Below are 143,093 nucleotides of genomic sequence, written 5' to 3' on the forward strand. Positions count from 1 at the left end.
ATGTATTTTTATTTCAAAATTTATATTATTTTATGTTATAAAATATTTTAAAATAGAAAAGCTGAAATTGAAATGAAACATTTTGATTTTATCAAAGTGAAACATTTTGATTGACCTGAAACAGTTTTTTAAATTTTGTTTCACAAGAAATTTAGAAATTGAACATTTTGTTTTGATTCAGAATGAAAACAAATGTCAAAATAGCAGACTTTACCCTGAAGCAGAAATTCTGGTTTCCATGCAGCTGTAGTATGAATACATGTACAGTACATAGCTAAGTGGACTAATATGGGCTGGTTACATAAATTAAGAGAGCTGACTCCTTGCTTCTGTAGCCAGCTCTTTTGAAAACAAGATTTCATGTTGATAATATTGGATAATGAACAGGGGAAAAAACATTTTGCTCAGTATATTACTGTAGTTGTATCTCTTTGGGTGTGATTCTCTTCAGCTCCCACAAGTGAAAGAGCCTCAGGCTAGATCAGCCTTTGGGATGGGAAGCTACTCAGAGGTGCTTCAGGAAGGTGTTGGTGCTGATAATTTAGTAGGTAGCCTCAGATGTATTAGAAGGTGTTGTACAGCTGGACGTATCATCTTTTGGAAGAGACACGTAGACAAGTTCTTGGCTGCTTGTTGATATTAAAATCCTATAGAACTTTTCCTAATAGGTACGGATGATAACCCTGGCAACTTGATCATATGGCAACTTGAGTAATAACCTTCTTCACATCAACATTTCCCTACCAATTTCAGTTGTATTCGTCACGTGTATTCTTCACTTGCTGGGAGATTTGAAAGTTTGTTTGTGTGTTTCCCAAGCTCCAGGCACATTGCAGCAATGAAGGGATGTATTTTCAAAAGGGCTCAGCACCCAACAGCTCTCGCTGTTCACTATTGAAAGTCAGGCAACTTGTTTAGGTGCCTTAATGGGTCCTTGTCACAGGGTGGCTATGTCCCATCACACCATCCCCCATGAATGAAGTCAGTCCAGTTCCCTTGTGCCAGGACAGGTGATCCCATTGGCCAATTAGGAGGGCAAGGCAGCACCTGGGGGCTATAAAAGACTAGGGCAAATCAGAGACAGGGAGACCCAATAAGTAAGAGAGACCTGCTGAATCAGAGCTGCCTCAGTGGGAGTCAGGGGGCAGGTGAGGTCTGCTACAGACACTGTATGCTTAGGAGCTGGGAGAAAGCTGAAGGCAGGAGACAGCAAGAGGCATTTGCAGGTTGGTGTCCCCAAGCCAGAGAGGCAGGACTGGAGGAGGCTGAAGGCAGGAGGAACAACAGAGGGAGTTACCTGCTGGCTCTGAGCCAAAACCAAGGAAAGAAGGTAGGGGAGCAGTGGAGGAGCTTACCTGCTGATGTCTCCAGGATCATAGAGCTGGACCCAGAAGAGCCATGAGAGGGCTGGGGGAATGAGGGATGCTCCCCTGGTAAAGACGATCTCCCAGCTGAGAGGCTGTGAAGGCTCCCACTGGGAAGAGTAGAAGTTACACTCCAACAGGAAGGGTTGGGGTGGCTGTCCTGGTACAAGGACAGAGGAGGACGGCTGAAGAGTCTGGTCATGGTCAAAGGTGCTGGTGTGTGATATGTGGGGCATCATGAGACAAGATGTCCGGTGATCTTAATGACTGTTTGCACTGGGGTGAGAAATGAACTACATGTGTTTGGGACTTTTGTTTGGATGGTGTTCCCAATGTCTGATTATAAACCAGCCCTGAGGAGGGTACATTTGTGTCAAGAGAGCTTGCATAGAGTTACTGAAGACTCTGAAGGAGAAACTGAGGCAGGCGTGACTATCATGCTGTGGCCTGCCGCAGGAGAGTCACTCCAGGTAGGGGCTGCCCTAGGACAGTCCTCTTGGGAGCTGAGTTCTTTTGAAAATCTATCCCAAATCCATTGTAAACATTGTAGCAAAATGTATCAAACAGAATTTTTTAAAAAAGTATCCATTCAACTGCCATGTTTAGCACCAAAGATAGATGCATTTTAGTGATGGGTGAAGTGGTCACTGATTATAGGTTTTTTTAATAGCACTTTCTAAAGCACTTAAAAAGAAAAGATACTATTTCTCTTAAGCCTGCAGATAGATGTTGCATCATCCATCACCTGTTAAGATTCTACGTGGACAAGGTCTTCAAACACTGTGAGACTGAGGATTCTCATGTCAACCGGAAAATCAGCAGCATAGCCAATTCTTTCCTCAGCATCAAGAAGAAATTCAGACAATGTGTATGTCAGGTTTCAATAAATCCTGGTTATCTCTAAAATGTATGTTAAATCCATTAACATGAGGGATATGAACAAACGTGGTATAGATTAAATAAATCATCCAGAACATTTCCTGAGGTTCCAAAAAGTTTGCTTAAAAGAGAGAGTTCATACCGCTAAGGGCTTCAACAAGGAACAGAAGCATCAAAACACCATGAAAAGAATTGTTCACGTGTACTCATCACTGTGAATCTTTGAGATTTACCCTTGCACCACATAGCTCCTATTTGAATCTGCAAAATAGTATTTAATTGGGATCTTGAGCTAGCCCTCGCTATGGGGCGAATTTCATCCTTAGGTGAGGCAGTCTGATTTAAGGGAATGACGTATTTTGCACAGTTTAGCAAGAGCTAGCCTATAAAAGAGTCTCCATATTAATCAGAAAGCCACAGCTTGTTAAAAGAGAAAAGCCTAATGAATTTGCTTTTATTTTTCTAGAATGAACAAAACGTGTGTGACTGTGGAGAGGAAGCAATAGAGAAATATAAACAAATTCTCACCAATTATGGGCAGGTAAATTGATGAGACTTTATCCGCTAATGCAAAGACTCAGGTTCCTTTTCGCTATTTTCAAATTGCCGTCATTATTTACCAAATATTTCTTTCAATCTGCTTCCAGCTGAACACTGCTTCTGCAGCAATGAAATCCCTTGGGGAGCTGGATATCCTACTAGACTGGATGGAGAAGGCTCATTAGAGAACAGACTACAGTAACCAACATGCTATTTTTAAAGGTCCTTTACAGTTGTTCAGCTGCCATGGTGATGAGTGGGGAATAAGGTCTAAATCCAACTTTTTTGGAGGGTCTTCTGTTGACTTGAATTGGCAATTTAAATGTTTAGACATCATCTTGCATAAAGAATGAGTTATTTCAAGCTCACGTGTGGTTTTTCAAATCACAGCATTAATATTCCTGATAAGCCTTGAAAGACTTTCTCTGCTATTAAGGGTAGTTTTTTTTAATTATTCTTTTTAGTTGTGGTTAGATGAGTCTCTTGTAGCAATGTAATGAAATTATTGTTTCGACTGTGCGCTCTTTGGGACAGGGACTGTATCTTCATCTGTGTTTGGAAAGCACACAGCACACCTTAGGAGCTACTTCAATCTAGATATTAGTCAAGAAGGATGCTTACAACCCTAGGGCTCAGTCTTACAAGACCCCCTCAGGTAGTGAACTCCCACTGGAGCTAGCAGGAGTACAGCCTGGGGAAGGCTTGCAGGATTGGTCCCTGTAACGGGTTGTGCTTACCACCGTGGCGCCTCTTGCTGGTGGTTCTGGGAATTAGCTCTGTCCAGCAGCAGGGCGCCCCCTGGTGGTGTCTCACTCTCCACCACTACTGTTTGTGGGGACCCGTGTCACTCCCAGACCATGGCATTCTCTTCAGGGCACAACCCTTCCAAGGGAACCGGCAGTCCTTTGCTCAGCCTTTCGCCGTAGTGGCGAACTGCAGCCCCTAGTTCAGCCCCTCACTCGGGGCAAACTGCAGTCCAGGCTGGATCTCTGCTTGCTCCCCTGGCCCTGCCTAGCACTGCTCTGTCCCAGGTACTTCTCTCTACAGGCAGCCAGACCTTCTCCCTCAAGCTCAGGGGAGAGTCTGCCCTGCAGCCCTTCTTATAGGACCCAGCCTGGCCCTGATTGGCTACTTCTAAGCCTTCCTCTCATTGGCTGGGTTCTGCACAGCCGCTCCAAGGGCTGCTATTAACCCTTTCCCAGCCAGTGAGGGGCAGTTGCCCCATCACAGTCCCCTAATTTTTCTTTTTAAACCACAAAATAATTACTATTATCTCTTGAAATAATGCTTAGCGTCATTGTGTCTCTACATGTGAAACCATTTTCTACGTAAGATAATTTATTCTCAAACAGAAAAAGAACTGTGTTCTTCCCATATGTATTATGTTATCTGCAAGACACTCAATAAGTATATATTGTACTGATCAATTGCAATCATCTTAAATAAACATTATTCAAAATGATGCTAATTCTGCCTGGTCTGTGTTTGTGAAACTTCCCAACAATTACGTATCTGATTCTTGTTTGTGACTTATTTGATATGTTTTCTCTCATGATACACATTCACTATTGCCAGCCCCACCCATTCAAAATTCCTGAGTCAGTCTGTGATGGGGTGTCCACCTCACACGAGACTGGAAGGGGTTTAGATGGCCAAGCAGAGCCAGAGAGCAGGGAATTGATTGACAGCAGGCTCAGCTGGGCAGGAACAGAGGTGGCCTATAAAGCCAGGATGCTAGCAACAGACAGGGGCAGCAGTCCCTCCCTGGGAGGAGGGTTTGGAGCTGGTACTCCCAGAGAAATGGAGGGAACCAGGAATGGTAGGAAGCAGTCCAGGGAAGGAGAAATGAGGGCTCGGAGTGTAAAGCCCAGAACTGCTGGGTTGAGGGTCCCTGGACTGGAACCTGGAGTAGAGGGGAGGCCTCGTTTCCTCTACCAGCCACTGAAGGAGTGGCACCTGAGGCCAGGGCTGGTTCCAGGGTTTTTGCTGCCCCAAGTGGCGGGGGAAAAAAAACAACCCTCGATCGCGATCAATGGCACTTCGGCAGCAGCTCCACTGCCGCTGCTTCATTCTTCAGCGGCAATTCGGCGGTAGGTCCATCCCTCCGAGCGGGAATGAGGGACCCGCCGCTGAATTGCCGCTGAAGAGCCGGACGTGCCGCCCCTCTCTGTTGGCCGCCCTAAGCACCTTGTTGCTGCGCTGGTGCCTGGAGCCAGCCCTGCCTGGGGCAGTGAATGGGAAGAATGCCTAGGACAGCTGAAGGAAAGACTTTGATATACCCCAGAAGGGGGGAACACTGAGTGAGCTGGCTGGAGGGCTGAGTCATGAAGTGGATGCTGTGGTTCCTGGAGGGAGAGAGGGGCTGCGAACCAGAGAGCGCGACAGAGTGATGGTGTGCGACTGTGGGAATGGGTGTTGCCCTGACGAGCTAAGCCCCAGAGTCACCAGGAGGAGGTGCCATCCTAGTGGTGAGTGGAGCACCCTGTCACACAGTCCCAATGAGATTGTTTTTTAAAGCCATGACACTTTGAAAAATAATGAACGCTGGATTCTTATTTGCCTTCTCGGTTTTGTGCCTTTAGGTGTCACGTTTTTCAGACTTTTGACTCCAGTCATAAGGGCTAGAAACTTTGTTTATATGAAAACGGAGAGTCTTACATAATTATGACTTTAGGAGCTGGAATTACAAAATCAACTGCAAATATCATAAGACTTTCTATGAAGTCACAAGAGTTAGCAACGGTGCATTTTATAAGGTCCGGTGCATTGCAGATGGCTTGTTTCTCTGTCAGCTGCATCTGCGAAGGGAACAATACATAAGAGGTAAAATTCAGCTCGTGCAGAGCTGGCACTAGGGCTTTGCTGCTCTTGAGTCCCATGGAAGTGCTCAGAGTAGAATTTAGGTGAGACTTAAGTGGTGCACAGATGTTTGTTGTGGTTACATTGGGGATTTGCCTGGGGAAAAATTTCACCCACTGCAACTTACAGTATAGGCACTCAGTATGTTTTCACATGGATTATTCATTGACTTGCAATGGGGGAATTTGTTCCTGTGGGATGCATACCTGGAGGATGGCATGGTCCATTGCAGCCTTATACAATGGCCATGAAATGTTACCTGCCCTGAGAGAAAAAACAGCTCGTAATCCTTTACTGCGATGTTGATCACAATGGAAAAAATGAATATTTCACTCATCCTTACTAGTCCCTAGTCAGGGAGTGGGTGCAGTGGTCTGATGACAGGTAGGGTCATAAAGGTGACCAAAATAGCTAACTATTGATGTCTGTCCTGTTTAGGAGATATTTATTACACATGTGTAGATGAGCCAGATTAATTCCAACTACACAAAGCCTGAGTATCTGGGGTCTATGCAAGTAGAGTGCAGGGAGGTTGTGGAGATGGAACTCACCCTGTCCCAGCCTAGGTCCAGGGTACCAGGCTGTCATGCAGTTCCCTTCAGCTGTTATTCCTGCTAGGGGTTGGAATAGTGGCCAGGGTCTGTTGGTGCCAGTTGCGTATGATACCAGTGTCACTGAAGAAGGGAAGAAATAAGCGATTCCAAAGAACGTAAGGGTGTTTAGGTGCATGTCACAGGTGCTGCAATCTGGAAACCAAAAGGAGATATTGATGCGATGTCTGGAATATTTAGCTTTGGCTTGCTGCTGTTGATTTGTAGTCTAAGGTTGCCACTGTATCTCAATGTGTTTATTTTTCCTTCTAAGGGGAATGAGGAAGCAAGTCACTTTAGCCTCCAATGGGCAGGACTGCGAAGATGGGCACTCTCAGGAAACGTTTTGCCGGGCATTTCTTAAGGTGCTTGATATCCTGATGCAAAATATATAAACCTTTCCAAGATACTGAATGTAAGCCAAGTGAGGAAATGGATGGTCGAAGGCAAAGCAGAAATCCCATGGGGATTCCACTTTTAATTTCATTTCCTTATCTCACCTGTATATAAATGGGAAGCAACCTCAGTGTCAGAGAGATAATATATCACAAGACAAGACAGAACACATCTTAAAACAAGGTAAGAGATTTTTTTACTTTATATCCTTTTACAGTACTAGCTCTGTGTAGTTCATGTATATAATTATCCATAAACACATCAGTTAAGTATAAACACGCATTAGACTGATGCACTAGGTCAAATTCAGCCTTGGTGTAACTTCAGTAGAGTTAAAACAGATGGATTTGTCCCACTGAATATAGGACTAGATACTGTCTGTCTGTCTACGGTACTTATATGGCCCTCCTCACCATAGTATCTGAAAACTTCACAATTTCTATTATATACTTATGGTCACAATGCCCCTGTGGGGTAGGCTAATGCTGTTGTTCCCATTTTACAGATGATGAACAGAGAGACTGAGGGCTTATCTACGTCAGGGTCTACCCTATAAATGTTTGTTGGCATAGCCATGTTGGTCAGAGGTGAGAAAAAGCCATGCTCCCAGCCAGCATAGCTATGCTGCAAACTCCCTGGTATAGAAGCAACTATGCTGACAGATGAATGCTTCCATCAGCATAGTCAATGTCTTTCGGAGAGGTGGCATTACTGTGTCAGCAGAAGAACTCCTGCAGGGATAAGCTGCATCTAGACTAGGGGGCTCTGCCTATATAATATACCAGCAAAGCCTGTGTAGTATAGACCAGTGGTTCTCAATCGGGGTACATGTACCCCTGGGGATATGCAGAGGTCTTCCAGGGGTACATCAACTCATCTAGATATTTATCTAGTTTTACAACAGGCTCCATAAAGAGCACTAGCCAAGTCAATACAAACTAATATTTCATACAGTGACTGGTTTATACTGCTCTCTGTGTACTATACACTGAAATGTAAGTACAATATTTATATTTCAATTGATTTATTTTATAATTACATGGTAAAAATGAGAAAGTCAGCAATTCTCAGCAGCAGTGTGCTGACACACTTCTGTATTTTTATGTCTGATTTTGTAAGCAAGTAGATTTTAAGCGAGGTGAAACTTGAGGGTACATAAGACAAATCAGACTCCTGAAAGGGGTACAGTAGTCTGGAAAGGTTGAAAACCACTGGTGTAGCATAGCTCTTAACTAGTGGGCTCTGTAATATGGACTCAGCCTTATTCTGGCATCTTGCACCCCCTCCATTCCTCATCTAATCCTTCTCCCCAAGTACCTGCAGAACGAAGCCACCTCACCATTTATTTTTAAAAGTCTTAATGCTTTGTGTAAAATGTCAATAAAAATGACTCAGCCGCATGAGAGGCAATGGAATCCTGTGAAGAGAGCCCCAAACCAAAACAGGACGGAAGTGGTGGTAGGCTTTATTCTGGTGTACTCCAGGGGGATGAATTTCACCTTCATTCCATCAACTCATCCACTTGCCTATCTCCATTACACCATGAATCATGTGGCAGTGCCGTACTCACCAAGTTTCTGTTTCTCCCAGGGAGGAGGATGATCTGTGACAATGTCATACAAGGAAATAAAACTTTATGGTGACAAATTCCCTAACCGCTTTCAGGGGGTTTATGATGTCTCAAAAAAAATGGATGCATTCATAGCTTTAAGTGTTTAGCTGTTCTTCATATTCCATTCGGGACCTGCTCCCATTGAAAGAGACAGCATGCACAGGTGCTTAGAGAATTTGGTGCAATAAGGTTGAATTTCCTTCTATGACACTGTTATGGGGTTCTGAGGTGTTCACTCTCCTTCCTGGGGAGCAACAGAAACTTGATGCCTCAGCATGGGGGGGGGGATGGACAAGACACCTCTCTAGGTCCCTTCCAGCTCTTTATTTCTATGCGGTCTCCTAATTTCAGATCCAGGTGCGCATATTGAAATACAAGCAAGAAACAGTCAATAAACCAAACATTTCTATCACTAATTGGCATGGTCTCTGCATCTGTTTCTCTCTAGCTTTCCTTCCATTCATCCATCTACCTAAGTTCAGGGTTACAAATGCAGAAGTGACGTCTAAAGGGACATGTCAGTGGCACATTAGTAAATGGATGAATTGAAGTGAGTCTATGTGAATGTAGAGAATGTCTTAGCAGGTGTAACGTGTATGTTGGAAGGAAAGGAGGGACGAAGATGGGTTAGCCTACAGTAACTTAATCTCCCTCTAGACACAGGACTCCACTCTGAATTTGAACCTCAGTGTTTACAGCATCAGTTTTCTATGTTGCAAAATAATGATTTGACTATGTAACCCAATGAGCAATGTTTTATTTCCTACTTAACAGTTGTCACAGCTAGAAGCGAGTTTCTGTAACCTGCAGAGAAATGAAAAGTTCTTGCCTCTTTTGTGTCATCTCTGCTACACTTCTGCTGTGTCTGAAATTCAGCACCAGCCTCAAAAGACTCCACTTGGGCACTGTGTGATCTCTGTGAATATCCATGAAATAAGGCACAACTTTGCAGCCATTAAAGAAATGACTGTGAGTATGGACTATTTGGAAATGCATCTGCAGCGGTAGCTCAGAATCATGCTGAGCAGCGCTATTGAAAGATCACTTGTAAAAGCAAACCTTCCCACAATGACATGTCTATCTGATTATTTTTATTTTTTTCCCCCTCCTGTTCAGCAATCTAAAGATGAACGTACTGACATCAGAATCTTACACAAATCATATTCTTTGCAAGACACTGAGGTACGTACAACCGCTATCTACTGGCCAGGTGAGTTTGGAGATGGGGAAGATGGAATTTGAGGGATAACAGCCCTTGAAAGAGGGTCTGGCTTGGATTCTTCTCCACACCCTGTTGCTTAGTCTTGATTTGCACCTTCTTTGATGCTCAAACCTCCCTATCTATCCGCACCTCTCCCTTCCCCCCAAAATCAGTCTAGAATTCATTGAGGATCCAGCCCTAGTGACCATAAAGGAGTCAGGTGCACAGATACTATGGTGAAGGGCAGCAGTTTAAAACCCTAAGATACAATACAGAGCACCTGTTGTACATTTTGCTGTACTGTGCTCATTTGCGGTGTAGTGACCTTATTTAGTCCTACTAAAGTCAAAGGTCTACTCATGTGAGTAAGGACTACTTGTATGAGTAAGGGTCTAGGACAGGGGTTGGCAACCTTTCAGAAGTGATGTGTTGAGTTTTCATTCATTTACTCTAATTTAAGGTTTTGCGTGCCAGTAATACATTTTAACGTTCTCAGAAGGTCTCTTTCTATAAGTCTATAATATATAACTAAACTATTGTTGTATGTAAAGTAAATAAGGTTTTTTAAAATGTTTAAGAAGCTTCATTTAAAATTAAATTAAAATGCAGAGCCCCCCGGACCGGTGGCCAGGACCCGGGCAGTGTGAGTGCCATTGAAAAATCAGCTCGTGTGCCGCCTTCGGCACCCGTGCCATAGGTTTGCCTACCCCTGATCTATATGATGTATTTCACTTTGGCACCCATGCCATAGGTTGCCTACTCCTGGTCTAGGACTAGATATGTGGATTCTTCGGGGCAGGAAGTTAAGTGGGGCACAGTTTGCTGAGGGTTAAATTTATACATGTGCAGAAGGTTAGCATAAGATCAATGCAACATTTAAGTCCCTGTGTAGCAAGGGTGCATTCCATCCATATACTTGGGTGTCATGTAGACAGATGGCTATGTAATACATGACTCTTTAGTTTTAACAAGGATTTTTGCCCTGTGTAATGAGATGATTTTCTTTTTAGCCAGTGGACAGGTGTTGTTTCCTTCGTCGCTTGCTAAGATTTTATCTGGCTACCGTTTTCAGCCACTGCAAGGCATCCAGTCCCCTCGTCAGCAGGAAGGTCAGCAGCATAGCCAACTCCTTTCTCAGCATCAAGAAGGACCTAAGGCTCTGTGTAAGTCAGAGGGACTGGGCCAAATTCTGCTCACAGCCACACCAGTGCAAACTTGGCATAAAGCCACTGAAGTGAATAGAATCACTCTGGATTTACAGTGAGGTAGAAAATCTGGCCAATAATATATAGAACAAGTTCTAATTATGGGTCAGATTCCACCCCTGTTACTTGCCCTGAGTAGCTCCTTACTCTGGGAGGAATCCCATGGGATTACTTGAGAAGTATGGTACTACTCAGTGTGAGTAAGGGTAGCAGAACTTGGCTCTACAATGAGGTACTGTTCATGTCTGCGTATCTGTCATTAATTACCTTCCCTTTATCCCTGTCCAGCATGAAGTCAGCATGTGCCACTGTGGAGAGGATGTGAAGCACAAATGTGGGCAAATCCTGAGCCAGTATGAAAAGGTAAATCACTCTTTGCTTTCTGACGTAGTTAATGCATGTGCAGACAGCTTCTCATGCAGGAAGCAGGAGTCTGGCTTTGTTATATGACAGCTGGAATGCTGCTGACTTGGGATGCTATCTTTCCTCTCTGGATCACCTCTGATGGAAAGTGCCCTGTGAGATACTTGCTCTGCAGCTGCCCATGCTGTAACTATTCTGTGTTATGTAAAAAGGCCATTAGTCCTCAGAGCTGTCAATGCGTTGAGTTCCTCTAGATAGCTCCCACAGACTCTTCAGAGCAGTGCGTGTTGTCTAGTGTTCTCTGCTCAGTGTCCCCTCCTGGATCCGTTGTTCTGATCCTACGACCTTCACTCTCAGCCTTGTTTGTTCGTTGCTGATTCCACAGGCTTGGTTGATGTCTGGGTTCTGTGGCCTCACTCTCACCGGGTAGGGAAGACCTTTGTTGCTTTGGTGTCGCTCTGCCTCCCAAAGCCAGTCATCAAATAGGCTGGCACCTTTCACCAGCACTAAAATTAACTTTAAAATAAAAAAAGAGAAGAAGATGAAACAAGCAGCTGAGGTTCAGTGTGAGGATGGGGAGGGGAGGGGCGGGAGAGTGTGGGTGAATGCACGCACGCACATGTACGAGAGCACTTGTGACAGTTAATTTCATCATTTGTCAGAGTGGCAACTGAATATTTATTGCTGTCTTGGTTGCAGACAGTGATTCTGGGGCCTTGTTGGGAAATCAAATGGCCCTTTAAAAATGAGCCTCTGTTCAGCGAGTAATTCTCTCTGTTCCCTTTCAGATGGACTTAGCCTCTGCAGGTCTGAAGGCTCTTGGGGAGCTGGATATCCTATTGGACTGGATGGACAAGGCTGATTAGATGGAAATCTAGAACTGCCATCCTGCAGGGCTCCATCTTGCCACCTTAGCAAAACTCCCATTGAATACAGCATGAGTAAGACATAGGATTGGGTCCTGAATCAGGCTCTCTAAAGCAGCGTGAATTCCTGCTTCCGTTGAAATCAATGGGAGAATAACTGTGAACCTCAGTAGGAACGGGATCAGGCCTTTCATCGGCAGAGCTGTGGGTGCCCAGCACCTCACAGGGAGAAGGCACTCAGCACTCTGCATGATCACACCCAGAACCTCTGTGGCTTCAGTCCAACAAACGCAGCTGTGTAACTTGAAGCATGTGAATAGTCCTCTGTGCTCCTGCTTAAGTGTTCAGCAGGATGGGGGCCTGTGGGCCCAATTTAGCCCAGGTGTAACTCTCAGGTCTAATTAAGCTGCGTGACCCAGTTCTTGTTTTACCTCGTTTTTATCATGCCATGCAATAAGGGCCGCTCGGGGGGGGGCAAGTGGGGCAATTTGCACCAGACCCCGGGCCCCACAGGGGTCTCCACAAGAGTTTTTCGGGGGCCCTGGAGCAGGGCCCCTGGAGCTTCTTCCGCTCCTGGTCTTCGCCGGCAGGAGGTCCTTCTGTTCTGAGGCGGAAGGACCCCCCGCCACCGAATTACCACCGAAGCGGGACCCACCGCCGAAGTGCCCCGAGGACCCGCCACCGAATTACCGCTGAAGACCCGGCTGCACTTCAGCGGCGGGTCCTGCTTCGGCAGTAATTCGGCGGTGGGGGGGTCCCCGCCGCGGGTCTTCGGGGCACTTCGGCAGCGGGTCCCAGAACGGAAGGGCCCCCCACCGCCGAATTACTGCTGAAGCGGGGGCCCCCTGCCGCCGAGACCCCAGACCCACGGAATCCTCTGGGTGGCCCTGCATGCAACTGGCGTTTATAATTTCTTATGACAGAGAAATATTTTCTACAGTGCAGACTTTTTTTCAGTTTTTATTATTTATTAATTAATTTATTTATTTATTAGCCCTCCAGCTTAGTGTTGTTCTGGGCTAAATTTATATACAATGTATCTTTAACTTATTGGTAAAGCCAGCAAGCACGGCGTGCTCCCCATTGTGTTATATTTGTGGGGCATCGGACAAGCGCGTATTGTACGAACCCCTCCCACTTTTCTGAAATAAAAAGTACTGGAATGACAATATTGTGCCTAGCCTGCATGTGAAAATGTCCCTAAGCCAAACCCCAAACAATAGTACAGCTGATTAATAACAGCCTGTGATTATATAGAACCATCCATTCAAAGAGGTCAAAGCACTTTACAAACATAAATGAATTAAGCATCCCAAGAGCCCTGTTTAGGCAAGGTAAGATTATCCCCTATTTACAGGCGAGGAAGTAGAGGCAGAAGAGTGAAGTGACTGTTTAAAGTCAAACAAGAAGGTTCTGGAAGTGCTGGAAAAAGAACCAGGTGTCTTAACTTTCACCCATTGTTTTAAACATAAGCTCATCCACTAGTGTCCTCCAAATGCCTCCACTCATGTCTTCATCTAACCAATCAAAAAGTGGCTGCCTGAAGAAATAGCACTGACATCTCTCATCTGGGTAGGCATTCATACCACTTTCATCACCGTGGTATCGGAGTGCCTTCCTTCTATAATGCATTAATAAATGAGTCAAGATGAACCCAGTTTCATTTATTTAGGGCATCCATGAGAGCATGCTTCCTATGCAGCCCATAGGCATTTTGTGGTTTCAGGCCTGTGGTAAGTGTGTGTAACAGATTAGCACAGGCATTTTGCCAGAGCACTCATGTAATTTATGTTCCTGGTATCACTGAAGTCTGAATGTTTAGGATGTTGAAATTCCCCCTGCTGAACTTGTCCTAGGCTGGAAAGTTCAGCTCAGGGGTGGGAGCAGCATCCAGGGTTTGGGTTTGGCCCATTTAGTTCTGCAGAGGAAAAGCTCCGCTTCAAAAACCGTCTAGAATAAGACATGCCTCTTATACCAAAAGGCTGGCTGCTTTTCCTGGGACAAGAAGAGAATGATCTTTCCTTGCCTCTCAGTTTTCAGAGACTGCTCAGATGGCACAGTGACTAGGATGGTTCCAGCAGCTAAACACACAGTCATCCATCAGATCCACTTCAGCATTGCACATAACCTCATGAGAAAGAGACTTGCATTTTGCAGTGTCTCCTTTTCTCTGGGTAACTGGCCAGTATACTCAAATGGTCACCAAGCCCCGGAGGAGAGAATTTGGGGGAAAGGACACCACATTTTTATCAGCATAAGAGGACAGTCGTAGACATTTGTATAACTGAGTGATTTTATTTGTTTCTATTCAGTGTGGCCAACTCCTGTGATTTTATCGTGATTCTCATGAGTTTATAGAGATTATCACTTTTTATAGTGTTTTTCTTAAAGCCCTAGTTGCTGGAATCATGCTATTGCATGAGATTCTCAGCTTTAATTTAAAAAACAAAGTTTCTTGCCTGAGTGGATGAAAAAAACCTGGAAAAATAAAGCAAGTGCAACCTCACAGCTGAAAAGTTGGAAGACAAATAAAAAGACCCTAATATTTATTTAAAAAAACCCCTCATTTTTAAACTCACATGATTTTGGGGGACTGGACTCAACTGGGATTTTTGAACATTTGGGGTTGGCAACACTGTTAAGAGACCCTACACAACCACCCACAGGAGCACTTAGACAGGACTTTACCAATTAATACCCCCAGACACTGAAGCCTTTGGAAAGGGCTCAGTGCCCTGCACTGGCCTCAGGGACTGCAGTCAGCACCATTAATAACATTGTCAGTTCCTAGCAAGGGCGGCTCTAGCAATTGCGCCCCCCCAAGCACGGCGGCACGCCGCGGGGGGGGGGGGGGGTGCTCTGGCGGTCGCCGGTCCCGCGGCTCCGGTGGACCTCCTGCAGACGTGCCTGTGGAGGGTCCGCTGGTCCCGTGGCTCCGGTGGAGCATCCGCAGGCATGCCTGTGGGAGGTCCACCCGAGCCGCGGGACCAGCGGACCTTCCGCAGGCATGCCTGCATCAGGTCAACCGGAACCGCCGGACGACCGGACCCTCTGCAGGCACGCCTGCGGGAGGTCCACCGGAGCCGCCTGCCGCCCTCCCGACGGCATGCCGCCCCAAGTGCGTGCTTGGCACGCTGGGGTCTAGAGCCGGCCCTGGTTCCTAGCATTAAAATGTTGAGGTTCATCTGAGCCTCCTTTTCATGCCCTGCCCCTCTCTTCCCACAATGCCTCACTCTTCATGGGCTGATAAAGTATCTTCCAAACCAGAGGACAACCCTAGTCACCAAAGTCTTCCCCACCTCTGCTGCGCCATTGGTTGGCCTGCTGCTGGCAAAGACAATTTCTAGTGAGGCCATAGAGGTGGTTTTCAGTGGCTCTTCCCTGCAGGAGCAGTGAGGAGGATAAGAAACCACTTGGGGAAGACTCTGTTTTACAGAGTTGTGTAATTCTATCCATGACATATGGAAATAAACTTCCCATGTCATTAAACAGAAGTTGCTTAATGCTTGTGATTTCATCACTGTCAGCACAATCCCAAGAGAGTCCAGCAAAGACCTCATCCATCCTGTGTGCATCTAGGCTGCACTGCCTCTCCACGTACATGTTGGGCCCTTGTAGCGGGTACAGTTAGATTTTTAACTGGAGCCAACTGAATTGTTTGCTGCAAAGAAGGCTCTTTTTTTTTTCTGTTTTCAAACTGACTCCAATTTCTGAGGATGCCTTTGCTACTCATAAGTGTTCGTGTGAACGTGCTTCACGCTAACTGGGCTTTACTCTGATTCGTTTTTAAAAGGAAAAGCTTAAAGCAAAGACATTCCCAACCTCAGACCAAGTCCTTTTGGAAGCTCAGAAAGACGGAGCAGGAACTGTCTCTTTGTTCTGAGTTTGTACAACATGCCCAGAGCTCCTGCAATATAAACAGCGCAAGATGTTAAGGTGGATAGATAGATGATTATAACTATTAAAATCCTATTTGACATGTCCTTATGTCTAAATCAGAAATGAAACACAACATGCAAGATATTTTTAATCGTTTTAAGGAAGCCTGTGGTCATAATTTGCCTCGAAAACTCCCCATTCTCTTTTAGATTAAAAGTTCCTGTAATTATTGTGGCTAAGTCAGCATTTCTATCAACCATATCCCACCCCCATTCCCCCGCTGTGGTATACAGACTCTATACAACCCTGCTGTTCCCACATGGGGTCCAGTCCAACAGCCCTTACTCACACAAAACAATTCTTACTTGTGTGAGTAGCCCCATTGACTTGTGTTGGCTTCATTGGGACTATGTAGTGGACTAAAAACTATCCATATGAATAAGGGTTGCAGGATGGGCCATTATTCTGTACTAGACATTGTTGGCATTGTGGTCATCTCTGAAGTTAGGGTACGTCTTCCCTTACGGGATTATTCCGATTTTACATAAACTGGTTTTGTAAAACAGATTGTATAAAGTCGAGTACACGCGGCCATACTAAGCACATTAATTCGGTGGTGTGCGTCCATGGTCTGAGGCTAGCATCGATTTCTGGAGCGTTGCACTGTGGGTAGCTATTCCGTAGCTATCCCATAGTTCCCGCAGTCTCCCTCGCACCTTGGAATTCTGGGTTGAGATCCCAGTGCCTGATGGGGCAAGAATATGTGGAGAGGATGTGAAGCACAAATGTGGGATCCCAGTGCCTGATGGGGCAAGAATATTGTCGCTGGTGGTTCTGGGTAAATGTCGTCAGTCATTCCTTCCTCCAGGAAAGCAACGGCAGACAATCATTTCGCACCCTTTTTCCCTGGATTGCCCTGGCAGACGCCATAGCATGGCAACCATGGAGCCTGTTTTGCCTTTTGTCACTGTCACCGTATGTGTACTGGATGCCGCTGAAAGAGGCGATACAGCAGCGCTACACAGCAGCATTCATTTGCTTTTGCATGAGAGCAGAGACGGTTATCAGTCGTTCTGTACCGTCTGCTGCCATTGTAAATTGGCAATGAGATGACGGTGACCAGTCCTTCTGTACTGTACTGTGTGCTGCTGTCATGGGTGCCCTTGGCTGAGGTCGGCCGGGGGCGCAAAGACAAAAATGGGAATGACTCTCTGAGTCAATCCCTCCTTTATGGTATCTAAAAATAGAATCAGTCCTGCCTAGAATATGGGGCAAGTGTACTAGAGAACCAGTGTATCAGAGAATAAGGGCTGGTCCACACTAAGAAGCGGGGTCGAACTAGGGTACGCAAATTCAGCTACGTGAATAGCGTAGCTGAATTCGAAGTACCCTAGTTCGAACTACTCACCCGTCCAGACGCCGTGGAATCAAAGTCCGCGGCTCCAAGGTCGACTCCACCACCGCCTTTTGCAGTGGTGGAGTACCGGAGTTTGAACTATCGCTTCCGGAGTTCGAACTATCGCGTCCAGATTAGACGCGATAGTTCGAATTCCGAGAAGTCGAACTCACCGCATCGACCTGGCTCGTAAGTGTAGACTAGCCCTGAGAGAGCACAGCCGCTCCGTGTCAGATCCCGCAAAAATGATGAGCTGCATGCCATTCATAGGGGGTTCCCCTGCAACAACCCCACCTGTTGCTTCCCTCCTCCCACAACCTTCCGGGGCTACCGTTGCAGTGTCCCCCCATTTGTGTGATGAAGTAATAAAGAATGCAGGAATAAGAAACAGTGACTTGTTACTGAGATAAAATGAGGGTGAGGCAGCCTCCAGCTGCTATGATAGTCCAGGCAGTACAGAATCTTTTCTTTACACATGAAGGGCGGGGGCTGATGGAGCTCAGCCCCCAGTTGCTATGATGAAGACGGTTACCAGCCGTACTGTACCATCTGCTGGGAATGACCGGGAGTCATTCCTATTTTTACCCAGGCGCCCCCGGCCAACCTCACCGAGGCCAGCCAGGAGCACTCACGGGCTGATTACAAGAACGGATGCCAGTCCTTTTGTACAGTACCATCTGCTACCAGGGAGAGAAGAGGATGTTGCTGTTTAGCTCTCCAGTACCCCGTCTACCAGCAGCATGCAGTAGACATAGAGTGACCTTGAAAAAAGGCGAGAAATGATTTTTTTCCCTTTTGTTTCACGGGGGGTAGGGGGGGTTACATTGACGAGCTATACCCAGAATCACCCCGGACAATGAGTTTGACCCTACAGGCATTGGGAGCTCAGCCAAGAATGCAAATGCTTTTCGGAGACTGCTGTGGACAGTGGGATAGCTGGAGTCCTCAGTACCTTCTCCCTCCCTCCATGAGTGTCCATTTGATTCTTTGGCTTTCCGTTACGCTTGTCACGTAGCACTGTGCTGTGGACTCTGTATCATAGCCTGGAGATTTTTTTCAAACGTTTTGTCATTTCGTCTTCTGTAACGGAGCTCTGATAGAACAGATTTGTCTCCCCATACAGCGATCAGATCCAGTATCTCCCGTACAGTCCATGCTGGAGCTCTTTTTGGATTTGGGACTGCATCGCCACCCGTGCTGATCGGAGCTCCACACTGGGCAAACAGGAAATGATATTCAAAAGTTCGCGGGGCTTTTCCTGTCTACCTGGCTACTGCATCCGAATTCAGATTGCTGTCCAGAGCAGTCACAGTGGTGCACTGTGGGTTACCGCCCGGAGGCCAATACCATCGATTTGCGGCCACACTAACCCTAATCCGATATGGTAATACCGATATTAGCGCTACTCCTCTCGTTGGGGAGGAGTACAGAAACCGATTTAAAGAGCCCTTTATATCGATATAAAGGGCCTCATAGTGTGGACGGGTGCGGCGTTAAATCGGTATAACGCTCCTAAAATCGGTTTAAACGCGTAGTGTAGACCAGGCCTTAGAGTCAAAAGTTAAAGAAAGGATATAAAAATACTTTAAAAAATCATACAATGCTGCCACCTAATGGCAATTCTGATGTTGCAATAATTCAAGTTGAAAAGGTTAGTTAAGGGCAGATTGTGCGCTCAGAAGGGAATCTGGGTTCAAACGTTGCTTCCTTTTCCACCATTGTAACTCCATGGATTTTCAGCTTATTGCTGGTGTAATTGAAATCAGGATCTGGCCTGTACACCCTGATCTACAGAGCTTCAGGCTAGATTTGCAAAGGTATTTAGGCATTTAAACATACAGATAAGCACCTATTGGGATTTTCAAAAGCTCCTAAGTTGGTTAAATAATATATCTATATCTATCTATATCAAGAGAGAGATACCTATTTCATAGAACTGGAAGGGACCCCAAAAGGTCATCAAGTCCAGCCCCCTGCCTTCACTAGCAGGACCAAGTACTGATTTTGCCCCAGATCCCTAAGTGGCCCCCTCAAGGATTGAACTCACAACCCTGGGTTTAGCAGGCCAATGCTCAAACCACTAACACTGTGGCTTTCTCATGGGACATAAAACAGCAGATATAATGTTTGCTGCTCATCAAATACACTACGATGGTACACTACAAAGAGATGTCTTACTGAAAACAATTGGAGTTCGGTACCTAAGCTGCTTAGGTGCTTTTGAAAATCCCAGTAGATGCCTATCTGCATCTTTAGGTGCCTAAATACCTTTGAAAATCTGGCCCTTACCGTACATAACATTGGCTTTGTCTCACAGTAATTATGCATTTCTTTGAACTACAGATTTTGTTTGCAATGTGTTGCAGGTCAGGAGGTTTACTTCTGATTCTTTCCCTATTATCACAGAGCATAAAAGTGAACAGAAAAGTGTGTCATGGACCAGAGGATATTAGGTGAGAGCAGGTATGAGATTGTGGATTTGTACAACTAGGGCAGATTTGTGAAACATTGGTTGGGGAGAGTGGTGGAAGAAGTTTGCATGGCCACTGCCTATGCTGGTTCCACCTGGAGATAAGCAGAAGACTTCACTCTCAGGAGCTAGTGGCCTAGCATCATTTGCCAGCACTAAATTAACACAAAAATTCATTTAATATCTAGCTAGTTAGCTAGATTTCTTCATATGTAAGCATTAAATCTGAATATCTGGTCTCCTAAACTACCCGTTTTCTTCTTCAAATAGTTTCCCATGCCAAACTGGACCCTGCCTGGGGCTACCTCCTCTTATGCCGTGTGTAATCTGTCTTGTCACAATCAGGTCTATGTATTTTTCCTTCCACTTGTCTCACTGTCAGGGTGCTGTACAATAGTGTCTCAATCCAGAATGGGAGTGTTCACCCACATGTGTTTTGAGATCACTTCCCAGAGTCAGTGTTCAGCATTGCGGTGCCTGAGGGCAGCTTAGACGATTTATATTCATGACATGTTTCCTGTTTTCAAGTCAGAGCAACAAAACATGAATGGGGTGGTGACATAATCACTTCATCTTCAGGTAAAGCTGCTTGTCACAGAATAAATCCAAATCAGGTTCTTGATTCCTGAGAACAGTTCCAATGAAAGCAATGGGACTGCTTCTGTATTGGCCTGATCCAATGGAAAGTGAAAGTCTTTCCATTGACTTCAGTGGGCTTTGGATCAGCTAAGCAAGGACTGCAGGATTGGGCCTCACATCTTGGTGGGCCGCACATTCAAAGTCAGGACTGAATTCCTTTTAGGGTCCAGTACACTTAATTCCAATGTTTTTGCATTAATATCATTCACCAGATTAAATTGATTTAATCCATTGGGAAGAAGGATGGTCTTGGGGCAAGTATCAGGAGGTAGCCATGTTAGTCTGTATCCACAAAAACAACAAGGAATCCGGTGGCACTTTAAAGACTAACAGATTTATTTGGGCATAAACTTTTGTGGGTAAAAAAACCCACTTCTTTTTACCCACAAAAGCTTATGCCCAAATAAATCTGTTAAGTCTTTAAGGTGCCACCGGACTCCTTGTTGGTCTTGGGGCAGACACACAAATCTGGAAGTCAGCAGATCTGGCTTCAATTCCTGGTCTCAGGCTTCCTTGGGACAGCTCACCTCCTCCCTCTGTGCCCCAGTTTCTCCCTCTGTGAAATGGGGATTGTATTGCTCCCCAACCATGGATGGGGGAGGGGTTGTGAGGCTTGACCCACTAATGTTGGTAACAGGGCCGATGCAAGGATGTTTCGCACCCTAGGTGAAACTTCCAACTTGCGCCCTCCACGCCCCCGCCCTGAGGCGCTCCCCCCATCCGCCCTGAGGTGCCCTCCCATGGCAGCTCCCCACCCCGCACCCTGAGGCACCCCCCATCCCAGCTCACCCCTGCTCCGTCTCCACCCCGAGCACGCCGTCGCTGCTTCACTTCTCCCGCCTCCCAGGCTTGCGGTGCCAATCAGCTTAGGTGCCGCAAGCCTGGGAGGCGGGAGAAGTGAAGCAGCCACGGCGTGCTCGGGGAGGAGGCGGGGCAGGGGTGAGCTGGGGCGGGGAGTTCACCTGCGTGCTGCCCCCCCCCCACTTGCTGCAGGCGGCCCTCCCTGCGCTCCTCTGCCCCAGCTCCCTCCGCCTAAATGCCGGCGGCAACCGGAGCGGCTGAAGATCCGGCCATCGCGGTCGCTGCTGAAGAAAATGGCGCCCCCAAAATCCTAGCGCCCTAGGCAACCGCCTAGGTCGCCTAAATGGTTGCACTGGCCCTGGTTGGTAACAGGCCTTGAGAGACGCAGGTAGGGATAGAGCTGATTGGAATATGGTGTTTCAGTGAAGCTGAACCATTTTGTGAAGACGTATTGGTTTCCACAAAAGTTTTGTTGAGAAGGTTTTTAGGTCTAGATGGGGTAGGGGAGAGGAAGAGTCTCTCTAAGGGTAGGTCTACACTTGGAGGTGGGGGTGTGATTCGCAGCTGGAGGAGACATACTCACACGAGCTCTCATCAAGCTAACAAGTTAAAAATTGTGTATCGCCGCAGCAGTGCGAACAATGGGAGAATGTGCCCATCTGAGATGCTAGGCCCGTGCTTGGGGTGGCTAACCTGTCCAGCCATTTGTGCTGTCATGGCTACGCTCTATTTTTAGCATGCTAGCTTGCTCACAGCTAGCGCAGGTATATGTCCTTGACCTGGGAATAATATCCCTAGCTGAAGCGTAGACCTACCCTAAAACTGGGCAGTTTGGGTAGTGGCTGGGATGTGGGAGAAGCAGGTTCAAATCCCTGTTCTGCGTGGCTTGGAGCAATCTGGGATGAAAAGCTCTGGTCTGATTCAGGCAGAGCAGGGACCTGGCTCACGTTGGTACTCTAACCCCATCAGTTTACAGATCACATGTCCTTGTGTTTTCATTCCAATGCAGAACAAAAACAAAGGTTCTACACTAAACAAAAAAAAAGTTTCTTGCCTGAGTGGATGAAAAAAACCTGGAAAAATAAAGCAAGTGCAACCTCACAGCTGAAAAGTCAGAAGACAAATAAAAAGACCCTAATATTTATTTTTTAAAAACTCTCATTTTTAAACTCACATGATTTTGGGGGACTGGACTCAACTGGGATTTTTGAACATTTGGGGTTGGCAACACTGTTAAGAGACCCTACACAACCACCCACAGGAGCACTTAGACAGGACTTTACCAATTAATACCCCCAGACACTGAAGCCTTTGGAAAGGGCTCAGTGCTCTGCACTGGCCTCAGGGACTGCAGTCAGCACCTGGGCTACACTAGCGGGGTGGGGGGGGCGGTTTCGAACTAAAATGCGCAACTTCAGCTACGTTATTCGCGTAGCTGAAGTCAAAGTATCTTAGTTTGACTTACCTGGCCGTCCTCACGGTGGCGAGTCGACTGGAGCGGCTCCCCCATCGACACCACTTACTCCTCCTGCCAAAGTAGAGTACAGACGTCGATTCGCGGATCGATTTATCATGTTCAGATGAGACACAATTAATCAATCATCGAACACTACCTGCCGATCCGGCAGGTAATATAGATGTACCCTAAGTTAGAAACTTGTTATAAAACAGAACTGTTGTTCCCTGGGCAGCTCTAAGAGTTTTAGAAGCTCTAGGTAGAGACTGAAATGTAAAACTATTGTTTAAAAGATTGTATAGTGTCGTATGCCTTTTTATCATCTGTAATGAGATCACACTAAATGTATTTGGACATATGCACAATCAGTGAGTGAGTCCAAGTTTTAGATGGAGGGATTTGAAGACAGGATTTCTGGGCTCTGCTGGCGAGTTCCTGTGATACTTTGTGGAAATGACTTGTACATTTTCATGTGCATCAGTTTCACCCATCTAAAAAAAAAACTTACTTTCCTGGGAGGCTGGGAAAAGTAATAAACTCCCATTCATAAAGTACATGTGTTAGGTGTTAAAGCAGCGTCAAACAGAACTGAGTAAATAACTGATTGTTTGATTTGGGAGGGAGAACCCAAATATGTGTTATTTTCATTTCATTTTGAAACTACGCTGAATTTTTTTTCTTGCTGAAACAAAAAACTAAGCAATTTTCATTAGGGCTGAACGGAATGTATTCAGTGTGGTTTCAAAATGACATTTCAAAATGAAACTGTTTGGAAGTGAAATGTCAAAACAGTTCATTTAGAAAATGCAGAAACAAACTGTTTTGGCTTTTTCAAAAAGAAACCTTTTTTATTTGGCTGAAATTATTCACCAAATTTGACCCATATTTGTGAATAGTTTCTGTTGCCCCAAAATTGCGTTTTTGGGGACTTTACCATTCAACCAAAAAACTTCTCATGGTTCTCTAGAGAACTGCGCTGATACGATAATTCCTCTTTGCTTGCAGTGTAATTGCATGAGTTTTATTTGCCTGCAGGTTCTTTGGTGTTCTGCTCCCATTGTATGTCAAATGCTAGGCAATAGTTAAGCAAGGTGAGTAATTTCATGGAGACTTACAAGGAAGTTCTGCTAGTGGTTCAGAAGCTGGCACTTTCTCTTTTGAGTCCATGCTTAGCCAATGACCAAACTTAGGGCTAGGTAATGTGCCATGCTTCTGATGAGATGGCAAACTGAGATTTCAATCATTTAATGTGGACTGTTGCATCGGCTGAGCTGTGTGTTGGAGACTCAGGACTGGACTAGCAGAGCATGCTGCTTTGGGTGACCAGATGTCCTGATTTTACAGGGACAGTCCCAATATTTGGGTCTTTTTCTTATATAGGCTCCTATTATCCCTCACTCCCTGTCCTGATTTTTCACACTTCCTGTCTGGTCACTCTAATGCTGCTTGTCAGGGATGAGGTGTATTGGCAGCGTTCACTCTCTTTTTTGCAGAGTGACACAACACAGGAGTGTGGGCAAGAACAGGGCAGAGAGGAAGATGCTTCCAGGTGGGCTGAGGATGGAGCCAACTCTTTTTTTTCCTTCTCAGGAAATCCCCAACCTTAAGCACTTCCCTCCAGCTTCCTTGCTTGCCACTCCCCGGGGGACACTCTCCATGTACACACCTTTTTCCGTTGCACCAGAGCCATTTGCTCATTTCCAGCAACTCTCTGCAGGCTTGGGCCTGTCACCCCACTCATTCCTTTCTGTATCTAAGTACATAGTCCATTAGGTCCTTTTACAACAAGTGAAAACATAGTGATACGAGAGAAACTGGTTCAAGCTGCAGTTTCCCCTTGTGGAGAACTATAGGGAATATAGATTTTATATATAATTTTTCTGTTGAAAAGATTAAGTATTGTCACTTTTTTTTTTAGCTACATTCAGAAACAGCAGTATTTAATAGAAATTGAAGAGGTTGGCTTCATGGCAGATCTATAGGATTTTATAGGGTGAAAACAACAGAGTTCTATAGAAATTAGAGTTAATCTAATATTAATTCGATAGGGATGAAACCAGCAGGGTTTTACAGAAATGACTCTAAACTCCTATAGATTTCAATAGAAAATGCTAACCGTTCTGTAGGTTTTGGGGAACGTTATAGAAGGGATTTAAGTTTTGTTAAATTCTATAGGATTTTTCCAAAAGCTTGGGACAAATTCATCCCTGTATAATTCTTTTAACCTGTTGGATAAACTAAATAGATTGAGCTTCCCGAGTCTTTCACTGTCAGCATGTTTACAAATCCTTTATTTATTCTTATGGCTCTTCCCTGAACTCTCTCTCCAGTTTTTCAACATCCTTCTTGAAGTGTGGACACCAGAACTTAGGGTGACCAGATGTCCTGATTTTATAGGGACAGTCCCTATTTTGGGGTCTTTTTCTTACATAGGCTCCTTTACCCCCCACCCCCATCCCAATTTTTCACATTTGCTGTCTGGTCACCCTACCAGAACTGGACACAGTATTCCAGTAGAAGTTGCACCAGTGCCAAATAAAGAGGTAATATAACCTCCTTCTTCCTACTTGAGAGTCCCCCGTTCATATTACCGAGGATTGCATTAGCCTTTTTGGCCACAGGATCGCACGGGAGCTCATGTTCAGCAGATTATCCACCAATACTCCAAAAGTCTTTTTTAGAATCATGCTACCCAGGATAGAGTCCCCCGTCCTATAAGTATGGCCTATATTCTTTATTCCTGGATGTTACAAGACCTTACAAATGGCTTTATTGATAAGCTTAGGGGACAGCTAACGCAACTGTGATGTAAAGCTGCCCTGAGGCCACAAGGGAAGGGCTAGTACAGGGAAAACACACAATTAACATTCAAATTATTTTCAAAGAAGAGAGTTTAATCACTACAGTCCTATTCAGTATGGGCCAGACTCCTCTCAGGTGTGAAGCCAGTGGAGTAAACTCAGGAATTAATTTGGATCTATGACTTCCACTCTCAAGGAAGGCTCTACATCTGGGTCGTAATGCTGAAATCCCAGAACCCTGACTTTGGAAAAAAATATCTTCCATTGTTGTATGCAGTGTTGTTGTAGCCATGTCAGTCCCAGAATATTAGAGAGACAAGGTGGGTGAGGTAACATTTTTTACTGGACCAACTTCTGTTTTCTCACCAAACTCAAGTTGGTCCAGTACAAGATATTACCTCATCCCCCCGCTCCCCCCTCCCAACTCTTTGGAAGAAAACAGCAGACAAATCATCCATGGATGAATTTCTTTCTTTCTTTCTTTCTTTCTTTCTTTCTTATTATTTTAATAATATCTCGATGTGCATGTGCTTATAAGTGTTTGTGTCGATATCTATACACATATTGTATATATACGCACACACAAATAGACACAGAATTAAAAGTCGTAGTTTCCATAACATTTTATAATACACTTAGCGAGGGTACCAGTCACGTAAAATGCTTAACAGATTATTTTTAAAAATAATTCCAGAGAATAAGTCTAGACGTACCCTATTCTCTTTAGTTTACCCCATTATAGTCTGTCAGATGTATACATCATAAAGACAGAGTGAATCCAGTGGGATATGGGAATATGAATTTCAGTCTATCCTACTGTTCAAACACCTCTGCCCCTTGTTTGACTTCTCCACCAAACTTTTACCAGTGGATCAGCATCTACAACCTCCCACTTATTCTAGAAACATAAACTGAAAAACTTGCATCCCAGAGAAACTTATGTCCCAGCTTTGTTGAAACTATTTCATCAGGACTATTTCCTAACTTGCGTTATCTACAGACCATTCTGTCTATCTACCCCACCATCTCATTGACAAGATAATAGTGTAAACACAGTTATTTTTAAACCCGAGCATTGATAAATTGCTTTTTCATGCCTCCCTACCCTTTTTCGATGTAAGGCCAGGACAGGAGCTATGAGAATCACTTGTATTTTTAATGGTTTTTGGTGTCTCAGAACTTCAGCACCACCTGGGATCAAGAAAAGAGATTAGAATGTGGAACTACCCTAAATTAGATTGTGGAACTGTACAAAAGCAGGGCTAATCAATTATTGTTTGTCAAGGTCCAAGTTTCTTGGTCAAGGTATTGTCAAGGTCCAGACTCCAGAGAATATAATACAAAAACAATAACAATAATGATAATAATAATAAGTAAATAAAAAGATGTTGCGGCCTGTTCAAAGGTGTCTGGTGGTCTGGATTTGGCCCACAGACTGCTGATTGACTACCTGTGCACTAACGCAACACATGCTTGATACACTAAAGGTCAGATTTTTAGAAGAACTCAACACCCAAAGTGCTGAAGTTGAGCTCTTTCGAAAATCTGGCTGTAGGTGTCACAGGGGAAACTACAGGGTGCTAAGCACATCTGAAAATCTTGCACTAATATGTAAGTAAATATTCCTGAGTAATATCCTGTAATGATAACGGAGTGGAAATGAGTTTCTGTAGGTGTCTGGCTGACTGAGTTCCTGGCGGAATGATTATTTCATTGCTGCTGGGATTTCATTACGTAGTATAATTAAGGAGATGTTCAGGTGCCTAGAGCCTTGGAGAGGCAATTTTTGTTAATCATTTTACGTCTAAATAAATAAATAAAGGAGGCTGGGTGCTGGTGGCTGCCCAGCTGCTAATGGAGCTGATTTGTTCCTCCTTGACTAAGTTGCAGGTGCAGCATACTGGGAATCACTCAGAACGTGTAGGACACTGTTGGAACATAAGAAACCTTACAAAAATGTCAGGCTAGCCTGGGGAGCTCTTCAGGGAGGCTTTAGTTAGTGAGGCTCATGCAGCTGCTCGGCTCAAGACTAGAACTGGGTGAAAATTTTTGACCACAACTTTTTTCTGTGAAAATTGCAGGTTCAGCCACACTGAAACAAATTTTGTGAATTTGTGTCGATTTTTGACAAATTGATCATTTTTGGGGGGAAAATAGGGAAAAAATCAAATGTTTCCAATATTTTTATTTGAAACAACTTATTGTTTCAAAATTTAATTGCTTAAGAACATAAGAATGGCCCTACTGGGTCCATGTAGCCCAGTATCCTGTCTTCCGACAGTGGCCAGTGCCAGGTTCCCCAGAGGGAATGAACAGAACAGATAATCATCAAGTGATCCATTCTCTGTCGCTCATTCCCAGCTTCTGGCAAACAGAAGCTAAGGACACCATCCCTGCCCATCCTGGCTAATAGCCATTGATAGACCTGTCCTCCATGAACTTATCTAGTTCTTTTTTGAACCCTGTTATGGTCTTGGCCTTAACAACATTCTCTGGCAAGGAGTTCCACAGATTGACTGTACACTGTGTGGAAAAAAATACTTCCTTTTGTTTGTTTTAAACCTGCTGCCTATTAATTTCATTTGGTGACCTTTAGTTTTTGTGTTATGAGAAGTAGTAAACAACACTTCCTTATCTACTTTCTCTACACCAGTCATGATTTTATAGACCTCAATCATAGCTCCCCTTAGCCATCTCTTTTCCAAGCTGAAAAGTCCCAGTCTTATTAATCTCTCCTCATACGGAAGCCGTTCCATACCCCTAATCATTTTTGTTGCCCTTTTATGAACCTTTTCCAATTCCAATAGATCGTTTTTGAGATGGGGTGACCATACCTGCACACAGTATTCAAGATGTGGGCATGCCATAGATTTATATAGAGGCAACATGATATTTTCTGTCCTATTATCTATCCCTTTCTTAATTATTCCCAGCATCCTGTTCTATTTTTTGACTGCCGCTGCACATTGAATGGATGTTTTCACCCACGAAAGCTTATGCTCCAATACGTCTGTTAGATCCAAACTAATGCAGCTACCCCTCTGATACTATCCACAATGGCTCCAAGATCTCTTTATTGAGTGGTAACAGCTAATTTAGACCCCCATCATTTTATATGTATAGTTGGAAATGTTGAAATGTTAAAAACCATTTAAAAATGTTAAAAACTGCACAAAATTGAAATGAAATATTTTGATTTGGGTCAAATTACAAAATAATTTTTGTACATTTTGATTTGCTGAAAATGTTGGAAAAAAATATTTTTGATTTCACCCAAAAACATTTTTTTTTTTAATGTTCAGGATTGCCAGTGAACCAAAAAATCCATTTTTTGTGCAGCTTTACTAAAGCCTTTATGGCAATTTTGGTTATTCTTTTGACTTTTATTGTGGTTCCTTTCTGTGTACTGCACAAGGACTAGTAGGTTATATCACTTTTTTCCCTAGCTTGGGCCCTGGGTCAACATTTTCTTCATTATGACTAAAGTACATGCGTAAGTGTTTCTCTAATAGGGATGGACTTAAGCATGTTCTTAAGTACTTTTCTGAATCAAGGTCTTGGTCTGCAGACATTTTTAAAAATGAAACAAACCAACTCACCTTCTTGGCCTCTGTGTCATTTAGATAGAGATAATCATCTTATACCTAATCCATTTACACATCAGTATAAACTATATACTATGCTCTTGGAACCTCTTTCTAAGGCAAATATTTAGTCTTTATCTTTCTTTACCCTCCTGCATACTCGGGTGTACAGGGCATCCACCAGTTTCCAGCATTTATTTTGGTCTTGTGCTGGTCTGTTGATGCTTCTGAGACACACGTTGATATATTTGGCTTCTTTCTCTTTAGTTCTGCATCATGTTTCACTAGGTCACCCTCTTTTCAAGCGGTGTCCATATTATCACTTGCTGTGAAAATGGTGTTGGTGGCATCTTTAAAGTGTGTCCTAAGTATATCTATTGTTGTCTTCTTACCACTGTGAATGTTTTAGATTGGTTTGCTCACTTTGAATTTCTGATGTTGCAGGAACCTTTCCAATGAACTCTGAAGATCATTTCCAGTTATTTACTCTGGAGTAAGTTAATTTTCTTGTCAATTACTGTTGTCCATTTTTATCTCCACTCTCTCTTTCAGCACCCACATACAAAACTAACTTCTACTGTCAGCAATTCTGTTTATCTTTAGTAAAAACTTAGTAAAACATCTGTTTAGTTACAGTCTTTTGTTAAAAGGAGCAATGGCGTGAAATGTAGGCACTGCATTATTGCAAAGGAAGTAGGTCCTGAACCCACCTCCTATTCAATTTCAAAATCATTATAAATCTGCAAGTGCATGAAGTCACTTTCTAATTACTCATGACTAGGGTATTTTTTGGGGGGGTGCTTTTGTGAAACTGTTGAAATATGCAAATGAAGCCTAGACAGGAAGGTAGGAGAAGCCACTCCCACGCTAGTGTACCTAACAGCTGAAAGGGTTTGAGGAAATTTCCTTTCACTTGTATAAAAAGGACCAGAAACCTGTAGTTAGAAGCAGAAATCCATAAACACCAAGCTACGGTCTCCAAGGAATTCAGGTAAGAAATGGAACTGAGTACTCTGCTTTATGCTAACATAAAAATAATGATGCTATATTTTTAATGAACTGTATATTAAAAACCAGCATGGTCTAGTGGTTAGAGTATGGGATAAAGATTCAAGAAACCTGGGTTTTATTTCCAACTGCTGTTGACTTCCACGTGATGGTGAGAAAGTGCCTTCCATTTCTCTATGCCTCCATTTCCCCATCTGTGAAATAGTGATATTACTGATGTACCGTTGTAAAGTACTTTGAGGTATCTGGATGAAAAGAGCTATATAATAGCAGAAGATTTCTTGTTTATTTTAAACGGGTTTAGACATTGAACATGGATTGTCTACAGTCTAGGCTCTAGAGGAATTAAATTATTTCACTTAAGCCTATGAACACTTTCTATAGCAACAAAAACAATTTTAAACTATGCTTGAAAAACAGGCAAAAACCCCGCCGCCTTGAACATGAAATCAAATTTTGTGACTGAGCGTATTTTTGCCCCAGCACAATCTAGATTCTACAGTTGACCATTTATACCCAGGGAAGAATTAGAATGACATCTAAATATTATTTTCCCATATAAAATCACATACAAAGAGCCTAGAAAGGTTATTTTAAATAACCTTAGAATAATTAGTAGGTCATTAATAATGACACTGACTACTTGGAGGGTTTGCTATTCATGTGGACTATGCATGAGATCCCATTATTCTCTTATATTTAATATGAAAGTAGGAAGGATGATCTTGTGGTCAAGTGAGAGGACTGGGAATCAGAACTTCAAGGGGTGACTTGATTACAGTCTGTAAATACCTACATGGGGACAAATATGTAATAACGGTCTCTTCAATCTAGCAGAGAAAGGTCTAACACGATTCAATAGTTGGAAGTTGAAGCTAGGCAAACTCAGCCTGGAACTAAGGTGTAAATTTTTAACAGGTAGAGTAATTAACCATTGGAACAATTTACCAAGGGTCAGAGTGGAGTCTTCATCACTGACAATTTTAAAATCAAGATGGGATGTTTTTCTAAAAGCTCTGCTCTAGGAATTACTTTGGGGAAGTTGTATGGCCTGTGATATACAGGATGATAGACTAGCTGATCCCTTCTGGCCTTGAAATCTATGAAACTTCTGGTCCTATTTCCCAGTTCTGCCACAAACAGCCTGCGCAAAAAGTCAGTAAACCTCTGTGTCTCTCTTTCCCCACATGTAGAATTCTTACGTACCTTTCAGAGGTGTTTTAAGGGCACATTCATTTATGTTTATAAAGTGCTTTGACATCCTGGTATATAAAGTGCTCAGGAAGGGCTAAGTATTATTACAGAATAAATTCATGTCCCTCTGGACTATGGAAGCTTCAGAACCCAAGTAAAATGGAATAAAAATGGTGGTGTCAAGGGTGAATTTGGCCCATTACTCTTAAAATTAAACAAGCTCACTTTTGTTGGTAGCATGGTCACTTTTGTTCATGTTTTCCATAAACAACATACCTGGCATTTAATAACATTTAAAAGTTTTAGACATGGTGAGCAAAATGAATGGCACAGTTGCTCCAGGGAACTGATAGAAGTCCCATCACTTGACTTAAGACTGTGATTCAACAAGGCACATAAGCACATATATTACTCCATCACTATTCAGCCAGGTGTTTAAGTATATTATATATTACTATGCTGACTTCTACTAGATTAGGCTCTGTTCCACTGAATCAATAGGCTGAAGAAACCGTCAAAATAAAGATGAGAAGATAAGGAAAGAAATTGAGAGACAGGTGGGTGAGGCTACAACAACACTGCATACTTGAAAGAAATTGAGTCATTCATTTCTAATGACAATTGAAAATGGCAAAGTGGGATACATTTGGAAGGTATTACAGAGAGAAAGGATCAAGTGGAGAACACATTGAATCATACTTGTATAAACATCTAATTATGCTAACAAAAGACTTGGTTTCAGAGGTGCCAATCACCCATAACTCCAGTTGAAGTCAATGGGAGCAGCAGGTGCTCAACCCTCTGAAAATCAGGCTCAACATGAATGTGAATGTAACATTGCAACCCTCATTTCTTTTTAACAGGGGCAGTTTGGCCTGTCTGTTTTATAGGATGATGATGACCATGAATCATTTCTGCTGCCTGGTTTTGCTTCCGTTTTTCTTTGGTGAGATTCTAACGGCAGAAAGAGGAAGGCTCCGCTTTGGTGACTGTGAACTGAGTGGTGTGTCTTTCCAGGAACTAAGGGACTACTTTGGTGCAATCAGAGGAGCCACTGTAAGTACCACCTGGAAATGCTTGTTGGCTTCCAGTCTGTTCACAGGAAATCACAAGTGCATATTGAGAATTCTGAATTAAAGACGACCAATCAGAGCATTGGCTAACATAACATCTAGAAGCAAGTTCAGAGGCAGAATAGCTGCAGACTTAGATGAAATGAACACCACATTGAATTATTTCTATAGAAAGTGAAAGGAATTTGGAACCAATGTTCTGCTTTCTTTACCATTTATAGCAGTCATTAGTTTGGAACAAATGCCCATAGATACCCAGTTCAATGGCATTTGAAACCAATGTAAAAAAGAAACAGTAGCCTCGAGCAAAACTCTCAGGTGGCTGACTATAATTTTAAGCCCAAAATAATGGAAACTGATTTCCCTTTTTCATCCCTTCGTTCAAATGATGTATCTTCTTTTTGTAATTGCAGCAAACCCAAGACCGCATGACTGACGTCGTATTGCTGAAGAGAGTTGCTCTGCAAGGAGTCCCGGTAAATGCTGTCATTTATCAATAAATCCTGTTGCTCAGAGCAGGGGCGGCTCTATGTATTTTGTCACCCCAAACACAACAGTCAGGCGGCTTTCGGCGGTGCACCTGCAGGTAACGTGCAGCTATCCGCTGGTAACGTGGATTTGGTGGCATGCCTGTGGGAGGTCCGCCGGTCCCACACCTTCAGCGTACCTGCTGTCGAATTGCTGCTGAAGCCGCAGGACCGGTGGACCTCCCACAGGCATACCGCCGAAGGCAGCCTGACTGTCGCCCTCATGGCGACCGGCAGGCTGCCTCCCGCGGCTTGCCGCCCCAGGCACGGGCTTGGTGCAATGTGCCTGGAGCTGCCCCTGGCTCAGGGTAGGGAAGCTCTCAAATAATTTCCTGCCCTCTCTCCTCCTGGTTCGAATTCATCTTCACACACACAAGCTTTTTTTCATTTCTAGTACCACTTTTCATATCTTCCTCTTGTCCCTTCCCCGAAGGAGACCTTCAAGGTTCCATCACCACTCTACTCCTTTCACCACCAGCCTCTTCTCCTTGTCCCGTGCCTCTTACTTTGCCCTCAAGACCAGAAATCTTGGAATCATTTTTCATCCCAAACATCTCCCTTACACAGGTCGTGTGTCTAAAAGACACCCCCCACACCTGCTTTCCCTCTTCCTCCAGAATGTCCTGCCCTGTGCCTGTGATTCTTCACAGCTGAATGTGGTCTTTTCATTTCTGCAACTCTGTCTACACTTAAAGCCCTTCTCTCCAAGACCCTGTGTCATTTGAAATTTAAAGATCTCACTCTAAGAGCTGCCTCTGCAGTTTAGCCTTCTGAGTGTTTCACCTTAATGCATTCTATGAAGAATACAGTATAAAGAGCAGATATCCTCCTCTTCAAGCTGCTCCTGGATCTATTTCTTATTCTGCTCTCCTGCTTTGTACAGAACTTCCATTGGCCTCCATTGGAGTGTCTCATGCCAGACATGCACTGCAGATCTGATACCACTGTCGTCACAATAGATCCAAAGCTGAGCTCAGAGAGAAGAATTTTGCCCAGCTTACGTTACAATGATCTCATGGACAAAAGCCTGCTGAGAGCTTGCTAGATGAAATACGAGAGTGAATACAATGGAAAATAATCTCGGGAAACAGGCATGGCACCCAGGGCTCAATGTGGACAGAGGAACCACTTTATGGAGTTAAACTGCTTGAGCATTGTGCTGAATTGCCTATGATTTTAAGATTTACTTTGCAAATATGTGTGTGTCTTTCATTTAAGTGAATGCATATAACAAGAGACTTTGCATGCAAGAGACGCAGGATATTTTGACACTGCGATGAGCCTCATGTCCTCTCCTCTTGCCTTAGATTTCAGAGAGCTGCTGCTTACTCCGCCATTTGTTGAGGTTCTACGTCGAAAGTGTTTTCAAGCACCATGAAGCAACAAGCTCCCTACTTCGCAGAAGAACCAGTAGGCTGTCTAACTCCTTCCTCAGCATTAAGGGGAAACTGAAACACTGTGTAAGCATGGAGCCTATATCAGGTTTCTTTAATGCTATGAAGTAGGGGCCAATAACATCACAAAAAGATGGAGACTTGGGTCCAATAGTTATAAGAACAGTGTGTGAAATATGTTTAAAAAATAAAACCTTGAATAAAATAAACTAGCACATCCTGTGCTGTCTGTTCGAATAACACCTACCTGCTGGGTGACTGAATGACTCCGGAATTAGAAATGGGACATAGACCCAGATCCTCAAAGGTACTTAGACACTTAAAGTCTCATTGATTTTAATAGGAGTTAAGTGCCTAAATACCTTTAAGGATCTGGGCCATAAAGCTTTTCACCTCTAGGCTACCTGTTGGTAAACACTGACCATGGGTTTGACAGCTTTTCTGAAATGAGTGGGTGGATCTCTGCCTAGCTCCTAGTGGACATTGCTGAGAAAAACAGCTTCGTAACTGGTGCTAGTTCCCATTCTTTTGCAGTCTAAGCAAAGTAGGAAAGGACTGACTGGGCCGTGGAGATTGAGCAAGCTTCCTCTTCTGCGAGCCAGGGTGGGGGCAATATAGGGTAGCCTGCTTAGCTCCAGAGCACGGACTTCAGTCTCCAGGGCTGCCGCTAAGCTGTTCCCAAAAATAGGCAATAAGCAAATTTGTTTGCTTTACCCAGTAGTTCTAACAATTTATTTACATTTTCTTTTACATAGCATGAGCAGAGGAAGTGTTCCTGTGGGGAAGAGTCAAACAGTAGATTTCAACTCATCAGAGAGGAATATGAAAAGGTAACTTGGGGGATTCTCCCATCATCCATTGCACAATTGATTTCTGTCTCTGGGGGGGGCGGAGGGGAGAGGGAACAAACAGCGCACCGCCTCATTATTATTAATTTGTTTTATAGTAGCACCTGGAGGCTGCAACCCAGATCGGGGCCCCATTGTACTTGACGTTACACAGACACACAGAGCAAGACAGTCCTTGCCCCAAAGAGCGTAGGCCCAGATTTTGAAAGGGATTCAAGTGGTGTTGTACTCGGTGTTGCAACATCTAACTGGTTTAGGAGCCTAAATCTCATTTTTTAAAAGGCTCTAGACACTTTAGGGGTCTAAATCCCATCAACTGTTGCCCAAGTCATTTTTGAAAATGGGAATTAGGCGCCTACAACACTTAGGGTTTTTTTGAAAATTTTGCCCATTGTTTTTAAGAATAAGAATTTTGAAATAGTTGCCACATATTGATGTCTAAGATACCAGTTTTCCCTCAGATTTTACTTAGAAATTAACTGTGGCAACTGTATGGTACCTATTGGCTAAATCATGAATTTTTACAGTGGCTACCATTTCAGTCTCCATCCTTCAGTTTATAAGATTAAGAGAAAATCAGTTCAAAAAATTAAAATGAGTTCCTTTAGTAAAGTCCTGCAAGATAACATTGATTACATAAGTAAAATGGGTATATGCAAAACCAAATCACTATGATCAACCTTTAATTTTATCTACAGCTTTTTGTGAAGGCACTAACAGCATGACTTGGTTTTATTTCTTTAGCTGGATAGAAACACTGCAGCAAACAAAGCACTGGGTGAGCTGGACGTTCTCTTCACCTGGATGGAAGGGATTAAGAACTAAGAACATGGAGAAAATCAAGAACACAGCCTATTTTTTATTTCAATAGCTTATTTATTTCAAAATTATTTACAAATCTTCAGGTCGTTTTTGTTTTCTGTAATACAGTGTAAAGTGATGTAGCTCCATGGAAGCCCAAAGAGGTCTGACAGGGTACACTAGGTGACAATGGTCCTGTGCATGTTAATTGTTTGTTACTGAAAGAGGCTGATGTCTGCATGGCTCAAGGAGAAATTCCCCAAGATCCTGCTCTTTAGAATCTCAAGGGATCTGGTGATGTAGGCTGTGAGCTACTTTCATTTGACGGAGCTGCACAGCTAAAGCAGATTGCCTGATCCTGGAATTGGCAGCACTCACTGATTCTCAGCCCCAGGCCATGGGAGTGGAGATGTCACATCAGGAACACACTGATGTTGTTTCCATTTCACAGGGCCCAACAACATTATATCTCTACTTGTTTGGTACTTTCTACTAATGATGGGCCTGAACCAAATGCTGGATCTAAATCAGTTCAGGAGCATCTCCTTCAGCCATATTGTTGTACCAGTTACATTAAGAAGCCAGAATTTTCACCCACAGCTTCAATAGATAATTTATTTAAATTGTTCTTTGCCTCTGCTTGGTCCCAATCAGGGCTAGAAATGGAAGCACCTGAATACTGTGAGAAACACTCTTCCAAAAGCATTTCCAGCCTATCTGGAAGGAGGAGGTACCAGAAAACTCACAAAGGCCCCTTTTCTTTCCATACAAAGGTCATCCTCAAAACTGTAACCCTTACTCCCCTGAATGGTCCCGTTAACTTGAATGAGACTGTTTCTCTGAGTACAAGATCAGGCACCACACTTTCCAGCTCAAGTGGTCTTATTCTCCTTTCACTTACATTCATGTAGGTCAGGAGAAACCCCACAGTAGTAGATGGAGATGTGTAGCTATATATCTGGGGTGAAATCCTGGCTGTACTGAAGTGAAATGGGAGTTTTGCCATTGGCTTTGAAAGGGGCCAGGACTTCACTTCTGGTGTCAGTGAGATGAGAATCAGTCCCAAGAGGTTTAGATAAACTTAGATAAGTATTCACCCAAAGCGGAACCTTTTGAGGTTCCCACATCACATTACGCACAGGTATAAGTGACAAGAGCTTATCAGACACTAACTTGTAAAATGTCTTAGAACTAAAACTACATTTCCATCATAACACTCATTTGAGATCTCTAATGAAAGGTGCTTTGCAAGTTCCAAATGTTATTTATTCTAAATAAGCTCTATTTAAATAATCTGTTTTATTTAAGATGTATTTATAGTAAAATGTATTTAAGGTGTATCTGTTCTTATATAACTAATATGTCATGATCATATTATATATTATTCAGTATGTACATATTGTACAAGCCACTAGCAGTGAATAATGTCATTGAGAAACTGACATCAGGTGTAATGACAATATTTGTTCTTGCAATATTTTAAATTGTATGGTCAAAGTATGGTCTAACTGTATTTAAAATGTATGGTCAAAGTTCTTTACTTTTTTGCAGCTAATAAAAGTTTAATAGTTCATTTCAAAACAGATGTAGATAATTTCTTTCTTACAGATGTTAGGGGAAGGGCAGCATCTGAGAACGGGGAGAGGGTCTGCATTGTCCTCCTGTCTGCAGAATAGACAGGACTTAGCCATGAGCAATATAAGGAGGATTCCTTATTGAAGCTACTGGACACAGATGGGCCTGTGGTTGTCTTTCACTCCCAGACTAACACAGCCCATTCTGTCCAGTGTACCCACATGGGGTCATAGTAAGTCCTGGCCAGGAATCCAAAGTCATGGAAGGGAATGGTGACTAGAGAACAGGATCCAGAACCAGGCTGAAGGTCACTGTGAAGTAGCCTGGGATGACACCTTCTGCCTGGAGCGTAGCAGTATAAGCTCCCCCACCCCACCACACTAGTAGGGGTATACACGGAGGGACCTCTCTAGGCCTCTGATAGTAGTTTAGGGTCTGAATCTGATTTCACTTATACTGCTATAAATTAAAAGTGAGACACCTTGAGTGAGGTAATATCTTCTATTGGACCAATTTCTGCTGGTAGAAGGGACATACTACATCGAGTTCTTCTTTAGACCTGGGGAAGGAAGCGGCGTGTTGGAACTGAATATCAATTGGGACAGATTGTTAAGCAGAAAGGGTAACACGTTGGAATTAAATGTAACTTCACTAATATCAATGGATTTACATCAGTGTTAAATTGGGATCAGGCCCATAGTCTCAATAACAATAAGCACTCGCCTAAAAATTTCTCCAAAACATTTTTATTTATTTGAATGAAAAACGTGTATGAAGTATTTGGAAAGGAAAAAAAACAAACAAACCTCTGTTTTCCGGCCAGTTTCATAGCTGATCAGAAATTTAGCACCAAAAATGCATTTGATGAAACACGAGAAATTTTTGCAAAACAATTCTCTTTCTTCTTTTTCTGGGCAATGGATTGCCAGCTATATTCACCTAGTTCAAGCTGACAATGAAGATGAACTTTAACACTATATCATAATGCCAATGAACTTATAGGGTGAAATCCAAACACTTCAGTCTATTAACCTAATTTGAGGATTTAAGTGGTGCTTAGGTCTTGCACTGACCCTCTGCATAAGAGAAATCTTCATCCATAGTCAATAAATATTGAGGGGAAAAGTTTACTGTTATATCCTTGGGGGCAGCCGGTTTAGGAAGAAATCACTTGAGGCCAGACAGCAGACAGCTAACAAAACCACCATTTTATTTACAGACTCAGAGAACTCACTCAGCCGGCTGAAGCTGGCTGAGCTAACCCATAATAATCTAACTCAGTTGCCATAGCAACAAAAACCATGACAACCAAATACACAACATATTCCTCCCCCCCAATAAGAACATCCCCTAAATAAAACACACACTAGACTAGAGAAGGAGGGTAGACTGCCTCCATTCCCGGCTAAACCCTGGGGATTATTTTGCCCCATAACCGTGGGTTTGCCCTAGCTAAAGATCCAGCCGATGAGGAGGCCTTCTGTCTCTAGGTGGATTACGGCGAACTTCTGGTGTTATTGCACCCGAAAGCACTAGGGGCTCAGGGTCCGCAGCACGAACGGGTGAGGAGGTGGTATCAGCTCGTGCTGGGCAAAGGGGTATCTCAGCCGCCGGCAGTAATGGAGGAGAACAGTCAGGAACAGGTGACTCGTGATTCAGTGCCTCACCAGAAGAGGTGAAGTCAGACCCCTCAACTGCAGATGGGTCCTGAGGACTGGCATGACCTGGCAACAGCTGATCTACATGTCGCCGCCAGGTAAGATTCTCTGCAGTCCGGACTGTGTAGGAAACAGGTTCTGTTTGAGTGATGACTGTGGCCGGGACCCATTTAGCTCTGGAAGTATAATTCCGAGCCAAAACTGGCTGTCCCGGGCTAAAGGTTCGGTCTTTTGCTCTGGGTGCCCGTCTGATGACTTGATATTGCTGCTGATGTTGCACAATTTGTCGGGGTTCAGAAGGTTTCAGCAGATCAAAGCAAGTGCGCAGCTGTCGTCCCATCATTAGAAAGGCCGGAGATGCATGGGTCGTAGCATGAGGTGTGTTTCTGTAGGAAAGTAAAAAGGTATCCAGACGCTTTTGAATGGAGTGTTGTCCCCTTGCTGATTTCAAAGCGTTTTTCATTGTCTGCACAAATCTTTCAGCTAATCCGTTGGTGGACGGATGATATGGTGCTGACGTGATGTGGTGTATCCCATTTGCCTTCATAAAATTTTGAAACTCCTGAGAAACGAACTGCGGTCCGTTGTCGCTCACAAGTTGTTCTGGCAGACCAAAACGACTAAAGAGTCCTCGTAGTTTTTGGATAGTACTCTCTGCAGAAGTGGACTGCATTATAGAGACTTCTGGCCATTTAGAGTGGGCATCTATTGCCACCAAGAACATGCTTCCTTCAAGGGGGCCAGCAAAGTCAACGTGAATACATTGCCACGGGTTTTCAGGCCAGTCCCATGGGTGTAGGGGTGCCCACTGGGGTGCATTCCTCACACCCTGACATGACATACAAGCTTTTGCCTTCTCTTCAATAGCGCTGTCCAATCCAGGCCACCAAAAATAGCTTCGTGCAATTTCCTTCATGCGCACTATTCCACAGTGACCGGAATGTAGCTGTTCTAACATCTGTGATCTCAGTGGTGGTGGAATAATGACACGTCTTCCCCACAACAAACAACCAGATTGGACCGATAACTCGGTCCGCTTGGACATGTAGGGAACAAGATCGGATGAGACCGGAGAGGTTTGTTGAGATTTTCCATGCATCACCATGTCCATAACTTGGGACAATACTGGGTCAACGCAAGTTGCCTTCTTTATCTGAGTAGCAGTGTTATCAGTGTATTCTCTACCTGTTCAAAGTAGAAGATTTCCTTTTGGGCACTATCTTGATGTTTGACCGGCAAAGGCAACCTTGAGAGGCCATCTGCATTGCTGTGTAGAGTGGATTTCCGATATTTGATTTCATATGTGTGTGCAGAAAGTATCAATGCCCAACGTTGTATACGACTAGCAGCTAATGGGGGAATGCCTGTGTAGGGTCCAAAAATTGACGTCAGAGGTCGATGGTCTGTAAGAAGAGTAAACTTTCGCCCAAACAGGTACTGATGAAACTTCCAAATTCCAAAAACAATTCCTAATGCCTCACGTTTGATTTGGGCGTAGTTAGTTTCTGCTTTGCTTAGAGTGCGTGAAGCAAAAGCAATAGGTCTCTCTTCTCCTGAAGGCATAATATGTGACACGACTGCTCCCACTCCATAAGGGGAGGCGTCGCAGGCCAATTGCAGTGGTAAGGATGGATCAAAGTGCGTTAGAACTTCAGAATTTAGCAATGCATCCTTAGCTTTGTTAAATGCAACATCACAGGCTTCAGTCCACTTCCAGGCCTTTTTCTGCCCAAGGAGCTCATGAAGTGGTTTTAGCAGTGTGGCTAACTGTCAGATGAACTTTCCATAATAGTTCAGGAGTCCTAGAAACGAGCGCAGCTGGCTTACATTTCGAGGTGGGGGAGCCTCCACAATAGCTTTAACTTTTGCAGGGGCCTTATGAAGACCTGCAGAATCAATGATGTGTCCCAAATATTCAACAGAGGGCTTGAAGAATTCACACTTGTCTTTGCGAACTCGTAGGCCATACTCTTCCAGTCTTTGTAGGGTAGCCTCTAAATTCTTTAAGTGATCCTCTTCATTTCTTCCAGTGACCAGGATATCATCCAGATAGCACTGAACTCCTGACAAGCCACACAAGATCTGGTCCATAGCCCTCTGGAACAGGGCGGGAGCAGATGTTATTCCGAAGGGTAGGCGACAGTATCGATAAAGCCCCTTATGAGTCGCAATAGTCAACAGCTCTTGGGACTTTTCATCGACGTGCATCTGTAAATATGCTTGACTCAGATCAATCTTACTGAACTTTTGTCCCCCAGCCAGGCCTGCGAAGAGGTCATCGATGCGGGGAAGCGGGTATTGCTCTGCACAGAACATTGGGTTGACAGTGACTTTAAAATCACCGCAAATCCAGAGAGAGCCATCTTTCTTCACGATTGGAACGATAGGAGTGGCCCATGAGCTATGGGTAACTGGTATTAGGACTCCATTGGTGACCAGGCGCTCCAGGTCTGCTTCAACTTTTGGCCTGATGGCATATGGCACAGTTCGGGCTTTCAGATATTTTGGTGGACTGTCAGGTTTAATGTTCAATGTCACAGTGATTCCCTTCATACTTCCCAAATCATCTCCAAAAACAGCAGCATGTTTCCTTAGTATAGGGGTTAGACTGGTTTCTTCTTTAGTCATCCGGTGCACTTCTGCCCAGTTCAGTTGAATCTTCCCAAGCCAAGACCTACCCATTAAGGCTGGGTAGTTACCTCTCACCACAAACAGTGCCAATTTAGCCACCTGTCCATTGAGCTCCTCCTTAACATCAATAGTGCCCAGCATAGGCACAGCTTCTCCCGTATACGTCTTCAGAACAGTTTTTGTTGCCTTAAGCGGAAGATGCTGTAGCTTTTCTTTATACACAGTCTCGGAGATCAGTGAGATGGCTGCACCGGTGTCCAGTTCCATGCGTATACGTTTGCCATCCAATAACGGGGTTACCCAGTATTCATGTGAGCCCACTGCCAAAGACAAAACATGCAGTGGCACTTTCTCTTGCGCTGAGGTGTCACCTTGATCATCCTGGGTCTGCTCTAGGGTATGCAAGGTTCCTCTTTTTGTCGGCCAGACCACAGGCCTCTTTTTCTTTTGTTTACAGGCACACTCAATGTGTCCCTTTTTGCCACAGTGTCGACACACCAGGTCCTTACACCAGCATTCTGATGCCTGGTGACCCGGCTTACCACAGCGGTAACATTCTTGACTCTGCACAGTTTTGTGGGTCGGTTCTTGTGACACTTTTTGCACCCTAGGGGATGCACCGATGTATTGCGCCTCCCTTGTAGCCAGTTCCATGGAGACAGCAATATCAACAGCCTTCTGTAAGGTAAGCTGAGCCTCTGTCAGTAGGCGCTTCCGTATAGCTTCACTGTAGAGGCCACACACTAACCTGTCACGCAGGGCATCATTTAACATTTCTTTAAATTCACAGTGTTCTGCTAGCTTTTTTAAAATGGCTACAAATTGTACAACTGTTTCATCTTCCTTTTGGTCTCTTTTGTGGAACCTATATCTTTCAGCAATTACCAGTGGTTTTGGGGAAAAATGAGACCCCAGGATTTCCACAATGTCACTGTAAGATTTAGTTGCTGGCTTAACAGGGTGTAGTAAGCTGCGTAGCAGGGAGTAGGTTTTAGCCCCTACAACACTTAAGAATATTGGCACCTTCTTCGCTTCTGTAATGTCATTTGCAATAAAAAAAAGCTCAAAACGCTCAGTATACACATGCCACTGCTCTATATTCTCATCAAAAGGTTCCAGTGGCCTGGTCAGAGTAGCCATGATTTTAGTTTCACTTTCACAGTCAGTGCAAACAAGCAGCTTTTTTGTTTGTTTGTTCTTTACCTTGACTTCTACTTCCTTCTGTTACTGGAGCAGCACCGGAATCCCATCCTCGTCGCCACTTGTTATATCCTTGGGGGCAGCCGGTTTAGGAAGAAATCACTTGAGGCCAGACAGCAGACAGCTAACAAAACCACCATTTTATTTACAGACTCAGAGAACTCACTCAGCCGGCTGAAGCTGGCTGAGCTAACCCATAATAATCTAACTCAGTTGCCATAGCAACAAAAACCATGACAACCAAACACACAACATTTACCTCTGCTTATAATTGTTTACCTGAACCTGCATGTTTTGGCAACCATCTGTACAGACCAAGCTCTGCAGAACAAGACCAAGAGCTGCAGAGCAAACTAGAAAAATCACCTTTAAACAACCAGAGCAAATCCACTGTACCTTTGGAAACTTAGCATTAGTCCTTTGTGCGGAGAAAGCATGTAGACCAGCTTCTGCAGAGCAGTGCGGTCACAGCATCAAAGTAATACTTTGATATGTAGGGTTCAGGTGCTGATTGGAGGCGGCTTTGCGTGTGCCTCAAGTCCTTCCTCAGCTGTGCCTGGTGACCGATGTGCCGTCACAGCAGCTCTTATAAGTCAACTCTGCAGTGATATGAGTCACAAGGTACATGAGAACCTAGGAAAAAAATCATAGACAGTAGGTGGTAATGAGACAAGTGTCTTCTTATAAAACATTAAATCTAGCAATGGGTCTAGGGTAATGCAGTGGTATGAGGCAGGGAAGAATACTGTGACTATCTACGCAGCTCTGTTATGACTAGATGGAGTGGAATAGATTCTCAGCTTTTTGCACTGCAGAGTCCTATAAACAGGAAAGGGTTATACTGGTAAAGTCACCTTATACTGAAATAATTGCCCACAAAAGGGGTTGCATGGACAGAAGGGGGTGTGAGGGGAGGTACTGAGATTCAGCGGGGCAGGGGAGGGGATGCTCCAGGATGGGCAGGAGAATCCTGAGGGTTCCTCCCTGGACTGATCCCAGGTGCCAAGGTACCTGATCCAGCTTCTTTGGATCCCACGCCCTTCGTCCCAGCCCAGTCCCAGTCCCCACGGCAGCTGCTCCAGCCCCCTCCAAATCCTACTCTCTGCTCCACAGCTTCTTCCCGGGCCCCAAGGCAGCTGCTCCAGCCCCTCTGGGTCCTGCTCTGATCTCTGTGCCTCACTCTGGGTGTGAGTTTACACAGGAATGGATCCCTGCCAGTTTCCACTGCCCCTGAGCGGGGTTATGAGGTAAAACTATTTTGGCAAAAAAAAAAGAAAATCACACCTCTTGTCGATGTAGTTATGTCATAAAACGTGTAAGTGTAGCACCGACCTTAATACCACAGGCAGAGATGGCCACTGACACTTTTTTAAAAGGCATTGCTAGGGAGCACAACATCTTACTGCCATGTGTGGCTTTGAAAAATCTTCCTCACAAAATCCCGCTGACATCCAGCGGAACCGGTGTGCCTAAGTGACCTAGGTGCTTCTGAAAATCCTCCCTTTAGGGTTGATGGAGCCTGAACGTATTCCCTAGTTGTTGTTTTTCAAAGTGGTCTAAGACAGCCAGAACAACTTTGTATTGTAGTGGGAACACAGTCTAATGCGTTCATCTGAAGCAACTCTTGGCTCGCAGTAAAGATTCCTGGCACTAGTGTGCCTTGGCAGTTGGAAACACGTAATCAGCAGCAGCAGGAGCATCATAATGTTTATACAGTAGAGCTCAAAGCACTTTACAAACGAGGTCACTCATTAGCCCTATTTTACAGCTGGGGCAACTGAGGCACAGAGAGGGGAGGTGACTTGCCCAAGGTCACCCAGTAGACCAGTGACAGAGCTGGGAATAGAACAGAAGTCTCCTGCATCCCAGTCCAGTGCTCTAACCCACAGGCACGTTGCCTCCCTGCCAAGATGACGTAACTATTATAGGGTTTTTGCAAACTTGGAAATATCCACTGAATGTCTGAATAGCCAAGCCTGCAAAGAAAAAAAAATGACGACACAAATTACAACTCCCCAAGCAAATTTAACTGCATTTTTCCAGTTTGCCTCACAATTTTCTGAAAAGGCAGGTCTCTCACCTGGTTAATCGATGCCTAAAAAGCCTTGTTGAACATCCAGTTATCTGGCACCTTCTTTCAATTATTGCCAGCAAAAAAATGCTGAGTCTTGTACATTATGCAAGGGCTGTGCATTTCCCAAATGAAAGCATTTCCTGCTGTGTCTGCTCATAGCATCACTACCTGAACATGTAACCAGCTTGACTGGGACAAAAGAATAAAGGAATAGGGTGTGTAATACAGAGCCTGCCCTGCTGAGTAGGGACTATTATACCCCTTCCTGTAAACTAACACTGAAAATATCCATGGTCAGAAGCTTTATGTTGATCATTTTCTAGCCATGCCACTATGTCTTTCAGCGCTAATGTAGCACTCCTGTATTTATGGGTCAGTTATATTAATTGAGGTCATTATTTTATTACAATTTTCTAGCTTTGTTATTTAATAGTTAACCACACACGGATGCCTATTTTGGGCATTCCAAGGGGCTATATGAAGAGGATGACATTTAAAAAGAGAAACTGAGTCTGAGTATGGGAAAATGGCCTCACTGGGAGATCTATTAGGCAGTGGAATAGCCTAAGAAAAGGTAACATTCCTGTCATTGGGGATATTTAAACAAGACTAGCAAAATTCTTTAAAAATGTACCTTGTGCTAGCCAATAAGCATCCTGTGCCAGAACTAGGTAATCAAGCTAACCCTAATTTCCATGATACAGATCCGTGCCTCAGTTTCCCCGCCGAGTTCCTTTGTAAAGTGCATTGAGATCTACAGATGAAAAGCCCTATGTAAGGGTTAGGTATTATACTCATTCAGACATTGCTCTGACTAGCGGCCTGAAAAATGGCAGCATTATAAAGGTTAAACCTGTCAGACAAAAATATACAGTCAGTTAAGTCACATGTCTTGCAAGTTACTTCCATTGCGTAAACTGAACTCACCACTGGGAAGCCATATATCATGCCAAAATTATCTCTCTTTTTTTGTTGTTGTTGATGACTGGTGAACTTTTCTCTAGAAGAGGATAATGGAACTAGTCATCCCCTAGAGAGGAAGGAGGTATAAGCATGAACCTGGCTTCCCTTCTGTTACTGCCGAAAGATGAGATTTGTTAGGTCTTAGATATGTGGGGCTGGTTGCATCAAGATGGCTGGTGAGGAGAAGGCGCAGTTGGAATTACTAATGGGTCGTTTGCAGTAATAAAGGAAAGAAAAAGCCCGTTGAGGGTTTTTGTCTCTCTGTTTCTCCCTCTCTTGAACCCTCTCCATGGGCCTGAAATACAGATTAACCCTAGCACCTCAACAAGAGGGAACGTATGTGGTGGTTAGAGCTTGGAACAAAAGATCTGGAATTAGAGCCTGTTTCTCCAGCCCCTTCATGTTAGGTATAATGGAAAGCAGTTCTAAAAGCCTTGATACCCATACATATGCTTGCTCTGGGACAGGCAGCACTGCAGAACACAGCTGTAAGCCTGCCTTCTGAGGACCCTGTCATACGCCCTATTGTAGGGGACATGCAGAGGGCCGGAGGAGTATGTTGCAGTGGGAGATTTGGGGCAGCGCTGTAGCTCATAGGACAGCCTGGGGAGGTTGTAACCTAGACAGGCCTCTCCAGCTCTCAGAGCAGCCTGGGAAGGTACTAAAGCTGCCAAAAGCTTCTTTAGTCCCACTCCGCTCTGGCCTGGGAGTTCTGTGCTGTGCTTCTTAGCGGCACAGCACCAAATCTCACCCCTAGATTCTATTCTGAACGCTGCCATTGATCTCTGTGTGATCTTGGGCAAATCATTCTGCCTCTCTGTGCTCCAGTTTCTCCAGCTGCAAAAAGGGGCTAATAACACACACTCAGAGGGGAGCCTTGTGTAACTGGCTTTTATAAAGCACTGGGTCCTGGATATATGAATGCAAAGTGTTATTGTTTATCCTCTTTATTAAGCAGACATGCCCTCAGAAGGCATCCTCAGGAGTTAATAATTGTCTCCTGCAGGTGGACGTAATCTTGACAGTAGTATTAAAAGGTGGAGTTAATAGGCGTGGATTTAAGTTGCATCTACTGTTGGGTGGACCCCAAAATGTTTGCAGATTCCATTTGGATAAGTCGCCAAACCTTTTGGGTCTGAAAATCAGGGCTAGAAATCTCACAAGAATCTCATGCTGTACCCATTGCTGCTTCCAGTTGGAATCAGTGCAGAGGCAGGAGAAGTCATGAAAATTAAAGGGAGAGGTGTGGGGGAATAAAATTAACCCAACTTTTTCAACTCCTTGTTCATTTAGCATTGTTGGATCAAACGCACCTCTAGTGTAACTTCAGTGGAGTTACATCAGGGATGGATTGGGCCCAAAGTATGAAAAATGTAATATATGCTTTGGCTAACGAGAGGCTGGACATAGTCAATCGGATGAGCTGTATTTTTAGCCCAGTGAATGGTTTGTTAAGTTGACTCCCAGTTAATTGGATATCTGGGGCCAAATCCAGAGCCAGTATAAGTGGCTATAACGTCACTGGAATCAATGGAGTTTTACTTGGTTAAGCCAGGACTCTGTTCTCTGTGAATTTGCTGTCTGATTCACCATGCAAAGTCCCATAATGCACAGCAACTTCTGTAGCTCTAATCTCCATCTCCCTGGATGGGATGGAATGGAATAGCTGCTGCAGTGATAGCAGACTGCAGCATCCTTCATTCCAACCTCTTTTATGCGTGGAAAGGATTGCCAGGTTCCTGACATATCTGCAGCTTCTGAGCTTCGTGATGAAATGTCATTCTCATCTAAAGGAACAGTGTGGGTGATGCAATGCAGAAACTGCTGCATACCTTGTTGGAAAAGCTTCAGACACAGGATGGCTTTGATGAAAGGCCAAAACATCTGGCTATCATCAGGCAGCTGGAACTGACAACTCAGGTAATTGTGGATGACTAATCAGCCAAATTATATGTCAGAGAGACATTCCTACTGAGAGGAGAGGGAGTGGTAGAGAGAGAAAGGCCTTAAAATAGACGGCTCACCTATTTATACATCTCCTGCAGTGTCCATGTTATTTCTTTCTTGTGGTGGGTGGATCGGTCAAGGGAAATGGCTTGGTGATCTAAGTTCAGCTATCTAAAAAACTGGATTTCCTAGCACCCCATGCTCATAGCCCTTTTGTGATAGTTCTCAGCTCAAGTATGAGGCTCAGTATTGAAGTCCTGCTGAACAAAGCAACCATGCTATAATGGCTGAGTTGAGAGTCCAACCTGACTGCTAACACATTTCACTCTGTTTCCCTTTTTACCCCCACCAGCAGCTCTTTCAGTCAACATGAACGCCCAAACATGATAGTTTGGGCCATCACCAACAAGATTGTCTCATCCAGCTTGCTGCAGCAATAGGGTTACATCAGGAATGTTTTCAGTATTTGATGGTCTCAGGGTTGGTTTTATGGGTGAACGCTGTGGTTAGGGGAATGCCATGGTCAAGGAGCAAGGAGTGAGGCAGGCCTGGGGTGCAAAACTGCAGCAGGGAGCTTGGAGCAATGTGTGAGAGGAGACAGTTGGGCCTAGGAGCAATGGGTAGGGGGTCAGGGGCACCAAAATACAAGTTTGACCAAGGTGCCGTTTTCCCTAGGGCCGGCCCTGGATGGTCTCTTGCTCACACATGTCTAGCCTGTGCACACAAGCCATAGCTGGTGCAGATCAAGTTCCAGAGTAGTGTGCCATTGGAACACATTAGCCCAGCTCTACAAAGACTTCACTGGCTTCCTGTGTGTTTCCAACTGCTGTAATGATCTATGAAGATGGTTTGCCTGCCTGCCTAACAGCCTGCCTCCCTGTGCGTCATCCAGACAGGGTGACATTAGCTGGGCTGCTTTTACTGTCAGCCCCTAGATCTGAAATTCTCAATGGTGAGTCCTGGAATTTATTCCCTCTGCTGATCAAACAGAGCCTGAGTTTGCTGCCCTTCAGAGCCTGATGCAAGGCTTGCCCGTTTGCATAGGGCTTTGCCTAAGGAAGTGATTAGATAATGTAAGAAGGAGCAGAAGTCAGTCTGTGTCTGTGTTTGTTAGCATGTGTATTGCTAGTGAACAGTGTAGACATGTGCCCCCTAAATTAATTTAAGATCAACATCCTGGGCTGCAGTAGCCTATTGGTTAATGCTCTGTCCTAACATGCGGGAGACTGGGCTTCATTTCCCAGGATTACCCCACAGAGGCCTTTTGGATTTGAGTCTTTTGCAGAGGCTGATCCTGTGTCCGAATGGTTTGTGCTCTGCACGGTTACACGGCCTGGGTAAGCTGGGTATGGTATCTAGCCCTTTATAGCCTATCTCAGGGGGTCGCCACGACCCCCTCCTGACCACAAAAATCACTACATGACCCCAGGAGGGGGGACCGAAGCCTGAGCCTGTCTGAGCCCTCTGATTCCCCGGAATCAGGCTCCGCGGGTAAGAGGGCTCTGCGCCTTAGGCTCACCCAGCAGCGACCCGCTCTGGTGGCATTTCGGCGGCGGAGGGGAGATCTGCTCTGGGGTCTTTGGTGGCATTTTGGCGGTGGGGGGGTCCTTCAGTGCCACGGAAGACGCGGAGTGGAGCCCCCGCCGCCAAAGTGCCACCGAAGACCTGGACCATGGAATCGGGCCCCGCAGGTCCTAAAGCCGGCCTGGGTGGGGAGCCTGTAACCTGAGCCCCACCACCCAGTGCTGAAGCACTTGGGCTTTGGCCCCAGATGGGGAGGCTCAGGCTTTGGCTTTGGCTTCATCCCCGGGTCCCAGGAAGTCTAACTTCTGCCCTGGTGACCCCATTAAAACAGGGTCATGACCCACTTTGGGGTCCCGACCCACCGTTTGAGAACCGCTGGATCTGGATGTTCCTGCAGTCTGTATAAACACAGTGGTATCACTAGACTCGTCACTTTCCTTTTCCTTAGCATAGCACTGATGTTTATTTGTCCAGCTGTGCAATTTCATTTCAGCAATTTTTGTAAATCTCTCCCCCAAACAAATGGGGAGGAGGGATAGCTCAGTGGTTTGAGCATTGGCCTGCTAAACCCAGGATTGTGAGTTCAACCCTTGAGGGGGCCATCTGGGGCAAAAATCAATACTTGGTCCTGCTAGTGAAGGCAGGGGGCTGGACTCAATGACCTTTCAAGGTCCCTTCCAGTTCTAGGAGATTGGTATATCTCCTATTATTATTATTTTTTATTTTTAAATAGCAGGGAAGGGAAGGAGCAAGACAGGATTCACAAGGCTCATGCTGAACCTGGGAGCAGGGCCGCCTTTATGACCCACGGGGCCTGATTGGAAGGGGGCCCCTCTCTGGGGGTCTTTGGCAGCATTTTGGCGGCGGGGGGATCCACTCCAGGTTTTCCGTGGCACCGAAGGACCCCCCGCTGCTGAAATGCCACCAAAGACCCCCGGAGCAGACCCCCCGCCACCGAAGTGCTGCCGAAGACCCCCGGAGCGGGGCCCCCTTAGGTGCGGGCGCGGGGCCCCCTTCAGCGCGGGACCTGATTCCGGGGAATCGGGTGAATTGGCTTAAAGCCAGCCCTGCCTGGGAGCATCTTGCACTGTGGCCAAGTGCGTTACTAGCACAATGGAGGTGTGTGTTACGTAAAAGGGAATGGGATTGTCAGGGGTGTCTGATGGGTGTGTGGGCTGAGAGCTTTCAGGATATAGTTACGGAACTGTCCTCAGTCAGTAGTGCATGTAATGTGATTAACCTTAGACATGAGGCCAATTCTGCTTTCAGCACGATAAGGGTAAAGCTGGGCCGTGTGGGAGATGGGACTTTCTTGGGGACTGGTCCAATATTGTGGAACAAACTCCTCTGTGAACTAAGGGCCATCACAAACCTCATCACTTTTCACTCCAAGTGTGAAGTGCGTTTCTTTGACCTCGCTTTCTCTAACATAAATGCACAGCAATGTGTATATTTAAAAACAGACAACAAACAAACCTAAAACCCTACCAAAACAAGACACTGCGCTGCATAGGCTTCTCCCCTTGGGGAGAGGATGACAGAACAAACAACAGGTGACAGATGTTGGTCAGGATGTTTAATGGACTACTGGGAGGCACCCAGATACGTTAGTCAGTATGAGAACCTGCATAGAATAGAATAGAATAGTTGCCCTGGTAAAAATCCAAAGTAACTCAAGGGACTTCAGTGGGTTTACGCTAACATTAGACTGTTGTAAATGAGAGTAGAGTCTTGCCCTCTGACATTAGTGAGCATCTGCCGTAGATTGGAAAGACCATAGATGGAGAATTAGGGATTGAATCGTTGTGGGTGAACTTACTGTTCCTGTCCACTCCCTGGAGCCGGCGGGGTAACATGCTGTAGATATTTTCCATTGGAACGTGCCCTTGGCCATGTTCGAGTGCACCCAACCTCAGGTTTATTCCACAGGTTTCACTGGAAGCTGCTTCTCCAAAACATCCAAACATGTAGATTGTAATGTCTATAAACCAAGGGCAGTCAGCAGGTCTACAGGCTCAGTACATTTAGCATTCGTGATTTGTTACAGTCACCCTGAAATAAACTAACGGCTGGATTTTGAGAGCGTATACACCTCCCACCAGTGGAAACGTGCCATGTTAGCACCTCTGTCAATCAGACTCTAAAGCAGTTATAATAATGGTGCTTCTATAGCAACTTACAGCCAAAGATTCTGTTCCCCAGACTTTCCAAAATGGATGACAAGTTGCTTACAGTGTCTTCACTGAAATGCAGCCCCCTCTGGGATGGAAGGCAGGCATATAACCACATAACACAACAATTCAGGTGAGCAAATGAAGTAGGTTAAGTAAATGAAAAATCGTGAATTGAAACTATAGGGCAATTTTATGCAGGCAGAATGTAATTAGTCAAATTAGAATTTGGCTGGGACATGGCAACTAACACCCAGTCATCAAATATAGATGTTCACAACGTAGGTTTTAAGTATCAGAGGGGTAGCCGTGTTAGTCTGGATCTGTAAAAGCAGCAAAGAATCCTGTGGCACCTTATAGACTATCAGACGTTTTGCAGCACGAGCTTTCGTGGGTGAATACCCACTTCGTCGGATGCAAGTAGTGGAAATTTCCAGGGGCAGGTATATATATGCAAGCAAGAAGCAAGCTAGAGATAACGAGGTTAGTTCAATCAGGGAGGATGAGGCCCTGTTCTAGCAGTTGTGGTGTGAAAACCAAGGGAGGAGAAACTGGTTCTGTAGTTGGCAAGCCATTCACAGTCTTTGTTTAATCCTGATGGCTTGCCAACTACAGAACCAGTTTCTCCTCCCTTGGTTTTCAATCCTGATGGCTTGCCAACTACAGAACCAGTTTCTCCTCCCTTGGTTTTCACACCACAACTGCTAGAACAGGGCCTCATCCTCCCTGATTGAACTAACCTCGTTATCTCTAGCTTGCTTCTTGCTTGCATATATATACCTGCCCCTGGAAATTTCCACTACTTGCATCCGACGAAGTGGGTATTCACCCACGAAAGCTTGTGCTGCAAAACGTCTGATAGTCTATAAGGTGCCACAGGATTCTTTGCTGCTTTTAACGTAGGTTTTATGTTTTATCTGAAATTGTTTTATTGACTATCTAGCTGTTTGGTTTGTATGGTTTTTTCCCTAGAAATGAAGCCAGCTGACTGGTAATTTTTCCCTTGATGTGATAGGTGCAAGTGTGGTGGGTATGGTACAAGAACCAAAATAGAATAGAATAAAATATCTGCGCAAACATCAGCTATTTTCATGAGTATTTGTGAATTTGATCCACGTTACCATTTTACTTTTGCAGCTACCTGTAGTTTACCTGTAGTGAAAAATAAAAATATCATTTTCTGCAAGAGGCAAGGAATTATGTGACTTTATCCCAAGCAGAAATCAATCCTTTTCAAAGAGAACTTGTAATTCTCCAACTGTGGAAACTGTCTTGTCCTTTCTTTTGACCACAGAGTGGCAGGTACCACAGACTGGTATAAGAAGTAGGTGACCTTTCGCTTACCTTTCTTCCCTCGTAGCTGTTTTCTAACAATTATCATAGAAGCCAGAAGCAGAAGCATTATCAGAAGAACTGGTATCAGGATTTGAAAGACATCATTCCCATAATTGCTTCTCAAGAGGCTGGAAAATATTGAGTCAAAGGGGGAAGTGGTTTTACTGCCAGTTCTGACATGCAGATCCACTCCTCACACAAACAGCGTGGTTGACCCAGTAATATTTGTAAGCTTGAGAGGAAATGAAATAATCTAGGGGAGAGTTCAGGCTGGAAAATCACAGATGGGGGAACTCACCGCTTTGTATGCCTGGAATGTGCATAGCCGATTGTCCTGGAACTCTTTGGAATCCCCTTTGTTGTACTTCCAGATGCTGCATTGGTAACAGTGCTGCCAATGATGTCTGCAGGTGTGATTATCGTACTTCCGGGGAATTTGATGCCAGGCACAGCATAGGAGGTATATTTTGCCCATGCTCCATTAGTCATCTGTGGTTGTATGACTCCTGGGGGAAAGCATATTCAAATGAACTGTTGCTACATTTTCCATTCTTGAACACCTGTATCTTTTTAAATAAAGCAAGTTTCATAGTCAAAACTAGGGATGAATGCAAGGGGCAAATGCTGATCTCACACCTATATCAATCTGGAGACACTCCATTGACTTCAGTGGAGTTACATGGATTGACACCAGGGGTTCTCAAACTGGGGGTCGGGACCCCTCAGGGATTCATGAGGTGGTTATGTGGGGGGTCACAAGCTGTCAGCTTTCACCCCAAACCCCACTTTGCCTCCAGCATTTATAATGGTGTTAAATATATAAAAAAGGAGTTTTAATTCATAAAGGAGGGTTGCACTCAGAGACTTGCTGTGTGAAAGGGGTCTCCAGTACAGAAGTTTGAGAATCACTGATTTATACCAATATGAGTGAGACCCAAATTTGGCGTGGGCTTTTTGTTTTTTAAACTGTAAAGCTCTTGAGCAATATTCTGCCCTCATTTCCTCATACTGTATTCGGTAGGTGGGAATAACTGAGGTTAGGGTTTCGTTTTTGTTTGCCCTTGAGGATCAAAGATGCTAATTGTAAGACAGGAGCCAGTCACTATCTTTGAAGGATATTACTGATGATCCATGATAAATAGACATTTACTGCAAAAAAATCTAGATTCTAGAACCCAGCAGACATGGTTCTGCTCTCATATAAGAGTAATTAATCATTCATCATTAATTAATAATATTATAGGCTGGAGACTGGCTGGGAGAGAATATATGGACAGACACAATGACCTTGCCAAGTGTCTGCATTGGAGCCTCTGTGGCAAGTACAGATTTAAATGCCCTGTGCAGTATTATGACTACCAAATTGAAAACCCTCTAGAGAATGAAGAGGCTAAGATTTTATGGACTCAGACCATTGGCACAGACAGACCAGAGCAGGCAAACGGGCTGAACATAGATGTTGTAAAAAAGAAGACAAATAAGGCGAAGATAATTGATATGGTCATACCAGCAAAAAAACAAAAACAAAACCAACATGCAAAAGAAACAAGAAGAGAAGATAGCGAGGTTTGAAGAACTTTCCCATGAAGTGGAATGATTATGGGAAACTAGAACAAAGATGCTCCCATGGATTATTGGAGCAATTCCTAAGGGTATGAATGAGCAGCTCCGGAATATATTAGGAGTGCAATACATCCTGATCGGTGACCTCCAGAAGTCAGCGCTCTTAGGCACTGTGAGAATTTTAAGGCAAGTCATAGGAGAACCAGTGCATCTGAGCACCTAAAATGCAGTAATTCTGCAGAAAGTTTAACAAAACTCCTGATACTCAAGCCAACAGAGTCAATTTGTGGTCAGGATAAATTTTAGACAGCAGCTTTCCCCTTTTAAGCTTAAAGAGCTTTTATGTTTTTGAAGGCTGTTTGTTTAAAAAAAACAACCATCTCCATTGTTAATATGGAGGGATAATTAATAATAATAATTAACATACCTACCTCTCATTAAAAATGTACATTCTTTAGAGCTGAGAACATCTTAGAAAAGAAGTCATTATTATCCCCATTTTACAGCTGGGGAAGTAGAGGCACAGATGAAGTGACTTGTCCAGAGTCACCCAGCAAGCCTGTGGTGGAGCTGGGAAGAGAACCAGAGGGGCAGATCCACAGCTGGCATAAATTATTATGCACCAGCCGAAGACCTGCCTCAAGTTTCCAGAGCCCCAATCCAATGCCCTATTCATTAGGCCGCACTGCCTCTCCTTTACACCCTTTGTCCACAAATATGACTCCATTGATTTTAATGCAGTCACTCCACACGCCAGTCTAACTGAGAGCCAAATCAAGACTCACACTGAATATTAACCATTACAGCACAACCAGGTCCATATTGTCCTAGTTCTGGCAATACAAGTCGTCAGCCCCAGGGAAAGGAATTGAGGAAACAAGCCCCAGTCCTAAAAGAACGAGAAGAAGGGATGTGTGTTACGCAGCTTTGTCTGGCCTTCGTGCCTGTGCACTCATACAAGGGAAGATATAAAGCTCTATTAACTATGATCCAGGAGCCTGGTATTCTGAATATATTAGCAGTGGCAACTGCCACGTGTTTATAAATTTAGTCAGAGAGAGTAACGAAAAACTACAACAACTTGTTGAGTCCTAAGAGGCTTAATCTTGATGGGAACATTCAAAAATAAATTCCTCAGTATTTAGGATTTGTTGATGATTTTCTTTTAGAGAGGAAAGAAAATCTCTCAGGGAAATCAGCACACTGGGGCTCAGGAGATTTTAGTCTGCCACAGACTTCCTGTGTGAGCGTGAGCAAGTCACTTAGACTACCTTGGGGCTCAGATCCTCATCTGTCAAGTAGGGAGGATACTTCCACCTCACCGGGAGGCTGTGAGGATAAAACCCATTAACAATCGTGAGGCGCTCTGATACTGCAATGATGAGGGGGAAGCAGCTAAATTCCTAGATTGGATAGACAATTATACATTAGTGAATCCAGTGCTAGTGAAAGGTGCCCTGAAAGCTACCAAACAGGCACATCCCAGGCAGCTGTGGCATATGATTCCCACATGCATCACCCCACCCCTAAGGGAGAAATGGGGACCAGTTAGTGCCAATTCCCTTCCCTCTCCTCCCCTGGGGCTATAGAAAGGGATGCAGCAAACCTCACCTTGAGTGTCAGCACTTTTGTTGCCAGACTCTGCTGGTACCACAATAGGTCTGTCACGTCTCAGGGGTTCAGCCGACAACATGCCCATTCTGGGTGGAACATTCCCTGCATGGAACAGAACCAGATGTGTTCCTAGAGCTCATGCTAAAAAGTCACAATCCAATTTTCATTACTAAAGCTAGACTGTAATAGGCTCTGCGCAGAGTGATGATGCATCACCAATGACACTGTACAACCGGAATGATACTGTACAGAGTGATCACATAGCCTCAGTGGCACTGTGTCTGCAGTGATACTGTACAGAGTGATATTGGATTAGCAGTGACGCTGTTCCATCAGAGTGATACTGTAGCATCAGTGACATGGTACCCCTGCATGATACTGCACTGCAGACAGAGATACTGTACAGAGTGACTATGGTGTGATCCCGTACCGTTAGAAACCTTCAGCTTCACTTGGAGGGTCCTTCCACTGCCTCTGTCATTTAGATATCCTGTCCCACACGTGTACAGCCCAGTGTCATCCTCTTCCAGTCTTGTGATTGTAATTTGAAATATTCCTTCCTGAGGCTCCTCAGTGATGGATATTCTATTCCTGTAATTCTCACTGATGTATGGCGAGGTGGAGATGATGGTGCCACAGACCCTTGTCTCGAGCTCCCTGCACCAGAATTTTCGACTGGAAATGCCCTTCACAGGACACTTTATGGTGATGGATCCTCCAACCTCACCAGTCACTTGAATGCGTCGTCTTGCTGCACTTGAAACTGATGACACAAAGAAAGAAGTCACGGGGCCTGAGTCGCATTTATGCTAAAGGGGCGTCACACCAAGGCGCTGTCTTCACTAGGCAAAAAGGTGGGTCCTGACCCTGTGATAACTCACACAAGATAAAATATGAGTGAAGACAAAGCCTTAGGCCCCTTTATAGAATCATAGACGTGGAGGATTGGAAGGGACCTCAGTAGGTCAGCTAGTCCAGTCCCCTGCGCTCAAGGCAGGACTACAAAATAACCAGACCATTCCTGACAAGTGTTTGGCTAACGGCTGTTCTTAAAAATCTCCAATGACAGAGACTCTACAAGAGTGGTGGGCAACCTGCGGCCCGTCAGGGTAATCCGCTGGTGGGCTGCGAGACAGTTTGTTTACATTGACCATCCACAGGCATGGCCGCCCACAGCTCCCAGTGGCTGCGGTTCGCAGCATTCACTTGATCAACATTATATGTCTCTGAATGGCTAGGGTCCTGATCCTTCCACTCTGTCACTGCAGTGTTTGAGTTCTGCTAGGGCACTTGTTTGAATTCTCCGTGTATTTAGACATGAAGGTTCCCAGCTCTGGAATTCAATCCCCCTCTAGTGTAACAGTGCCCAGATCTGTCGACCTTCAGCATATAACGCAGTGTCCTTCGGTTTGATGTTTGCCTGAGCGAGGGTTGATCTGAATGGGCAGGGATTGTTTTCTGGTTTGGTAATGCCCTTTTCTGTTGGCTTTTTGGGAGTAAAGACTGATTTTCTGGAGCACAAAGTCCCAACAGGCTTCATGTAAGATCAGGCTCCATGTTTTTATTGCATGTTATTCATGTGTCCTGAGCTAAGTAAGGGAGGGCACAGTGTATAAATCAATCAATCGTTCAATAAAGTAAAGGATCTGGCTATGGGCAGGGTTCCCTATCCATCTATCTGTGCAGTAATCCCTTGCTGTGATCTATTTTCCTGGGCCTCGCTTGGTAAAAATAGTGGGATAAATTCCATACATTACTACAGCGAGGAAGCTAATGGCTTGCTAACCACAAAACAACATGCTGTAGGAGTGCTTATGATTATGCACAAAATCCAGCACTCTCTGATGCAGTATGGGAAAGAGTTGCTTCCAGATAGAAAATTTGATTGCAATATGAGTTTTGCTTGAGTAAGGATGGCTGGCTGGACTTGACCCTATGGGTAAAATCCTGGCTCCTTTGACGTCAATGCCAAAACTCATAGACTCATAGACTATAAAGTCAGAAGGGACCATTATGATCATCTAGTCTGACTGCCTGCACAATGCAGGCCACAGAATCTCACCCATCCTCTCACTGACTTCAGTGGATTCAGGATTTCACCCCTATATCTTTAACATACTGGATCCAATTTACAAACATGAGTTCACTTGAAAGCTTTTAGGTGTCCAGTATCCCAACTTAGCTAATATTAAGTTAACGTTGTGTGCCCAATTTACTAACTTAGGTTTGTAAATCACTCTGCATTAGAAACAAGGCTCACATGATAAACGTCTCTAAAATGAAAATGTTCTTTTGTTCTGCAGAATTAAAGCATCTCCTGCTATTCAATGTTCTTGGAAAGCCACAGAAATATTTCATGGTCCAGCGTCAAACAATTCCTGACATTTCAGGTTTACCCCCCTGCCAGACCCTTCATTTTTTTTCCCTCAAGAAATGTACAGAGTTTTAAAAATCACATTGGACGTTCTTGGAGGGTAAAAACCCTCTGCAATTTTATGATAAAAGCAAACAGGCCCAGTAAACTGTTTAACTGTAGATGCCCCAAGTCTAAAAACAAAGCTCAAACATCTTCTTTGTTCTTACCTGCTATTTCCATTTGGACTCCCTGATGCGCTTTTTAAATCTATACAACTCTTACCTTGCAGCAAGAAAAGTAACATACTGATGAACTCCATCTTCTCCCTTTGTAAAACAGGAGTTAGAGCACACTCAGTGATGGCTGCTTGCTTCCTGTGGCACGTATTTCCAGTAACAGAAAGGAGGAAAGCAACCAGAAGAACTCGCTATGCTTGAGGTCCTCTATCAGATCCTTTCTCGTGCTACAAATGGTATGCAAACCATAAAGGAAGTTTTATAGGAGGCTTCAAAACATATTGGACCAAATTCATCCCAGGTGTAACCCTGTTGTGAGGTTGCACCTGGACTGAATGATTTTCTTTCTTTATTTAGATTTCTGTCTTATGTGAGCCCCACATCAAAGGGCATCCGCCCCCATCATCCAATGCTTTGGGTGCTTTAGACATACGGTTAAAAACACAGGAGATGCAAAGTAAAAACCCAACCCAAAGCAGCAGCACTTGTTCCACTTAACGTATGTCATCTGATCATCAGTCCTGTGATAAATGCAGCGTAAACCTTCCTTTACACCCCGGGCTTGTCTACACTGGGGAAAAGCCCAGAGTAGCTGCTGTGCACTAGCTAGTGGTCACTAGCTACTCTGTGCTAACTCTGTGTGGATGCTCTACCTGCCTGCTAACAGTGCTGCGAGTAATTTTTGTTTTTACCGCTGCCTTGGGCCAGGCCACGTTACCATGAGCTTGCCCCTGAACCCCAAGCCCTTCCTGAACGGGCTGACGGGGAAGCCGGTGATGGTGAAGCTGAAGTGGGAGATGGAGTACAAGGACTACCTGGTGTCTGTCGATGGCTACATGAACATGCAGCTTGCAAACACAGAAGAATATGTAGATGGTGCATTGTCAGGACACTTTGGTGAAGTTTTGATAAGATGTAACAACGTCCTGTACATCAGAGGAGCAGAAGAAGAAGATGGAGAAATGAGAGAATAAGTTTGTATATTTCTGCAAAATAAAAATCAGTTTTTCACAAAAAAAACCCAAAACCCCAAAAAACCCAGTGCCCTCAGCACGCCCAAAGTTAAGCTAATGCACACAAAGGCACTCTGAGTCAAAGGAAGCTGCAGCATGTGTAGACATACCTGAGCTAGTTTTGATCTAGCTAGCTCCAGTAACACCCACAAAAGCACGAGTGGCAGCATGGGCTGCGAAAGCCCATCCAGGACTCTGGATATGTATTCGCATGACTAGCCCAAGCTGCACTCTGTGCTGCCATGGCTTCACTGCTATTGTTTTTGGAGCTAGCAAGATATCTATTTTGGGTATGTCTACACATGCTGCAGTGACACCTCTGCAGTGTAGACATGCCCGTAGAGACAGGCCAATTATGCTTAGCATAACCAATGGCATGCGGTTATTTCAACCCTATGTGAACTACCGGAGTCCCAGAGTTCAGGCTGACCTTGGATGTTCCTGCTTTCATGTTCTGCTTGAGCAAGAGTGTGGGAAAGGGAGCACCAAGGGGAAGTGAGAGAGACAATCTGGTGGGGAAAAAATAATGAGTAAAGCTGGGGAAGAGAGTGAAGGAGGGTGAAAAAACAAAGGGAAGAAGCCTAGATACAGTTCGGGCTGAGGTACATAAGGCTTGTGGAGGGGGGGCAGCCTCACTTTCCTGCTGTCCTTCTTGGAACTCTTCCATGGTTCCCGGTCTCCAGGGCTGTCCGCCTGGTACCTTTCAGCCGCACATTATTAAAATAAAGACATGTAGCATCACTGACCTCCGACCAGTGCTTTCACTGAAGGAATTAATAGGGTAGGGTGACCAGATGTCCCGATTTTATAGGGACAGGCCTGATATTTGGGGCTTTGTCTTATAGAGGTGCCTATTACCCCCAACCCCTGTCCCAATTTTTCACCCTTGCTCTCTGGTCACCTTATAATAGGGTGATACATGAGTGGCCCATAGCAGGCACACCCTTCCTTTGGCCAATATGTATTTATATCCCTTTTATAGGTTGTGAGAACCCAGTCAGTGTTACTTTAAAAAAACCCAGCCTATTTTTGCTTATAGTGTGTGGTACAGTAATATAGGAAGCGTTCATGCATCTCCAAGCAGGTGGTGTGAGGCAGGGTCTGCCCCTTTTGCTAGCTTCAGTGTTATCGCTACCATCGTCCCCTCCTAGTAGCCGAGCAAAGCTCTCATGCTTCCTCCCAGCTCTGATGACAAACCACAATGGCTTTCTTTGAAGTAGGCAGATGGCGAGGTCAGGAAATAACACTGCCTGCACTGCGGGTGTCGTCATGGAACCCTGTGGAACCGAGAACTCGTCAGAACATTTTCTTGAACATAAAGACTATGGGCCTGATTTTCTTCCTGTTTACACCAGTTTCACATCATGGCAATGCCACTGACTTTAGGGCAGTGACGTCCCCTTGTTTATACTGGTGTTACTGAGAGGAGAGTCAGACCCAATAGACCTGAATCAAAGTCCATCAAAGTCATTGGAAAGACTCCCATTGACTCCAATGGACTTTGGATCAGGACCCATGTTCTAAACAACTGAGTGGGGTTTAAAACTCTTCACTTCTCCTTTTTCTCCCAATCTCTTATGCCTCCTCTTCCTGAAACAGCCTCCCACTTTTCACGTGTCAAGCCACCCCCCTTCTGAAAACCCTCCATGAAACTTTCCAACATTTTCCCTTGTACCCTATCACATATGAACCACTGTCCCATGTTTTGTATTTGTCTATGTTTGGTTGGAACCTCGTTATGGCAAAGGCCCTATCAAATGTCTTCAGCAAAGTGCAATGTTTTTATTCACCGCTCTGTGTAAAGACAGTGCTTAAGCAGCTGATTTGCTGAGACCACCTGCTTCTCATGCTGACCAGTTTTGTCTCGTTGTTACTTTGTTCCCCTGTCTGTCTCCACCCTCTTGTGTCTCCTCTTATACTCAGACCGTAAGGGACCCATCACTGTGGTCCCTAGGAGTACTGTCATAGAAATAATAGTTAATGTATAAAACTTTTAATAGTTCACAAATAAGGCAGCAAGAGAACAGGTTGGTTATAGAAGTACAAGGATCTGGCACTAACCAAAGGACTCAGCCTTGTTTGTGTGTTGTGCTATTTTTTATTAATTTCTCCCGTGGCTTTTCAAAGTCTCAGAAGCCTCACAGGAACCAGCAGGCAGGGCCCCGGATGCTGCAGTGAGCATGAAATAATTCAAAATGTCTCAAACACAAGGTCTTTTTGCCCTAAACTTGCTGCCACCCCAGCTGCCCTTCACTGAGATGAGACGGGAGCCTGTGTCAATAGATTGCTGGCTGGTGAGGTGTGTTTTCTGTACCAGACGCTATGGAATGAGGAAGGTCAGTATCCCTACCTCAAGATCCTAACCAGATCTTTCAGTTCTGTGGATGAAGGATTCTACTGATAGTGGGTGTGAAGCTGTTTGTTCCCTCTGCTTTAGCCCACCTCCATATCTGAGACAGCCACTGGAGTTCAACTGACAGTGAGTGCCGGTGGCCTGTTACCCTGATGATCTCAGACGGGAGATGTGAAGGCCCAACCAGAGGGGATCCTGGCACCTAGAAGTCAGGATCGCAAGAGATAAGGGTTTAATCTGGGTCAGATTTTCTTCCTCGAACCAGCTCCTTTGCATCGCGCAAGGGGCATAAAGAAGCCAGAACCGGGCCAGATGAGAACCCCCTTGGTGAAAAGCCAGGCACCTCCATTTCTTGTGCCAGTAATCACCCATCCCTGGTGTAGGGGAAGTGCTGGGGACAGGAGAGGATGGACAGCTGAGCACAGTTGTGCTCTACCAGTTCTCAGTTGGTGTACGGTTCCTTGAGGAACATAGCCAGCTGGTTTTGAGTTATGTTAGTGCAGACCCTGGGAGGGATATAGGAGGGCTTGATCTGAGCGTTCTTGGCACCTAGAAGACGGGCCAGCAAGATATAAGAGTTAGATGCCAATCTTTTCTAATCCCCCTGTGCTGCTGTAATTTACACTGAGATCTTGACTGGCTCCCAGACAACCCGCATCCTTACTCCACTATAATGAGCAGATCCCAGCACAGGAGAGAATCTAGCCCTAACTGTATGTGTTACAGTATGGTATAAATGTACCTGATATCTCCAGAGGTTTCTGGTTTTGAGTGACAAAAATTAGGAGACAATCTCAAGTGGTTTTTTTTTTATCCCTGGCCAGCTCCTTGCAAAAATGTGCCTCTCCCCATGGCATTCACTCCATGTGGTATCAGAAATTGAACAGAATTACTGATTTGCTAAAATACAATCAGATTCTTTATTGTCTGTGAAGAAAAAACAATTTCAGGCTACTTGTCTGCCCTACAGGTACTGACTTATAGATTAAAAAGGTGACAGGAATCAAAAGAGAGACTCACATTGTTCTAAAATATTTCCTGGTGCTTTAAAATCAAATGAGAGGTGAATCTTAAATGCATCCTTAGGTCATGGCCATCCTTGGGGCTTGGTGAACTCTAAAAGGTGTGAGCTCAGCCTGCAGGAAAGCAAAGGCATTAGAGCTTTATTGATATTTCACCTCAAATATGCATGAAATGAGATCCTTTGCCCTAAAAAAAGAAAAAAATCAAACTTCTGAGGGTTCAACTTCCCCAAGGCAACTTATTTTTGGCCAGAAGATTCTTATTATATCACCACTCACAACCTCATTAAAAATCTTTGAGGAACTGAAAGATCTAGATGCAGCAAAACGTTTGTTTGACAGTAAGAAATAGTGCAACATGCAGATCTGTTGTTCACTGATTCAGAACACAGGAGTATTTTCAATCATTATTGTTTTTTCCTTGTACCATCTTCAGAAGCAATTGTACTGGGACAGTCGAGGAACTTGCTAAGCCTCTCCCTGGGCTACTTTGTTGGCCTGAAGCAGGAATGTGCTGTAAGCAATATCCGCTTCCTCCTTGGAGCCCTGAATAAAAGGAGAGGAATTACATTATTCAGACTTCCCCAGAAGAACCAATGAGGCAGCAGACACTTAGGGTGATCAGATGTCCCGATTTTATAGGGGCAGTCCCAATATTTGGGGCTTTTTCTTATCTAGATGTCTATTACCTCCCACCCCCATCCTGATTTTTCACACTTGCTGTCTGCTCACCCTACAGACACTGAAAGTGCTATGCAGAGCTAATGTGTACAGAGATTAGTGTATCCAATGCAAACAAGGTCCCCCACATTGCTACCACTGAGAGAATCCTTTTGTCATACTGTTGCCTACTCAAAAGTTTCAGGTCCTTTGGATCAACTTCAGAGAAGTGTCCCAAGTTTTGGAAACCTGGAATTCTTTGCAAGGTGCCCTTCACTGCATCCCTGTTTTAGTTCTGTTGAAACTGGCATAAGATTTGCCTGTTCTAAAGGAAGTGTCATAAGCTGCTGTATTTCCCAAATTGTCTCATATCACAAAGACACTTTGCACTTCCCGAGTGACTTTCAGCTAAGGATCTCAAAGAAACTTACAAACCAGTTAATTCGAAGATACTAGAAGGGCATTCTTCATGAGAACTTTGGAACTTCTTCCCTATCTCACCTTCTTGGTCCAAACTAGCCCAAACGTGGCCTTCTGGCAATGCTGCAAAAGCCTATTTATTCTCTAACGACTTGGGGGGCAAGTTCCTAAAGGCATAAGGGGCTTTTCTGATGTTTTGATTTACGGGTTGGGCTCCTGGCACCATTAATTGTTAGGGCACCTAGAACTATTTGTTGTGGACTTTGTTTTGCTAGTTGCTGACAGCGTGAGGAACACTAATCCGTAACGAAGCCTTACAGCACTCCTACGGGATGTGAGAGTATCTTCATTTCATTTTACAGTTGGTCAAAGTGACTTGCCTGCAATCACACACACAGTCAGCAGCAGGGCCGGCTCCAGACCCCAGCGCGCCAAGCGCGCGCTTAGGGCGGCGTCCCGCGGGAGGGCGGCAGGCGGCTCCGGTGGACCTCCCGCAGGCGGGACCAGCAGACCCTCCGCAGGCACGTCTGCAGGAGGTCCACCGGAGCCGCGGGACCGGCGACTGCCAGAGCGCCCCTCGCGGCGTGCCGCCCTGCTTGGGGCGGCGCAAATCCTAGAGCCGCCCCTGGTCAGCAGTAGACATTGCAATAAAATACAGGAATCCAGGCTTCTCGTTCTCCTACTAAAACCACCATACAGCACTCCTTCCCGGCGTTTGAGAACTACTTGGTTTAACAGGGAAGAACTTGAAAGCAGCAGGATCACTGTGGCAGGCTCACAGCTTCTATTGATCCAGTAAATCTGGCAGTTTGGGATTTCTCAGTCTCCTCACCTAGACTCAGGCTTCCAGAACATTAACACCTGCTAATATTTCCAGCTGAACTGAAACCATGAATCAAAGCTAAGTGACTGCTGTTAAGTTCTATGCTCTAATGATGTAGGTGCAGTAAAGGGTTAGAAACTCCAGTGGAGAGGCTGCAGGTGTGATTCTTCATAGGCTGCTAATTGACAAATAGCTGACCATAAATAGGGCATACAAGGGGAAAGAGGAACTTTTGTTGCTGAAGCTCTGCTGCCTGAAAGAAAGACTAGGCTGCATGCAGCACCTTGGGTAATATATTCTAGCTGTTCTTACCCTTTTCATCTTCGGTGGTTCTTCTGCACGTTCAGCATTGCCAGGGGTAGTTATAAATTCTGAAAAGCATAGGAGATGTTAGGGTACTGTGCATAGGAGATCATGCAGTGTAGGCCAAGCCCCACTTATTCAGTAGCTCCTACATGCACTAAACTGTTGCTGATGTTCAGGGCACAACTTCTTCTCTGGGATAATGTCAGGCTGAAGCACTAGCACTGTAAAGCTTTTGCAAATGCACCCACGACACCACCTTTCCCATGAACCAACTGTGCTGCACCTGCATTACATGCTAAGCATCCCTGCGTATTGAGCCAGGGAAGCCTCTAGATTTCTAGGGGAGAACAAACATCTTTGATGTTTCTTTAGAAAGGTTTTATTTTCTGTTTCCAAAGATGACCAGTGACTCTATTGCCCACACACTGAGTTTGATGGTCTAGGTACTGGAACTTTTAGGCTTGTCATTCAAACAATAACCCCAACTACTAAAAAGATAAAAGAGATTTTAACTATTTCTTGTGACTTTAGTACTTGTGAAAGATGCTGAGAACAGAGACCAAATCTCTATTGTTCCTATCTGTGCTTTTATATAAGAATGTCTATAGGGGGTCAGATCAATGGTCCATCTAGCCCAGTATCCTGTCTTCTGACAGTGGCTGGTGCCAGATGCTTCAGAGTGAATGAACAGAACAGGGTAATTTCAAGTGATGCACTCTGTCATCCAGTCCCAACTTCTGGCCGTTGGAGGTTTAGGGACACCTGGAGCATGAGGTTGCATCTCTGACCATCTTGGCTAATAGCCATTGATGGCCCTATCCTCCATGAACTTATTTAATTATCTTTTGAACCTAATTATACTTTTGGCCTTCACCACATCCCATGTCAACAAGTTCCCCCAGTTGACTATGTATTGTGTGACTACGTTCTTCTTTTGGTTTGTTGTAACCCTGCTACTAATTTCATTGGGTGACCCTTAATTCTAGTGTGTTATGTGAAGGGGTAAATAACACATACTTATGCAAGCAGAACTGCCCATGGTATTCAAGGTGTGGAGATACCAAGCATTTGTATAGTGGCATTAAGATATTTTCTTTTTTACTATCTATTCCTTATCTAATGGTTCCTAGCAGTCTGTTAGCCTTTTTTGACTGCCACTGCAGTCAAAAAAAAGCAGATGTTTTCAGAGAACTATCCATGATGAATGCAAGATCTTTCTTGAGTATTAGCAGCTAATTTAGCTAGTTTTGTGTGTGTAGTTGAGATTATTTTTTCCAATATGCATTACTTTGCATTTAATGTTGTAAGCACTTCTGGGAGAATCTGTTTTATATGTAATACATTTAGTCCATTGTAGAAACCATCCAGTTTGCAGTTGCTTGCTAGATACATTTTTTTAAAAGTTTTGCTTTTGCACAGCAAAGTGAGAAAAGATCCCAGTATCTTTTCTGTAGCCAGCAGCCTCAATGCAGAATCCTCTTTATATGTACTATCCCCTAGGCCAGTCATTTATTTACCTCAAGATAAGTTATGGGTGGTTAATATGGAACTTACCATCCACTCCTCCTAGCTGGGTCTCCTGAGCATCATTTATGCCCATGTTGTCCTTCGCTCCATAATCTCTAGCATTCTCAAATTCTGACATGCTAATGTTTGTTCTGTAGCTTCCAACCGAAACCAAATCTGTTAAAAGGGAGGCAGGGAGCAGACATACGCACACAACATTATTTAATACAACGAGCTCCTTTGTTTTATGCTTCCAAGGTAAATGTCTCACTAGTAGCCATACCCTCTCCCTCCCCAGCCACGCACACATCTATTAGTACTGGATGACCTGCAAAACATTCTGTTGCTAGTAGCACTCAGATATTTATGTGAGTCTCTTAGGTATGGAAACCAGGCTAGATGTCTCAGGAGGACAGCTTTCTTCAAGCTTCCTGCTACTGCCTGATTTTCAGAGAGAGAAGGCAGTAGATCTGAGCACAGGGCTGGCGGAGCGGAAGCTCTAATGCCAGGAAAACACTGCTCCCGTTGCAGCCTCGTTTTCCCTGTCTGTAAAATGGGATGGTAGGAGGGTCAATCAGCTAGATGTAAAGTGCTCTGAAGTACAATAATATTGAGTCCAGGCCACATATATTGTACTTTGCCAACAATGTTTTATATGGAGTTGCTTTGTTCTGGGGCAAAAGGCTGGGATGCTGTTCCCACCATTCCTATACGAGGCTCATAGGAGCAGCCCAAACCAGTACAGAGACTGTTGTACATGTCATACACCCTCTACCTCCAAATCTACAGTATTCTCTATGCCCCCTGGGAGGCCAATAAAGAAAGTTAGGACTCACCTGTGCGCTTCAGGAGCCTAAATTTAACAACCACAAAGACTGTAGCAAGGAGCAGACATACAGCAGCAATGGGGAGCAGGACTGAGAGAATCACCTTAGAGCTGTCATGTTCCTGAGAGCTGGAAAGGGAGCAATTGAGCAATACACATGTGTGATCCTTGTGACTTTATATTGCTCTATACAGGACTGTATAACACAGATGAACCAGCATAGCCTAGAAGATCTATATAGAAAGCTTGTGCACAGTTACATACGCAGAAATGCTTCACAATAGCAAAATCATGGATGGCCGAATTCAAAATTCAGAATCAAGTGGGATTTTTTTAGAACAAAATCATCATTGCATTCACATAGTGATATTCATCTACAGATTTCAGAGCTATTAATAAACAATTAATAAAGCATCTTGACATCCCAATGAGGCAGATAAATATCTTTAGCCCCATTTTGCAGACGGAGTAGCTCAGACACTGATGGGTGAATTGGCTTCTACTGATCCCAAAGGGAATGAGCATTCCAGGTTCCTGGACCCCAGTGTGCTGTTCTAGCTACCAGAACATGTTGCAACCTTTGTACCAACAGAAGACTTAGAAGAATGAGTATTTGCCGAATGGCATTATGAGAAATGATGGACAAAAGTCAAAAAATTGGAGTTCAGAGTGGATAAACATTCAGAGTTTGGATGATTACCCAAAGCTGAGCCAAAATTTTGATATGGGCCAAATTTTGCTGGGAAACATGAATGGACAATTTCTGACAGTAATTAATACTCATTGGAATTGAACATATCAGAATACATGACAACTATAAAAAAAAGTTTGGTTGTAAAAATGGACAGGTTGGATGGGGCAGGGGAATTCTTATTCTTTTCCAAATCACTTTGGAACAAAGTCTTTGAGGGACTGACCTTGGTGAAGAGTTGTCATCTATGACCCCGGCTTTGTTTCGGGGAACAATACTATTTTCAGAGCCTATGTTGGACATAGAAGCATCTTCAGATTTTGCATCGGGAAGGATTGCACCTTTAGTTTCAAACAGTAATAGATGGGAGTGGTGGGTTATTTGCATCCAGCATCACCACAAAGAGAGAGAGAGAGAGAGAGAGAGCAATATATTGTCAGCACTTAATTCATAAATAAGACCATTTTCAAAATGTTCCCATTGATTTTCAATGAGACTTTGATTCCTAAGTGACTTTTTAAAACAGGAGTCACTTTTACCAAATGACTCCATAAGAAAATCTTGAGTGGTCTTCCTAGCCATGTATTAAAAATATTGTTTTAAATCCCTAGCTGTGTTACTTGTATGCTCCAGAATACGACTCAAATATTTGATATGCGTATCACCATTTATATTGCATGTTACTTTTTGCATTTCACTCAGCAAGGACACTGCTTCCCTTTCGTTTCTAGCCAGTTGCTCTTCCTGGTTCTCATGCATTAGTTAACACAAGGATATTTGGCTTGGGTTTCCAACGCCACATGGTTGTGTTTGTCCCCAACTTCCTCCAATCCTCTATCCCAAAAAAAAATAATCTTTATTTTAAATGTACTGAGATGGAGTTGAGTAATCGAGTTCCCCATCCATTAAATAGCACAATAGTCCTTATTTTTTTGTTCCCTGTGCTCTTCTCTATGTAAACTGTAAGTTTTGGGGGGCAGGAAGTCTCTCTTATTAGCTCAAAGGGTCCCTGGTCTTGGCCAAGCCTTCTCAGTGCTGCTGTAATATAAATAATAATAACAATTAATAAATAATAGGGGTTGAAATGTAAAAGTAGTACAGACACAATTCTTTTTCCAGACTTGTTACAGTGACTGGAAAAAGGAAGAATTCTGTAACCAATGTGTGAATTAGAGTTACAGCGATAAACATTGTGAATACCATGAGATCCTTAGTGAAACAGAAAGTGGGGCCTGTCCTAGACAGAGGAGATTATGATGTTCTGAAATGCCACCACTTGGTTGTTGTTTTGAGATAGTGCCTCTCAATGGAATGACACCATCATGGCTACAGGAAAAACCTTCCCTGTTTTGTCCTGCAATAAATCCTGAAGCTCACCTCCGTTTACTGTCAGGTACACTGCCATGGTTTCCCCATAGTGACCAGAATGGCTCACTCCACACCAATACCACCCTTGGTCTGTCTGTATTACTTGGTCGAAAGTTAGGTAGAGTGTCCTCTTCTCCTTGTCACAGTTGACAACCAGGCCGGTTTGGTTTTGCTCAGAGGAGATGAGATTTTGGCAACCAGTATTATGCCACTTGCACCAATATTTCTGGTAAGAATAATATTTGCACGGATAAGAGCATGGTATAGTGACCCGTGTACCAATGACTGCATCAATCTCTTTTGGTCCTGTTAAACCAGGTTGCCCTGTTAGAGGGGAAAAAAACAGTGAGGCTGATATTAATGACTTGAACAATTAATATGCAGAAGTACTGTTATCAACAAGGTGTTATCAGAAATATGTAATTACTATGTAACTACAAGGTACAGAGTATATCTATGAGGGTAAACGCACCTTATATTGCTTTCATAACACTTAAATGTACTATATATGTGTATGGATACATATATCCCTATGTACTTTATTGTGTATATATGGCATTTAAATAGCATTTGTGTCAGAAAAGCTTGAAAAATTGTGAAAATGGTTGGTGGGAAATTAATGAAATCTTTGCACAAACATTTCAAACGTTGTCCAAAAAACGTTTTTGTTGAAAACTTGTACTTTTTGAAAAATTTCCACCAGCTCTAATTTGTACCTTGAAATGTCAAGCTTTACCAATCAAGATTATGAAGCTAAGAATTAGAAAATAGTTCTCCTCAGGAAAACAAGGCTCTGCTCTTTTATGCTGCTTTGGGAGGAACAAAGATCAAATACCCGTATCGCTTGTGCTGGCTGAGACACTAATCACTACATGCGCTTTCATACCATCTATAATCTTCAGCTCCTTTGTAGATTTCCTTTCCGTATCGCCATCCGTCATACACCAGTAATATCCTGCATCCCCTGCTGTCAGCTGGTTCATTATTACTGTGAATGTTCCGTTTTCCGGGTTATCATGCAGGACTATCCTTCCTTCATATGAATCTATCATAGTCGCAAGGTTGGTTATTAACTGATTGCACCCATGCTTCCTCCATTTGCACAAGTACTTGAGTGTGTAATTCCCTCGTGGATCATAGTGGCATTCGACAGATACTGAACCTCCTATGACTCCATTTATTACGTGTGGTCCCTGGGGGACAGATGTCTCTGGAGATACAAAATGGAACACGTGCTCTTAGGCTCCTCTTACACATTTCAGGCTGGGCTAACATGCATGCCACATGTGCCTCGTGTGGTTGTTTGGTTGGGTCTGTTCCTTATAAAAAACATTTTAAAGTAAAGTTAATTGCAGGGATGAAATAGAACAGACTGACAACGCTGGTGACTGCAGAATGGAACCGTCACAGCCTGGCCAGTGAGAGCTCAAGTTTCCCTCACACACTGCCTCCTGCCAGCCCCCAGTGGAATAATGGGAGTCTTTCCCCTGACTTCCGTGGACTTTGGATCTGGCCCTTGTGCCTCAATTCTGAACTGGAGGGACCCCCTCTAGAAGCCAGAAAGTAGTTCAGTCCTCCACAGACCTGTCATTCTGTCAAGAGAGCCAGCAAGGACACCAAAGATAATGGGCATTTCCTTGTTGATTAAGGTTTAGCATGAATGGCACATGAGAAGTTTTGGTGTCCCCTTCACTGGGAACCTGTGGAGAAACCTGGGGCACAATGGCTTGGCATCAGGCCAAACAATGTCTTCTCCAAACATCCAGGAATCCAAACACAAGTGGAGCAATCAGAGCCACACATAGCTCAAGAGGAGCAGCAGCTACTAAAGGCAAGTTTACACAAGCTCTGCATCAGTTTAGCTGCGCAGCTGTAGCGCATCAAGTGAAGACAGAAGACGCACTCTCACGTTGGCATAATTACTCCACCTTGGCGAGTGGCATAAACTATGTCGGCTGGAGAGTGTCTCCTGCAGACATACCTGATGTGAACAGTGCAAAACTAGTGTCACTCGGGGATGGGGTGGGGGGGACTTTCTCACACCTCTGAGTGTCATAAGTTAGATCGACTTAAACGGTAATGTAGACTTGCCCTCAGACTGTTAGTGCATCCAACTGAGCATAAAAATACCTTTGACTTATTGCCTATAGCATCCGCTCTTTGCACTTGTGCTTCGGAAACTAATCCAGAATGAAGCAATGAGGCTAATTTGCAGATTGTGCAAAGGGAGACCTATTCTAACGTGCAGCAGTCTCCCAAAGAAAGTGATGGCAGCCCCATCGTGGGAGACATTTAAAACTAGACTGGAGACTAGATTGCCGGGAGCTATCCTAGGATGGCCGAGGGGTTAAACTGTATGGGCTCTAACAGGCTCTAACCTTTTCTAAATCCTGTAGTTCTTTCTCTTCATATTGGATCAATATTTCTAAAAATTACTTAGGCAGCAGCCTAGTGGTCAGGAAAAAGTGTCTGGGTTTTTTTCTTCTATAGTCTGCATTTAAGATAAGACAGTTAAATGGGTCAAGTAGGAGTTTGCTCGTCCCAAATTTGTAAAGAGAATTTGCCTTTTGCATGTGTCATCATGATCTTCTCTAAAGGCTGGTTTACAGAGAGGATTACAGCCTATCGCTGCTGCCTACCAATGGAGTGACTCCTTCAACTCAAGCGATAGCTTTTCTGATGAAGGCTCAGGTTTAAACCCTTGCTGTCAACACACAGTGGAGATTGCAACATAGAGTCTTTGGGAAAAGGACTTTTGTCTTCTTATTTGTCTGTGACACACATAGGACACCGTTGGTAGCTAAATAGATGAAAACATAAAAGAATAACAAGTACTATTAATTTTATCTAGAGAGAATAAGACTTGTATCAGTAAGATTTTCAAGGGAAACTCAGACCCTTAGGAAATAAAATATTAATCTCTTCAGACTTGGAATGGCTGAAATCTACACACCCTGCCCATTGCTCACCTTGGTAGACATGCATATCCAGTTCCTTGGATTCTCCTTTCTCTCCGTAAATCCCAACCCCACACAAATATACACCTGAATCTTCCTTCCTCAGCTGGGTCATATAGAGGCTGAATGACCCATCAGTCTCCTGAGGGCTCAGCAAAACTCTCCCTTTGTAGCTTTCGTTAACATTCCCATAGGTGTCGATGACATTAGTGCAGCCTGTTTTCCCCATTCTGCACATGTACTTCCTCTCACTACCATATTTCGGGTCAAACACGCAGTCGATGGTCACAGAACCTCCCAGCTCAATGTAATAGAGTTCGGCTTCTGCGGGCACATTTGGACCTGTGAATGATAGTCCAAGTCAGTATCCAGAACCCAGACTGTATTGCAGTTTAAAACACTCTTCTATACCACGGCCGATTGCACTGCAATAATCCTACTCTTCTATACTTCTCTATACTACCCCAGACTGTACCCTTGCTAGTCCAGTATAGTATACCCTACTGTACCCTACCTCTATACACATTCCCATACTTTTCAACCCTGCATCATTTTGTACCAGGCCACCCCATATGCACTGTATTGCAGGATATCTTAATGCAGCATGCTACTGTGCACCATATCATATGTTTCTACACTATATCATATGGCACTGTTTTCTCTCCCATACTACAGTAGACCATACTGTAATGTCCTGTACTATGCTGCACCACATGATCGCATAAGGTGGTGTAAATTACAGACAACCTTTATTTTTGCTGAGTTAACACTTTCCACTCAGGAGAGTAGATAAATCAAGGAACGGTGGAGAATTTTGGCTGTCTTGAACAGAATTAGTGTACATCTTTTTTATATGGTACCTTTACATTACAGTGATGGGGGTGCTAGAAATGCAGAGATCTTGGTTATTACTCAAGATACCAATCACCTTGCTCTCTTGGATATTGTTGATGGATAGATTTCCCAAACACCATTATTACAACAGAAAAATAATAATATAAGAAGCCTCCAGGCTGAGCTACCCTTGGAAACATCCAGCTTGACTCTGAAGGAAAGTCCTCTATCATTGAGCCCAATGCCACATTTATAAAAGCTGGTGTCCTTTTCCACTAGCTTCGAGATCTCAATGGTGAAGATGCCTTGCTCTGGGAAGTCTGTGATTGTTGCCCTGCCAGCGAAGTCTTGAGCAGTGTAGCCACTGGAAGAAATGACGGTCACACATTGCGATCTTGATTCCTTGCACCAGTACTTTCTGTCATGTCGGTTCACACTGGTGCGAGGGTAGAAGCATTTCACAGTAACTGATCCTTCCTGCAACCCGGTCACCTGCCTTGGTCCGAATATGGGGTTTGAACTTGAAACTGGCAAGAGGAAATGCGTTTCATGTTATTCACCACAAGTCAAGTCATTTTTACACTAGCACCTTCAGGCCCCAATGGAGATCAGGGCTTCACTGAGCTAGGCACATAGCCACAAACACAAAGTAAGAGACAATCCTCGTCCTAAAGAGTTTTCAGACAAAATAGCCAGGACAGACAAAAGAAAAATTAAATGACTTGCCCAAGGTCACACAAGGAGTCTATGGCCGAGCCACAAATTAATCTCCTGTGTTCCAGTCTAGTGCCTTAGCCACAACCCCCTCTTTGTTTCTGAAAGTGCTATGAAATTTCTGTAGCAATATAGTGTGATAGTTACTCGTGATGGTTAAACTGGTTTGGATGAAGTAAGAACCAATTCAAACCTTCACGCAAACTTGAAGTGAACTTCACTGTTTTAGCTCACTTGGCTTTTTGACATTCTTTTAATTTTCTTGCAACCTTGGGTTTCAATCATAGGCAGAAATACTAAATAATTGTGAAAATACTCACTGCTCTGATTATTCCATCCTGGCTCAAAGCTGCATATATCTGAAATCTTGGAAAGCAGTGGGACTCTGTCAGAGCTGGGCAACTCTTCCTTAATGATGGTTTCATCTGATAGTTTTATTGCAAACCCAAAACTCAGGTTTTGCCCATAGTTTCACTGAGGTTCAAGAACCTTTGAGGGGGTCAGGGGGGCCCTGAATTTGCAGATACCTGGGGCTGATTTTATCTTTTAAAAGAAACAATGCTAAACATGATGGGTATCATATTATTTTGGGCCAAACCATGGCAAATTGATTGGGCTAAGCTTTAAATTGAAATTTTAGGTCCACTTGAACCCCAAACTCAAACAAAATGGTAGAAAGGTTTCTGTGAGCCCCATGGACAAAAACTGCAGTGCAACACACAGCTCTTGTTCCCAGGAGATTTCAGACCAAATACCTCACCAAAGAGAGAGAGACCAAGGAATGGGAAAGCCAGGAAATCTGATATATCAGCTGACTTGCTTCTAATCTGAATGGTCTCAAGAGATCAGCCAGGGCTAAAAAGAACATTCATCTATTTGGTCATAACTATGTCTTCACTGATATCTACTTTGTAAGATTAGCCTTACACTGACTGTGCTAAATGTCGGCATGTCTCACACTCTTAACTTAGTCACTGTTTGGTTAGATACTTACTTCTTGCAGACTCAGCTTGGAGGAAGGAGAGCAAGAAGATGAACACCAAGAAAGTCATGTTCCTTTCAGATGCCTGGTTCACCAACCTCTCCTGAAATCTGTAAATAACCACATTCAGAAGGTCACATTATTTATTTAGTTGGATATTTAAATTTTTTTTAAACCACCCATTGAACTGATCCATGATACAAACACTTTGAGTCGTGAGTTAAGCCACGTGCATGGAGTGTTACCAGAAACGTAGGCCTATAGCCATTTGTATTAAAGGAAAAACAGTATGATCTAGGGGTCACAGCAGGCTACTGGAACTCAGGGTCCTTGTGTTCTTGGCTCTACCGTTGACTCATTATGTGGCTGGAAATAGGTCATCTAATATCCCTGGACCCTAGTTTCCTTCTTAGTAAAATGGGATGTCAGGTTGTGTGGGGTGCAATCCAGACCAGTGAGGGGTTGAGTCACTACCTGCCCTGTAATCGTAGGTGCCTCAAAAGCTATGGTACTGTAACTCCCTGCCTGGGATGTCCACAGTCAGCAGCAAGCATGCAGGTCACACCCTGAGTGTCTCTCTAATGGCAGCTCTGATCCAGCAACTCTGAAGCCAGCAGTCTGCCAGCAACACACCAGTCACACTCCTGGTCTCTGTCAGCCTTGCTACTTGTAGAGTTTGGACACTCCCAGTCCTGAATTGTCCAAAATCATGTGCTCCGTAATGTCCAGTCCTCTCCTGGGCAGTTCAGAAAAAATAATGTTTATTTTTTCCCTCTAAAGTCACAAAAGTCATAGCTTATTAATTTCACTGGGGCAAATACACCCTTCCATTTAAACACAGCACTGAGTTAGTTTATAGTATAAAAAACAACTGTATTAACAATAGGACATAGGTTAAGTGATGCCAAGTAAAAGGAATAAAGTTAGAAAGGGTTAACCAACAAACACAAGTGAAAAAACACATATCTAAAAGACAAACTTCATCTATCGAGGTACAGGCTTTGATTAAAATGTTTTGTCTCACCAATCATTCTCCTTCCCAGCCAAGGCTGTTTTCCCCTCTATCAGGACCTTCCACAGAGGTACAAGAGGCTGGCTTCCCTTGTCTTCCTAGGTGAAAGATCTTTACCTAAGCGGAATTCAGTTCCTAAAGACTTCAACCCCCCGGTGGAAGGACCCATCCTTCTCAGCTTGCAAGAGTTCTGTTCCCTTTTGTCTGCATATCTCTACTTATATCTCCCAAAATTTAGTGACTTTTGCTTCAAGAGGCAGGATGACTTCAGTCTTCCCTTCCTGTGGGCTTTCCATCTCTCTGTATGTAAACAGAACTTCTATTGTCTTGATTCCACCAAGCGTACTTTACATAGGAAACGGGTAAATAGCTATTATGTTCCCTCCTGTCCAGGAGAGACCTGTTTCTCCCTTTGTTTGGACATAGACTGTAAAGCCTTATATCAATGAGTATTCATAATTCCTTATATAGCAGGGGTCGACAATCTTTCAGAAGTGCTGTGCCGAGTCTTCATTTATTCACTCTAATTTAAGGTTTTGCGTGCCAGTAATACATGTTAACGTTTTTAGAAGGTCTCTTTCTATGTCTTTAATATATAACTAAACTATTGTTGTACGTAAAGTAAATAAGGCTTTTAAAATGTTTAAGAAGCTTCATTTAAAATTAAATTAAAATGCAGAGCCGCTCCGGACCGGTGGCCAGGACCCGGGCAGTGTGAGTGCCACTGAAAATCAGCTCGCGTGCTGCCTTTGGCACGCATGCCATAGGTTGCCTACCCCTGTTATATGGTTTTAATACATACATTTTATGATGATATTAAACACCAGTGTGTCATTAGTTTTCATAAACACCTACTTGATACACTTTAATAATACAATAATATTGTATACAATTAGTTGATTCAGTTGCTTATCACTTGAGGTTCAGCCTCCCCCGGTATAGCCCAGTGAACCTTCACAATGTAGTCTCTGGAAAGTAAAAACCCAGCCCAAGCTTCTCTCTCCTGCTGGGGGTGGGCATAGATGTTCTGCTGTCTCCTTGCCCGCTTGATAGCTTTGGTTTTGTGTGATGGGGTGTCCCCCACACACAAGTGCCCTGAATGGGTTAATGGAGGCCCAGATAGGCCAATTAACCTATTAGGCTGAGGGCAGAGAGGAAAGTTCTAATTAGGGGATGCTCAGCTGTGTGGGAATAGGAGAGGCTTCTATAAAGCCAGGGAGCTGAGAGCAGGCAGGGAACTGTAGGGAGGTAGTCTGCAGTCAGTCCCTTGGATTTGGGGGCTATAGAGACAAGTAGCCCATGGTGACTCCCTAGGAGGAGGGAATAGAGAGGCTCGTAAACCCCAGAGATGGGGGGAGTGCTGGGGTAAGAAGCAGCCTAGTGAGTAAGCAGCAAGGGGACTGAACTGACCTTGGTTGTGTGTGGTAGGGTCCCTGGGCTGGGACCTGGAGTAGAGGGTGGGCCTGGGTTCACTTACGCACCACTGGGGAAGTGGCGCTGGTGGGGCAGTGAATGGAAGACTGCCTGGGTCACTGTGCGAGTGACAGAGACTTTGAAGAGCTATCTCCTGGAAGGGGAGAACACCGAGTGACCTGGCTGGAGGGCCGAGACACGGAGAGCAAGAAAGGGGCTGCAGACCAGATTGAGAGAGGGAGTGATGGCATACAAGTGAGGAAGTGGCATTGACCTGGTGAGCTATTCCCCAGAACAGCCAGGAGGAGGTGCCAGACCTCTGGTGAGTGGAGTGCCCCATCACAAACTGATATGTAAAAATGGGCCTTCATTGTCTCTGCCTGAAAACAGGGCTGGTCAGAGACTCGAGTGGCCATTCCTTTGTCTAAGGTACACTGTGCTTATGCATTGCTAGCCACACACATTTTAAGAATATAATTTTAGCACGTATTCATAACATTTTGCACAAACCCTGTGTCTACATTATGCAAGAATATTAATGCTCAGTGAGTTATTGGTTTTCCAATGAGACCTTGCCTGACACCTTTTTAGATACAGATTGTAACCATGGTTGAGTCGGGGTACACTGAATTGATCAGGCCAGCTGAAACACCTAGCCTGATACCATTAGGCCTCTAGCCATCTGGCATCAGGATGTTCTTACAGTCATGTGGGGATAATCATATTTACCTGCCTCCTGTGAGGTATTGCTATACTAAATTATTTAATGTTTAAATTCTTTATTATCTTTGCATAAAAGTCTCTATAGTTTGTAGGCCTGCTACAAGAAAGATTGCTTGAAAGGTCTGACTTCCATCCATTAGAGGGCAGTGGTATCATACAGAAAGTACCATCTAGTGTATATTCCTATCTACGGTGCAATGGCATTCTAAAACAATCCAGTCTGGGCAGTGTTAGCGCATGAGTTTCTATGAGAATAAATGTATTGTAGATCTCTTCCAGTTGAAGGTTCCCATGGGTAATTTACTCCGGAGGACAAGGCTTGGACCACAGCATTCCACAATGCAATGTTAATTATTTTTGACTCTTGGTACAATTTTTGTCTGGAGAATGGATTCATCTGGTGGTGTTGTCTGTTCTGGAGACACTCTCTGTACAGAGAATGAGTGAGACACCTGGATTCTGTAACCCCAAACAGTCTGTAAAAGCCAATACTTTTCTACAACAGTTCAGTATAAGGCATAGTCTTGTATTCAGGATGGCAGCCTGCACTATGGAATTACCTTGCTTCATTTTCCCTTCTGCCCCTCTTAGTTCTTTTGTTATGAAGAGCACCTCAAACCGCCTGTGTGTGTGTGTGTGTGTGTGTAGACATCGTTATGCTAAACCACTGCTCACAGCAAAGAATTAGGGCTTGTCAACACTTACAGCGTTACAGCTGTAGCACTTAGTGAAGAAGATGTTACCTACACCAATGGGAGAGCTTCTCCTATCAGCACAAGTATTCCACCTCCCTGAGAGGCAGTAGCTATATCAACGGGAGAAGCCCTCCTGTCCACATAGTACTGACCAGAGCAGGAGGTGAGTCAGGATAACTGCATCGCTCAGGGATGTCTATTTTCCACACCCCTCACCGATGGACTTATACCGACATCGGTTTGTGGGATATACCAGGGCTCAGATTTCTCCAGAGGAGAAATGGGCCAGATCTAACCCCCTCCCCCAAGTTTTAGGTTTTAAAAATCCAAAGCAAAATCTGGACCCACACTTTTCAGATGGCTCCTAGCCTTATTATGGGCTGAACGCAAACCTAGATCCAAACACCTCTGAACTTTGAAGAGGCAGGGGGAGGTGAGAGTAGGGTAGCCAGACTGGGATCTGGATCCAAACTCTTCAACTTGGGCCCATTTCGGAACAAAGCCCCTTTTCAAGAGTTTGGTGCCTCAGTTTCTCCCTTCTGCTTTTTAACATTATTCATCCAACAGGAAGAAAGATTGTTCTCTTGGCATCACGTTGGTTGCCAAAACCATGCCTTAAAAACCTGCTTCCATAGCTCCCGTAAGACTATATTGGATTTCTGACCATTGGTCATCTTCCTTTTTCAATCACAGGTGCAGATCTAAACAAAAAGTTTTTCCTCTTTTCCCCCACCTCCCCTCCTCATCTTCTGATAAGACAATGGGAGATGCAGGTGCTCAACATTTCTGAGAATTAGGTTTAAACTGCAGAGTACTTGTCACACCCCGTCTATCATACTGTGTTCACTGCTACACAGCAGCCAGCCAGGGGAAGACAGAGTAGGGCCCCAAAAATGAAACCAGGTGTCAAGGATCAAAATTCCAAACCTTGGGACATTAAAACGCTCCTAATCAGACTGTGCACATCTTAATCTGAATCTGTCTATAATTCATATGCTTCTCAAACCTTTAGATGTCCCAAACCTTTAATGGTTTGGATGGGCTTTTGAGTGATGTGCTGGAGGGAACTGGGGTTCTTAATATTTCAAACCTGCTTGCCTATCACTGAATTATTGAGTGCACTGGATTTTGAGTGTGTGTGTGTGTGTGTGTGCAACGCATGATCAATGACCCATCAACTAATCCAGGGAGCGGTGGTGGTTCATTGTTCAGTTACCAAGAATATGATGGATGCCAAGAAAAGTTTGTGCAAATAGCCAGACTGGTTTATTTTCTGGGCATCAGGTGACAGGTTTTATTTTTATAAGGGGTATTTCCCAGCAAAGAGAGGGTTTTATTTCCTCCTTCAGATAAAAGGTGTTCTGTTGTGCTTTCTTTCTCTTGCCTTGATATCTAATTGCTCAATGGCTACTTGTCTGTAGCTAATAATTAACTCCTGGAGCATGAAAAATGCCCTTAACTAGCCACCCCCAGAAGAAGCTGGTAAGATAAACATGACCCACTCAGCTGCAGAAAACCAAATCAACACAAAAATGGGCCCTGCTTTTTGCAACAGTTGCTGTGTTTTATTGGAGCTGGCCTTGTTGCCTAAGGACCAGCTTGTCTCTGCCTTGCCAGCCTAGGAGAGGTGGGGAAAGGCCAGGACCCCACACCCTTCCTCCTCCTCCTCCTTTTACAAGAAGATTAAACAGCCCAAGGGAGAGGTAGTGGGAGAGGTGAAAAAACCTCTGTGGAGTCAGCAGTTAGGCTGACTTCATTGCAAATAGTCAATCATTCTTTGGTTCTTTTTGGTCGATATTTGTTGTTAGGTAACAAAGGAACATCAACTGTGGGCTGTGAGCTCCTTGGAACATAGCTGTAGCCTTGTTCAAGGAGAGCTAGAATGTAGGAGCACGTTCTGGTTTGTGCATGTGTGTTAAATTGCATGTGTGTGCATAAGACCATGCAAGCATCCATGCGTCCATATCAACACAAGTGCACGTGTGTGCGTTCACGTGTGAGCACAACTGTATTCACATGTGTAGGCAAACACATTTGTGATCACTGAAACCATCCACTGGGTTACGGGCAGTCGGATCCTATTAGAGACTTAGTTCGATTCCTTCACTGCAAACATGGCATTTATGGAGAAAATTTCCCCCAAGTAACAAGCCCAAGCAAGTACAATCAGCTGTTGCGTAAATTGCTCTTTGTCTGGTACCTCCATGGCAAGAGTGAAGATAGGTCTGAGGATTAATCTCACTGGAAACCCCCTTTTCTCCTGCTGCGTATTATGCACTGCGCCCAGGAAGAATGCCATTTCCCAGGCACAGACAAATGGCACAAACAAGCTTTGCTGCTATGTCTACAAGACCCAGGCACTATCCAAGATGCTGGAAGACAATTTTATCAACCTTTTGTTGCTAACAGGGCTCTTGCTTCATGTTGCTTCCGAAGAGCATTTGCTGCTGGATTTGCAGGTACAGTGTGAGACTGAATATCCGGCCACCCGCAGAATGGAAATTAATATAGTACTGGTGTGAAGGAGAACGCAAGTAAGTACCATTGAAATTCACTAAACTTTACTGCTTGTGCAGACAAGAGGCCCTTGAAGGGGAGAGAGGGTCAGAAGATGGGGCAATCAGTTACTGTTTGCCGGGCACTGTCAAAGGGACTTAAGAGGACTAAAAGCAAAGTGATATGCCATATATATTGCATTCTGACCAGTGATGAAGAGGGTTTATAACATCCATGGTGCATGTTTGGTTTAGAACAATGAGTATGCTCTACATTTTTGTTCTTGCTGCTGCCACAGCACTTACATAAATTTGACATCTATTGAGAAGTGCACCAACTCACACACTCGACTAAGCCTAATGAACATGGTGGTAGAGTATTGAGACTGGTTTCCGTCTAGTGAGGTGTGTGTTTGTGCCCAGTCTGTGCACTACAGCCCATTTGCATAGGTATCTCGTAAAAGTTTTTATCTTGGGTTTTCAGGAGTACAAGAGGAGAAAAATAGCATTTCCTTGTTAGTACGTATCAGGATGAAATCTTGGCCCCACTCAAGTCAATAATAAAAAGCCCATTGACTTCATTAGAGCCAGGATTTCACACCAAATCTCCAAAATAGTGTCATCTGCACCTCTGCGGTGAACATAGGAATTGCCAGACTGGATCAGACCCAGGGCCCATCCAGTCCAATATCCTGTCTCTGACAGTCACCAGCACCAGCTGCTTCAGAGGCTGGGGCAAGAAACCCTGCAGTAGGCAGGGATGGGATCACCTGCCCACAGAGGAAGTTTCTGCCTAACCCCTTGATTGTGTTGAGATTTGGAAATGGTTATACATATAATTAACAACTCTACTTTGCACTTTGATCCAAAGGTCTCAAGGCACTCCGCAAACTTCAATTATTTCTATTTACATTTCATGTGAGTTTAGTTGCAATAGGCTGATGGTTGCCAGCGGTGCTGTGTAATTAAATGGGATATTCCTTTATTTTTCTCATTCTTACCCCAGCTCCTCCTTAGAGATAACACCCCTGTCCAGACAGACCACTTCTCCAGAGAGATTCTGATCCTTCTCAGATAAGGAAGAGCACCGCTTGGCAGACCAGGGTGACCCAAGGAATTGTGAATGGGATAGACCCCTTCACCCATGGGTCATCAGGTCAAATACATCTTAGGCTGGGACTGGCCAAAAGTTTGGTGGCTCGTGTGCAATGAGCTGGGGGAGGGGCTCAGTCCAGTTATTGGTGGAGAAAAGCATGCAGCCCACCTGCCATACCTGCCCCCTTTTGTGGACTGTTTCAGTGAAGAGGCCCAGGATTGAATGGACCCTGGAGGCTGGACTGTGCTGTCTCCCACTGATGGGCTCACTCTAGGCCAGGTGTGAGAAATGTCAGGGGGGTGGTGTGTTGCGGGGAAGCTTGGACTGCCACTGCTTGTGCTGTATCTATGCATATGGACTGAGGATATCGGTCTCCAGGGCTGCCAATCCAAGAATCTTCCACCAGCATTAAAAATCACTTGTCAAAATGCACTTAAAAACAGAAATATTAAAATCACAGAGAGGATCTGCATGGAGGGAGTGAAAGAGGCTGGTAAGGAAGGGATGAAATGAAAAGATCTTGTATCCCCGCTGTGGTGGGAGACAGCAGGGCTGCCACTGTGCAGGGAAACGTGATCAATATATGCATAATGCGGCAGGAGGAAGCTCTGGCGCAGAAAGCGTCAGCTCCGGGGCCACTCTCCTGCAGGTCTGTCTGCATTCTCTAGTGTTTTCTTCTGGGTTGCACTGCCTGGATGTGCAGCTGATTGAAGCTGCTTTCTTCTCTCTCTCTTTCTCTTTCTCTCTAAACAGAAAGCAAAATGTTTGAAGAAAAAACAAGCTGTGCCCGTTCCAACTGATACTCTTTGCCTCTCAGCAAATAACTGGCATGGGAAAAAACATCTGGGTAGGCTGGTTTTATCTAGCAAGGCACAGGTGTGTGCTGGCCCTGTCTGTAAATTCCCCTCTACAAAATTCAAAGGTCAAAATCCTCAGCTGATCTAAATTGACAAAGCTTCATTGAAGTAAATCATCTACTCATTTACATCAGCTAAAGATGTGGCCCATAATTTTTTATTAAAGGATACAGCTTGTGTTTTGCTATTCAGGTGGAGGGGGACTCTGATTGTGTTTTTAATGAATTAATTGCATTGCAACCATGGCAGCACCCCAGAACTGTGCATTTTCTGTGTGTGTGTGTGTGTGTGTGTGTGTGTGTGTGTGTGTAAAAAGCACCCAACACAATGAGGCTCTGATCCTGACTGAGGCTTCTGGACATTATTGTAATATTAAGAACCAGACCCTTGGGTCATCTAGTCCATCCAGCTCACCCCACTGGCCAGTGCAGGATTGTTCCGGACAGTGTATTTTCTATTGCTTTGACCAATCTAGTTTTAAACACGCCAAGCAATGACCTCTCCACCACCTCCTTTGGAAATGGCTTCTAATATGCCTCTGTTCCACAAGGTAATAGATTTATTCTGACATTCATCCTCCATTATCCTTTTCTTAATGCTCTGGGATGATTTCTAATTGTTACCATCCTGAGATCTCCAGAGGAAATCAAGCAAAAAGGCAAGCAAGAATGTTAACAGCTTCACTCCCATGGCCAGCCAATATAGACGTCACCAAGGACGCCTAAATATTATAATAAGGAGAATGAGTCACTCTTGTTAAACAGACTGGACCATTGGTGTGAGCCTTGGTTATAATGGCCTGTAATATACCTCTTTGCACTGTTTTACTTGGATTAGTCTGAAGTTTATTCTACTCTGCAAGAAGGCAAAAAGCCGATTAGATATTTGCATACAAAACTTTCTGATCTCTTCCTGGTTAAGAGCAAGGATTTGGACTCCAGTCCAGACAGTTTCTTAATATTGAAAAGTGCATTATCCATGTACGTGGAGATACAAGAGCAGTTTTTGTGAAGGATTTTGCTACCTTTCCCTGGGTTCTCATGGTGTACATTTGTACCTGCACACTGTGTGCTTCTACCTTCCAGGGATTGTTCACCTGGGACAATCTGTCACTGAATTCCCCCTTAGCCAAAACAGAATTTACATTTGCATGAAACATATATTAACCACCTGGAAATCTTTGTTTCCGGTTATTGTCCATGTTCTGGTTGTTAATTATTATTTATATTGCATTAGTGCGTCCGAGCCCATGCATGGACCAGCTCCCCATTGTGCTAGGCACTCTACAAACATGGCACAAAAAGAAAATCCCTGTGTAGGCCTGGGACCTAATCATGCCCCCCCCCCCCCCGATATTAAACCAGCCTTGTGCAAAACTCAGGGATTTCACCGCTGCTGCTGACAAAGAATTAATCTATCTAGGCTCTTGTAGGGTGTCCATCCCTGTAGATGCTGATCACCTGTGAGAACAGCCTCTAGATATGTGTTTGCATTAAAACCGCTCATTAATTTATTAGGCAAAAAAAGGCTAATTCCCTCATTGAAACATTAGTGGCCCATATGCGCCACTAAAATTATAGGTTCTATCACCAGCGCTATTAGAAGCACTATCTTCAAGGCTTTTTTAGTACCAATGAGACATAAATATTTACTAGCAACTTGATGTGTGACTCAAGGTCTCCGAGTGTGAGATGCCATTTTTCAGACTCCCTCCCCTCACCCAAGTTTGTATCTTTTGAATTGCAGGTGTGTTTAAAGCAGCTGAAGATGGTCTACTGTCCACAGTCCAGCTGCACCATTCCTGGAATCTTTGTGGCGAGTGAGGTCTCCAGGACCCCAAGAATGCTACAATTGCTTTAGGCCTACTTCCCCTACGTGGCAGATTGCTGGACATGAGAAATAGTCGTGTCCGAAACTGGGAATGGGCGACAGGGGGTGGATCACTTGATGATTACCTGTTCTGTTCATTCCCTCTCTGGCACCTGGCATCGGCCACTGTCGGAAGACAGGACACTGGGCTGGATGGACCTTTGGTCTGACCCAGTGTGGCCGTTCTTATGTTTTTATGTCACCTCTTCCAGGGTACAATACAATAAATGGAGCCAGTGGAGAAAACTGGATGAAAGAAAAATGTGAAGGCGGCACCTGGAAAGCAGCAGTGCAGCTTTTAACATGGAAGGTAGCCCTGCTCACTAGATCTGATTAGAGATTTAGGAAGAGTGTGTTTCTGTGCTTAGAGCAAGGGATTGGGTGTCAGGACTCCTGTCTTTTCTCAGCTCTGCCACTGCCTTTGTGTGCAACTGTGGCTACATCTGTGTCCCTCAGTTTCCTCATCTGTAACATGGGAACAGTAATGCATACTTGTTGTAGGTAGTATAAGAATCTGAAAGGGCTCCTAAGAATAGACTGCCTTCACTCAGGGCATGTTGCAAGTCTGAATTCACTAATATTTTTAAGTGCTTTCAGATTCTCAGTTTAAAAATACTGTAGAAGTGGGAATATGAATCTTTCTTTGATTTTAACTTTGTAGTCCTTTCTAGCTTTGTATTTTTCTTCTTGCTCAAGTAAAACAGTAAGAAACCTTTCTAAAAAGTTGCTCCCAGGGCTGATCTCCTGATCTCAATTATACCATTATTACTCTGTTGACACCATTGGAGATGCTCAGGATTTGCACTGATGCAACTGAGATCAAGATCTAGCCCCAGGATTTCATAAGAACTGGTAATCAGCTGCTCTTGCTGCAGAGGAAAGTGCCAGAGCTCCCTTCCAAATTCCATTGACTCAGCTCTGTGAATGAACCCTAAGGAACTGGTATATGCTAGCAGTACAGATAGCCTGGGGCCAGCAGTCTAATCCATTAGTCATTAACTATTGCTCTTAACAATGGCTAATGTCAAGGGAACATTACTTGATCATTAAAGCATTAAAAATCCAGTGTACAGTTTGTAATTTTACCAAATGCACTTTTTTAAAAAAAGATTGTTGCTGTCAAGCTGGTCACATTCACCAGGAACATGACCAGAATTAGTCACCTCCATGTAGACGAAGGGTTTTCTTTATTGTCCATTTGGAATGGACTTTTTGTATCTGCTCTAAAGCATTGAGGCGCATGAGTTGGAAGGAGGCATTAATGGCTGCAGCAAAGCTTCCCAGCATTGAGTAGCTAATGATGATGGTGGCAACTTTCCTGAGTTTTTAAAAATTATTAGTGGGAAAGTTCATCGCGTTTTGCTGAATTTTGTGAGCGTTTTCTAAATCAGACTGTTTCCTTTCCCTCACTTTTGCCGCAGGTGAAAATGGAAGTTGTGCTGTATTGCACCTTGAAAAAGTAGGAGGAAAAAATGAATTTTTGGGTGCATCACAAAATATTAGCATCCGTTGGTCTTTCACTCTTTTTTTCCAAAGCGAGACCTGTACCAGACAAAGTCAGTCTAATGTTATTTTATAAACGTAATGGATAATGCTACTTCTAGACATTCTTGAGTTTGTAGGCTCCTTCAACGTAACTCAAAATGGTTGAGATAACAGGTACAATAGAATATGAATGTCCCATTCTCTCTCCCCCCCGCCACGCCCTGCCGCCTTTTAAACCAATGTGTACCACAAAGCAATGAGTAAGACGCAGCAATGAAGTTACCTGGTACAGACACAGATAGTGACGTCTTTTGCTGAGCCATAGTCTATATGCATCCTCAGAGGTTAGAACCTGTTATATCATGAATAAGGCTAAGATTTTGTCGTGGGTATTTTTAGGAAAAGTCACGGGCAATAAAGAAAAATTCACAGAATTCACAGACCTGTCCCTAACTTTTACTCAAAATATCCAATGGGGAGCCACGGAGGTCTCTGAAAATCACAGATGCCGTGACTTCCACGACCTCTGTAACAAAATCGTAACCTTAGTCATGAGTAGGGATATTGAGGGGCTATTCCCTACCCTTTTTTGAAAGTTGCTCTTCACTTTGCCCATGCAAAGTCACCAGAAGTGGTCAGATCTAGACTTTTCTTCTGTACAGAAGGATTTTGATTACTTAGCTGCCTTGTAGAGTCCTTTTGCTGCAAAAGAAAAAAGGAAGTAGGATAATTAAGGAAGAAAACCCAAGCCGAGGGTCTGACCCCGCAAATCTTTACTAGTACAAGTAGATTTTACTTGGGTGGGTAGCCAAATTCAGTGTATACAACTGGTCTGTTTTCAAGCAAACTAAAAAGAAGATTGAAATGTGATAAGGGAGCATTCTTGACCCAAATCAGCCTCCAAGAGAGGCCTTGACTTCACCACAAGTTTAATTTTATATTTAGCAAACAAAATTTTGCCCTTACAATGGATTTATAACAAATAACTGACTATCTAAGACTCACATTTGTCCGCCCTACAAGAGAATAGGGGCTAAAAACCCAGAACTAAATGCTGAATGCCTTAGTCACTCCTTAGCAGAGTTCACTTAGCTAAAATATTCATTGAAGTCAATGGGATTTTGCCTTAGTAACAACTGTAAGATTTAGTGGTTCCCCTGAATTTACTAAGAATTAGACTAGTCCAGCAGAGCCACTTCACAAAAGAGATAATGAAAAAACTGACTAAATAAGAAGGGACCTCAGGGTCAGGAGAATAAGTAATATGAAGAGGGTAGGAGGGTAAGTTTGCTGATGGTGAGACGGTAAAGCTGTACGCAGAAACAAGACAATGAGAACCCGGTAAAGCAACAGCTGCATTTCATTTCTCCTTTTACAATGTGACTAACATCTAGCACTTCTGTATTTGGTAGTGCCTTTTCTTCGGAGGATCTCAACGGGTTTCTTATGCACTCATGAAGAATATCTGCACCACTCTGAAGGTAAATATTACAGCCATTTTACAGATAGGAAAACTGAAGCACAAAGTGGTAGTAACTTTCTCATGGTCACATTGGAAGCCACTGGTAGATCACCCAAGAAGCTTGATTCCCGTTTCTGGATTATAATTACTAGACCACATCCCATGCAATGTTACATTCTTAGGTTGTGAGAATTCAGCCAATAGGCTGCATTGGCAATATTCAGATATTAATGTAGCAGATATTAGTGTATTAATGTAATGTATTAAAGTAAAACAGATATTAATGTAGCAGATATTTCAGTGGGACCACCACCATGTGCATTTAGGATGATGAACTTTTATTGGCTGGAAAAGGAAACACAGCAAGTCCACAGGGATAGAACATTTCTAATGCATTTTATGGCACTCTGAGTGAGCCATTCATCATTGCCATCCTGAGCAATCACAGCCATCCTGAGCATCTTTGGAAATGAGGAAATACATCAGGTTCTGAATATGTCCCTTTATGGTGTTGAATAAGTAGAAAATAATCATCATGAAATTGTGATGTGCTAAACAAAGTGTCCCAGGATTTATGATAAAATTGACTATTTGCCTGTCTTGGGTTTTTTTTATAGCACCCAGGACCTTAGTATCTACACACTATGTGCTAAAATACACATCCTAATATTTGGAATCATTGTAACATGTATAATCATCATAGCATGTTTTAGGAATTACACTCAGAAGATTTTCACCATAGAATATCAAGTGACTAACGTCAGACAAAGACTGAAATTCACAGTACCAGGAGGGCAAGCTCTCAGATGATTTGGTCTCATGTTTAACCTAAAATGTGTCACACTGTAATATACCATTTTGCCATGTCTCAGATATTTGGGATTCTTACAGTTCACATGTCTCTAGTTTTCTGTTTGTTGTATTTGAGCCGCCTTACTTGCAAAGGGAATAGAGTGATAGTTGAATGCCATTAAAATGTCAAGCAAGAAGTTCTTTTAATCCAAAAATACTTGCTTTGTTGCTACTGATTGCACAATATAAAGATTGACAAAAGTAGATATTGCACCAGTGCCTATATTTTAGGATTAAGTAAAGGTAGACGTTGTTTCTACATACTCTACATGATAACGCGGACTAATAATTTTATTAGCATATTTGCTGGGCAAAGTCAAAATGTTGTTGTGCAGAAAAAGCCCTTCTCTGTTGTGGTATAAATGGGATATATGATGGTAGAGGGTGCAATAAACTTTCTATTTAATGGCTTAGGGATAATAATGTATTACCCATTCATTGACTGTTTCCACGACTTCCCATATCTCTGTCTATTGTGCAAACATGATTGTTTTTTTAGAGTCCACCAAGAGAATTAGCTACACAACTCCCACTGTAATTAGCAAGAGCTGGGTAACTAAACTCCCTAGTTGGCTTTAAAATCTTGGCCCTTATAAAAAATATACTACAGCTTTCTATACTAATGAGCCCAAATGCTTTAATAATCTGAATGATCTGCAGTGTTTTAGATCATTACTGTAGAATACAGTAGCACTTTTTAAATAAAGAAGTATTTTGTACATTTCCCTGCAGACAAGAAACAATAAAAATCTTGGGGCCAATCCTGCAGTCCTGACTTCTGTAAAACAAACGAAAAAACCCCATTGAAATCCACAGTATGTCTGTCTGTCTATCTAGGTTTATATATGAATAAGGCTCCCTGAATTTATTCACACTGGAAATCATGCTTTAAATTATTCTGCTTCTCTATGCCCCACATGTAGCTTACAAGGGATTTCATATTTTAGGGAGACAAATAATAACCATTACTCACACTCACTGTTGGTTCTGCAGACTATTCGGGTGACTTCTTTTCTCTGTTAGTCTGGTCACTTTAACTCTGCTTCCATCTCAGCAACCGGACCTCTGAGGATCCTGTGTGTGTGGGTATGTTCTGCCTCCCTCTGTGCAGGACACTGAATTCTGTAAGAATTGAAAGTGATTTAAATACTCCTCTCCACTCTAGCCCTGAACTTCTACCTGTTGAGCCTTCTTAAAGGAATAGCCTCCAAAAATGCAGGTAGGTAGGAATATCCCATGTGACTGTTTGTTCGAGTCTCATTTTAGTTTTGCTGATGTGGTGTTTGTTTATTTACATTGTCGTTTACTTTTTGATTAAATGGTGCAATAGTACTCTGGTGGCAATGCAGTTATTATTGGACTACGTGATTACTCCAGGTGTGGGAGAGTGCATGTTTGTGACCAGCCCTCTCTTGACACCCATGATTAGGGGAAAAAATCTTGGAGCGGTTTTCGAGCTAGACTTAAAGAAATTCCTAGGCCTCTCCTCTTGCTGGCTGCTTGCTGGATGGGCTCCCAAAGTATGGACTTAACTGGGCCACCCACATAACAATGTCCAGCCATCTTCTTTCCCCCATAGGTTTCCACTGTTATATCCTTGGGGCAGCCGGTGTAGGAAGCAATCACTTGAGGCCAGAGAGCAGGCAGCTAACCAAAACCTCCATTTTATTTACAGATATACAGAGAGCTCACTCAGCTGGTTGAAACCGGCTGAGCTAACCCATAATAATCTAACTCAGTTGCCATAGCAACAAAAACCATGACAACCAAATACACAACATACACGGTGCAAGCTTTTCTGGGCCAGCTGCAGGAAAATGGCTTGCCTTCTTTCATCTGCCACTGGAGTTCCCAAATGGGGGCCCATGGAGCACATGCTGGTGGTCTGCAGGGAGCTGACTGATCACATGGTGTGTGTGGTTCCTCTTTCTCATTTCAAGCTGCTAAACTGGATTAAAAGAAGCTTAAAAGTACACTAAGAACATAAGAGCGGCCATAGCAGGTCAGACCAATGGTCCATCTAACCCAGTATCCTGTGTTCCGACAGTGGCCAATGCCTGGAGCTTGAGAGGGACTGAGCAAAACAGGTCATCATCAGATGATCCATCCCCTGTCACCCATTCCCAGCTTCTGGCAATAAGGAGCTAGGGATACTCCAAGCATGGGGTTGCATCCCTGACCATCTTGGCTAATAGCCATTGATGGACCTACCTTTCCATCCCCCTTCCATATTCAAAACCTGAGCATCTGAACTTTCCAAGATCCCTTTCCAAGGCCCTTAAACCCAGAGAGGTCCCTGGGGGATGCTGCTGTTTACATCTCTCCATTTTGAAAACTGGCCATTTATTACTACCCTCTGTTTTCTGTCTTTTAACTCTTTACTGACCCATGAAAGGACCTTCCTTCCCCAAGCACCCCATGAGTGCTTACTTTTCTTAAGAGCCTTTGGTGAGGGACCTTGTCAAAGGCTTTCTGAAAGTCCAAGGACACTATATCAAATGGATCACCCTTGTCCACATATTTATTGTTCCCCTCAGAGAGTTCTAACAGATTGGTGAGACATTTCCCTTTACAAAAGCCATGTTGACTCTTTCCCAACAAATTATGTTCATCTGTGTCTGAAAATTCTGTTCTTTACTACAGTTTCAACCAATTTGCCTGGTACAGAAATTAGGCTTGCCATCCTATAATTGCCAGGATCACATTTGGAGCCTTTTTAAAAAGTATGTACGTACTTTCCTAACGTTACAGTCACATGTAAGCAACCGCTGAAGTTCCCAGGGGCCTGTTAATTGATTAGCCATGGGAAGGCAAGTGGATTTCTCATCATGAATGGGATAGGATGTGTCCAGGGATCAGTCTCTCCATAGTGGCCCATGCTATGAAAAAAGTTTGAGATTCCCTGATTTTTAGATCAGGTCCTAAAAGGCTCAATTGAAATCCTAGGTACAGAGATTTCCAAAGACTCCTATGGGAGCTGGATTAGATCAATGGTACGGTGCTCTTTTATTCCAATTTTGGGAAGCAGACAGTCCCCTCCTCCTGGTGGGCCTTGGTATTTGCAATGTCACACATCTTCACAACACAGGCCCATCTGGAGATGGGGGAGGTGCAGTCCTGAACTGATGCGCTGCTAGCTGTTCAATCAAATACATTTCCCGCTCTGCATCTAAATAACTTGCATCCCCATACCTCAGCCCTCGTGTACTATGTGGAAGTTCATAGAGCTGAGATCTTCATGACTCACCTTTGGAGTCATGGTGCTATCATTCAGCAATGGTGACAGAACAGCCTCAAAGAACAACAAGATGAGATGGAAATAGAGGGGAGAGAGACAGGGAAGAAGAGAAGGGGAGGAATTATCCTGTGCCAGCAGGTTATTTTTTTCATGAAGACAAGTTACTTGCAGTTTGTATGAAGTGCACTTGATGGAGCTCATTCTGCTTAGTCACATTTGGTCATTTCCAGCCTCACTGCTCAGTGCTGAGAAAATTAGGAGATCTAAATTTGCTAGGGATCAAGTTTTTCAGCTCTTCAGAAAACAATGTCTTTCAGTCTTTTCCAAGAAGACCCATGTAGATGGCCCTTCCAAATCAGCAAAGCTCTGCAGGGGTGCAAGGCTACCCACCCACATAGCCCTGGTAGGGCTGTACTGTGTAAGCAGGCAGAGATTGCCCTTACTTGCATCGTATACAGTGCTGAGCAACTTGTGAGCTCTTAACAACTGAAAAGAAATAAACAAAACCTCTGCTGCCATCTTAACTATGGAGTCTTTACTGTTCCTCTATGAGAGGGCGGGATTAGGCAAAGATCTCTTGTTAAGTAAGGTGCTATCAGAAACCAAACCACATGGCAAACTAAAATGATAAAGTATCCCTTTATGAGGGATCAATCATTAATTTGCTCTCGGTATGGACTAATTGTTTTTAAACCATGATTTCATTTAAGCTGAAATGCAACCCTAAACTTTCACTATTCCTTTCCAGAGAGCTATGAGCAGAAAGTTGCCCAGATGTAGCAGAGGAATTGTCACCACACAATGGGAGCGCTGTTTAATTTTTAAACAACATCTAGGCCATCTTGTTTGGTTTCAGTCCTACCAAAATCTGGGCTCATTATTTCTCTGTGGCCATGAACTAGACTGCCGGATTTTTACAGGCTGTGGTCTACAGTGGCACTTTAGTTTCAGTTTTGCAGGCCAAGCTTTCCTATGGTGTGAAGGTTAATGTACAAGAGGCATAAACAGCTGGCTTCTTATTTTTATCCATAAAGCATAAGGAAATTTCAGGTTTCCAAAGAGCTATCCACAAGAGGCACAAACTGTGGATAAAACCTCCTGCAAAGTACCAAGCTTAAGAGTATTTGGCCATTCAGGGGACGGGACTAGATGACCTCTCGAGGTCCCTTCCAGTCCTACGATTCTATGATTTATAGGTGGCCCAAAACAGACTCACCTTAGTAGTGTAGATTATACCCATGCTGCTCTACCAATGTGTCTCAGCTATGAGCTGGAGGGCACCATGTGTAGGGAAGAATTTCAAAACATCTTATCAAGTATCAGAGGGGTAGCCGTGTTAATCTGGATCTGTAAAAGCAGCGAAGAGTCCTGTGGCACCTTATAGACTAACAGACGTCTTAATCCATTTGTCATGTTCTTTGTGATAGTTAAAGGCCTATCCATATTTCCACTAAAATTCTTGATTTTCAGGTGGTTTTGTCTTTTACATAAGAATTTGCTGGAGTTGCTATTAGAAAATATGAGGCTCTTTAAGATAACAAAATAGCTCAGCCCGACAGTTACAGGCTTGAGCCACGAATCACTGAATGGGGTTCTCTGGCCTTTGTTATGCAGCAGGTCAGACGGGGCAGTCATCACTGTCCTTTCTGGCCCCAAAAAATCAATGAATCTATTAATTCCCTGTGAGACTGAAATGATCCAGAGGTATTAATGGAGGGCAAAAGACACATGAAGACTTTGCTCCCTGAGCTCTGATGGAACCCCTAACCAGGGCTGGCAGCTGTAAATGCTGCAGACCACGTTGGTGACCGTTGGGGAGCAGATGGATTTTGTTCTCCGCTTATAATTTGTTTTCGTAGTATCTCAACTTCAAGCATTGTTTGTCCTGGCAGCAGACATTAGAGTCCCCTGTTGGAGGCAAGAGTTTTGCAGGGGGTGTTAGGTCTCCCAATCCCAAAGAGGTAGGGAAAGGATGACATTTCTTTTACTGTGGATTGGGTATCAACCCACCTTCCATGCAATAGGGTTGCATCTGCAAGGAACATTCAAGCCCTTGTTAAGTAATTCTATATGGTCTATGCAACAGCTTACACAGGATTAGCAGCTATCCAGACCCAGGGGTGTCTAAATTGGCCAGTTAAGCATAGAAAGGTAAAATGTTCAGGATTTGAGTATCAAAACAGGAACAGATTGGTGACCATTCACAGCAGCCATCCCGTCCCCATGTCACTGGTGCCAGGACAGAGGTTGCCTTTAGGTTTATTCTGTTCTGTCCTCGGACAAAAATTATTAATACTGTTGCAGCTACTTGGCCACAATTTACTTGTTTACATCTGCCCTCATTAGCACCTTCCATTAGCCATTTCCAATCAATCTCTTTTGTTTTGGATGTCTACATGCTTCTGCCCTATGCTGTCTTTCTTTCTCGTCGTCGTTTGCCCTGAGGAATAGAGTTTTTAAGAGCCTCTGTGACTGAATAGTTTGTAACTGGCACCAGGTTGGCATTTGAAGAGTGTGCAAAATGAATGCAATGCACACAGCGGGGGGTATGAAAGGGATGTTGCTGGGAAATCAACCCAGAAACTGGCCCGGTGACTCTAAATGAGCTGGAATTACCTGAGCATATTTACATGGCTTTAACTGACAAGGAAGTGTCCTCCTGCCAAGCTACAGGCTCCAATGCATTCTGGTTTCTCAGACAACAAACCTTAGCTGTTACTTCTCAGTCCCAAGTATGGTGTATAACATAGCACCTGGTTCACCCGTTAGAGCCAAGGACATTATTTAGGTCTGAGCTAAAGTCAGGCTAAAATGGTTTGATAATGAGTAGCTCTGAGGTAGAGCTGGATTAAAACCAGGGCCAGTTATCCAGATCCCCTGCACTTGCGTAACTTAGATATAATGAGTCTCAGATCTTAACTGCCTCTGGTTTTAGTTTTGCAAAACAAAACCTGACGGGTGAGGATTTTCAAAAGCCAAAACCACTCCTCAGTTTTTGCCCATCTCCAAGATAAATAAACAGTGTTTCGGTCTGTCGTTCATTCAGGCTAATGTGTCACATGGATGGTTCTGTGTTCCCCTTGCAGTCCCTACAGCTAGCCTTCAGTCATTAATGTTTTGCCTGTAGTATACGTTGCTCAATAAGAGTTACATAAATATCTTGGCTGTAAAATAGACATTTTATTCTCTGTTTAGCAAAGAGTCCAACTAAATGTGCAGTCTGTAGTTCTTCTGCACTTTATATAACATGCAGTTAAATGAAATGCATCCTGTTGCGGATGGGAATAAGCTAAGAGTTCAGCTGTGCGATCTGCAATTTATAGCGACGTCTATCTTGTAAGTCAGCTACTGAGTTTGTGAACACCATGATTTGGAGATAGGGAATCCTGCCCTATTTCCCTTGAGACTTCAGCAACTGGTACTTCATTGTGTGTAAGTGGCAGATGTAATTGAGAGAGCAACATTTTCCATTGGATGGATCCCTGCAAAAAAGAGAGGAAAAAATATTAGCTGCTATTGTCTCTGGCTAATATTTTCAGAAAAGATTTTGGGTGCTTCTATCTGTGGGTGTCCAACCTGAGATACCTTTTAAAAAGCACTTGTACAAGAGCTGGGTATTAGTATTATTATTTATTATTAATGGGGCCTGATTTTTCAGAAAGAGCTAAGCACCCACCCTCTAAAAATCAGGCCCTTTTAAGTTATTTCAAGATGGGCACCCAAAATCAATGAGAACTTTTGAAATTCTTGGCCTCTGGTCATGCTTTTTTTGACTCTCAAACTGTAAAATGTCATCATTGCTTTTGCTACTGATTGCTTCCCCCTCTCCAAAGCCCTAGATTTTAAGCAAATAAATTCTCTGTCTTGGATATTAGAAACCTCAAACATTAGGTTGAATAAAAATCCCTTGTAAAAACTATATCATTCTAAAATAAGGGCCCACAAACTATTGTAATTATGACTGACATTTTCCAAAGCAATTTTCAAAGGATTTGGATGGCTAATTCCCACTGAAAGTAACAGGAATTATGTATCCAGACTCCCTAAACAGCTTTGAAAATCTCAGCATACATCAATACAAGATGTGCTACCTACTTCTATTGAAGTCAGTGGAAGTTTTGCTATTGGCTTCATTAGGAGCACAAACATGAACAGGCCTCTATGCTTTGCCTGAAGTCTATGGTTGGGTCAGTGTAATGAAATTTTGCACTCTCTGGGCCAAATTCTCTGCTGGTATAAATGGTACACCAATTTTGGTGTTTCACCCATTTACACTAGTATGGAATTGGGCCCTATGTATTTTCACAAAATGTCATCAAATCACTATAACTTTCTTCCTGTTTTAACCATTCCCCAATGGAGAAGAGTAAATTTTACTGATATCAAATGCCACAAAATGGGGATCTCTTAAGGTTTTTCAATTATCCCAGCTGCTTCTTACAGGAGTTCCTCACCCAAGACCATTAACATTCTGAGAGAACCCCACTGTTTGTTACCTTGTTAGAAAAACTTAGAGATTTCATCTGGGCCACCCGGATCTTTCAACAGCCGTGAAGAATGTTCTGTGCACACGGAACAGAGGAGTTGAAATGATTGCAACATAATGAACAAAAAGGGTTTCTGTGTAGCCCTGTAATAGGTCACGAGCAATCAAATATTTTTAATTGACTGCAAACAGGAAAAGAGGGCACTCACTGGCTTTGAGTAAGCAATCCAACAATAATCTTAACAAGCAGCCTGATCCAAAGCCTGGTAAAGTCAATGGCTTAAAGACATATAATTAGGCAAAGAAATGAGGGAGTTGTTTTTGTTCTATTCAGGATACAAAATTACATTCATTAACCAGCACTCTACCTGCTGTATGAGGACGAATGTAGGATATTCAATTAAGGTCTAAGTTGGCAAACCCTCAGCATGGAACTCCCATTACTCCTATTCTTCCAGGAGAATTTTAACCTTAGATATATTTCTTGTCTATAAACTGGGCAAAACACTCACAATATAGTATGGGACACCACATACACGGTGTTATAGAAAATCCTAAAATAGCTAGACAGATACTAAGGTCGGGGGAAAGAGTTCAAGTGACTTCATTTAGCTCCCACTGAAATTAATGGGATTTGAGTGCCTGTAGGGTCCTTTTAAAAAAACCCTCAGCCTAACCGGTAAATGTGGGGATAAATTTAAGTATATATCAATAATCAGAAGTGGAATCAGGCAAATATGATCAGGCAAAAAGTAGAATAAATTCCAAGATACTCAAGGTGGTAAAAAATGTTAAGCTTTTGATATTTCAATAAAAAATTTTGCAAGAAAAAGTTCATTTTTTTCCCCAACTCACTTAGGGAGTGGTCCACATTTAAAAAAAACCCTGTAATTTCAATGAAAAATTTCCTGAAAAGTTTTGTGGGTGGGTTTGTGGTCTTGTGTTTGTATACATGTAGTGTGTGTATGTAACAATGTTTCTACATTTTTTGACCAGCTCTCCCTGGCTCTCGCTGACTGTGACTTTTGCACAGACTTTAGCTTTGTTTTTCACTGTCCTCTAACCAGGGAGATGCTGTTTGAGCACAGAATCCAGAATGTGTGTCTACCTTTGTCATGGCCCCTTGCAGGTTCACATTGCTTTGCTGGATCCATGTTTTCCTCCATCATTTGCTCTTTGCAGCACTTTAAATCAGTCAAGGTTACTGTTGCTTCAAGGTTTCTCACAGCACTTCTGTTCATCTCTAAAAAGAGATACAAAGATGCCTGTTGACTTCAGTAGACATATGTTCAGGCCTATAGTTTCCTGTTGTTGTGTTCCTTGTGAGTGAATAAGATATAGCTGCCAGACACTGCAGTAATTAAAGTTCTCTTTCAGTTTCTAAATTTATCTCTTATAAGACAATACATTCTTCAGTGAGATTTAACAGCATTTTCGTGTCCTGGTGAAGGATACCAACACAGAACATCTGCAGGTAATGATTATTCTAGTAAATTTTTGCACCATTTGGAAAGGAGCTGCTGTGCTATGGGTTTGTATCAAAGAGCAAGCGGTGTGCCTCTTATTCTGCACCATTAAAGACAATAGGAGCTTTTGTCATTGACTCCTATAAGCGAAGGATCGAGCCCTTTATACTCCTAATTTTCCAAATCACAATGGAACGATAAAGCTGTGATGTTTGTTCCCTGCATGAAGATCAGGCTTTGCTTCCTGTTTGAATGATCTTTACTTTAGATTAAAAGCAAGAAAGAACAAAAGCGAAGTCTCCTTGGGAGAGTTCACTGTGTATGTGTCTGCTGTGACAGGCTGCATTGAGCTGAATACAAAATGCCTGTTTCTGCAAAGGGCAGTTTTGAGAGATTTAGAGGTGTTGCACACAGAAACCCAAGGCACATGGCTAAACACAACACAAAAACCATCAGCCGAGGGTTGCTGCTCTGACTTACCCTTCTTCTTGTGAAGCTTGACTTTAATAAATATAAGAATAATAATAGCAACAAGAAGCAGCAGCACAATGATGGCTGGTATCACAACTTGAAGCAGTTGCAGTTTACTGGTTGATGAGCTGGAAAGATAAAGCACCAGGATTAAATGTGATTTAGTGACGGGGATTGTGCGCATGAAGGTGCCTTAACGTTGGCTGGGTTTGCATGTAGCACAGTTGCTTGCTGCAGGCTGAAACGTGAACCAAAAAAGTGGTAACTGCTCAACCTGAATCAAAGGAGAACAGTTAACAAAGCCAAGTGGCGAATAAGCCATTAGATTTGGAGTTCGATTCTGAGCAAGTCCTGTCTGTAGCTACTCGTGGCTGTGCCCCTCTCAGTGGAATTTATAGTGCTGGCTGAATTCCCCCCTGCAGAATGAAATCTCACTGCTCCCATTTTGCAAGTTCCTAGGTTTGATTACGGCTCTCTCTGTATAGGTTCTTACACCGTTCCCATCACCATGGTATCAGAGCCCCTCTGACTACTGTCGCTGTGCAGAATCTATACAGGTACAGTCAGACTGGAAATCTCAAGAGCGCCACATGCACAGAGTAAATTATGTTTGCCACTAAATAGAAATCTGGGATTTCAATCCATCAGAATGACATCTTGCCTATAGATTATAATGGACAACCCCCAATCACACAGGGGGTGTTGGAATGGCAAGAGTGCTCTTTTGGAAGATGGTGCTGCTTGTATTCAGCTCTAGGGGAAGCAGGAGCTGTGGTGAGAGGCTCTGTCTGTGTTACATTTTATGGGATTTATTATACAATGTGGTCTTGCCTCAATCCTTTTGGGTACTGCGTACGTAATGCTACCATATATTTTCTCCCTGGCGAATCCCCAAAGCTCCTTACAAACAGGTAAACAAACTACAGAAGGGAAATCCGTTCACCCACCACTGAAATGTAACAGTTGTTCACAGCAACATTACATAAACAGTTTGGGACAGGAAGTGAAGAAAAATATTTACACCCAGTTAAAATTATTGGGAGGATATAAGGAAGCAGAAACTTAGCCTGGACACTGGGCTTAGCAACTGAAGAAAAGTGACATGGAATCATTGCTGACCACAGTGGCACCTCCTCCAAAACCAGCGCTTGCCAAAGCACAGCCTCCCCCAGCACCCCAGTGGGGAATTGATTGGCTACTGACTCAAAGGGAGGCATGGCACCTACTGAATCACCCACATCACTTCCTGCAGCACTGAAGTTTCCCTGCAGATTTCCTCTCCCGATACTAATCATAGGAACATAAGAATGGCCAGACTGGATCTGACCTGTGGTCCATCCAATCCACTCTCCTGTCTATGGTCCTCTGCAGATGTTTCAGAGGAAGATGCAAGAACCTTGCAGTAGGAGGACATGGGATAATCAGCCTCCCATATTATGTCTCCTCTTAATCCGTTATAGAGATTGGCTTAGGCCCTCAAGTATGAGGTCTTATACCTCTTTTTAAAATTGGTTTGCATTAATTATATTATATTATCTGTATAAATGTTCAATCCCTTTTTTACATCTTGCTAACTTATTTGGCCTTAACAACATCCTGTGGTGAGATGTGCCACAGTCTAATTACTTTTTCACACAATGTGTTTTTCCTTTTATCAGTTTTGAATTTGTCACCTTTTAGTTTCATTGAAGGCCCCCCTGGTTCTTGTGTTCTGAGACAAGGAGAATAGAAGCTCCCTATCTCTCTCCTCTGAAGATATGTTGTTTTTATAGACTTTTATCATATCCCTTATTAACCATTTCTTTTCCAGTCCAGCCCGGCTTAGTTTCTTATCCCATCAGATCTCCTAGCACAAGGTGGAATTGCTGCAGGATCAAGTATTTTTCTATTTTCTTCATATAAAGTATTTTAAATTAAGTGAATCCAAATAATCTGAATAGACTTGGTGTAAATTGACATTGTCAATGGTGATTGGGGTAAGAAACATGTTTGTTAACTTACCTTTCATAGATTGCATTGCTAAAGGTTACAAATCTGTCTTCAGGGGTTGTTTTTTCCAATATTCCCTCTGTGACTCTGCTCATGGGATAGGTCTGATTTATGACATTTACATGAGTGGGGATGCTGTGGAGAGCAGATGTTGACAAAAGTATTTTAAATGAAGTGAATCCAAAGAATCTGAATAAGAATCTGGTGTAAGTTGACATTGTCAATGGTGATTGTGATAAGAATCATGTTTGTTAACTTACCTTTCATAAACTGCATTGCTAAAGGTTACAAATCTGTCTTCAGGGGTTGTTTTTTCCAATATTCCCTCCGTGACTCTGCTGGTGGGATATGTCTGACTTATGACATTTACATGAGTGGGGATGCTATGGAGAGCAGATGTTGACAAAAGTATTTTAAATTAAGTGAATCCAAAGAATCTGAATAGACTTGGTGTAAATTGACATTGTCAATGGTGATTGGGGTAAGAAACATGTTTGTTAACTTACCTTTCATAAACTGCATTGCTAAAAGTTACAAATCTGTCTTCAGGGGTTGTTTTTTCCAATATTCCCTCCATGACTCTGCTGGTGGGATATGTCTGACTTATGATATTTACATGAGTGGGGATGCTGTGGAGAGCAGATGTTGGTGATACTGGGCTCACAGATGCAAATGGTACTGGAGCTAGTGAAGAGAATGATTCTAACAAAGAAAATAAATAATTTCAGGGCTTGAATATTTACCCTTTGCGCGTCTGACATTTTTTAACTGTGAAATGCACAGTGCATCCTTCCTGGTAACATTTTTCCACCCTTTTCATTTCACCTTGCAATCTGTGTCATGGACAAACATGCAGCACAAAAGGGACCACGTCTTTTTCACTGTGGCCTTTGGCTGTATAGAATATTACGTATAAGTATTAATGAAATCCATGATCACTTTTGGCAAGTCAGACACTTTTGCTAAAGGTCACTATTTCTACCATCTATTATGTAGAAATGTAAAATGGATACAGCATCCCTATTGCTGAAGTAGTGACTTCAGTTATTGATTGTTTGGGGTTTTTTTAATGTAGGGTCTAATATCCAAATTAATATTAGATAGAGGGAAACATCTCTATCTTTTTTCTACATTGAGGGTCTAAAGACTGAAAAGTATTTTTCTGACAAAACTTGTGTTATTTGTGCCTTAAACTGGGGTGTGGAGGTGAAAAAAACTAACTCACTGACCCAATAGGGGGATTATTAAAAAATGGAGGTTCAGAAATAAGTTTGTCAGGTGATCTTCAAAGCAAGAGCTCTGTCTATCTCTGTGTTTGTCTGGCACCTACCACAGTGGAACCCTGATCCTGACTGGGTACTACAACAATATAAGAAGTAAATAATAACAACAATATTTAATATGATTTCTCTTTAGGGAGAGCTTTTCAAAGGCATAAAGTATAGATAAACATCCAACTTCCATTGAAAGCCAGAGGGAATTGGGCACCAAACTTTTCTTATCACCTGTGGCTGGGAGGGACACATGGAGTATGATAGGTGAGAATAAAAGAGAGAGAAAGAAGGAGGTATTAATCCCAATGGGCAAAGCCCCTCAAATCACATACCCTTTTGAACGTGTAACTTCATGGAGGATGTTTGTTCTGTGTCTCCATCTTTAGCCCCACACCAGTACCATCCTGCATCCTTTTCTTCCAGATGGCTCATCACTACCGTGAAAGTCCCATTTTCCGGGTCATCACTGATTATCCGAATTCTTCCTTCAAATGCATCCTGTAAAAATCCACTGGTATTCGACACAAGGGAGCATCCAGCTTCCTTCCAGCTGCACCAGTATTTCATCTCATAATTCCGTTGCGGATCATAGTGGCACTTGGCAAACACCAAGCCTCCTTCAGATCCATTCAGGAGCCTGGGTTCCCTGGGAAGGGTTGATTCTACAGGTTGAGAATATACTGGGTTAGCCTTACAGACTCTTTAACTGAATTCCCAACAAACACATGTTGGTTTTTGGGACCATGAATGTAAATACAGTGCTGCTAGCAAATCTCTATCTACAGCATCTTCTAAAAATTAATTGATCTTTCTTTCTAGGCTTACCTTCAGTCACTTGTAGAGCTATGGTTCTCGCACTTCCAGAGTCACCAAGCATGGCCATCCCACACTTATACAGTCCAGAGTCCTCTTTTTTAAGTCTGTTTATCAAGATTTTGAAAGTACCAGAGCTTTCTTCAGAGGTAATAGAGATCCTTCCCTCATAATTCGTGGCCACATAACCATCAGAGTCCACTATGACAGAACAGCCAGTTTTTCCCAGTTTGCACCAGAATTTCTTTCCACCGCCTTTGACATTTTCAGGTTGGCATTGTATTGTTACTGATCCTTTGAGCTTCCCAAGCACAAGCTCTGGTGATTCAGATACATTAGAACCTGTTTGAATAGAACATACCAAAACATCTTAATGCAACTCCTATTTCATGTGGAACAATTTCCCTTTTTCTTCATCTTAAATTTCTTAACAGCTGTTTCAGTAAAATCTGAGTGCTTTGTAGAAAAAAAAGTTCTAATCCTACAGGTAAATAACAAGGTCTTAGCAAGGGGATGGGAAGGTATGAATAAGAAGTCAAAGTTGGTGCAACAACCACTGTCTTAGGTTGAAATACTCATGAGTCAACACTTAGGACAGTGGTTCCAAAGGACTCTGTAAATGTGGCACCAGAATATTTCAAGTCTGGTGTTGCAGACTCCGAAGAGAGATTTGGGTCTGTACCTTTTGCAATCAGCCTGTTGTGAAGATCCCCAGCTACTGTACTTTCCAAAACTGTTAGATTCATGCTGAAGAATAAGGCTTTGTTGCTATTGCCGATGCCACATCTGTAAGCCCCAGCGTCATTCTGCTCCAGCTGTGTTATTTGTATTGCGAACGTGCCATTTTTAGGGAAGTCAGTGATGGATGCTCTGTCTCTGTAGTCTTCAGAGATGAAAGGGCTGGTAGAAATGATGGTGTTGCAAACTCTTCTGGCTCTTGATATTTTACACCAATATTTTCTGTCATGTCTGTTGGCTTTAGTCGGTCGATAGAAACATTTGATAGTGACTGATCCTCCAACCTCACCTGTCAAAAGCTTTGGTCCATATAAGGCACTTGAAACTTGTAAAAAAATGTAGAACATGCATTAGCCAATTAGAGGGCCAGAGCCTCAGCTGGTGTAAGACAGCATGAAAGTCAGTGGAGTCTTACTGATTTTCACCAGCTGAAGATCTGGCCCAGAAAGTGTCATAGTTATTCTGGATAATGTATGTTACTGTAGATCAGATCCAGGTCTCTCAAATCTCCTGTTTATTAAACTTTGCTTTAGAGGATAAAAGATTGGATAATACCCCTTGTTGGCATTGTGTATCAGCACATAGCCAAAAACTCTGAGCTCCTACTCAAATATTGCACAGTCTTTAGCCAGGTAAAACTATTAATGCCAACAGGAATTTTGCCTGAGTTAAAAGCTGAGTGATGCATGCAGTATTTTGGCCATACAGATTATGAGCTATATTTAGTGATGAGCAAACCCCAAAATAATCATAAATAGTTAGTATTTACAAGGCCTGTTGTGCCCCTGCCTTGCAGCCTGTGTTGTCATTGACATCTGTATAAAATGCTTCCAAATCTGAATTCTCCATTCATGGCAGTAGTAACATTTTACACCTACTTTGCAAATGTATCTTTCCATTGGCTTGTGGGCTTTTGACCAGGCCTCAAATGGAGATACAGGGCTTTCTGCCCGGTTACCCCACATCTTGTGTAGTCATTTATACCAGTGTAACATGGGTGGGAAACACTATCCTCATCTGAAATCTTTTCATACCCCTTTGCACTGATATTAATGGCTGCACCAGGTGCAGGGCAGTGGAGAATCAGGCATTTAATCCTGAAAGCACTTTACAATTCACTAATTTTCACAACACCCCTGTTAGAGAGACAAGGTGGGTGAGGTAATATCTTGTATTGGACCAACTTCTTCTCCAGAGCGCTGTGTAGCTCAAAAGCTTGTCTCTCTCTCTCACCAACAGTAGTTGGTCCAGGAAAGGATATTACCTCACCCACCTTGTCTCCCTAATATCCTGGGACTGACACAGCTACAACAACACTGCATACAACACCCCTGTTGGACAGGTAGGTGTGTCTTTTATCCATTGTGCAATGGGGACATATGACTCCAGCAGCCCTGCATAAGGCTTAATGTTCCCTCATTTTAAAGCCAGATTTACCTTTGTCCCCTGCAAGTCTGGCATTCTCTCACTTTTATTATGGTGATTTGCATCAGGAATGTAGTTCCCAGCTACTCACCTTGTAGCAAAGTTAATAAAACAATGAAGACAGCCATGTTTAATCTCCAAAAGGCGTTCACAAGGCAGACATCTGAATTTGACTCTGGATGTTTAACTCAAGATGCCCTTTCAGATTCAGGTGGAAATCTGAAGTCCTGACTTTTTCCTTTTACCTGTCATCAACCGTAAGGAAAAACAGATAAATGTTACTGGGATTTTCCAGGGACTGTATAGAAGTGAGGCACCCAAACTGCACTGGAATTTCAATGGGAGCCAGACATCTAACTCCCCAACAGGGCTCTGAAAATCTGAGCCAGTGTGAAATGTCACAGACCCAATGGGTGGATGTTTGTTGAGGATAATACTGCTTTTGCGCTTGCATCCAAGGATCTCAGAGCCCTTTTTGCATAGAGAAGCAACTTGCCCAAAGTCACACCGTGAGCCAGTTGCAGAGCTGGGACTAGAACTTAAGTGTCTTGCATGCCAGTCTCTGAGGCTCCATGGGTCTGCTAGCTCCTGGACAGCTGTGTGTCCACACTGCCACCTGCAGTGAAATAGGGAACAGCAGCCCATGAGTCCTACAGCTTCAAGCACCACCAGCTATCCCACCCATGGCAGTCATGACTGGTGGAGCCTACTGTGTTCCCTGATTGGCCCAGGCACACTATTTTAGGTTTAGGGAAAACACCTGGAGACTGTCTGTGCAGCTAGCGGGCTCCCTGGCTTGCAGCTGCAACAGACCTTACTGCATGCTCCTGATCCCTTGCCTTGTTCCTGGCTCCTGATACTTAGCCTCGGTCCCCGGTCCCTTGCTCTGCACCTGACCCTGCACCATCTCCCTGTTCCACTAACCCAGCTTCGGCAGGCTCACATGGCTCTGACCCAGCTCATCGACCTCAACTCACACCTGATTTTATGGCATGAAATTGATATGTATTGCTGCGCCTGGGCTTGAACCTCTAGACTGAATTTGGACCCCATTCTCAAGTCCTCTCCAACCCAGGCCCTGGCCTTGACCTGTGTCCTAGTAGAATCTGGTCTAGTGATTACAGCTGTCTTATTGCATGCTCAGTTCAGAAAATAAACAACTTTTTTTATTTGTACAGTGATGGACGTGGACAATATGCAAACAACACCAACCAGGAACTAAACCCATGGCGGAGGATTTACAGAGTGAGGGTAAGAGCTGGTGCTGCCTTTCACAGTAGCACACATACTGAACAAATGCAGCATAGCGGTATAGAATCAGAGAGCTTTCAGTATTGTTCTGAAGACGAGAGATGAGGCCTGGTGAATATTGAACAATAATAATACTTAGCTCGTATACAATGCTTTTCATCCAGAGAGTGACCAAAATATCATTATCCCCATTTTCCAGATGGGGATACTGAGGCACAAGGGGGCATTATCCAGCAGATCAGTGGTAGAGGCAGGACTAGCCCCCAGATCTCATGAGTCTCAGTCCAGTGGTGTAACCACTTGACCACCTTGGGATGGGAGGCTGTTTTAGGACAGGAAGAGAGAAAAGTGAGAGGCAAACAGGTTGAACTTGTATGTTCCTGGCATTGAGTGATGTTCAGTTTCTCAGGGAAGCACAAATCTGCCTAAATAAGGGCTCTAACTGGCCTTTCTGGGTCCGCAACCAGCCAAAGCTGTAGAGACGAAATTAAAGATTATCAGATCAGCAAACTCCAGCAGAAACAGCAGGTGGTGCTTTGGGGTTCCCCAAAAGTTCCGTACCAAGGGGAGATTGTCTTTTATTTATGATCTGCAAAAAAATAACTCTCTTCCTCCCCTTCACTTCTTGTTGGAATTTTTTGGACAGCTTTGCTGCCACTTTTAGCACTGAATCAAGACACTGTTCATGAATCCAACTCCCCGCTTTGGGGCAGACAGCGTTTGGAGTTACTTCCTCACTTGAGTTAAAAATTCACTCGCTGATGTTTCATTCTGAACAGGCTTTGTTACAGTTCTTGGCTCAGAAGTTGCTCAATCAGTGCGGTTAAAAACATCGCTTCCTACAGGCACACAATGAAGGTGAACATTTGTAGTTGTGAGGTTAGTTAGGTCACCTCAAAGCATTTCTGGAGGCAAGAAAAGGAAAATGAAAAGGTTGTTAAATCCATAGTTGAAACCAACCATGGGTTTGGGCTATGGCAAGAGTATTTAGCCACTTCTGTAAAGCAGTTGTCATGAAAAGTTCTAAAGGCTCATGGATCTTCTTATTGTTCATGGCAGGTATGTGCTTGTGTTCTAGGCATGTCTCTTTGAAACATGAATAGAATATCAGTGCCATAAAGGAACTCCACCACATGTTCCAGTACAGGACTGGAACACAGCAGTGAAGTGGCTAAGTATTATCGTGCCCCTTGACAAAGGGGGAAACTGAGGCACAGAGAAGTAAAGTGACTTGCCTAGAGCCTCTTGCAGAATGGAGAATAGACCCCAGGAATTCTGACTCCCAAGTCTATGCTCTAACCATTAGACTTTGCTGCCTCTTTGTCCATGGAATTTCCTGCAACAACCAATGTTAGGGAAGGTGCAAGTTGTTAGAATGGAGGCAGATTAAAAATATTTATCAGTTAGCGTCACTTAGCTAAAAATTCAGGTATAATACATCAGCAAAATTAACCTCTTCCTCTTCTGAGATCCTTAGACAGGTTCAAAACGAGAGCGGAACGGGTGGTGGTGGTGATGAAGGGGTATTGCAGATAAAGATGGGACAGCCAAAACTCTGGGTCTGAACACCACTGAACTTGGAAACCCAGATGAGATTTTTGTGTCTTGTTCTCTTCTCTTATGATGGTGTGGACTCAGTTCTGCCCTCTGCTGTGCTCGGGCCCAATCCAACTCCCTCCCTATAATGGCTACAAGACATGGGAAGGGACATACTATAGGGAGTCTGACCCCACACAAAAGCAGCGGCGCAGGGTCCTTGGTCTGTAGGATAATGCAAGGGGCTGAGCCAGTCTGAGGCACCAGTTACCATATTCTATGCCACATGGTCTACAGGGTAGGATGCATGTCCCCACCAAGCCAAGCAGCTGCTATACTGCCACCAGCAATAAGTGCTGCTTGCCATGCATGTTGCTCCTGCTCAGTCATGTGAACTTAGCTCTTGCTACACTGTAATAAGCCAATGAACCATGTGCAATGGGGCTGGGGAAATGTGTTCTTCTCTTTTTTAGGCCACATGCTGAATTGGTTGTGATGAGGCAGCGGGAACAGGGAGTAGGAATCATCCTCACTTAACCCCTTGTTTGCAGTTCATGGGACACCAAATACAGCTCCACTGGCCACCTACTTCTTCATTTCATTTAATCTCATCTCTCTCTGTTTCTCCCCTGGGCCAATGCTGCCTTCAGTACAAAGGTAAATAGCCCCGGGGAGCTTTCATTACATGAGGCAAAATCAACCTCATTTTCATCCAAACAAAATTGCATGGCTGCCCAAGAGGCTATCTGAGCTGCCGAGTTATTCAACAGCCTCAAGGTCCAAGTTCGTAGTAGCCGGGGGGGAGGGGGAAGGGTGCACCGATTTTAAAAGAAATGAATCCAACTGGGTGAGGTTCTTTGGCCTGCGTTAAGCAGGAAGTCAAAGCAGATGATGATAATGGTGCCTTCTGATATTGAAATCTATGATACCAACCAGCATCAAAAGGCTGTTTCGTGAGTAAGCCAGAGCCATGGGCCAAATTGTGGTCCAACGGATGTCAACTCACGTTGATTTCAACAGGACCAGGCATTAGCTCTTGGTCCCTAACAATGGACATTGTAAATCTGGTCTGGCAGCATCGCTGCAGGAGTCACTTGGTAGTTAGCACAAAGTGTATTGCAAATAGAGACCAAGGACACCCAATTCATATCCAGATTTCAAAGGCACCCAAAGTTCAGCAGGTTCAGGTGCAAGGTTCTGGTTTGGACTCAACTGCAACTGAAGATCTGTTGAGATTTGCTGCAAAATCTCATGAGAGTAGCCACTGGTATTTTGTTCATGTTGATGAAGCTATCACATACTGGCATCGTCTGTTTGTTAAAGTTCAGATATGGTGCCTATTGCCATGGCAGCTGGGCACCTCACAACTGGCTTATAAATAAACAAGTTTAAACTAGTATAGCTCAGCAAAATGGGTGACTAAGAAAAAATCATCATCGTCAGAAACCCCTTGCTACAGGAGTAGCCGGCTAATTAATTAAAAGTATTAATTTTATCCCATGCCATGATGATCACCAATCTTGGGGTCCAGAAAGGGTAAGGGTCCTTTACCAAGAGAGGAAGAAAAGGGATGAGTTTACAGGTAGAGAGACACACCCCACTTAGTCTTCCTGAAAAAATGTGTATCACATTACCATCCAAAATAAGCCATTTCTTCTTTTTATTGCACAGCACCAGTGACATTTAGTAATTCTGAATGATGCTTTGCACAAGAACTTCCAGTATCAGGGTAATTTTTAGCAAAATGGAGCAAACTGCATTAAAAATCACGACAGTGCCATTACTAGAGTTTACAATGATCTATCTGGCTATATCTGACTATATATTATACACATCACTGCAGTATCATCATTAGTTTCATATCCATTTCATATTGTATAACTACAGTTAGTTAGTGATGGCTGGTCAGACCCAAAGGTGTGTAGGTGAAAGTGACATGTGGAGTGCCAATTTATAGTGGTAGCCAGAAATAGTGCATTGAATACAATAGACCACACCTACCATTCTACCCTAAGGAAACGCTCTTCTGCACAGATTGGCAGTAGATTAACACTTTTCTCCAAGAACAAAATGATTTTACCTACCTTAAGTTACCGTGAATCTTTACTGTAGACTTTCTCCTATGCCACATCCCAAGATGGATTTAGACACCTGAGGGCTCTCCCACCTGGCAGCTTAGTTAGTATGTGTTCAGATCTTGATGTTTATTCCAATTTTTTATAAATGTCCAAAACTTACATATGGACCTATTAAACTTTTCTTCTTCTCACATCCAGGCCCCTGGAATAGTTTCCCTTCGAGGCTGCTATCACAGATTTGCCACCAAGAAGGTATCAGAAGTGATTGAAGAACTTGACAGGAATGCGAGAAGTGCCATCAGCACATGGGATGTGGAACCCCAAACTTCTTCTTATGTATTTGGCTCCTTTGTTCACAAGTGTTAATGAGGTAATAATTTTTTTTTTAAAAAAGAGAAGTTATGATAAGAAACAGCTAGGATGAAGGAGAGGAATTCCCCTGCTGTCTGGGTGACTGACAGATGTTTTAACATGAAGCAGCCTGTTCTTCTCCATAGCACAGAGTCTAATATCCTTTTAGATCTGATCATGTTACCAACCCAAGATTCTAATGTGAATTCATTCATTAACTTCTTTTAATGGAACCTTTCAGCATCTTTTCTCTGCCCCCACCCCCAAATCTGCACTTCAAATGAAAGAGAACATATTAACTTCCTAAAGTGCACCATTATTATTGTTATTGTGGTAGCACTTAGGAGCCCTAGTCATGAACCACGATTCCACTGTGCTAGGTGCTGTACAAACACAGCACAAAAAGATGGTCCCTGCCCCAAAGAGCTCACAATCTAAGTAGAGTGACTACTACATTGAGAGCACAGCATGAATATTGCCTCTTGATATCACAGATGCTGCATAACAAACACCAGTACCTGGAAACAATCCCTTTTACTGAGCAATTTGAGCCTATTTTTAAGCATGTCTAGCATCCAAGTGCAGGTTTCCAATCTAAACCACATGCAAATGCCCAGCAGATCAAAACTGATATTCCTGGTAAATTCATGTGATCTCCTGGCGGGTAATCTTTAAAGGAATTTTAATGCACACCCAGAAGAATATTGAGTGAAATCCTTAAATTGAAACCAATGAGCAATTAGGGGTTAGCACAGGGGTAGGCAACCTATGGCACGTGTGCCGAAGGCAGCACGTGAGCTGATTTTCAATGGCACTCACACTGTCCGGGTCCTGGCCACCGGTCCAGGGGGCTCTGCATTTTAATTTAATTTTAAATGAAGCTTCTTAAACATTTTAAAAACCTTATTTACTTTACATACAACAATAGTTTAGTTATATATTATAGACTTATAGAAAGAGACCTTCTAAAAACGTTAAAGTGTATTACTGGCACGTGAAACTTTAAATTAGAGTGAATAAATGAAGACTCGGCACAGCACTTCTGAAAGGTTGCTGACCCCTGGTTTAGCATGTCAGTTTTACCCAACAAGGGGACATCCCCTTGACATTGTAATCCATGCAGTAGTATAAGTATTGACTATTAGATTCATGTACAACCAGTGTTTGTACTGCTGGTAAAAACCATTCCCCCTCCCCCTGTGCTTCTAGTCCCTCTGCAGAGCTGCCATCCTTGGGACTAACAGTTCCTCATCTGTAAAAATGGAGATACTAGACCTATCTCCCCAGGGTGTTGTGGGGATAAGAACATAAGAATGGCCCTACTGGGTCAGACCAAAGGTCCATCTAGCCCAGTATCCTGTCTGTGACAGTGGCCAATGCAAGGTGCTTCAGAGGGAGTGAACAGAACAGGTAACCATCAAGTGACCCATCCCCTGTCGCTCATTCCCAGCTTCTGGCAAACAGAGGCTAGGGAAACCATTCCTGCCCATCCTGGCTATTAGCTATTGATGGACCTTTGATAAATACATTAAAGACTATGAAGTGCTTTGAGAGCTACTGATGAAAAGCAAAATAGAAGAGCTAGGTGCTATTTTTTTATTATTGGATGAAATTAAGCAAAGTAAAATTCAGTCAATATATCACCAAAAATTTTTCTAGCAGTGAGATCTGTTAGACTGTAGAATAGTCTCCCAAAGCAAGTCCCAGTCTTTGAGTAATTTAAAATAAAATAATTGATAAAATGCTATAAGGAACAATCCTGCAATGTCAGAGGGATGAAAATGATGATGTAGCAAGTCTTTTCCATCTCATTTCTGTGATTTTTAGTCAGCATTCCAAGGGCATCTCCAGGGAGAACACAATCCACCTCCAGATTTGTTCAGATTTAAATAATAATTTTAAAAGACCTCCTTCCAAGGGTCTAAATATCCTATCACATCATTAATAATACAATAAAATCCTAGCAGCGTTAAAATAACCATTTAACTCAGCCAGCCAGCCACCAAAGAAAGCCCCAGGAATGTTTGGCGATGGACAGAGACTGATGACGAATCATATGAGACAATCAGCGTTCTTCAATCAGTTCTATTTATTATGGGAAGTGCAAGCCACACAATCTCAACAACATGAGACAATTGCCTGCAGCCATCCCATGGCAGGTGGCGAAGACTTGTGCATTCCAAGCTAGTCAGTTACAGACATGCTAATGAAATAAAATCATATTAGAGCATTGCAACATAGCCCAACTGAACCAATCGCCAGAAGACAGGGTTAAGAAATAAGAGAAGCAAAGAGCATAATCCCAAAGTGCCATGGACTTCATTTGAAAATATCTTTTGCCTGGCTCAGTAACTGAGTTTGAATTATTCATGTAATTTTTATCATGGTGCATTTTATATGTTGCTTGTTTGGTTGCTTTAATGTTGTTTTGTGGGGTGGGTTCACATTGTAAAAAGGTGCCATGCAAAGAAAATGTATTTAGTTATTTTTAATTAAAAAAATTAAACCCAAGGTGACTGTGACTGCGCTGCACTGACAAAGCTCAGACATTTATAATGCCAGGGTTAACATGGTTACTACTGCAATTTAGTTTTGACAGGTACATTTTAATGTGTGATTGCAGCTAGAGTAATGATAATACTCATTTCCTACTGGGAATTGGAGAGAGAATTAAGAATGAGTCATTCATACCCACATAATTTCAGATTAGCTCTAAATAAATTGCCTTAATTAAGAAGGGAAAAGTAGCTAAGATGAGTGTGTGTGTGTGTGTGTGTGTGTGTGTGCACAGGAGATTCTTTCCCTGGAGATTTTCATCTGTGATTTCTTCAAGGGAAAATGTGGGAATAGAAAAAGTTAATCAGACTTATTGTTGAGACTGCTCCAGAGTAAAATGTGGCTCTGACACTTTGTATTTTCATGAGGTTTGTAGCAACAGTTATGTGAGAAATGGCCCAGAATTCATGAGACACATGGAAGAGTTAACATGATATATCTATTAGAGGGTTTGTTCTGTCTTTTTTTTCCCCCCAGTGGTAAAAGGGTTTTAAAGGTCCTGATCTTGCATTCCTCATTTCTGAGGCCCTTTGGAACCCTGAGAGATGAAGGCAAATCTTCATTAAGCAGATCTGCCTCCTTTATCATGTAATGATTAGTTCTACTACAGCAATAATCTCTATTGCTCTGTGCTGGATCTGCACAATAAATAGCTTTCAAAATTGATTAAACAGCTCAGCAACTATTCACCTTCAAACAATTTATTGCTCCATAAATTGTGGAGCAATAAGAGACAATAGAGATTGCCCCACTGTTCCCCATCACATTCCGTGTACAGTCTAGGGTTGCCAAGCCTCCAGGTTTGGCCTGGAGTCCCCAGGAATTAAAGATTAATCTTTAATTAAGAATTATGTCGTGATTAAATCTCCAGGAACATATCCAACCATAACTGGCAACCCTAGTACAGTCCTTAGTGTGGCATACACACAGAACAAACCACGGGAGTTTGACAGGACTCTGTAGGACCCACCTAGTCATTGTATCTATTTTGGGAGCTTCTTCCAACACACCTGTAGGGAACCCAACATGGTGGCTGGATGGGGAACATGCAGGTCTTTGAGTTCCCCAGAGTCCTCTCTTTCTACAGTGATACTTTCCAGTCATAGCACTCCACAGATACCATTTCATTATGTGCCCGGGGTGCCTTCCACTAGTGTAAATAAGGCGTGTCCTGCTAAGGTCACTGGAAGTTAAAGGAATTAAACCAGTGTATCTGAAAGGAGACTCAAGCACAGGCTGTTCCCTTCTCAAATTAGTGCTGAGTTGACAACCCTAAAGGGTGAAGTTCCCTATCTCTCCCTGCAGCTGTTGCAGTACAGGCAAGTAACCCATCTGTGAGGGGAGGGGATTTGCTAAATGGATAATTAAACATTGAACCAAAGGGCCAAACCTCGGGACAGTGCCTCAGTTCTCCCTTGGTCCTGACTGGCAAACTCCTGAATCTTCAATGGAAGCCTTGGCTGAGCGCGTAAGCAGCTGAGCAGTTTGCCCCCACTGGAATTAGAGATGCAAACAAGAGCTCGGTTCACTTCTCGCCCACACTCTGGGCAGTGCAGGATGTGCCTTGTAATAGATATTTTGATTTTTGCTCAATCTGGTTTTAAATTGCTGTTGAGTTGTGGCTTCTATCACTTCCCTTAGGAATATCTTCCCCAGTCTAACAGATCTCTCAGAGTAAGATTCGCCCCGTGCAGAAGAACGTAAGCAACATTTAAACTCTATTTTGAGGGTTTAAGTGGGGCCTGTGCTTTGTGCTAGCTCTCTGAATGCTGGGGAATTTCCTCAAATTCTAGGGATTATGTCCCAGTATGCAGCTTGATTTTTTTTTTCTTAATTTCACTCCATTACTCCTAGCTCTATCCTCTGGGATGATAAGCAGTTCCCTCTCACCTTGGGGTTTATACCTTTGTGTGGAAGCTCTTATCATATATACAGGCCTAAATTTTCAAATGCGGCCACTGATTCTGAATGTCTCTGTTTCTGTGCCCACTTTAAAGGGGATTGCTTTTCCCCAGTGTGGAGCATCCGCCCTCTGAAAATGAAGCTGCTTTAAGGTCTCAAGTTGGGCTACCAAAATCCGTAGTAACTTCTGAAATTTGGAATTCTTGGGTTCTGACTAATCCCATGAGATATTGGTGAACTAGCCGACAATCTGTGGATGGCTTTCCATGGGCTATCAATGCCCTGAAACAGACACAGAGAGCAGCTGGGAGCTGAATGTAAGATTGGCCATATTGGGTCAGATCAATGGTGCATCTCCCCCAGGATCCTGTCTTCAGACAGTGGCTGATGTCAGATGAACAGAACAGGGCAATTTATCAAAGATCCATCCCCTGTCATCCAGTCCCAGCTGCTGGCAGTCAGATGTTTTGGGATACCCAGAGCATGGGGTTGCATTCCTGACCATCTTGGCTAATACCCATTGATGGCCCTATCCCCCATGAACTTATCTAATTGTTGTCTGAAACGAGTTATATTTTTGGCCTTCACAACATCCCCTGGCAATGAATTCCACAGGGTAACTCTGCATTGTGTGAAGAGATACTTCCTTTCGTTTGTTTTAAACCTGCTGCCTGTTAATTTAATTGGGTGACCCCTGGTTCTTGTGTTGTGTGAAGGGGTAAATAACACTTCCCTATTCACTTTCTCCACCCCATTCACGATTTGTGATGGGATGTTCACCCCACACCATCCCTGAAGGGGTTAAAATGGCTCAGAAAGGGCTACTTGATAGGATGGGCTGCACCTGGGTGAGGTGAAGGCTAGATAGACATCCCTAATTGCACCTGAAGCCCAGCTGGGCAGGAGAAGGAAGGGCTTCTATAAAGCCAGGGAGAGAAGAGCAGTAAGGGGGTTCAGGGGGAGGGAGTCTGCAGTCATTCTCAGAGCTGGGGGAAAAAAAAAGGAGTAGGAAGAGACCTAGAGAAAACAGCAGCAAGGGTGAGACTGTGTGGACCTTAGCTGCTGAGTACAGGGTCTCCAGGCTGGAACCCAGTGTAGAGAATGGGCCCAGGAAAGTGGCACAGACAGGGAAGTGAACTTTGAAGACTGCCTGAGGTGGTTTGTTTAAAGCCACTTTGATACCCCCAAAGGAGCTGGTCCAAGGGCCAGGCTATGAAGAGGAAGCGCTGCAGCTTGTGGTGTGCGCAAGAGGCTGCCAAGTGAGAGACTGGGACAAGGGGCCGCGAAACCACACGAGGAGGCGTCAAACCAGCACTGAGCTAATCCCCAGGAGGCGACACAACAGTGAGTGGCATGAACCCAGTGATGTGATTTTCTAGATCTCTGTCATATCTCCTCTTATCCATTTCTTTTCTAACCTGAACAGGCCCAGGCTTTTTACTCTCTCCTCATATCGTAGTTGTTCCATACCCCTAATCATTTTTGTTGCCTCTCCCCTCCTATTTTTTTTTTAGATGGAGTGATTTGAACTTCATGCAGTTTTCATGCAGTGTGGGCATACCATGGATTTATATAGTGGCATTATGATATTTTCTGTCTTATTATCTATCCCATTCCTAATGGTTCCAAACATTCTGTTAGCTTTTTTGATTGATGCTGCACAATGAGCTGATGTTTTCAGTGAACTATCCACAATGACTCCAGGGTCTCTTTCTTGAGTGATAACCCTCTAATTTAGAACCTATTGCTTTGGATGTATAGTTTGGATTATATTTTCCAATGTGCATTACTGTGTATTTATCAACATTGAATTTCATCTGCCATTTTCTTGCCCAGTCACCCAGTTTTGTGAGATCCCTTTGTAACTCTTTGCAGTCAGCTTTGGACTTAACTAGCTTGAGTAATTTTGTATCATCTGCAAACTTTGCCACCTCACTGTTTACCCCTTTTGCTAGTTCATTTATGAATATGTTGTATAGCACAGGTCCCAGTACAGATCCTTGGGGGACCCTGCTATTTACCTCTTTCCATTCTGAAAACTGATAATTTATTCCTACCCTTTGTTTCCCATCTTTTAACCAGTTACTGACCCATGAGATGACCTTCCCTCTTATCCCGTGCCTACTTTGGTTAAGAGCCTTTGGTGATGGACCTTGTCAAAGGCTTACTGAAAGTCCAAGCACAGTATATTCCCTGTTTCACCCTAGTCCACATGTTGGTTGATCCTCTCAAAGAATTCTAATAGATCAGTGAGACACAATTTCCCTTTACAAAAGCTGTGTTGACTCTTCCCCAACATATTGTGTTTATCTACATCTAATAATTCTGTTCTTTACCATAGTTTTGATTAATTTGCCTGATACTGAAATTAGGCTTACTGGCCTGTAATTGCCAGGAATGCTTTTGGAGCCTTTTAAAAAAAAAATCAGTGTTATATTATCTATATCCACTGCTACAGAGGCTGATTTAAGTGATGATAGGTTACATACTACAGTTCTGCAATTTCATATCTGAGTTCCTTCATAACTCTTGGGTGAATACCATCTGATCCTGGTGACTTTTAACTATTAAGTTTATCAGTTTGTTCCCAAACCACCTCTACTGGCACCTCAATCTGGAACAGTTCTTCAGATTTGTCACCTAAAAAAAATGGCTCAGGTGTGGGATTCTCCCTCATATCCTCTGCAGTGAAGAGTGATGCAAAGATTTCATTTATTCTGAGGATAACTTCTGCATTTTGCCATTGGGAGACATAGTGCTGAGCTTGAAATATTTGATTAAACCTCCCAGTGAGACCCCACAGCAGAAAGCAGAAGAGGAAGCTGGGGACAATATGTGGTTCCTTTCTTTAATACGCACAAAGATTCCTTTTCACTTCAGTTTCACGACTTAGCATTTCTGGTGTCAATAACTTACAGATAATACTAGTTCTGGGTAGGGATGGAGGGGAATTTGGGCCTAAAATGAACAATGTGGCCTTGCCATCAGGGAGAGGGGTGGAGTATGGTTGCCTTGTGCACCTAGCAATTCTTAACCCAAAGAATGGACTGACAGTCCTGAACCAGAGGCATGCTGGTGTGGGGGTGAAGTTGTTCCTATGCTCTGGCTATTCTGCAGTGGATCAAAATTGTCTTTTTGTTCTGTGTGTACAGCACTGACCACAATGGGATCCTGTTCTATGGCTGGGGTTCCCGGGAGCTCTGATAATACAAATATGAGGAATAATGATCATGATGGCCCTCAGATGCCATTGCAGCCAGGGTAGAGCATGCTTGAGGACTGCATCTTGCAGCCAAGTGTGGCCCTAGGGTAGTGGAGCCACAATTTGCTCCTCATCTCTGTGCCTGCACTAATTGCGGTCTTTATCCACCCAAGTGGTGCAGCTGGGGGAGCTTACCTCATGTCTGTTAATGTGCATCAACGTAGCCCCTAGGGGAGACGGGCTCCCCAGGTGAGAAGGGAGTGAGGTGTCCAAAGGCCCAGTCAGTTGAAAGCTGGTGTTTGGTGTTGCTGAGAGATGTCATGTTGTGACACCCATTGTTTTGTCCCATTTCCAGCCTTCCCATGGTACCCCTCGTATGGCACTGAGCCACTGATGAAATCTTTCTAATTTCCTTGTCCCACCCTGTTGTTTCCAGCCTGTCCTGCAGAGCACATGTGAGTTTGCTCCCTCAACGGACTGTAACTTGTGACCAATTCATTATTCTCACCAGAGCCCCCAACGAGTTGCACTGGTGGGGTGGGGGGATGGTGCAGTGAGCTGGGTATTAGCCAGAGATGTGGGTTCAGTTCCTTGCTGTCACAGGCTGCCTGCATGACCTTGGACAAGTCACGTAGCGTCTCTGTGCTTCAGTCCCCCCTGTGCAAGTGGCCATAATAAACAGCATTCCCCTACCTCACAGGGGTGCTGGGAGGATGAATACATTCACCATCATGAGGTGCAAGATATTACGGAAACAGGGGGCATGGAAGTGTCACAGATAAGTGCCGAGTTACAATTAACAGCCTTCGGCCTCCATGACACATCATAGAGACCTGCTGACAACCCGGACTCCTTTGTTCTTTTTCCTTATTATTTACTCCTCTTGGGGAGTATTGGATATGCTCAAAGGTTGCTACTATAATTATCTTACTGCCTCCGATAAAGCAAAGCCTAATTATGTCTTCGATACTGTTAATAGTTCACTTTCATTGTGATGCCAAACTAGCAGCCAGGCTTCCCATTCCAGTGCTTCTCCATTCTTAAATGATTGGACTGAATTTAGAGCTGGGACGCTGCTGGGGTGACGTCCTTTAGCCATCCATTGAACAGGTGCAGCATGAGCCAGGGGAAAGCAGGCTGCCTCCACGTGGGCATAAGCTTTTCATTGCAGCTGCGTGAAGCAAATAGGGACGTTTCTGTTCAAAAGGTGCAATACCCCCCACTTCTCCCATCCCCGCACTTAATGGCCTATTGTCCTCATTGGTGGTGTAACTACAAAGGAAATGCCCTCCGCAATGTGGTGATAGGGCTGGTATTAGCTTTGTGAGTAATTGGGTGGGTTTGGGTGGTGGTTCTGCTCCTGCATCTGAGCAGCTGGTTTTAGCACAGGCAGAGAGTCCTGTTCACATAAGAACATAAGAATGGCCATACTGGGTCAGAGCAAAGGTCCATCCAGCCCAGTATCCTGTCTTCCGACAGTGGCCAATGCCAGGTACCCCAGAGGGAATGAACCTAACAGGTAATGATCAAGTGATCTCTCTCTCCTGACATCCATCTCCACCCTCTGACAAACAGAGGCTAGGGACACCATTCCTTACCCATCCTGGCTAATAGCCATTAATGGACTTAACCTCCATGAATTTACCTAGTTCTCTTTTAAACCCTACTATAGTCCTAGCCTTCACAACCTCCTCAGCCAAGGAGTTCCAAGGGTTGACACTGCCAGTATCCAACTGCCCCTTCCTTTTATCCCCAGGCCACCCTCACTCTGTATGTTTAACTGGAAATGGCCTGCTAGCAACTCCATTTGCAGAACTGACCTCTTCACAGCTAGGGTTTCCAAGCCTCCCGAGTGGCTGACACCCCACAACTCGAGTTGGAGAATATTTAACCATTTAAAGCACCGGATTCTCTCTTCTCTGTCTGATTCTTCTCCTTGCTGGTCTTTGTAGCATCAAGCATTAGTGTAGGTCTGTTGCCAGTCCCTGCTGGCAAGTAAGCCCTGTACGTCTTCCATTGGGGATGTGCTCCCTAAGTCAGCCTAGGCCTGTCTGTGTTCCAAGCATGGGCTTTATTAAATTCATATAAGACACCATTCTGGGGACCCTTGCGGCCTCAGCCAGCGGGTTACTTTATTTGTCCTGAGCCAAGAAATAGGGTCACGGCACAATCAACTTGGATCAACAGATGCAAAACAGGGCAGGGGCCCTGGCTTCAAAAATATCATTCGTCTCATCAGCCTTTATGTCTTAGTTTTCAGATTAGACAACACCATTTTGTTCAATCACGTAGCAGTTTCTAAGCAAGACGTGGTGAAAGCAGACTTGTGTCCTCTGCTGGCTACCTGCTCTTGCTGCGCTTTCCTCTCTAGCTGTGATTATCTTTAGTTGAAGGTTTAGCTGGAAACATCCAGTCAGAAGCCGAACAGCCGGTTTAGAGGACATTCCTAACTAAGATTTACTGCGTGATTCAAAGCTTCAACTATCTGTAACCAATACCAAAAAAATACATAGAAGTAACCCTGGGTCTGAATGAGACAGACCAAAACCAGGAACTTTGAAATTAAGGATCCGTCCTCACAACACGGAACATGGTCAGTGTAGCCAGCAAATGCAGAAATAAAGGGAACAAAGGCAAATGTAGGCTGAATTGTACTGAGGGCAGAAAAAATCATATCTATTGGAGTGCAGAATAGTATCCCAAACGAAGTGACAAGACCCCAGAACTGGCTGTTTGAAGGCCACTTGCCTTCCCTTCCTGTATCCACAAGAAACCCCTAATACAGCAAGCCAGAGATGCAGCACTTGTGTACCGGTCTGCAGGCGTATGTAGGAGTCCGTCAGTGCAAGCTAGTTCTGTACAGGTCTGTGGGGTTGCAGGCAAGTGGCTGCTTGAGCCATGCTCTGCACATAGTGTTATCCTTTGGACACTGTTTCAACTGTGGAACAACACTGCCACCCTCTGGCCCAAGAAAGAGACACGTCTTCCCAGAGCTCTTCACTGCACCATATCCCCTGGCCGGTGCCAGTAAACCATCCTCAGACCAAAGGGAATCTGTGCAGGCCTAAGGGCATGGGAGGATGGATGTTGTTACTATTGATAGTCACTGTCATTTATGTCATGCAACAAATGGTGCCTGACATAGCAATCTGGTGTACCAAGAGCTGTGTGTGCCCCAGATCCTCTCTTCATACAAGCAGGGTGCTGCAGCTAAACCAAAGGTCAGCAACCTCTGGCACAGCTCGCCAGGGTAAGCCCCCTAGTGGGCTGGGATAGTTTGTTTACCTGCCGCATCGGCAGGTTCAGCGGACCGCGGCTCCCACTGGCCGCGGTTCGCCGTCCCAGGCCAATGGGGGCAGCGGGAAGTGCCGCGGGCCAAGGAATGTGCTGGCCGTGGCTTCCCGCCACCCCCATTGGCCTGGAGCGGCGAACCATGGCCAGTGGGAGCCGCAGTCCACCGAACCTGCCGACACAGCAGATAAACAAACTGGCCCGGCCCACCAGGGTGCTTACCCTGGCAACCCGCGTGCCAGAAGTTGCTGACCCCTGAGCTAAACTTTCATGTGATTTTAGGTAACAGGTTCTGCAGTGACAGCTTGGGTACTGGAGTTCCCATGTTTATCTACAGAACAGGTATAACTTGGGTAAAGGCAGGGCAAGCTTCCTCCTATGCTGTTCCACCAGTCTGACTCCTGGGCACAATGGGGTGACAAGGCAGTTTGGTCTCTCTGGTACTTTCAGTCCTTGCTCTCTGGGCTGAGGCTGCCAGCCAGTGTGCCCAGAGCAACAGTAACTTCTGGGATGTGGGCCCCTGGCTGCTGCAATGGACTGAGACTGACCAAACTCATGACACACAGGCCAGCAAAACAGACCTCAGGTGATGACAAATACTTGCCACTGTTAACATGGGCTGGTTGTGAAACTGCTGCATGGAGAAGAAAATAGTCTATACAGCCCATTACTGCTCTCCTGAGCCATCCACTCACCACAAGGCTAATCTTGAAGGAAGCAGACCGTAGCACTGGGAATTTCACAAGCAAACCTGGCCTGGTGAAATCTCCAACCTTGTTTTGCAAACTCAAGACACATGGGCACAGTCTACATCAGAGCCACACCTGAGGCCAACATAGAGCGAGGGTGGAAACTGCTTTACCTGACAAGCAAAGGGGCAAAAGAGAGGAAAGTGGCAGGAAAACAATCCTAGGAGAGTATCTTATAAAGCAGAGTCTTTCCCTGTTTTGTCACACCCCTTTGTGGCTGCTTTTCTTGCTATCCCCTTCCACCACCTGTGTGTACTTTACATCACCATTTATGGTATCTCTGTATTTGGCCTCTTGTGGGGTCCCTCCATCCCATGGAGGATTTGCCCATCACCTGGGTTTCTAAGCACCAAGTATCCATAAGCTGCAAAGATGCAATTTTCCTTGCAAACTTTTTAGGCTAAGAAAAAGCAGAACTTAACCCAATCTTGCTGCAAATGCCCCCTGCCGCATTTCATTACTAATGAGCTGGAAATGCAGCTGGAGGGAGCAGCAGCAAAGCACAGGGTTATTAATGCTGCCTCTTACCCCTAGGCATGTGCAATAAATATGCTTCTTGATGTATGTGACACACTCAGAGCACCCTCAGGGGTAAAGACCTAATGAACAGTAAGAGAGTCTAGGGTCAGAGCTTGACTCTGACAGGAGGGGCCTGTTAGGTCAGTGATGGAAATGAGCTGCTTTTAAGTAGCAAAGCTGCTATTTTTCCCCCTGACTGAATTCTGCCTGGGGAAGTGAGGGCTCATCTGCACCTGCTGGCACACTCCAAAGCTGGCAGAACAGAGCTGTGAAAAACTGCAGAGAGGCTGTGTCAATGCTCTGACCAACTTCAGAACAACGAGCGTCCTGGCCCTTGAAAATTCCTTCTGACTGCAAGGGGAATATCTTTGACTAGGTGGGTTCGTTCCTATGGTGCTGCATGTTAGACTGCAGTGCAAGCCTTTGGGGGCAGAGGCCATGTTCCTTTATGGACTGTGGAGGCCACACATTGCAGGAGCTCAGTGAATAATAAAAGATTGTAAAGCACTGCAGAGTTCTTCAGGATGAAAGGGCCTTTGTAAAAATAAGAAATAAATATTAACAAAGGTAGACTGGACTGGATTTGGTGCCCCTACCCCCAGGTCTGGCTTTAGGCCAATTCCACCAATTCCCCCGAATCGGGCCCTACGCCTAGTGACAGAGCCACTGGGGGGTGGAGCAAGTGGTCGAGAATCCCTTCCCTGGCTAGAGGCTCCTTTTTAATTTTTACTCACCTGGCAGCGCTCTGGGTTGTCACCGGCGGGTCCTTCACTCGCTCCAGGTCTTCAGCAGCACTTTGGCGGGACTTTGGCTTTTAGTGCCACCGAAGACCCGGAGCGAGTGAAGGACCCACCGCCAAAGACTAGGAGCGCCACCTGGTGAGTACAAGCCCCATGTGTTTTTTTTACGTTTTTTTTAAAGTCATCCCTGCCAGGGCCCCGTCGAAACTGTTCGAATCAGGCCCCACGTTTCCTAAAGCCGGCCCTGCCTACCCCTTCCACACGCGCACATTGGTGACCTCTGGGGCTGGAGCCAAGCTTTGACTCAGTTCCATCTTGAGCTGTTAATAAACAATTTTGGCCTATGTGGCCTGGAGAAAAGGAGGCTAAGATGCAGTTGTTTACAGTGAATAAGTACACCTGGAGCTAGATTTTTTTTTTTCAAGGGTACAGCACCCATAATGGGGAGCAGATTTTTAAAGGACCAACTTCTTCTTCAGAGCTCTGTGTTTGAAGTTTGAAAGCTTGCCTCTCTCACCGACAGAAGTTGGTCCAATAAAAGATATTACCTCACCCACCTTGTGTTTCTAATGTCCTGGGACTGACATGGCTACAACAACACTGCGTTCTTCATGGATCAGGCATTTGAGATTCAGTGCGTGTTTCTAGAATATTGTTTCATTGATTTGTATTTAGACGTGAGGTTGAGGTGCAAAATTCAGAGCCAGATTCCAAACCACTCCAATTCAGGAGCATTCAGATCAGGGGCATTGGACTTTGCTCTGTCTCTGTGTCTCCTGCACATTGACAATGGAGTGCTTAGTTTGTGGGAGGCAAGAATGATAAAACATCCAAGATATTTCCTATCTGGAACACGCAAGAAATTAGCCACCTGCCCTGCTGTTGAAAGTTCTATCTATAAAACCTTAGGATTTTATACTGCCACCCATTACTGTAATATCTGGGTGCCTTCTGTGTAAAATCAATAACAGTAGCAAAGTCCCTAGTGGACTTCATGGAGTGGTGTCAGGTACATCCACTATGTGCTGGCACTTTGAGGAAAGTTGGCAGGCACAGTGCCATCTGCCTTAGCAGGGATGCAATCAATAATTTGCTATCATCATTTATTTGAATTGCCTTCCCGATAGACACGACACTGCTTCTCTCAGTGCGTAAAGGTACTGGGTAAGGTACGGTAATCAAAATCAATAACATTTCCTGTGCATCAGACACAGAGAGCTGGGTTTCCACTGCAATGTGTGTGCTGAATCACATGATGGCGGAGCAGAGCCTTCTATCTCAAAGAATCGTAACATGCTATGACAGAACACGCCACCGCTGAAATACACCCACTCCCAGCAGCGGCAGCTCCAGGCACCAGCACTCCAAGCACGTGCCTGGGGTGGCAAGCCGCGGGGGGTGCCCTGCCAGTCCCTGCGAGGGTGGCAGTCAGGCTGCCTTCGGCGGCTTGCCTGCGGGAGGTCCGCCGGTCCCGCAGATTCGGCGGCAATTTAGCGGCAGGTACGCCGAATCCACGGGACCGGCTGCCCCTGGCCACCAGCAGCGATGCTTCACCATCCTCAGTAAGCAACAGTGTTTAGGAGAAGTGAAGAATAACGTACCTGTCTCAAACTGCACGGGGGAATTGAGAGTAGCAGAATGCTACTGAAAATTGGCCAGGACATAGTGGTGAATGCTCCTATTCCTGCAAATAGTGCAGTGGAAACTTTAGTGACAACATATGGATTTACATCTCTACCAAAAGGTGGCACGATCACCATGCTGGAGCACCGGTTAGCTACTGGCTCAGATGCTGTATCATTGTTTACACCTGTACACTGCCAGCTCAGGGTGACTGCATTTTGATTTTTGCACATGTGAATGATCTACACTGGGTGCAAGGAGACAGAGCATCAGGCCCACCAATTCCTGAGTTTTCTCTAGACACTTCCCATTCAGGTAGGGACCTAGCCAAGCTCTGATTTGCGTAGGAGATCTGCTGAGAGCACAGCTTGAGGTGCTACATCCACAGCCAAATATCCTGCCTTCCCCAGCTGGCTGGCTTGAAACTTAGCAGCACCTCTTACCCTTCCCCATCCCCTCTATAGTGAGCACATAGGGGGAGAAGTGCAGCTTCATTGGAAAATGAGGGGGAAATCCAGACAGATGGTAGCCTCTGGGATAAGAAGAAGAGCAGCTTGTGCTACCCAAAGTCCTGAAATAGCAACAAAAGAAACACGACACAGACACAGGGATAGGTCTGGATCTAAAGCCAAACTTCCCACAGGTTCAGAGTGTTGGGATCTAGTTTAATTTCGCTGCAAAGTATGTACTGTGCAGACTTCCAAGCACCTCCCCTGGTTGTACAACCCCCCAGACGCAGAATCAGTTGAAAGCAGTGTTTTGCAACATGACTTTCTTTCTGTCTGTGGGAGAGGACCACAGGTGTTGACAGATCGCCATTAAGGATTGCTGTCAAACTGGCTTGACTAGCAAAAGTCAGTCGGGCCTGATCATAAAAAGAACACAGTGCCAATGCGTAGATATGGCCAGGGCCTTAGGGTGGAGTCAGATTGCTTTTGGAGTATAAATTAGGATGATCAAATATTTAAAATACTTTAAAAACCAGCAGCAGCAGTAGCACTGGGAGGAACATGAGACATGTTCCCAGTGACGTTTGTAAAGCCGCTCCAGCGCTAACAGGGATGTGGCGCAAACAGACTTGAGCATATTTATTTGTAGCTAAGAGTTGTCCCTAAAATTAGCATTGGTTCAATGGGCTCTTCCCTTAGTCTTGAAAGTTAAAAGTTAGAAATGGGGCCCAAGCAGAAAATTCAAATCCGGATCTGGTTCCCTGTGGGCATGCAGCGCTGGGGCTTTGGTTCACCCCATCTCTAATAAAAAGAGAGCAGCTTCCTCTGTTGCCTTATTTTGATCATTCAGCAGCATACGGCTGTAAACAGCAGACAGATTCGGTAGTCAATAATACTAGTCGCTATTCTGCACACCTGCCCCCATGGCATAATATAGTACAACCAGGTATCTTGTGGCAGGGTTACATGTCACTCTGAAAAATCTGGGACTGACCCCATTGCAGACAGAATATTAGGCTAGCATGATGGCAGTTCCTATGTTCTTAAGTACGGCAGGGCAGACGTAATGTTACATCATGAATCCTTTATTATCTGCTCCATCATGCAGTGGGCTGGTGAAAACAGGCAGGTCAGATTCTGAATGGTTGGGGCAACAAAAGCATGACGCAGACACAGTGCCACAGAATATGTTCCAGGAGGGTTATTAATACAGTAATGGGCTGTGAGTCTCCACGAACTGCCTAGGGAGCCTTCAGCATCCTGCAGAGGACGGTGCAACATACATTTTAGAAATATTGGTTTTTCCTGAAGATTGCAATTATTAATTTACAAGAGGAGGTCAGACTAGACGATCTAATGGTTTCTTCTGGCCTTAAACTCTATTCATCTATGTAGCTATTTACAGTGAGAGAGAGCGCGAGAGCCTAGAAGTTAACCAAATCGGGGCCCTACTGCACCGATATATAGTAAATGACAGTCCCTGGCCCAGATAGTTCAATCTGCAAGATAAGACGTAACCGGTAGATGAGACAATGGCATGCGACTGCTAGTAGCAAATATCTCCAAAGGCTGGTGATGGGACTCTTGATGAAGATGGCTGTGAATTTCTATAGAATTTTTTTTCCTGGGTGTCTGGCTGCTGGGTCTTGCCCACATGCTCAGTGTCTAGCTAGTCACCATATTTGGGGGCTGGAAGGAATTTTCCACTAGTAGAGACCATGGGTTTTTTTTTGCCTTCCTCTGCAGCCTAGGGCCTGGGTCACTTGCAGGTTTAAGAGTGTCAGTGGTTGACTCTGTAACTTGAAGTATTTTAATTGTGATTTAAGGACTTCAGTAACTCACCCAGAGGATATGGGTCTATTACAGAAGTGGGTGGGCAAGTTTCTGTGGCCTGATCATGATGGTCTCTTCTGGCCTTCTATGCGACAATCAAGTAGGTTGGAGTGCTAGGTGGGGTGACAGGCTAACAACACTAATGGGTGTGCAATGCCTAGAGAGTGAGGAGGTGTAATCACTACTTGGTTGCAGCTTGCTGTGTGCATCATAGAACAGCTATGTTATAGGTGAGTAACAATTTGCGCAAACAGGCCTTGCTCATCATGGAAATTTCCTTCATTCATATAATGAGCAGCTGGTGACAAGTGAATCTGTTCTTTTACCAGAAGTGAAACAACAAGGCACAATGTACAATATGTGGGGCCCGTAATATCACCACGGGGCATTACACGATAGCCAACACTTGCTAACGATATGTAGTTGTCAGGGCCATGTTATCAGCACATCCCACCTCCGATCTTCAGTGCTCTGCAGCTTTTTAAGCAACCTCCTACCAGTTTTGCAAATCAGTAAGAGTTAAAAATGAAATCCTAGCCAAAGAGATGCTCTTGCAAAACAACCCAGATAAGTTATCGTTCTACGAAGTCTCCTGCATAATGCACCGCAGCTACTCCTCCTGTCTCTATTGAGCTGCAAAGCTATAGGGCATTACAAGCCGAATGCAGCTGCATTTAGTTAACATACACTGACATATATGTGGTTCTCTGCTTGCCAGGGTTAACTCACAATTTATGTCATAATCCAATTGGATGCCAATTGGGTTGGGCCAGGTCAGAACATGGATTCTGTTACCAGAAATGAGGGCAAAGGAATCCAGTTTGGTATTAAGATTCCAGGCTGATAAACCATGGCTTGACTTGTAACCTTGAGTGCCTTTGATCAGGAACAGTCTGTCTTGAAATCCACAATGTCCTTCATGGAGCTTGTCATTTACAGTCTCACCTAAAGACAGCTGCATTTTTCAAGTGCCCCAGTGCTAACAGAAAGGGAACTTCAGAGTGACTGTTTTTCTTTAGTACCTTTGAATCTCACTTAGAACAAAGAACAAGAAAAAAAAGTGTGTGAGAGAAATGTCAAACATTTGCTGAGTTCCACAATGCACTCTCCTGTGCATGTGGAACTCTCTACTATGAGACATTATCAGGACCAGGAACATAGCAGGATTTAGAAGAGGTGTGGAGACTTGTGAGGCTAGAAGATCCATGTTTACATTACATTTTTGAAAAGGATGGAAGAAATCAGTCAGCCCCTGAAGCAGGAGCATTTAGAAGAGGGATAGGAAGAAACTTAGTTTATGAGACGGTCATTCCATACTTGCTCACCTTGGAGTTTGCTGCACCTTCCTCTGAAAAATGCCACAGGGTCCCTAATGACCACAAGTTGTCCCAGGCCTTGGTTTATGTTGAATCTAAAACATGGCACCTCTGCCTTAGCACTCTGAAAAGGCATTGGCCCAGCACTGACCCAAGGGACAGGGTCAGATGTTGTGAATCACCATCCTACACCACCTGGGTTTTCCTGGGTGCTCTCTCATTCAAGGGTTGACCCAGCAAAACCTACTTAGTGTAAGGAAGCTGACAAGAGAGTTGCAGGCTGTAACAGCAACAACATGGATATAATCATTAAGCATTTGTATGACAGTACCACACAGATGTTCCGACTGAAATGGTGTTCCCGTGCTGCTAGAGGTTGTACAAAGATGATAGATTGTGCCTTAACCTCGCCTCTGACGTTAAACTAGCATCATACTTTTGTCAATCACCCAAAGAATTGGTGAATGTAACCCCAACACCTTGTTACACTTGGACAAATTGCTAGAGGGACCATCTCACTTTGGGCAGCAAAGTCCTCTGTGTTACCAGCAAGGCTGAAAGGAAATGTAATCTCAGTGCCTTACAGGCACAATCTACTGCCCCTTCAGGACTATACTGCTGTAGATGTGGAATTTTTTTATCCACGTGAGTTTACTAGGACTTACCACCCAACAAAATATACCACATCGGCCTTGTATTACCTTGCTCAGATCCAGCATACTGGCTTATTAGAATCAAACATGAGACCCTGCTGCTCGCTAAGTGAGGAGTAAAGGTCTAATTTCATGTTGGTTCAAAACTGTGTTTATATGGTGGCCACTCAAAGAATCTCATATGACTGGTACCTGTTTGCCATACTGGCCAAATACAAAGAAGTCCTAGAATATCCTGAGCTACAATCAGAGTGGGAAATGATTATTAATCATAATAATACTCTCTAGTTATACAGCGTCTTGCAGCAGAGGATCTCAAAGCTCTTTAAAGGCGTTAAGTAAGCCTCACAATTATCCCAGGAGGAAGGTATAATTATCCTTATTTTACAGAGGGGTAGGTTAAGGCACAAAGAGTGACTTGCCTGGGGGTTGTATAATGAGCAGTGCTGGGAAAACGATTCCAGGGGGGTCCTGCAACTTAGGACTGTAATTCAGCAAGGTGCTCAAAGCATGCAAAATGTCACACTGATGTCACCTCCATTGAAGTAAATGAGACTACACAGGTGCTTAAAGTTCTACATGTGCTTCCTGAATCAGGACTTGGATTCCTAACTATTAGCTAACACTACCAATAGCATGATCTACTCCACAGCTGACATGCACTCTCTTAAGGCAAGGGTGTGGGCGTGTCTTTCTACTTGGGTTCAGGGGCAGGCTTCCTTACCAGGGACTATGTCTTTTGCTGAACTCCAGGTCATTTGCAGGCTCAGTCCCTGGCCAGTGAGAAAGAAGAACTTAGTGAAATTAAAAAGTGGCCAAGCTTTGAAATAGATAATCAGTGCTCTAACACACGCGAGAGGATGGTAGGCGTCTTTCCCTGCTGTGTGAACCTAATGACCCAGCAGGCACTTGGCTCTTAGTGTCTGGGTTGAGACGACATGGCAGATCTGAAAGTGAAGCTAGGGGAGCCTATCTATAATTTCGGCTCAGACCTGCAGCTTTCAGTTTCTGACATACATGTATATAAAGGGGCAGAACCCCTGCTGGTATATTGTCATGGCTCCAGTGAAGTCAACGGAGCTGCAACAATTCACAACAGCTGATGAACTGCCCCATGGTGTGATAAACTAACAGCATGTCTAAGCCAGAATATTTCAATACATACTGGAATATATGCCCCATTAAAAAGCCACAGACATTTATCCCATGTCTCAGATTCAAAGCAAGCAGCTGTAGAGAATCCAGCTAAAACATGTTTCCCACAGGACCGATTTAGTACGTTGTCTAGTGTCGAGATTGAGAAATGTCTGTTTTCAAATGATTTCATGTAAAAGGTTGAAGTTTGCTTTTCACCCTGAGGATGGGCTGTTCTGCTCTTGAGTTTTGGGAGTCAGAGATTCCCAGGCCAGACGGGACCAATAGAACATCTAGTCTAACCTCATGTATAGCACAGGGCAGAGAATTCCACCCAGTGATTTCTGCATCTATCTCATATCTTGGGATTGAGCTACAGCATGTCCTCAGATAAAAGGTGCTATGTATCTGCAAAGTAGTAGACGCTGTAACAGTTTCCCATTGAGATTGTGGCACACCAAGTTGTCAAGTATCAGGGGGTAGCTATGTTAATCTGAATCCACAAAAACAACAAGGAGTCTGGTGGAACCTTAAAGACTAACAGATTTATTTGGGCATAAGCTTTCGTGGGTGTAAAACCTCACTTCTTCAGATGGCATTTTACCCTGGAGGATGCCAGCTATGCTGGGATAAACCCAATGGATGCATCCAAAGAAGTGAGGTTTTTTACCCACGAAAGTTTGTGCTGAAATAAATCTGTTAGTCTTTAAGGAGTCACCAGACTCCTTGTTACAACTAGGTTGGTGATTTCAATGCATTTTTATTGATGCCAGCTGCTTTATGAGATTCCTTAAGAACACAAGAACGGCCATACTGGGTCAGACCAAGGTCCATCTAGCCAGTATCCTGTCTTCTGACAGTGGCCAATGCCAGGTGCCCCAGAGGGAATGAACAGAACAGGGAATCATCAAGTGATCCATCCCATCTCCCATTCCCAGCTTCTGGCAAACAGAGGCTAGGGACACCATCCCTGCCCATCCTAATAGCCATTAATACAATCTGGAATCAAGAGGGAATCAGGATTTAACTTCCAGATTAAACAATACAAGGGCATCATCTTTGATGTTATCCAGTTTTAATAAACCACTTATCCTGGATTTGAGCTGGTTGTTCAGTTGGGTGATAAGTCTTGGTAAATTCACATAAGAAACAGAAACTACCTGTCTGAGCCAATATAGCCCTGATGGGACAGTACACAATCCCTGCAAGGCATTAAAATCAAAACAGCCTTTTTTCTAATTCACAGGGAGAACCTTGCTGCCCACCGTGAGCTGTCCCTACTTTGTCCAAGTATATTAAAGCTGTTGAGGTTACATTCACCAGTTCTTTGGGTGATCCTTCATTACATTCTCCCTTCACCCTGGTAACCTGGCCAAATTCCAACTCTGGCTCTGATCACAGTCTTGTCCTTACGACACAAAACCAGGAATGAGGAGACATTCCTGATTTCTATTCCGGCCTCTGCTCTCCATTTCATGAATGTACCTGAGCAAGTCAATTAACCTCTCTGTGGCTCAGTTTCCTCATCGATAAAAAGGGGCTAATACTTACCTACCTCACCGAGGGGTTATGAAGCTACTTTCAGAACATCTGGGAAGGGTTTTGAGATCTCTAAAGGTTCTGTAGAAATGTGAAGTATTGTTCTTATTAGTAGGAAACAGTATCCCTTTTTACTTTCTGTCCTAAGCTGCGGTGCAGTGTTGCTGCATTTCAACACGGAGGTGGCTGCATTTCAGTGACAATAGAGGTGATTCCTGTAGCTTCTAGAATCATTAGTTTGCAAAACACTTTTAGACAGGAATGTCAGCTCATTATCATCTAATCTAATCTGTAATACATAGATAGATATAAATATATCTCTATGATAGTGTGCAGTTTTTCATACCAGTGGCACTTTATCCTTTATAACCCTGGAATTTATTCCCCCCTGTGGCATCAAACAAGGTTTGAATTAATATTTGATAGGAATATTCTAGTTAAAAATAATTAATTTATGAACTTTGTTAATAAGAGTGTCCCAGATAGGCAAATATATAGGTTAGAGCAAAGGCAAATTCATCCTATACATCTAAGGATTATGAGTTGCATAAGGGATATAAAAAAAAACTGTTTTGGCTCCCAGCAACTCATCCTGCCAGTGTTTATGGAACAATTACATCACTGAATGTAAGTGAAAGAATGTCATGATGGATGCTAAATTTCCCAGCCCCTACAGTAAACATCATTGAAAGAATATCTGTTGCTTTGTGTGTAAACTGTCTTCTGACCCAGCAGGTTTAAACTAGTCTGGGGCACAAATAGCAGCAAAAGAAGTTTCCACCCAGTTATGAACTCTTTACGCCATATACTTTGAAGTGCAAATGGTTGTCTTAAATGAAAAGGCAGCAAGTTAACCGAGAGAGAGGAGAAGAAATTTCAAGACGGTGCAGAATGCGTTTGTCCGTCTGTATTAACACACAGTTATGCTCTGAAATGTGACTCTCTCAAGATGATATAGGGTGGCTCCATCTGTATTGACTCCCCATGAGTCCAGGCAAATTTCCTCACTTTACAAGTTCGAAGATGTTATCTGCTCCCTCCCCACCTGGGATCTGAAAAATCAAGATTGGTCCTGCCTGTCTCTTGTCTCTTACATTATCACCGGTGATAGAGATCCAGCAGGCAGAATTTATCTGGCATCTTTGGTGATAGAAATGTAAGGCAGAATAGAATCCAGCTCTCTGTCCCAGAGCTGTGTCCACCTTGATGGGTTGATCACACGAGGGCACTTACCAGGATGGTTCTTTTCGTTTGCCTTTTAAACCCCAGTAAATAAGGGAAATCTGGCAGGTTCAATGTTTTATCATCAGCATGGTGTTCCCTTGGCTACCAGTGGGCTGGGAGAGATCTCACGTCCAAAGGTTACACTATTGGGCAGATGCTGCAGTGGAGCTGCACCCATTTACACAAGCTGTGGATCTGGCCCAATGGATGTAAACCAGAAAGGGCACTTAAAATAAGACACGGCCCGATAGCGCTTTGCTCCGCTCTCTGGTGACACACAGCAGCAGATTTGTGGGAGAGCGCTGATGGGCTCCAGCAGAAACGTTGTCGATACCTCCCCCATGGAGTGAAAACACTCGGCATTTCTCCCACATCCTTCCTCCCAGGGTGTCAAATCATTTACTAATATTAATTAGTTCCACCCTACACCAGGTAACCAGCAAGATATGCCCTTTACCGATGGACATACTAAGGTGCACAGAGGTGCTGCTGTGGCTAGATGGAGATTACACCGTGCATGAGTGAAAGAGCAGAAACTTTGTCAGGAATCCCAGGCCCCTGCTCTAACTTACTAAAGGAAAAAAGAATTCTCACGGCTCTAAGAGGGGCTCAGAAGATACACACCTCAACCTCCCTTCTTTAATCACTCTGGGCCTAATTCACCACTGCCTTGCACCTTCTCTAGACATTTGCACCTGTGCAAAGAGGATGTAAAAAAACCCCTTCCACTCAGAAAGGTAGCATCTTACTGCAGCGGTTAAAATGATCGCACAAGGGGCAGGACAATGGAGATTCAGGCCTTGAGCGTTACGCTTCTCCCACTTTGTACTAAAAGAGGCTGACCTGAACTTTTTTCTGGTTAGTCCAGTTCTTATGCAGACTTCCTCCAGTGCTGTAAAACAGTTGAGTATTGTTTTGGGTTCTGTAAAGGAGTTTGTACCCATCCATGACTCGTATGTCATGTATCTTAAAAAGAGAGTGTTGTTTTATTAGACATATTTTAACACGGATATGTAGGCAGCTTTAACCTAAAGGCAATCTGATCTTGTTTATCTAAGCAAAAAGGTGGAGTCTGCCAGTATTGCTCAAAGAGCTTTTGTGTCAAACAAAACCTTTGCTTGGTTATCAGCATGATTTTGAAACAGAGGCAGCATTCCAAAATGATCTTGGATAAAGGAAAGATCTTAGGTGCAAAATGTTCAGTCTAATCTAACTCCTGGGGGATATTATGGCATCATATCTGTCATGCAGTGTGGTGAAGTATCGGTTAAGTTTCCAGAGAGAGAGATTGCACGTCCAAAGTTTACACTACTATGCTGACACTTGAGTGCAGAGATGCCCATTTACAACAGCTGTGGATCTGGCCCATAAACTGAAAGGGAACTGCATAAAGTAAAAGCATGACAGCTTAACACCAACATAAGGGGTGCCCCAGCTTCTCCTCTGCACTAACTCTAGCTGTCTGTGTCGTCAACGGTCTAAATTAGATCCCGATTCTTATCATGGGTGGGTGGCTGTGGGTGTTCTGTACATCCAGCTTGGCAGCAGCTGCTACCTCTATCCTTCAAATAAAGTAGGGCAACATAGAGGCCAGTTTATTTTATAGAGTCACTAGCAACCAAATTTTTTATCCCCACAAGTCATCCTATTCCCACTGTGCCAGGGCTTCCAGAGCTGGGGCATTGGAACAACGGTCACATATTCTTGCATGGTGCCACCTGGAGTTAAGCCCTCGCATGTAATCTGTGTTGATAAGTGAATTCTTCTTTAGCAGGGAGGGTAGAGCTGAGCCACTCCGGTGATGTTACTTCAACAGCCAGGAAGGGCTCCCCAGGACCAATCTGCCCCCTCTACTTCTAGTTTGATCCAGTGTGACTCCTCCAGAACAGAACACATGGCTTCAGACCAGCATGGCTGGGTGCGATCTGTTCCTAGCAGAGGCATGAGGAGGACAGGGGTGGGGTGGGACTCATGTGAATACAGGGTTTAGAAAAACAGACCACATCCTCCCTTGATCCCTGCTCAGGATGAGCCCGGAGGCATGTCCCCAAGCCAAGATCACCAGGCAGTTTAGGAGGTTGCATTGTGGGTCTCCAATACAAATAACTTGTCACATGACCCACTTGTAGTAGGGAAACGGAATCCAAGGACTAAACTCAGCCCTGTACTGGCGCAGGGACTGAGAAAGGGATGGGCCAGTTCAGTAGGTTAAAGCAGTCTTAATTTGTCCCAAGTCCCCTACGAGCCTTGTAACCGCTGGAGAATCGCTGGCCCAGCCCCACCACGTAGAATCCGTGCCTGCCTCCAATATGCATCTGACACAGAGGGCTACAGCAGGAGGCTCGGTGGCTGCTTTGCAGCCCCTGTGGACCAACATATCACAAGGCAACAGCAATGTGGACCCCTAGACGTGCTAGGCCTGGAATGGGCCCGTAGTAGGTCTGACTCCAGGATCAATATTCAGTAGCAGGATTGTCACACTGGCAAAAGAGCTTTAGGAAAATTCACAAGCTCCTCCAGTGGGATCCAGTGTGTCTGCAGGATATTTCATAGTGGGCAAACCAGAAGGGTTTCCAGCTAGGCACTGTTCAGTATAACTCACCTGCCTCATTTCCTCTCAATGGTGTGTGGGTTTGGATTAATGCTGACCAGCCCACAGCTCATTAAGATAATAGCTTACCTGCAAACAAATTACTGCTTATGAAAACAAAGTTTATCAAGCATCTTTCTCTGACATTGTTTGGATTCTTTCCAAGGGGTGGTACTTTTCATTTATTCATATTAGTTTGTTTGCTTTCTTTTTCTGCTCTATTTTGTGGAGGGTTTTGAAAGGGGTAGGGAGCTGAGCCTGTTGGTGGGGTTTGCAGGAAAACCACTTTTAAAAGAAAGATGGTCCCAATTCAAAATCCTAGCTCCTAATTCCCCCCCCCCTCCCCCCAACATACACACACACAATTTGGAGTGATTAGAAATCTTGCTCTGAATATTGTAGCCTGCACCCTTCTCTAGGTTTTTAAAACACCATGGCCCAGCTGTTTACCAATATTTAAGCATGTTCCAACCAGCAGTGCATGGTCTGTGACTTAAGGCCCTAAGTATCAATACCTTTGAAAAAGCTGGGCCTATTTGCATTATACTGACCTTAAAAGGAATGCTGATTGCTTAATTTCACTGCCAGGTTAGCTGTCTTATCTCTGGCCTGTGACTTTCGGTAAATATTGCACGCAGTTGACATAGGTAGTGGTAGGCTGCATGACTTTTAGCTGTTAAATTTCCTGCTGGGAATAAGGACACTTGATTTATTCACCCAATTGAATCTTAAAAATGCAAAAACTTGAGAACAAGACTTCCCTTTGAGCAAACTGTAATGTGCAGAAAGACACTTGTATGCTGCTGAGTGGCGTGTCCACAAAACACCACCTTTGCTGATGAGGAATGTTGGTCATTTGGGGCCCACTTTTACTTTTGTCAGAAGGAGACATTTTAACTGACCCCCCAGGGCACCAATGCCAGGACTCCCACTGGACAAATTTTTGCAAAAGTGGTCATGGATTGTGAGTGCCCAACTGTGCCTGATTTTTCAGAGGTGAAGCCAATAGGACATGCAGCAGCTCGGTCCTTTTGAAAATCAGGACCAATGTATTAAAGGAGAAAATGTTCAAAAGGGGCCATACAATTTAATTCCTTTTCAACAAAAATAGCATGGGCAAAGCAAACAAAGCATATGGTAAAATGAGATGAGATACTCTTGCTATCTGTATCTTTTTGGTTCTTCTAGTTCAATACTTTTAATTAATGAATTTATTACACTTAGACTGAGGCGTAAACTCATACAAGAAAGTATGATTGGCAGAACAGAGGTTGGTGATGGAAGGCTAGCTAAAAAAGCAGAGCCTGGGTGGCAGAACAAACAGACTCAGATGAAGTTTTAGGGAGGCAGGGCTGTGGACAAAAAGGTTGCAGAGAAAAGCAGCATTGTTTGCGGGAGGAGAGCACCATAGGAGCAAAAATGGCTGCAGCACTCACAGAACAAAGCATCTGTGGGTTGCTGAAAGGACACAGGAAATGATATGCACATTGAAGACAAGGATGTGGTATCTGGTATAGAGGGGCATGCAGGCCTCATTCCAGCTATCTTCTACTCTAGGGACTCTTTAACGTTGCATTTCTGGCACTGGTAAGGTCACTCATCAGTTACTATGGAGGGAAAATTGCATCTCCCAATGAATGTGGCTGCCTAAGGCTATGGGAAGAGTTTCTCAGGCTTACAAGTGTTCACATTAGAGCAGCGGAAGATCCCAGGAAGCCTAAGGGGAATCAGTGTGACAGGTACAGCTTATGACTTTCAGCTCTGAGAGGAAATGTGTATTAGCCTCAGGGGCTTGAAGAGTAGTCTGACACCTGTTTACCATGCTCTCCCTGTACCACACTTCTTGGGGGAGGGGGAGGATGGCAAGGGAAAGCCAGAAGTAGAGTACATTTATTAAATACCCCTTTTACATCTGGGAGGTGGAGTCTCAAATTCCCATAACTTGAACACCATGATAGGATGCTTTTTATGTAATAAAGTTGAAATATCCATTGATGGTATCAGCTTGACAATCTGAAGCAATTTTTTTTTATTGCTGCTACAACCATTTCTGTTTAGTTCTTTTACAGTGAGTTGCAATGTTCTGTACAAAAAGCCAAGCAACAGCAATTGGAAGAGCTTACAATAAATAGAGGCAAGCCCTAGGAACATACAGACACTGGCTAGATACTGCGAGATATCAGAGCGAACCCTTCAGGGAAAGAGAACAAACTAACTCAAGGCTGACAAGGGGAGAAATATCTTCCCCTGGTGACATCATTAAAATGTGGAATAGTCTTCCAAGGAATTGGTTGGCACTAATGAGTTATAGAGGAGTGGAAGGGAACTCCTGGGTTAAAGTCCAGCTCCCTCCTATTGCAGGCAACCTCCTCAGACAGTCCAGGCTGGTCCTCCTAAATAAAAGAAAATAAGTGTACAGAGTCATGTTCAATCCTGAATTGGTAAGGGGAGCAGGGCCCACCAGCTTTTTAAAGGGTCTCATCTCTATGCCACAGTACCTGGATCTTGCTACTCTAATAATGTGGGCTATGCATGACTGCTGTCATGGCTCAGAAGTTGTCTAAGGTCCTGATCTCCAGATTTTTTTTTAAGTTTCTGGGCTCCTACGCTGAGCACAGAAGTTAATCAGAGTTAAAATGGTGATGCACTATATAACCAGAGAATTTAGTTTAGTTGTGTAGAATAAGTGACGAGTAACTGAAGAAGAGCTGGGGGAGGGGAGAATCTGCAGCTGCCTTTTTGTTGAAATTTCACCTCCACTTTCTAAGAGTAGGAAACTTAAAGGAGGCGTGGCATAGCATCCCGCCACTGGCCAGCCACCTCACAGGAGAATGTGGGTTCTGACAGGTCCCTACCTGTGCTCCTGTCAGTACCTAGAGTCAGTTTGGAGAGGCAGGCATTGCTCTCGGCTCAACTGTGGCATTGTGTAACACACGTTTCCTCTCTCCAGCACAAAGGTCATCTGAGTGTAACACAAACACACGGTTCTGATCGTACAAAAGGGTTTGTGCTGTAGAGTGGCGATCTGAAAGTCCTAAACTGTAGTTGTCATGCTCACCAACTCAGGCCTCTCAGGATTTTCTGTAGTGCTGATGTGATCACCCAGAAGCATGAGCAACTCATCTAACCTCAGGCAGCTACATCCACTGAAGGGAAAATATTGTCTTCCATAGTAACTGATGTATAACCATATGGGACATTGCTGGCAGGATGCTATGTGCCCAATGATTAATTAAAGAGTTGACTACGTTGCTCCTGGATACATGCATCATTGCAAGTTTTGCCAAGTCGGGGCAAGGCTTCATTGCTCAGGCTCATTGCTCATGAATGGATCCAATTAACCTATACAATTTAAAAAGTCTATTGTATGTGATGAACTTGGAGAGGAGGCCAAGCCCATAGCAGAGAAAGATTTAGCCTTAGTGGTAGCTACCACTTCTCTAGAGTCTAATGTGCTAGACTAACTGACCATATCAAGGTCAGTTCAGAAGTTGAATCAAGTTTTGCTCTGGCTACCATCCAATGCAACCCTGCTTACTTTAGTGGGTTGCACTTATTATCACAGCAAGACCAGTAACTGTCATATTATAGAAATGGAAGTAAATATCACATTAAAATAGTGCAACTTTTCAGGTTCTGCCGCTCAAGTGCAGAGGGAACAGTTTCCTTATTGGTTCACTGCTCCAGGTTGAGAAGATATTTAAGAATAAAACGTGTGCTTCCCACTCTCCCAAACACTTTACTGTTGAAACATACTGTCTTTTAAAGAGGAAATCCACAAATATACAGTCGTCATTTGGCCATTTAAAATAGTTTATTACCAAAATAAAAAACCTCTAAGATAAAAGGTGCATAACATAAAAGCTGATGACAAGGCATCAGTAGTTTGCTCATACAGCTGGATATAATAAACCAGATGTCAGATAAGAGTTCATGAAAGCAACCAACAAACAACCACAACAACAAAAATCAACTTCTACTCACTTGTATTTTTCCTCATATTGGGCAGCAGTTCTGAATCAGATACCTATATACAAGTTCTATTGCCAGTCATCTTTCACGGAGAGCAGCATCAGGCACACATTCCTCACTGCTATCCAGGTTAAAATATCCAGGTCCTGATCACACTGGCAGTTGCATATGCATCGCTCCCCTTGGCTTCAGGAGGTACATGCATGTGCCCAATGTGATGATCAGGTCCCAGAAAGCTTTGAATAAATGTTTTCTATTAATAAGACACACACACCTACCTGAGCCAAATCCTGCCATCCTGTCTTTCCCAGATTGGCTCCCCCCACCCCACCCAGCCACCACATGCCAGGAGTTCATGATTTGCAAACAGTGAACATTTAGGGGAACAAATGCAATAAAACATTTAGGGGAATGTTCCTATCCATATACTTATTCCCATTACATATAAATAATTATATACACTATATACATGTGATGTCTATTTAGCATGATGCTTTGAATAATTCTAATGGCCGTATTGATTCAGGCCTGCCCTCCTGAGGCCCTGGAGGGGTAGAAATCAAACTGTGAAGACGCTCATTTTTCATACTGCCAGTTCAGAGTGTGCAGAATTAATCTAAGTGTGCCTAGAACCCCGTTACAAGACTTTGCTGTATTCACCCACACAGTTTGTCCCATTTTGCTTAAGAGGAAGGACAGAAGTTCCTGTATTCATAGCATAAAAACATAAGTGAATTTGCACAAAGTGTTCGATTGTTTATTCCTTCAGTAGGCCAAGTTTTTTCAGAGCCTCCCGCCGGTTTTCATCTGTAGCTCCTTTAGGGGTGATTTTTACACTGACACAAGTAGGCCGGGGAAACTTCAGCAACGGGTAAGATTTGCGATTTTCACTTTTCCCCAGCTCCTCGTTATCAGTTTTGGATGCTTTGAGTTCGATAAAGTCTTCCCTTGTGCCGAGGGAAGCTGGGCGTGTTCGGTTATTCCTGATAACACTGGGAGCCGCCATCGTAAGGGCTGATGTTTTGCCAAGTGAGCTGCTGTCCATGTTCTGGTCCATGCTGCTCAGACCTATGCCTGAACGGTCCAAGGAGTTGGATTTGATTGTCAGTCTCAAGCCAGGAGCAGTGCTCTCTGCTGGATTTAAACCTGAAGCATGTTGGTGGTCAGGTTTCCCATTCACAGGAACATCCGTTCCATCATCACTGTTTAAATTATCTCTACTAGCAGCCCTAGGAATGAGGACAGGGTTTGGTTTGGGAGCAGTAGGTGGTCTGACAACATGGACTTTAGATTCCCTTCCTTTATCATGTAGGAGTCCCAACTTCTCCAACGCCTCCCACCTGGCCCTTTCCTGCTTTTCCACAGAAGAGTCACTGGTGTTGGATTTGTGCTTGGGTGAAGATGGAGAAGGAACTTTTCTATTGTGATTGGGGTCTACGAGAGGTGCTGGGCTGATTTTGCTAGGTTTCAGGATAATATTTGGTGGCAGTTTTCTTGGCTTTGGGGCTGTGGGAGGCCCTAGCTTGATGTTTGAATCCAGAGAAGCTTCTTTTGAGGGTGATTTCTCTTGGTTGCCTTGAAGATCAAGGGCTCTCTCTCTTCCCTTCTCACAATGTTTCTTTTCCTCTTTCAGTGGCAGCCTTGCATTCTCTGGAGCAGAATGCTGTGATGCAACTTCAGCTTCATTCCCCATTGCTTCCTCAGCTTTCCCCTTTGTCTCTGAATTATTAGGTAGTAGCAGCCCATCTTCACTGCCATTGCCAGGCCCCTTGCTTCTGGGATCCTGGAAGGGTTCAGGGGGGCGGATAATTACAGACTCCAAGTCTGATGGCTTCATCTGAGTACTCATGCTGGGCTGGTGATTTGACATGTCCTCAACCCCCCTTTTCTTGGGCATCTTCCATGAAGACTTCCCTGGTTCTTGAACTGTTCGACTTGGACCATCGGGGAGGTCAGCTGCTTTGCTGACAGAAACCTTGGTGGTTGTTTGTGCACTTCCTGCATTCACACTTCTTGGAAGACTGCGGTAGCCTGAGCTTGTAACCCCCACTGGAGCAGAACTTGAAAGAAGAGATCCATATTTATCACCCTTTTGTTCTACTGCATGTCGCTGACCAAAACTTTCAGTGGGAGACCCACTGTCCAAATCTACACAAAAAAAATAAGTGTTAAGTATGCAGCTATATGCAGAGCAGTGCATCAAGACCACCCACTAGTTACATACAGAGCTAACCTTTTTAAATGGGGCTGCCAATGGAACAGAGCCAAGATACCCAACTTAAAAGACTTACTGGGGCATATTAGCAATAGGGAGGCTAATACTATCTTTGCAATAAGAAAATGTATGTTTGCAGTTAGTGACACGCACATTGCCAGATGAGTCCTAGAGATTAACATTCAATATTTTCCTAGTGTCAACAGCATATAGATATTTTGTCCTACAGTTTTGCAGACTAGCTGTTTACCTTTACCAGGACAACCAGCAGGCTCTTCTCCAAGGGTAACCTACACTAGGTGCATTGGAGAGAGATAAACCTTTAGTCACTTCTCCCTACCCTAGCACAGATTTTTCTAGTCAATTGCGCACTACCAGGTGTTTACTGTATGAGGGAAGCTGGAACAATGTTCTGTCCCCCCACTAAGATTTCCTGCATCACAGGGCTTTCAGTCCTGGCCACAGTCCAGGCCCTGAGTTCTCTGGGGTTCAGAACACAAGTTTTAACCTTACTTTTTGGAACAACATCTCTCTTCGGCCATGTCCTGGGGAGCTTGGAATGTTCAGCATAATCGATCTCATCAGCAGAAACCCCACTGTCTGCTTCTGTATCCAGAGAATCAATAGTTTCTTCTAGGAACATCAAACATTCCTTTTCCTCCACAGATAAGTAGTCATAGCTGTTATCGCTCTTTAAAAAAACAAAAACAAAGCACAAATGGGGAAATTAGGCATAATGCTACTTACAATAGTATTTATAGTTTAAATGAAGCCAAGGACAGCTCTCTCCTGCAGGATCTAACTGTTGAATATCCAGAAACTGCCAGTCTGCATAGTGACAACAACTCAGCCACTCACCACCAGAAGCACTACTTAAGGGCAACCTCATTTGGCAGTATAATCAAACTGCCTCTGAGGATTTGGCATTCCCAATCAAGCAGTTAGACTCATGCCCCTGGCAGCAGCCACTCAGTTTCCTTTGAAGCTAATCCCGTAACCATTTGGCTGGCTAGCTGTACTCTGGACAGGCCACATTTGTATGGATCAGCCATATTGAGTTTTGGAAACTTGGCTAAGCATCCAGAAATTCAGAGGTCTTAGGAGTATGATGGCTTCTCTCCATGCTCTGGAACCCCCCACACCTCCTTTTAAACAAGCATTATAGGATCTGGCTCAGTTATCACTGGACTGTAAGCAACTCTTCTTCCGTGTCACATCAAGCCTTAGTGTCAGGGCCAATGTAAGATGCTATTCGACTCTGTAATGCATTGTTAGAGGCCTATAAAATTGAAGGCATGAAAGGGAAAAACTGCATTAGGCATGACACGCAAACCTCCACCTTGGAAAAAACTCCCTTATTTTAGAAAAAGGCATCAAGTGGATCTGGTATCATAGAGCAACTAGTTTGCCCATCCCTATTAGTTATAAACAGGTCTACTTCTG

The 143,093-nt window shown here is 44.0% G+C and overlaps 6 protein-coding genes and 1 long non-coding RNA gene across 18 annotated transcripts in view; 3 read left to right on the forward strand and 4 right to left on the reverse strand.

The window, feature by feature from the left end:
* The window catches only part of LOC123368098 (interleukin-20-like), a 4,318-nt gene extending 1,310 nt beyond the window's left edge, over nt 1-3,008 (forward strand). Inside the window, exons 3-5 of the mRNA XM_045012594.1 lie at nt 2,080-2,232; nt 2,710-2,784; nt 2,891-3,008. Coding sequence (XP_044868529.1) covers nt 2,080-2,232; nt 2,710-2,784; nt 2,891-2,968 — 306 coding nt within the window. The 3' untranslated portion in view covers nt 2,969-3,008. The remainder of the gene's footprint in view (nt 1-2,079; nt 2,233-2,709; nt 2,785-2,890) is intronic.
* A 39,921-nt stretch (nt 3,009-42,929) lies between these two features.
* Nucleotides 42,930-58,861, reverse strand: FCMR (Fc mu receptor). 3 transcript variants are annotated; one of them, XM_045015837.1, is made up of 7 exons: nt 58,640-58,861; nt 56,432-56,764; nt 55,999-56,103; nt 53,123-53,330; nt 52,834-52,952; nt 51,138-51,260; nt 42,930-43,443 (listed from the first exon to the last, which is right to left on the reverse strand). In XM_045015837.1, exons 1-7 carry the CDS (start codon nt 58,674-58,676, stop codon nt 43,397-43,399), a joined length of 972 nt encoding a protein of 323 aa, XP_044871772.1. In that variant the 5' UTR covers nt 58,677-58,861; the 3' UTR covers nt 42,930-43,396. The 3 variants fall into 3 exon arrangements, with proteins under 3 accessions (XP_044871772.1, XP_044871771.1, XP_044871770.1); XM_045015836.1 differs by having other exon boundaries at nt 51,138-51,263; XM_045015835.1 differs by having other exon boundaries at nt 51,138-51,299.
* A 155-nt stretch (nt 58,862-59,016) lies between these two features.
* Nucleotides 59,017-59,768, forward strand: LOC123369832 (small nuclear ribonucleoprotein F-like). Its single transcript, XM_045015838.1, has one exon. It carries the CDS (start codon nt 59,238-59,240, stop codon nt 59,565-59,567), a length of 330 nt encoding a protein of 109 aa, XP_044871773.1. The 5' UTR covers nt 59,017-59,237; the 3' UTR covers nt 59,568-59,768.
* Nucleotides 59,769-62,855: 3,087 nt separating this feature from the next.
* PIGR (polymeric immunoglobulin receptor) lies at nt 62,856-90,156 on the reverse strand. 4 transcript variants are annotated; one of them, XM_045015950.1, is made up of 12 exons: nt 90,007-90,150; nt 87,297-87,415; nt 75,081-75,178; nt 73,561-73,899; nt 72,551-72,880; nt 70,468-70,791; nt 69,591-69,905; nt 68,440-68,554; nt 67,533-67,651; nt 66,745-66,873; nt 65,197-65,255; nt 62,856-63,527 (listed from the first exon to the last, which is right to left on the reverse strand). In XM_045015950.1, the coding sequence occupies exons 3-12, from the start codon at nt 75,136-75,138 to the stop codon at nt 63,450-63,452; spliced, it is 1,866 nt and encodes a 621-aa protein (XP_044871885.1). In that variant the 5' UTR covers nt 75,139-75,178; nt 87,297-87,415; nt 90,007-90,150; the 3' UTR covers nt 62,856-63,449. The 4 variants fall into 4 exon arrangements, with proteins under 4 accessions (XP_044871885.1, XP_044871884.1, XP_044871883.1 ...); XM_045015949.1 differs by having other exon boundaries at nt 90,001-90,147; XM_045015948.1 differs by lacking the exon at nt 87,297-87,415 and having other exon boundaries at nt 90,001-90,156.
* Nucleotides 90,157-95,437: 5,281 nt separating this feature from the next.
* Nucleotides 95,438-105,124, reverse strand: LOC123369898 (polymeric immunoglobulin receptor-like). 2 transcript variants are annotated; one of them, XM_045015952.1, is made up of 11 exons: nt 105,019-105,124; nt 103,447-103,827; nt 102,777-103,106; nt 102,284-102,613; nt 101,184-101,379; nt 100,938-101,060; nt 100,690-100,812; nt 98,698-98,816; nt 97,860-97,994; nt 96,762-96,827; nt 95,438-95,747 (listed from the first exon to the last, which is right to left on the reverse strand). In XM_045015952.1, exons 1-10 carry the CDS (start codon nt 105,053-105,055, stop codon nt 96,766-96,768), a joined length of 1,836 nt encoding a protein of 611 aa, XP_044871887.1. In that variant the 5' UTR covers nt 105,056-105,124; the 3' UTR covers nt 95,438-95,747; nt 96,762-96,765. The 2 variants fall into 2 exon arrangements, with proteins under 2 accessions (XP_044871887.1, XP_044871888.1); XM_045015953.1 differs by lacking the exon at nt 100,938-101,060.
* Nucleotides 105,125-106,103: 979 nt separating this feature from the next.
* On the forward strand, nt 106,104-110,153 carry LOC123369899. Its single transcript, XR_006579179.1, has 3 exons — nt 106,104-106,178; nt 108,188-108,371; nt 109,991-110,153. It is a non-coding gene; the product is annotated as an uncharacterized LOC123369899 (long non-coding RNA).
* Nucleotides 110,154-139,258: 29,105 nt separating this feature from the next.
* Nucleotides 139,259-143,093, reverse strand: part of C4H1orf116 (chromosome 4 C1orf116 homolog) — a 9,720-nt gene continuing 5,885 nt past the window's right edge. For all 6 annotated transcript variants that reach the window (XM_045015510.1, XM_045015504.1, XM_045015508.1 and 3 more), the window contains 2 exons: nt 142,164-142,341; nt 139,259-141,583 (listed from right to left, as the gene is read on the reverse strand). In XM_045015510.1, the coding sequence (XP_044871445.1) occupies nt 140,193-141,583; nt 142,164-142,341 (1,569 nt within the window). In that variant the 3' untranslated portion in view covers nt 139,259-140,192. The remainder of the gene's footprint in view (nt 141,584-142,163; nt 142,342-143,093) is intronic.

The sequence above is a fragment of the Mauremys mutica genome, chromosome 4 (genome assembly GCF_020497125.1).
Source record: "Mauremys mutica isolate MM-2020 ecotype Southern chromosome 4, ASM2049712v1, whole genome shotgun sequence".
Classification (NCBI taxonomy): domain Eukaryota; kingdom Metazoa; phylum Chordata; order Testudines; family Geoemydidae; genus Mauremys; species Mauremys mutica.

Excerpts from the sequence above, each read along its gene's own strand:
- FCMR (XM_045015835.1), bottom strand. The coding sequence starts at position 58,676 with ATGGAGTTCATCAGTATGTTACTTTTCTTGCTGCAAG. Across the intron at positions 56,765-58,639 it reads GTTACTTTTCTTGCTGCAAG|TTTCAAGTGCAGCAAGACGA; the intron begins GTAAGAGTTGTA and ends TTGTGTCATCAG. Across the intron at positions 51,300-52,833 it reads ACAGCTACGAGGGAAGAAAG|ACATTACAATCTACATGTTT; the intron begins GTAAGCGAAAGG and ends CTTGGTTTATAG.
- LOC123369832 (XM_045015838.1), top strand. The coding sequence starts at position 59,238 with ATGCTCTACCTGCCTGCTAACAGTGCTGCGAGTAATTTTTGTTTTTAC.
- PIGR (XM_045015948.1), bottom strand. The coding sequence starts at position 75,138 with ATGACTTTCTTGGTGTTCATCTTCTTGCTCTCCTTCCTCCAAGCTGAG. Across the intron at positions 69,906-70,467 it reads GGAGCTGAAGATTATAGATG|GGCAACCTGGTTTAACAGGA; the intron begins GTATGAAAGCGC and ends CCCCTCTAACAG. Across the intron at positions 66,874-67,532 it reads TAGGCTCCTGAAGCGCACAG|ATTTGGTTTCGGTTGGAAGC; the intron begins GTGAGTCCTAAC and ends CCCTTTTAACAG.
- LOC123369898 (XM_045015952.1), bottom strand. The coding sequence starts at position 105,055 with ATGGCTGTCTTCATTGTTTTATTAACTTTGCTACAAG. Across the intron at positions 101,380-102,283 it reads GAAGTTACACGTTCAAAAGG|AATCATTCTCTTCACTAGCT; the intron begins GTATGTGATTTG and ends TTTCTTTGTTAG. Across the intron at positions 100,813-100,937 it reads AGCAATGCAGTTTATGAAAG|CATCCCCACTCATGTAAATG; the intron begins GTAAGTTAACAA and ends TGCTCTCCACAG.